The sequence below is a fragment of the Ceratotherium simum genome, chromosome 1 (assembly GCF_057802395.1).
Source record: "Ceratotherium simum simum isolate JZ-2026a chromosome 1, ASM5780239v1, whole genome shotgun sequence".
Classification (NCBI taxonomy): Eukaryota; Metazoa; Chordata; class Mammalia; order Perissodactyla; family Rhinocerotidae; genus Ceratotherium; species Ceratotherium simum.
Window position 1 is genome coordinate 65,017,291 of NC_141900.1, and position 144,179 is coordinate 65,161,469.

Sequence of the window (144,179 nt, forward strand, 5' to 3'; positions counted from 1 at the left end):
ACATTGGATTGACGATCAAGACACCTTGATTCAAATCCTAACTCTGACATAAATTGTAAATTATCTTATCTTCAATTTCCCTGCCTGTGAAGTGGATAACTCAGCCCAATCCATCACACTCAATGAACTGTTTTGCAAGTAAAATGAGACCATCAGGAAAAGAGTATTAGGTACAGCCCACCACGTGCCAGGCCCTTTGCTGGGATCTTTACACAGTTATTTCTGAGGCTCCCCCACTGCTCTGTGGTAGGCTTCATTATCATCCTCATTTTGCAAGTGAGGGCTCTGACGCCCAGGTGATCCCCCATGGTGACGTGTCACCTAAGTAGCAGAGTGGATTCAGGCCCAGGTCTAAGTCCAGAGCCCTGGCAGGTATACTCTGCCCATTGTCCACTACTTGTATTTTGGATATCAGGATGCTAAATACTCTGTTGTTTTTAGGCCTCTCAGAAAGAGTCTATGATCACTGCAAAACTTAAAGCACCTAAAAGCCATGTGGTTGCCAAATGCTGTGCATCTAACTGTACCAACAGAATCTTCTTTTAAATGTTCTTGGAAGTCTGGATCTAGTTTGTGCTCCTCACTACAGCTAGGGTGATCTTTTTCAAATATAATCTGATCATGACTATCCCCTCCTAAAAACCTTCAATGGCTCTCCATTGCCTATAAGATAAAAGATTCCTAAGAATTCCAAGACCCTTATGACCCAGCTTTTGCATATATCTCCTGCCTTTTTCACGCTTCTCCCCACCAACACCCTCCCCTCCCCATGCCACCAATAGACTGAAGCAAGATGGAGGTAACATTATTCTTGAACCTCCATACCGACACTGTGTTGGCTCAGGGAGCTGTGCATATATTCTCTTTATCTGAAAGATGGTCCCCACCTTGTTTCCTTCTCAGCCTGGTAAACTATTTATTCCTATACACATTACTAAGGTACTATTTCCTCTGCAAAAGTTTAGCTGCACTCCAACTCTGAAAATTAATTATTCCCTCTCTGTGGTAGGCATAACAGCGAGTTGCCCAGTCCAGATGGAGTTCCCTCCATCTCTTCTTTCATGTTTTCCATATTCATTATCCATTGCTACATAACAAATTACCCCCAAACTCACTTACAACAACAATAATGACTTATGATCTTACATCGTTTCTGAGATCTAGGGATCCAGGATGGGCTGAGCTGGGTGGTTCTGGCTGAGGGTCTCTCATGAGGTTGCAGTCAGGTGACAGCTAGGCTGCAGTCATCTGAAGGCTTGGCTGGGGCTGGAGGGTCTGCTTCTGAAATGGCTCATCACATGGCTGGCATTTTAGTGCAAGTTGTTGGCAGGATGACTCAGTTCCTTACCTCATGGACTTCTTCATAGAGCTGATGGAATGTCCCCACAACATGGTGGCTGGCTTGTCCCAGATCTTCCTCTTTTGCTGATCTCAAACTTTGTTCAGTGCAGCAATGTGCCCACCTTACAAACTTGAATTCCCAGGCTCACTGTGCCTAAGGTGGCTCTATGACACCATTCTAGCCAATGAGGTGTAAGTGGAAGTCTACTTGGTGGAGCTTCCAGGAAAGCTCTTATTTTCCTGGTTAAAAGGGAAAATTTCACTTGACATATGCCTTTTAACCTTTACCCTTACCTGTTTTTCCTGCCCAAAACTCGTATTTGATGTCTGAATGTGCAAGGAGTCATCTTGCAGGCATGATGATGAAAGTCAAAAATGAGGAATGGCAGAGGGGAATGATAAAAGGAGTTTGCTCTCTGACAGCTTCAGGGAACTTCTACACCTGCCCTGGACTGCCTAACTCTGCCCCTCTTGTTACTTGAGATAAACGATCCCTATTTGCTTATGTCACTGTTGTCAGTTTCTTGTTACGTGCACCTGGACACAATTCTAACCAACACACTCCTTTGCCTTCTTCTGAACTTGTAAAATTTCTATCACTACCCACATCACACTGAATTTTCATTGCTTATTTACATGGGCTTCTCCTCAACTCTTCAGTGAACTACTTGAGGGCAAATATTGGGTCATACTTAGCCTTGTACAGTACATTTTTACTAAATTGATGAGTTTTTATTCAAAAGAAACCTTTAATGAATTCTTGAGCTTCGACCTCAGAGAATAAGCTTAATCATCCTATTGGTGCTCAGCAAATCTGGTCTCATCCTGACTTTCCCACCTGTGCCAAGACCTGGTTCAGAGAAGAGAGACATCAAAGGCAACAAGGGGGGTGGTGAGGGGAAGAACTGTTTGATGTGAAAAGAGAGGGAGAGGTCTTTGCTAGGTTGACTACAAAGGAGCACTTCTGTGAAAATGGCTGCTGGCTCACCAGGTCATTATTTTTGCCATTCACCTTGCATGGGTCAGAGGACTTGAAGACAGATTCCTGCAGCCGGAGAGTCTAAGCTCAACATGAACATGACTCCAACCTGTCACTCGGTGCCCTCCCCCCTCTTTTTAAGGCTTCTGCCTCAAAGGATCAGGAGGGAAGAGTCAAAGTTGATTCCAGGGTGACAAGGTGACTAGGAGGATGGCTTGTCATTAAGAGAAATAGGTGGTCAGGGGCTGGGGGGCGGCGGACACAGCAGGCTTGCTTCTGACATCCAAGTGGAGGTGTGCAGCAGGCCAGCAGGGATTTCACTTGGAGAGTTCTCAGGATGGAAGTGGTTCCTGAAAATGTGAAGATGGAAATGGTCCCCTAAGGGGGAGAATAGAGCAAGAAATGAAACAGGTCAGGATTGGAACTTTGAGGAATCTCTCAAGTTGGGTGAAAAAAGAGAAACAAATGGGATTTTTAAGGCAGTGAAACTTGTCTGTATGATTCTGTAATGGTGGTTGCAAGTCATTATACATTTTTCAAAACCAAAAGAATGTATGAGACAGAGAGTGAACCTGATGTAAACTATGGACTTTAGTTAATAATATTGTATCAATATTAGCTCACCAATGATAACAAATGTACCACACTAATGCAAAATGTTAATAATAGGGGAAACTGGGAGAGGGGGAGGTATATGGGAATTCTCTGCACTTTCTGTTCAATTTTTCAGTAAACCTAAAACTTCTCTAAAAAATAAAGTCTATTAATTTTTTTAAAAATCACAAAAACACAGAAAAAGAAAAATGGATAGGAGGAAAACAAAAAGAGTTCAGTGTCTTAGATACCAGAGAAGAAAAGGAAGAGGGGTGGGAAGGAATATTCTGGGTTAATGGGACTGACACTAAGCTGGGAATCAGCATAGCCTGTATCAAGCCATTTACTCTGTGTGACTTTGGAAAAGTTGCTTATTATATCTGTCATGTCGGGATTCAGTGTCCTCATCTGTGTAACGAATGTATAAGATATTAGAGTGTTTTCTCAAAACTTGGTAAACATGTTACTGGTGGTTTTGGAGATGTTGGAATGTGGCCTTCAATAATGTTAAATCACATAGTAAGAAAGTTATCTGCTCTCTCGTTCAAGTTCACTCGTAGTTTGGTCAAGTAGAAAGTCTCAGTTTGGTGGTAGCATGACTTTAACACTTTTCTAACAAGGAATTGCTAATCTCATTTTTGAAAATTGTGGTAAAATATTTATAACATAAAATTTGGTATTTTAACCATCTTTAAATGTAAAGTTCAGTGGCATTAAATATATCCATGTTGTTGTGCAACCATTGCCACTGTTCATCTCCAGAACTTTTCATCATCCCGTACTGAAACTTTGTACCCATTAAAAAAATAACTCCCATTCCTCCCACCCCCGCACCCGCTGATAACCACCCTTCTACTTTCTGTCTTTATGAACTTGACTATTCTAGGTATCTCACATAAGTGGAATCATACAATATTTGTCCTTTTGTGACTGGTTTATTTCACTACGCCTAATGTCTTTAGGGTTCCTCCATGTTGTAGCATGTATCTGAATTTTATTCCTTATTTAGGCTACATAATATTCCATTCATCAGTCAATGGACATTTGGGTTGTTACTATTTTTGGCTATTGTGAATAATGTTGCTATGAACTATCTCTTTAAGATCCTACTTTCATTTCTTTTGTGTATATATGCAGTGGTGAAATTGCTGGATCAAATGGTAGTTCTATGCTTAATTTGTTGAGGAATCACCATACTGTTTTCCACAGTGACTACACCCGATTTTATATTCCCAACAACAACGCACAAGAGTTTCATTTTCCCACGTCCATGTCAACACTTACTGTTTTCTGTTTTTTGTTTTTGTTTTTTTTTAATAGCTGTCCTAATGGATGTGATGATCTCATTTTTAAAGACAGTGTGCGTAGTCTTTGGGCTCTAAGCCTTGGTAGGCGATAGATTCTAGCTAGAATTATAGAGGGAATCTGGAAACACGCCACCTGAAGGAGGCTCCATCCCAGTTCTTCACCTCTTCTGTGGGCTGTGGTAGAAACCTGTGGGCAAGTGGGTATGAGTGAGGCCCTGTGCTCTGCTGAGATCTTTATGGGAGAACTGGTGTGACGCTTCTTCCCTGTGGGCTGGACAATGGTTGGAGAGCTGTGTCTGGGCCTAGGTCCCGGGAAAGGCCTGGCATTTGGGGAGGGGAAGGGGTTGATATTGCCCCTGATGAGTGCGCCAGGCCTGTTTGAACCCAGAGAGGCCGGGGGAAGCTCAGTAGGGCTGAGCCTTCCTACTCTCTGGGTGGGAGCAGTGGGGAACCCAGAAAGCTGACTTGCTCCAGGGGCTCAGGGGCCCACCTTCACTTGGACTTTAACATTTAAGAACATTATTTTGTCTTCACTGAATTTCTTTACACTAGTTTCTCCTATTTATGACAAGTGATATTGATTCTCTGCTGACGATAATTACATACATTTTTCTTTCAAAGTAAACTTAAGTTAAAATATGCGAGTCATTTTAAGAAAAACATTAATTAAATAATAATTCGGGGGGAAATGGATATGGCAAAAATTGGGAAGGTGGTAGAATAAGCTAGACTGAAGTTTGGGAATCGCTGAGATATTACATGCTTTCTTCACAGGGTCGTGAAGTCCAAATGACAGAGTGTGTGTGAAAGAATTTTATTAGCTGTAAAGTACCCTTCGGGTGTAATATATCATTATTTTCATGACAAATGCTGCAGAGTTGATTCAGTAGAGTGATGTGGGCTGAAGTCTGACTGCGGAGGATTAAAGAGTATGTAGGAGGCTGGGAATGAGGAGAACAGGTGCAGGCAGTAGGTTTAAGAGTTTTGGTGGTGAAAGCAAGAAAAGCCTGACACTCTTCTTGTTTTTACAGAATGGGGATGCTGTGAGGGTTCTCGTAGGGGGAGGAGCAGGGCAGGAATCTCATTTGGCAGCACATGTGTGTCAGAGTTCATGTGATGATGGAGCAACATCGTGGACGAGGCAGCAGAGATGGGCTTATGGGCACGAGGGGGAAGGGCTACACCTCTGCCTCAGAGGCAAGGCCTCGCTGGTTTGGTGGCGGCGGGGAGGAGAGAGGTGGGGGTGCCAATGGATGTCCTCGGTGTCCTCAGGGAAGCAGGAGGTGAGCATGTGGGGGAGTCTGCAGTTCATTCTTGATGGGAGGGCAGACTGTTGGGAATGGAAACCCCAGAGCAGCATTCTTCAGATTCTATGGGCAGAAGCATCTCTGGGGCAGAATTTCCAGAATGCAGATTCCTGGGCTCTTCCCTTTGACTCTACTTCAAAACATCTACTGAGGGCCTGGGAACTGCATTTTTAACAAGTACCCAGGAGATCGTAATGCTGGCAAGCAATTAAACACACTTAGGCGACACAGTGAAAAAACAAAAGGTGGACAAAAGAGACTCTTGGCAACTTGATTAGAGTTCGAGATCATAAACGCGCTATTGTATGTATTTCATTGCGTTTCATTTGGTGGACAGGTATCTGTTGAGTTCCAGGATGTCCGGTACCGCGGGAAACAAAAATAAAGAAGGCGTAGCTCCCGCTTCTGTCCGTGGAGGCCCGGCAGCAGCACCAGCCTCTGTACACGCTCAGCAGAGGTCTGGGCTTAGGATCTGGTGCCAAGACCGAGAGGTGGTTGGACTCCGAGGAGTGTGAATGCTTGGGCTTTGGCGTCCAGAGAGGCAAGGGGCAGCTTCGGCCTGGACATCTAATTCCCCTGCCATGTCTAGGCTCAGGGTAGGTATAAGGCCTAGATGACAGAACCAAGAGATCAGAGCCAGAAATAGACAAGGATCCAAGTACTTGGGAAGAAGCAGTTCCGGGTCCTGGGCGCTGGATAATTTCTATAACATCAGCTAGTACTTGTTACTCCATTCATGTGCCATGGATGTTAGGGTCACTGAGGAGGGCCATTGGCTGGCAGGCCTGCGGCCAGGCCTTATGCTGCTTCCTTTCTGGGGATGACATTGGTTCCTTCTGGTTTGGAGCTGACAGAGACCCTCCTGGTGTTGGTGCTAGCAATCTTCCAAACGAGATTAAAACCTAAGATGTATATTTCGTGTGCCTTAAAAGGTTCTTGCAAGCGCTCTTGTTTGCTGAGATCTGCGCTCTGCGAGCCTCCTTGGCAAAGGAATCTGGGGTTTTAGGCAGGGGCAGTTTGGAGTGATATGGTTTGGAGTTGGTGTTGAGGCTTGAAGACTGTATCATTACCACATTCAGCTGGATGTGATTCAGAGCAAGTTCAGACAGTCTCCCCTTCAGAAATCTATGCAAATCGGAACTCTCTGTGCCAGGAGGCTTGTAGGCAGTTGGCTGCTAATGTGCTCATATGGAATTTGGACAATAACGCATCTTGCCACCCTCTGGACTGTCATTAAACACACACTCCAAATGTCTGCCTGCTGGTTTGGTTTCCTCCCTTCTGTTGAGGCCTCAGTTGTCCTTCCTCACACTTTCCCTTTATGATGCACGTGGCATGCCCTTCACCTTCCTTCTCTTAGTTGTGCAGCATCGACTGTTCAACTGAAGTAGCTGTTGAGCAATCAGAGACTGTCTTTTCTATTGCCTTCCAGGAAAAACGTGATGATTGCTCTAGGTAGCAAGAGCTCAGAAGTGGAGGGGCCTGTTGCTTTTGCTGGGGGAGGTGGCACTGCCAAATCTCTGGTGGATTTGATGCAGCATGATGAGGCAGATGATGGAGCAGTCAGCTCTGGGTTGGTTCCTCTTCTAGGGGCTAAGGAGTCATTAGAAAGTCAATTTTAGAAGGAACTCTAGAGCAGTGGAATAGAATTTCTGCATCTAAAGGTTCTCAGAGGCACAAATCTCACATCTGAAAGGAGCCAGTTCTTGTTCTGTTCTGATTTGATCATCAGTCTTCCAGGCTAAGACAGATCTGTTCAACAAAGCCCCCTTGTGGAGAGTCATACTGTACAGCTTTATATTAAAGGCTCTGAGAAATCCTGCCGCAAGGAAGCCTGTTTCTTTTTATTCAGCACTCCCTAATATTATTAAGCCATGGAACCCCCTTTCCATATTTTACTATGTACTTCTTGGAAAACCAGTGTTCTACAAACTACTCTTTGGGAAGCACTGTTCTAAGAATTTGATAATTCCAAAACCTACCCTACCTTAAAAAAAAGAAAGAAATCTATGTTCCCCTGGTGATTAGTAATAATAATCTTTGAAAAAGTTAGAAAGGCCTATTTTTTCTTTCTTTAGAAATAGCAAGAAAAATGGATGTGTTAATTAGCATACGCTAACTGCTGTAACAAACAGCCCCCTAAATGTCAGTGATCTTAAACTATAAATGTTGATTTCTCCGCTGTGCCACTGTCTAACGCAGTTCGTAGGAGCTCTGCTTCATGCAGTCATTCAAAGATCCATACTCCTTCCACTCTGTGGCTTTGCCATCTTCAGAATGGGACTTTGAGGTCCCCTGGTGTGATCCAGCTGTAGATGAGGGAAGAGGGAAAGAGAGGAGGAGACACACAGTCTTAACTCCCTGGGGCTAGAAGTGACATATCCAATTCTGCTCATGTTCCATGGGTGGGATGCAGTCCTGCGTCTGAATCCTATTCTGATGCTAGTCTTGAGGGGAGCAGGGGGAAGAGACCCAAGAGATGGAGAAGGTGGTAGATGCTACCAAGAAGAAATCAAGAGAGGCAGGCAGAGTTCGTGGAGCCTGCAGCAAAGAGCAAGGGACACCCAGGAGCTAGTCTAGGAGATGAAGAGCCAGGGGGCCCGTGATCTCCATGATTAGAAGATGCCACCTTTAGGCTCTGAGAAGGGATTGTTAAAGAAGCATGGAAAAAAGGAAGGAAGAAGGGCCTACACCAGCGTAAATTCCAGGAAGGATGTAAGGGAAGTAGCTGTCTCTGTTATTTCCACACTACGGAATTGTTCTCATGTTATTTATAGTATATCTAAAGAATGTACATTTCTTTGAGGGGAAACAAAGGAAAGAGGCACAAACCTGGGAAGAGTTTTACTTTACTTTTATTAGCTATTTTTTTCCCCACTAGCCCAGTGCCTCTAATCCTGTGTGCCACCAATGAGTTACAGGTGTTCTGAGATAGTAGTCTTCTCAGGCCCTGGGGAATGGGACAGGGTGGGGATATAACCCTGTGGTAATCCCCTCTGCCTCTGAGTATTTCTCCATTTACCTCAGTAGATCATACCAACATCATCATTTTCAATGTTCGCTATGATGTGAACATTCTGGGAAGTATCACATTAGCTCAACATCAGTGACTCCTAAGGCACTAGGTGGCACCAGCCATAATGTGTCACAATCAACCCATAGATTCCCATACTTTGTTTATATACACCCGGCATTGCATAAGTGCCTGCCAAATAAGAAGCAATCCAATTCGAAATAGTTGAAGAAAATATTACAAAGGGAAAATAAGGGTTGGAAAGATGAGAAGGAGCCAAGAGTAAGGTTGGCACACAAACAGGCATGTGGAATAAACTTGCTGGAGGTTGTAAAGAAACTGACTCTAAGCCTTCTAGCTGCCAATGCAAAAAAAAAAAAAAAAAAAAAGAAAGCACAGTCAATTGCACATTCCACAGTATCAATAAGATAAAAATAAACTGGATATTCAGAAGTACAGCTATTCCTAGTACTAAAATGGGTCCTAAAAAAAGACGTGATTTTTCATAATGATCCAAACCCTTCACAACATTCTTACAATGAATACAGACACACGCATTGTGGGACGTTTCTTCACAGAGTCGTTCAATGCACATTCAGGGCAATGCTCCACAGTGCAGGCTGGGAAAGGCAGTTTGGGACGGGATGAAGGTGGTGCCAGCAATGCGTCTGTGGGAGAAGATGTTCAACATCACTGAAAATCCACAAAATGCAAATGAAAATGCACTGCCACTTGCCAGCTATCACATCGGCAAAGGTTGTCAAGAATAATTCAAAAGAATAATAATGCCACAGGTCTGTGAAGGTGTGTAGAATCTGGCACTTTTTATATTACTGAGTTGATAGAACCTTCTTGCATGACAGCCAATGTAAGAACACATCAAGGGGCCAGCCCTGTGGCTTAGAGATTAAGTGCGTGCACTCCACTGCTGGCGGCCCGGGTTCAGATCCTGGGCGCGCACGGACGCACCGCTTCTCTGGCCATGCTGACCATGCTGAGGCCGCGTCCCACATACAGCAACCAGAAGGATGTGCAACTATGACGGACAACTATCTACTGGGGCTTTGTGGAGAAAAAGGGTGCGGGGAGAAGAACACATCAAGACATGTATAGCCTTGAGGAAGACTCTTTCTAGAAAATTCACTGAAAGAAATAATCATGGGTGTGCCCAAAGATGTAGCTACAAGGATGGTCATTGCTGTGTTGCTTCTAATATCTAAAAATGACAAAATAGAGGATTAAGCAAATTGTAGTTTACCTATAAAATGAGAGGCATTAAAAATCATATTGAAGAAAAAAATTAAAAAATAAGCTATGTTGGATGATTTTTCCAGTCACAGAAATCTATTTGTAATTAAGTAAATGAGATAAGCATATCACTTTATAGTATGTACAGTATAATCTCATTTTCTTAAAAGAATACAAAATGCACATACATGTATGTATATATATACACACACGAACGCACCAAAATATAAATAGTGGTTTTCTTCTTAGAGTGATACTTTGAGCAATACTTTTTTTGAGTAAACTTTTTTTTCATTTTCTTTGTTTCTTTTGCCTTGTTTTTATTTTCTAAATTTTCTACACTGAGACATAAAACTTCCTTTTTAAAGGAAGATTCAGATTCTCATTTTGAACGATGGTAGAGAGCAAAAGGGGCCAATTCTGTATATTATGCTGTCCTCTCTGGGTAAAAGATGTGAACACTCTCACCAGAAATCTCTCTCACATTATTGTTCAATGCTACCACTTTTGTAGCTATTTGTGGTAGAATTTTCCACTTAGGTTAATATATCTGCTTACCAGAGGGATGGCTTTCAAGGAACTAACCCATCCAAGATCCTCTTGGTTCCTTGACAACATCATCTTTTTCTCCTCCATCCAACTTCAGCTGCTCACTTCCATGGTCACATCATGGTCCTCGCCATCTTCAGGAACTTCTCCACAGAAATCCAACATCTCACTCTCTGATTTGGCCTCTTGTCCTTTCCAGTCCTCTATTCAACACTCTCTCCTTTTCATTAGTTCTTAATATTAGCTGAAACCTCCAGTCCTTTGACCAGCCCCATACACATAATTTCTCATCATCTATCGCCTGCCTCTTATATTCATTTCCTTGTTGTTCAGTCCAGATTTCATAAAACGACTCTTTTGCATATACAAGAAGTTCATATTCATTTGTATCTTTCCAAAATGGAGTTAGTGAAATTCCAACCCTGGAGTTACCTAACACCCACCTTCTCCTGGCATCTGAAAAACCACCAGAGGAAATCTGCCCAATCGAGAAATTTGATAACATCACATATTTTGGAATAACCATGCTAACTGGAACCTCAATGGAGTACAGCAAACCTGTTTCATTTTCTTAGAGAGCTCACTCGCCACTCCTCCACTATGACAATTCCATTCCTTGTAAATTCTCTTTAAGCCTTGGTTCCACTGTAAACATTCCCCAATTTCATCCTCATAGTGGAGCTACCAGATGGAACCTGCTGCTGAACCCTGCCTGAACCCACACTCATCCTCCATGTCCTGCTTCCAAGCACACTGGAGGAAATGTGCTGGGATCCAGCTCCACTGCCTTCTCAGGGGCCTCCTTCAGGTAATTAGGACCTCTTCTCCTTCCTCTTAGTCTCTCCCTGCAATTGCATCCTTCTCAGGATTCAAACACACCCTAGCCTCTCAAGTATTAAAAAAAAATAGATAAGCAAACAAACATATCATCGAAATCTACCAGAAAGTCCTGCATCCCAAGCCTTCACGCCAGAGCTGGCTAAACTCCAAGACAGGAACCTTGGGGAGTCTGGAGCAGAAGAAGAAACGCATGCCGGGGCCTTACTGTGCTGTGTTGCAGTTTTGCCTGGTGGAGCAGCTCACCCAGATTTGACAAGCTAAACTCCCTCTGTCAAAGGTGGAGTGTGACTGTTTCCTCACGAGGGTGGGGCTTACTGGTGAGTCTGGCACATAAGGAGAGTTTCCAAGATAACACTGAAGCATGGCGTTAGACAAGAGTGAGGGCAGTCTGAAGGTTTCTTGGAAAAGGGCTACAAAAATCCTCCTTGGACTGGGTCAGAGCTACACTTTGGCTGTACAATAATGGGGCAAAAGCCATCTTAGAGAGGGGATGGCCCTCAGCAGGATGCTGCGAGAACCCACTAGAGTTCCGAAGGGAAAACATATACAAAGATTTTGTCTATGTGGGCTAAGCCAGTGTTTCTCAAAGTGTAGCCAATAGACCACCCAAATCAGAATATCCTGGGGCATTTGGCAAAAATTCTGATTCCTGGACCTCATCTTAGACCTACTGAATCAGTCTCTGGGGTGTGCCTGCAAATCTACATTTTTGACAGTTCCTTAGATGTACCTAGTGGCTTAGACCTTGAGAATTGCTTAAATGATCAGGGACTCCATTCTCCTCAGAATAATATTCTATTCTTTCCTAGGAAGACAACAAAAAAGTGGAGAAGCTCAACTTTACCTACTTCTCTCTTCCTGAGAACTTCACTAGGGAGACCTGGGCACATATCCTGGAAATGCATGGGCCTCCTTTCTTTTTAATATCTCATGTTCTGTGAGAGCCTGTATAGGTTCTGACAATATAAGAGACCTGGCAACACACACAATTTCTGGTAACACACACACACAAACACACGCCCACACACACACACACACACACACGGATTCTAAATATGCAAAAATTCCTGTATGGCCTGGTGGATATAATGTCAGAAAGAAAAACTGCAGTGATGTTTGTCAGAACTATAGCTTTGTGAAGGGTTAACCTATTATTCTCTGTAGGCAAGTTTCCTCTCTCTCTCTCTCTTAATCCATTCTTTAAAGGGCTGGAAAAATCTTTGGTGGAACTGGCGGGGGTGGGGATTGTAGGCAGTGGGAGGGGAGTTCAGGTTATATTTTAAGAACGCTCTGTCTATGGGGCAGCATCTTACCATGTTTCCTGCCCTATCAGCATTTGTCTTCCTGGACATTAAAAGAAAAAATGCAAGGGGCCAGCCCTATGGCTTAGTGGTTAAGTTTGGCGCACTCTGCTTTGGGGATCCGCTTTGCAGGTTCAGATCCCGGGTGCAGACCTACATCACTTGTCAGCCATGCTGTGGTGGTGACCCATATATAAAATAGAGGAAGACTGGAAGCAGATGTTAGCTCAGGGCAAATCTTCCTGAGAAAAACAAACAAACAAATAAAACCCTAAAAACCTAAATGGGTTAAATAGAAGAAGACAAAGGCAAAGAAGAGAAGGAGAAAAAGGAAAAGGAGAAAGAAAAGGAGGAAAGAATTCTTTTAAAATAAGAGGAAGCAATACCCAGTCATTCTTGTCACCCCAGCCGACAGCCAGCCAACCCCCAGAAGCAGAGGTTCCTAACTGACCTGCAGCTGGCCACAGTTGCTCAAGGGAACTCAGGTGACACAAAAGAACCACTCAGCTGTTCTATAGGTTGAAGAGCAACAATAACTGTTTATTTAAAGCCACTAAATTTGGAACGGTTTGTTACACAGAGAAAAGATGACAAGATGGTGTCAAGATGGTGGTGTAGGTGGACTCTGAATTCACTTCCCACAGACACAACAAATTTACAACTACCCTTGGAACAATTACTCCTAAGAGAGAACTGAAAACTGCATAAAAAGAACCCCCACAATGAGGGACAGCGCTGACTGAGGTGGAAGAGGCAAAAATTCCTTTCTGGAGAGAAAAAAGCCACCTTCTAGCTGTGACACTTCATGGCCAGCCAGGAGCAACCTCAAAGTATGAAGCCTTCCCTGGAGGAGTGGGGGATCTGAGTGGGGGAGTGTTACTACAATAAGCAGCTTTAGGACTCAGCACAAGTGAGACAAGTGTCCTAATACCTGGCTTTGCTGGCTGTTGACTACAATGAGGAATACCCCCAGAAAAGCTATCAGACATAAGGGGGAAAAAAGTGCCTGCTCTTAAAGGGCCCATGCATAAATTCACCCATTTTAGAAAGCAATCTAAAATCACCAGAAAGGTGCACAGTCCTTTGGTGAAAAGAGACTCACCTGATAGGCTCTGCATCTCAGTGAGAAGTGAGACCTCTCCAGGGACTGAGACATTGGTGGCAGCCATTATTGTGACCTAGTACAGATATGCTGTCGCAGACGCTGGCAGATACCATTGGAATTCTTCCCCCGGTCTCTTAGTGCAGGGGTCTGCCCCACCCACTAGAGCACTGATTTAATCCAGCTCAGCCAGGGCAGGCAGCCTGCCCTAGGGACTGGCCACACCCAACAGCAAGCCTTCAGGCAACTTGTGGGCCCCCATAGATAGGGTGTCTATAAAGTCTACAACTGGGTGAGTGGGTCTGCCTCTGCGGGGCAAAGTGTGCAGGAGGGGTGGGCTTGCATTGGTGGAGTGTGTGGGGCCTCTGCAGTGGGGTGACTGGGTCCACTTCAGTGGGTTGGGACACATGCATGGGGCAGGACTGTGTTGATGGGGTGTGTGGCCCTGTGGGCAGTGGGGCCTGTCCACAAACAGACTTGTGCTTCTCAAACAGCCACACACGGGATTGGCCCCACCTTCCAAAGCCTGAAATGATTGGGTGCTCCCATGCCTGGAGCTAGCACCAATCATTTGCAATCCTTAGAAAGCTGACAACAGTCTTGCAGGCTGGAGGCCTACAACAATTGTAAACCCCTGAGCCTAGCAACCAGCCATGTTGGGTGTCTACTCACGTAACAGAAAAACTGCAGTGGGGATGTGCTATTAGACCTTGCAGCCAACTGTGCTGGGGCTCCCCGTGCCTGATAAAGTGACTGAAAGGACCATAGCAGCCACACAGAGCTGAGCAACACAACCAGCCAGCCAGGTGGACAGCCTAGCCACCCCAGGCATCTAAAGCAAGAGCAACCCTGCCAGAACAGAGGGGCACACATAGCCCACACAGGGGACAGTCCTGAAACAATTGGAACCAGTGATGAGAGAGAAGCACACTGCTGGGCCTCATAAGGCATCTCTTATATAAGGCCACCTCTCCAAGATGGGGAGATGTAGCTGACCTACCTAATACATAGGTGTAAGCACAGAGAAAGAGGCAAAATGAGGAGACACAGGAATACATTCCAAGTAAGGGAACAAGACAAAACCCCAGAAAAAGAACTAAACAAAACAGAAATAAACAATCTACCTGACAAATAGTTCAAACTAATAGTCATAGGAATGTTCACTGATCTTGGGAGAAGAATGGATGAACTCAGTGAGAACTTCAACAGAGAATTGGAAAATATAAAAAAGAACCAATTAGAAGTGAAGAATACAATACCGGAAATGAAAAATTCACTAGAGGGACTCAAAACCAGAGTAGAGGATATAGAAGAACAGATCAGTGAGCTGGAAGAAAGACTAGAGGAAATCTCCCAAGCTGAACAGATAAAAGAAAAAGGAATTAAAAAGAACAAGTACAGTCTACGGGACCTCTGGAACAACATCAAGCACACTAACATCTGTGTTATAGGTATCCCAGAAAGAGAATAGAGAGACAAAGGGGCAAAGAATCTATTTGAAGAAATAATAGCTGAAAAATTTCCCAACCTAAGGAAGGAAACTTACATCCAGATACAAGAAGCACAGAGAGCACCAAACAAGATAAACCCAAAGAGGCCCAGACCAAGACACATTATAATTAAAATGTCAACAATGAAAGATAAAGAGAGAAACCTAAAAGCTGCAAGAGAAAGGCAACAAGTTATATACAAAGGAAACCCCATAAGGCTATCAGCTGACTTCTCAGCAGAAACTTTACAAGCTAGAAGGGAGTGGCATGATATATTTAAAGTGCTGAAAGGAAAAAAGCTACAGCCAAGAATACTCTACCCAGCAAGGTTATCATTCAGAATAGAAGGAAGGATAAAGAGTTTCCCAGACAAGCAAAAACTAAAGGAATTTATCACCAAGAAATCAATCTCACAAGAAATACTAAAGGGACTTATTTAAGGGGAGAAGAGAAGAACACAAATAGGAATAAGAAAGTTATCAAAAAAAAGAAAAAGCAATAGAATCACTGGTAAAGGCAAATATACAGTAAAGGTAGCAGGTCAACCACCTATGAAGGTAATATGAAGGTCAAAAGACAAAAGTACTAAAATCATCTATTTCCATGATAAGAAGGTAACGGATACACACTCACAATAAAAGAGATTAGATATGATATCAAAAACATAAAATATGGGAGGAAGGGAGTAAAAAAGTAGAGCTTTTAGAAAGAGGTCAAACTAAAGAGACCATCAACTTAATATAGATTGCTACATATGTAGGTTATTATAGATGAATCTCATGGTAATCACGAGCCAGAAACCTATAATAAATATACAAAAAAACGAAGAGAAAGGAACCCAAACATAATGCTAAAGAAAGCCATCAAACCACAAGAGAAGAGAGCAAGAGAAGAAGAAAGGAACAGAGAAGAACTACTACAACACCCAGAAAAAAAGTAACATAATGGCAATAAGTACATTCTTATCAATAGCTACTTTAAATGTCAATGGACTAAATGCTCCAGTCAAAAGGCATAGGGTGGCTGATTGGATTAAAAAAAACAAGACCCATATATATGCTGCATACAAGAGACACATTTCAGACTTAAAGATACTCACAAACTGAAAGTGAAGGGATGGAAAAAGATACTCCATGCAAATGGCAATGAAAGGAAAGCTGGGGTAGGAATACTTATATCAGACAAAATAGACTTTAAAACAAAAACCATAAAAAGAGACAAAGAAGGGTACTACATAATGACCAACGGAACAATCTGACAAGAGGATATAACACTTGTAAATATCTATGCACCCAACATGGGAGCACATAAATATATAAAGCAATTATTAACAGACATAAAAGGAGAAATAGACAGCAACACAATAATAGTAGGGGACTTTAACACTCCACTTACACCAATGGATAGATCATCCAAACAGAAGATCAATAAGGAAAGATTGGCCTTAAATGACACATTGGACCAGTTGGACTTAGTAGATATATACCGAACATTCCATCCAAAAACTGCAGACTACACATTCTTTTCAAATGCACGTGAAACATTCTCCAGGATAGATCACATATTAGGCCACAAAACAAGTCTCAATAAATTTAAGATTGAAATAATACCAAGCATCTTTTCTGACCACAACCATATGAAACTAGAAACCAAGGAAGAAAATTGGAAAAGCCACAAATATGTGGAGATTAAACAATATGCTACTGATCAATGATTGGGTCAATGAAGAAATCAAAGGAGAAATCAAAAAATACCTGGAGATAAATGAAAATGAAAATATCACATACCAAAATTTATGGGATACAGCAAAAGTGGTTCTAAGAGGGAAATTTATAGCAATACAGGCCTACCTCAACGAACAAGAAAAATCTCCAATAAAGAATCTAACAGTGCACCTAAAGGAACTGGAAAAAAGAAGAACAAAGCCCGAAATCAGTAGGAGGAAGGAAATAATAAAAATCAGAGCACACATAAATGAAATAGAGACTAAAAATACAATAGAAAAAAATCAGTGAAACTAAGAGCTGGTTCTTTGAAAAGATAAACAAAATTGACAAGCCTTTAGCTAGACTTACCAAGAAAAAAAGAGAGACGGCTCAAATAAATAAAATCAGAAATGAAAGAGGAGGAATTACAAGGGACACCTCAGAAATACAGAAGATTATAAGAGAATACTATGAAAAGCTATACATCAACAAATTGGATAATCTAGAAGAGATGGATAAATTCTTAGGATTATACAACCTTCCAAAACTGAATCAAGAAGAAATAGACAATCTGAATAGACTGATTACCAGCAAGGAGATCGAAACAGTAATCAAAAATCTCCCCCAAAATAAAAGTCCAGGATCAGATGGCTTCCTTGGTGAATTCTACCAAACATTCAAAGAAGACTTAATACCTATCCTTCTCAATCTCTTCCAAAAAATTGAAGAGGAGGGGAAGCTTCCTAACTCATTCTATGAAGCCAGCATTACCCTGATACCAAAACCAGACAAGGACAACACAAAAAAAGAAAATTACAGGCCAATGTTGCTGATGAACATCGATGCAAAAATCCTCAACAAAATGCTAGCGAATCGAATACAACAACACCTTAAAAAGATCATATACCATGATCAAGTGGGATTTATTCCAGGGATGCAGGGATGGTTCCACATCTGCAAATCAATCAATGTGATACACCACATTAACATAATGAAGAATAAAAATCACATAATCATCTCAGTAGAATCAGATAAAGCATTTGACAAAATACAGCAGCCATTTATGATAAAAACCCTGAATAAAATGGGTATAGAAGGAAAGTACCTCAACATAATAAAGGCTATATATGACAAACCCATAGCTAATATCATTCTCAATGAAGAAAAACTGAAATCTATCCCTCTAAGAACAGGAACCAGACAAGGATGCCCACTTTCATCACTTTTATTTAACATAGTATTGGAAGTCCTAGCCAGAGCAATCAGACAAGAAAAAGAAATAAAAGGGATCCAAATGGGAAAGGAAGAAGTGAAACTGTCACTATTTGCAGATGACGTGATTTTCTATACAGAAAACCCTAAAGAATCCACCAAAAACTTTTAGAAATAATAAATGAATACAATAAAGTTGCAGGATACAAAATCAACATACAAAAATCAGTTGCATTTCTATACACTAACAACAAAGTAGCAGAAAGAGAAATTAAAAATACAATCCCATTTACAATTGCAACAAAAAGAATAAAATACCTAGGTATAAACTTAACCAAAGGGGTAAAAGACCTGTACACTGAAAACTGTAAAGCATTGTTGAAAAAAATAGAAGGCACAAAGAAATAGAAAGATATTCTGTGCTCTTGGATTGGAAGAACTAACATAGTTAAAATGTCCATACTTCCTAAAGCAATCTACAGATTCAATGCAATCCGTATCAAAGTTCCAACATTTTTCATAGAAATAGAATAAAGAATCCTAAAATTTATGTGAAATAACAAAGACCCTGAATAGCCAAAGGAATATTGAGTAAAAAGAGCAAAGCTGGAGGTATCACACTCCCTGACTTCAAAATATACTATAAAGCTATAGTAATCAAAACAGCATGGTACTGGCACAAAAACAGACACACAGATCAATGGAACAGAATCGAGAGCCCAGAAATAAACTCACACATCTATGGGCAGCTAATTTGTGACAAGGGAACCAAGAACATACAAGGGAGAAAGGAAAATCTCTTCAATAAATGGGGTTGGGAAAACTGGACAGCCACATGCTAAAGAATGAAAGTAGACCATTATCTTACACCATATACAAAAATTAACTCAAAATGGATTAAAGACTTGAATGTAAGACCCGAAACCATGAAACTTCTAGAAGAGAACATAGGCAGTATGCTCTTTGACTTCGGTCTTAGCAGCACATTTTTAAGTACCAGGTCTGACCAGGCAAGGGAAACAATAGAAAAAATAAACAAATGGAACTACATTAAACTAAAAAGCTTCTGCACAGCAAATGAAACCATCAACAAAACGAAAAGACAACCTAACAATTGGGAGAAGATATTTGCAAATCATATGTCTGATCAGGGGTTAATATCCAAAATATATAAAGAACTCATATATCTCAACAACAAAAAAACTAACAACCCAACTGAAAAATGGGCAAAAGACCTGAACAGACATTTCTCCAAAGAAGATACACAGATGGCCAACAGGCACATGAAAACATGTTTAACACCACTAATTATCAGGGAAATGCAAATCAAAACTATAATGAGATTTCACCTCACACCAGTCAGAATGGTTATAGTTAACAAGACAGAAAGTAACAAGTGTTGGCAAGGATGTGGAGAAAAGGGAACTCTCATACACTGCTGGTGGGAGTGCAAACTGGTGCAGCCACTATGGAAAACAGTATGGAGATGATACCTCAAAAAATTAAGAATAGAACTACCATATGATCCAGCTATTCCACTGCTGAGTATTTATCCAAAGAACATGAAAACACGCACGCTTAAAGATATATGTACTCCTATGTTCATTTCAGCATTATTCACACTAGCCAAGTCTTGGATGCAAGCTAAGTACTCAACAAGGGATGAGTGGATAAAGAAGATATAGTACATATACACAATGGAATACTACTCAGCTATAAAAAAGGGTGAAATCTGGCCATTTGTGACAACATGGATGGAGGTTGAGGGTATTATGCTAAGTGAAATAAGTCAGAGAGAGAAAGTCAAATACCGTATGATCTTACTCATAAACAGAATATAAAAACAATAACAAACAAACATATAGACACAGAGATTGGATTGGTGGTTACCAGAGGGGAATGGGGGAGGGAGGAGGATGAAAAGGATGATTAGGCACATGTGTGTGGTGATGGATTGTAATTAGTCTTTGGGTGGTGAACATGATGTCATCTACACAGAAACTGAAATATAATGATGTACACCTGATATTTATATGATATTAAAAACCAATGTTACCACAATAAAAATCAATCAATCAACAACAAAAAAAATAAAATAAGAGGGAGCTAGAAAGTTACAAGAAGAATAAAACAGAAAAAATAAATGTAAAAGAAAAGGAATAGAGTGTTAGTTAAAAATCAATTTAAAATCTTTGTAAGATAAGGTACATGAGATAAAATGGGTGATATTTAAAATAAAAGATAAAAGGCCTGAAGCTAATAAGATAAAAGGTTAAACACGTAAAAGAAGAGGTAAAAAGTTAGAAGGCTGGTGAGATGAAAAGCTAAAAACGTAAAAGTAGATGGGATTAGCAATTAAGTTCAGGAATTCAGGACCGAAAAGATGAAGCTAAAAATATAAAAACTCTTAGACTTCAGAAGTCCTTTAGAGTTGAGTGCTTCAGGGGAATAATATGTGTCCTAGTGGCTCCCACAAATTTTCTGGTGGCTTCTGTGAGAGCCGGCACCTGGATCCTCCACTGCCCAGCAGCAATGATGGCACTAGGTGGTTTCCTGCTTACAAATTTCTTTCTTACCTATTCCCCTAAAGATTCTGTACTCAATTCCAATGTGTGTGTGTGTGTGTGTGTGTGTGTGTGTAAATGTTCCCATACATCCAAGCAAGCAAATCTCAGACCCCAGCTGGTTGTTCTATAATTTAACTCAATTCTGACACTGTCTACCTGGTGATACGGTCAGATCCCACAGGTTAAGAGTTCAGTGCTACAAGGCTGCCCCCTCCCCCACCACTTCAGATGCAAATCACAAGTCCAGGTTGTCACCTATGCTTCTGACCTACCAGCTGTAGACCAGAGGTTCTAATGACCCCCTACTTGGATTTGATTAATATGCTAGAGTGCCTCACAGAACTCAGAGAAACATTTTACTCACTAGATTACCAGTTTATTATAAAAGGATATGACTCAGGAGCAGCCAGATGGAAGAGATGCATAGGGAAATGTATGGGGAAAAGACAAGGAGCTTCCATGCCCTCTCCTAGTGCACCATTATCCCCACATCTCCACATGTTTACCAACTCGGAAACTCTCTGAACCCCGTCCTTTTGGGTTTTTATGGAGGTTTAATTACATAGGCATGATTGATTAAAGTATTGGCCATTGAGGCTATATTCAACTGCCAGCCCCTCTTCCCTTCTCGGAGGTGGTGGGGGGACTGAAAGTTCCAACCTTCTGATCACATGGTTGGCTCCATTGGCAACCAGCCCCCAACCATCCTTAGGTGCTTTCCAAAATTCACCTCATTAACATAACAAAAGACGCCTTTATCGCTTTCATCACTTAGGAAATTCCAATGGTTTCAGGAGTTCTGCGCCAGAAACGAGGATGAAGACCAAATATATATTTCTTATTATAAATCACAAGATCACAGCCTCCATCATTGGCATTTGGTTTGGATTTAAGAACATAAGGTGTCCTTGCATGCTTTCCACGGCTCACAGCTTTCAGGGCACATTTCAGCCTCCTCTGTGTAGCCTCTGAGACCCACAGCCTACCGCCTGGATGTTGAACCAACAACACAGAGAACCACACAGAGATGACGGTGCACCATGCCCTCATGCCTCTGTCTCTATACACTCCAATCCCTTTGCCTGGAAAGCCCCTTCTCCCTTCTGCTGCCTGGCTAGGTTTTACCCCTTATAAAACAGCTCAAGAGTTATTTCCCTTGAGAAGCCTTCTCTGAATCTCACGACCATGTGCCCTCCCACTCCCTGTTTGGTTTGGTTTTTAACCACACTGTAGATCATTGTTGATTTGCTTGTCTGTCTTCCCTATGAGACCAAAGCTTAAGGACCACTGACTACTAATAAAGTAACTAATAATAATACAGCACTATCCATCCATTTTCTCATCAGATCCTCAACAACCCTGCAAGGTAGGCCCTGAGAGCCACATTTTACAGATTAAGAAACAAAAATTTAGTCATTTGTTTCTTTGAAAAATCTTCATTGACCTCTTACTGTGTGTCAGGCTCAGAGGGGTTAAATAACTTACCCAAGGTCACCCATTTAGAAAGTTACAAAGATATTTATTGAACTCAGGCCCATCAAATTCCAAGCCTGTGCTCTCACTACTGGTTTTTTTTCTCCACAGCACATTGTAGGTACTCAATAAATGTTTGTTGAAAAAACAAATGAATGAATGGATGCAAGCGCCTCATGTAAAATGCAAATGAGAGTAAACACCTTGGGAACCCATGCCTGCTTTCTCTGGTTGGCCTTCTCTAACCACTGGCTATGATGTCACTACTTGGAGGCGCTTATGTTTGCATCTTCTGATCTTCCATAAATGTTTCAAAATAAGGCGCTGCTGAGTACGTGGAGCGTGTCAAAGAGATGCCAAAGGTAAACACAGGTTGCGCTAAAGCTTTCCTGGGAAACTTCCTTTGAGAAGACAAACAAGACATAGACTCTAGAGTTTTCAAGTCTTTGAGATTTCCAGGATTCATTTTCATGGTTTGGGAGTGGAATGTATGGTTTAAGCAAACACAATTAAATCCAAATTACCCGTGGCCAAGCAGCTACTTGCTGTCTTTCAGTGTGGGGAAAGATAGGGCTTTTTAGGGCTAAAAAAATATCTAAAAAACAAAGGTATGAAATGGCTTCATCCTTTTCATTTTTGTAATTGTTCACTTAGAACACACCAAATTCCTGAGGAGGTTGCCGTTTTGTTTGTTTATTTTTTGATTTGTTAGTGTCATAGAGCATGAAATCTTGTTTAAAAGGCACTGCTCTTTCTTGAGAAGGATGCCCAGGATTTGCATTCTCAGAGTCTAAATCCGGAAACCAAATACAGCTTTCGCCTCTTTGGGGTATCTCTGTGTTCCTTAAAATGTGCTGATGTTTTTCCTGCTAAAGATTCTTCAGAGACAGAGTGCAGGCTATTTGTTGTGGCTCATAGTGAGTTGATTTATATGCAGATTGTTTTACACAGTATATCCCTTGGTAAATAGTATATGGACTAGAGCGTCATCTCCATATGGTTGGTGCAGGTCATTTGAATAAAGTACCAGATGGAAATCATCTTTCAAATTATTCCTTTCACATCACCTAAATGCAAACAGCAAAACGGGAAGCCATTTCCCATAGCTTCCAAAACAATAATAATAATAATAATGATAATAGTATTAAAATCCTGACAGATATCTTCAGATGGTATGGTATTATAATGACCGTAGCAGCTATAATGAGACTCCTTTACAGATGGTAGCCGTGGCAGATCAAACCCTTCATTAGTCCTTCTAAAAACTGTCATATACTTTCTCTTCTTTATGGTTCAAAACACAAAAGGCCCTTTGTGCCTTTAGAAACTTGGGGCAATTTCAACTGAAAAGAGAAGCACATTAGCTGCTATTATGCATGAGCCATATCATCAGCATAAAAATGAATTTGTAATATTTTGCCACATGTGATGTATTATTGCTGGGCTATGTAAACAATACTGGTCTGAAATTGAGCCTTGGGGACTCCCTTTACAACTGACAAATTGAGAAACAAGGCCATCAACTCTCACACACTGCATCCGGTGAGTAAATAACTCAGCCAAGATCCATTTCCAGCCCAGACTGAGATAATCTCTGTCCTGTAATAATAAATCATAGTCAAGGGCTTTGGGTGCCCCAGGCAGATCTATAAACCTGTAAACACTGCTATGCTACACAATTTTGATCTCTCACAAAAGCTCAAGCCAAATCATTCATGAGTTTAATCTCAGCATTGGTCATAATTACATTCGCAGCTCCTGTCTGCCCATCAAAAACAGCAGGGTTGCTCTTTGGAAATAGATCAAGGTAGTAGCCTTCGCTCTTTGTTGACTCTTTGGTTTTCCCCTCTACACTTGAGGATTCAGTGAGAGCTGGTATCTGCCCTGAGAATCAGGTCAGGGAGACCCAGGGACAAGCTCTATTTATTCCAGAGGAAGGAAGCAGAGAAAGATTGCATGGTTAAGTTGGATTGCTGAGGCAAATGATTCTCTGTCATGGGACCCAGAACAAAGGTTTTGGCCAGAAATGGCCCGTGGAATGGCGAATCTGCTGAATTCTGCCTCCTAATTGCTTTTCTTCCCTTTGATTTAGTGGCGTATGCATGTGGTTTCATAGGTTTATCCATCTGTTTAGTGCCTATGTTGGGCACAATAGGACTGTTAATGCTTGTTGGTTGTATAGGGTCAAAGCTGATCAACAAAACTTAATGTTTGGCATTTCTCAGTCTGTATTGGTTCTTTAACTTAGCCTAAAATTCACAATAGACTTTATGTATTCCTCTTCTCATACCTTTACTTATCTGCTGAATCCAGTACACTCATGAGCTGAAGAGCCAAAGCTGGGAAGACTGGCAGGGGGGTAGTGAAGAGAGAATTTGGAGTTCTAGGTAAGATGTAGAACTCCTTTTATGACTAATACTGGAGGAGAGGGAATTAGCATTTGTTAAAGACACACAAAATTCCAGATACTGTGCTGCCAGGCTTGGAAATATTCTTGACAAAGCAAGTTACTAGCTATAGCTAGTTGAGTGACAGAACTGGGATTTGGAACCAGTTTAATGTGACTGTGTGCCAATGCTCTTTCTCCTATGCCTTACTCTCTCCCAAGAGTGATATCTTAAACTATGTGACCTCTTTGTCTTAAAGCTAATAGGATTTATGCCAAATTTGGTCAATTAGTAGTAGTGCCTGGAATGCTGCATTGAGAAAGCTTCTTATTGGGAAAGACTCTGTGGTTGATTAACAATGTCTGGCATGTGCTGTGGGGAGAACAGTGCACAGAGGCTGAGCATATGCTGGCCCTTAAGTTCCTAGGAGGCATAGTCCATCTTTTGGCAGAATTGCACCTGTGTGAACTTTGTAGTAATATACATCCACAAGTAGCCTGATGCTTATAAGTAGGTAGCAATGTATTGTTCATGTCCTGTTGGGAAGAAATTTCCACAGAAAGGATGCCTCCCAATTGCTTCTCTGGCGTAGTCAGAGTTGTAGTCAATCAGCATTTCAGGAGCTCATATTCTTGGAAGTAGAACACACCTGAAACACCGTGGGGATACCTAGGGTATCACAGGCTGAAAGCATCCTGTTTAGAGAACAATTATTTTCCATCTTCTAGTTGAGTTGGAGAAAAAGTGATAAGTGAAAGAAGCCTAAATAATCACAACAAAAACTCCTCCAACCATTAGGTGGGGCTATACCCTATTACCTTTAATTTATAAAAGCTTTGTGGATTACTTGCTGGCTACTCTATTTTCTTTTCATACCCACTTTAGTTCCTTGTCTCACTTCGCCAACCATCCTCAAAACAAACCAACCCTCCAATGGTCCAACAAACAAACTTCTCCACCAAGTAGCCTTAAAATTGTTTTTTTCCTCATAGACTCTATATTTTAAATGTTTCAGTCTAGTGAACAAACTTCACTTAGTAACAAAAATTCATTTTTGGATTTTTATTAATCAAAGACTGCCTATCAGAGCTTCTGCTTAGAATATGACAAGTGTTACCAGATGAGCTGTGTTTTTCCAGCTAAAAATCAAAGAAATTTAGTTTAGATGGTATGCCTGTCAAGTCTTATCATGGATACACGTACAGACTGTACCAGGCTTTTTGAAGTGATGGAAATTGTTCACCAATACTCATTATTGCCTTTGAAGACTTCTGGGAGGGGGTGTCTCTGAAGCCCGTTTGAGAACCCATTAATTCCTGGGTGCCCAGTAGAAATTTTGTAAATACAAGATGGTGATCCTGCCTCCCTAAAAGCAACATGTACTGATTCTCTTTCTTGGCCAAATTTGATCATAAATTCAAGCTCCTTGCCCAGGATTAAATTCTCCATTTCAGATGCTTACTTGCACATGAGTAATATCTTTAATTCTAAGGTCTTAGGACTCACCAGGAAAATTAGGCCACATTTAGTTTAAATTAAATCACCCAAGGTCTTGTATGCTTAGTTGCTCATAGTAAAAGAGACTAGAACTCAGGACTTCAGGGATCAGTCACAATTTTAACAATTAGACCATACTTCCTCCCAGATACAGTTTTTTAAGACCTTCAAATAAAAATAAGCAGGTTTTCTGGCTGCAAGATTTCAGCTTTTGTTTCATTCCCAGTTAGCCTGGAATTCAGCCGTCCAGATGTGCGTGAGAGAGGGAAAGACGGTAAGACCAAGTGCTGTGCAAAACCTTGGAGACAAGTTAGTTCCAGCAGGAACTGGAGTTTTACTGGATTAGGGATAAACACAGGTCATGTCCCTCAGTTCCTTTACATTATTTCCCACTGCCTAGTGAGTACTATAAGGCAGGGGACAATGGCACAGATACCTTAGGAAACAAAATGTGTGAATCCAATTACAAAACATGCTTATTATTTGGTTTCTTTCACTGACAAGGGGAAGAATCTTCCTACAGGACTGATCTTAAAAGTGAAAGTTTTATGGCAAAAGTGATTCCCAGGCAGTCTTTTTGCATTATAAGCCAATCCTAACAGTCACCTAATAACATCCCCCACCCCTCACCCCAAACTCTATCCTTGAGTAAGCATCTTCCTAATGATGTGCCCTGAATGGTTTCAGGTGGACTCACACCAGAGCAGATGAGAGAGGTGATTTTTATTTTTTTCTGGAAAGAAAGGAGATGGAAGGGACTTGAGTGTAAACATCAAGAAAATTAGAGAAGACCTTTAAAATTCATCATTTGCCTATTAACTGGGGCAATGAGATTATCAACCTGTTTAGAGTCTTTTGATAAGACTTTACTGGGATGGTTGCAGGAAGCCACTGAGGAAAGCCCAGGGCAAGAGTTTTCAGAGCCTGGTTCATTGTATTCTCAGTGTCTAGATTTTACAGAATTCAGGAGGAGAACAAAGTGCAAATATGTCTAAAGAACCACCCAAGATGTCTAGAGGTCATTGATGACTCAGTCAATGCAGACCCCAAATAAATGGATAGATTTCAGAGGCATTAAATTTATGAGCAACTGGGCTTCGGAAAATGAAGAACGTGTGAACCAGCGAAATTTTGTAACCTTCAAAAAGGAAAAGAGGACCTCAACTCCCCACAATGGTGCCAGATACAGACGCAGATAGGTGTCTGCCAGCTGCTATTCAGGCATAATCCAGGCCGGGGGAACCCCATCCTGGTGCAGAAAATAGGAACATTGAACTACGGTTCTGCGACTTTCTTTCCCTGGGGCTGTGTCTGGCCTGGATATAAAGAAGTTTGGAGGAGACCATAAATCCAGCCCATGACCCTGGCTTCAGTCTAGTTCCTCTCCCCTCCCTAAGTCAGATCTCAGAGCAATTTGAGCTTAATGCAGAGGAAGGTAATTCTTCTGACTGTGGAAAACATGAGACGGTGAAATAGATGACAAAGACTGGTTGTAAAATCTCTCCAAGAATTAGGAAGAGAGTTATTTACACCAGTTCTCTGCCTGCCTAGTATGGTATGATATAATTAGCCCTATAAGCCTAGTTTCTTCATCTATCAAATGGGAACTATAGTAGTATCAACCTCAATGGGTGTTTATGAGGATAGAGTGAGTAGTGTAGGTAACACACCAAGCCACGTTGTCGTAAATGATCCCTAACTAACTGAAGAGAGATTTTTCCTTCCTATCCTAGAGGTGAGAGATTCCAGCTCATTGTTATTGACTTCAGGAAGGCTCTCTTTCTTTTGTTCTCTCTCACTCTGTCTACACACACACACACACACACACACAGACAGACACACACACACATACACGCCTAGGGGTACTAAGGAAAGTGTTCCTTTAAAGCTGTATTTTTTTTTTTTTTTTTTTTAATTTTTTGTTTATTGCAGTAACATTGGTTTATAACATTGTAAAAATTTCAGGTGTACATCATTGTACTTCTATTTCTGCATGGACTACATCATGTTCACCACCAAAATACTAATTACAACCCATCACCACACACATGTACCCAATTATCCCTTTCACCCTCCTCCCTCCCCCCTTCCCCTCTGGTAACCACCAATCCAATCTCTGTCTCTATGTGTTTGTTTATTGTTGTTATTATCTACTACTTAATGAAGGAAATCATATGGTATTTGACCTTCTCCCTCTGACTTATTTCACTTTGCATTATACCCTCAATGTCTATCCATGTTGTCACAAATGGCTGGATTTCGTCGTTTCTTATGGCTGAGTAGTATTCCATTGTGTATATATACCACAGCTTCTTTATCCATTCGTCCCTTGATGGGCACTTAGGTTGCTTCCAAGTCTTGGCTATTGTGAATAAGGCTGCAATGAACACAGGGGTGCATGTACCTTTGCAAATTGGTGTTTTCAAGTTCTTTGGATAAATACCCAACGGTGGAATACCTGGATCATATAGTAGTTCTATCGTTGATTTTTTGAGGAATCTCCATACTGTTTTCCATAGTGGCTGCACCAGTTTGCACTCCCACCAGCAGTGTATGAGAGTTCCCTTCTCTCCACAACCTCTCCAACACATGTTGTTTCCTGTCTTGTTAATTATAGCCATTCTGACAGGCGTGAGGTGATATCTCATTGTAGTTTTGATTTGCATTTCCCTGATAGTTAGTGATTTTGAACATCTTTTCATGTGTCTGTTGGCCATCTGTATATCTTCTTTGGAGAAATGTCTGTTCAGGTCTTTTGCCCATTTTTTAATTGGGTTGGTAGTTTTTTTGTTGTTGAGATGCATGAGTTCTTTATATATTTTGGAGATTAAGCCCTTATCAGATGTATGGTTTGCAAATATCTTCTCCCAATTGTTAGGTTGTCTTTTCGTTTTGTTGATGGTTTCCTTTGCTGTGCAGAAGCTTTTTAGTTTGATGTAGTCCCATTTGTTTATTTTTTCTATTGTTTCTCTTGCCTGGTCAGATGTGGTGTTTGAAAAGATGTTGCTAAGACTGATGTGGAAGAGCGTACTGCCTATGTTTTCTTCTAGAAGTTTCACAGTTTCAGGTCTTACATTCAAGTCTTTAATCCATTTGGAGTTAATTTTTGTGTATGGTGTAAGGTAAGGGTCTACTTTCACTTTTTTGCATGTGGCTATCCAGTTTTCCCAACACCATTTGTTGAAGAGACTTTCTTTTCCCCATTGTATGTTCTTGGCTCCTTTGTCGAAGATTAGCTGTCCATAGATGTGTGGGTTTATTTCTGGGCTTTCGATTCTATTCCATTGATCTGTATGTCTGTTTTTGTGCCAGTACCATGCTGTTTTGGTTACTATAGCTTTGTAGTATATTTTGAAATCAGGGAGTGTGATACCTCCAGCTTTGTTCTTTTTTCTCAGGATTCCTTTAGCTATTCGGGGTCTTTTGTTGTTCCATATAAATTTTAGGATTCTTTGTTCTATTTCTGTGAAAAATGTTGTTGGAACTTTGATAGGGATTGCATTGAATCTATAGATGGCTTTAGGAAGTATGGACATCTTAACTATGTTAATTCTTCCAATCCAAGAGCACGGAATATCTTTCCATTTCTTTGTGTCCTCTTCAATTTCTTTCAGCAATGTTTTATAGTTTTCGTGTACAGATCTTTCACCTCTTTGGTTAAGTTTATTCCTAGGTATTTTATTCTTTTGTTGCAATTGTAAATGGGATGGTATTCTTAATTTCTCTTTCTGCTACTTCGTTGTTAGTGTACAGAAATGCAACTGATTTTTGTATGTTGATTTTGTATCCTGCAACTTTACCATAGTCGTTTATTACTTCTAAAAGTTTTCTGGTGGATTCTTTAGGGTTTTCTATATATAAAATCATGTCATCTGCAAATAGTGACAGTTTCACTTCTTCCTTTCCAATTTGGATCCCTTTTATTTCTTTCTCTTGCCTGATTGCTCTGGCTAGGACTTCCAATACTATGTTAAATAGGAGTGGTGACAGTGGGCATCCTTGTCTGGTTCCTGTTCTTAGAGGGATAGCTTTCAGTTTTTCACCATTGAGGATGATATTAGCTGTGGGTTTCTCATATATGGTCTTTATTATGTTGAGGTACTTTCCTTCTATACCCATTTTATTCAGAGTTTTTATCATAAATGGATGCTGTATCTTGTCAAATGCTTTCTCTGCATCTATTGAGATGATCATGTGATTTTTATTCTTCATTTTATTAATGTGGTGTATTACGTTGATTGATTTGCGAATGTTAAACCATCCCTGCATACCTGGAATAAATCCCACTTGATCATGGTGTATAATCTTTTAACGTATTGTTGTATGCGATTTGCTAGTATTTTGTTGAGGATTTTCGCATCGATGTTCATCAGTGATATTGGCCTGTAATTTTCTTTTTTTGTGTTGTCCTTGTCTGGTTTTGGTATCAGGGTAATGTCAGCTTCGTAGAATGAGTTAGGAGCTTCCCCTCCTCAATTGTTTGGAAGAGTTTGAGAAGGATAGGTATTAACTCTTCTTTGAATGTTTGGTAGAATTCACCAGGGAAGCCATCTGGTCCTGGACTTTTATTTTTGGGGAGGTTTTTGATTACTGTTTCGATCTCCTTACTGGTGATTGGTCTATTCAAATTCTCTACTTCTTCTTGATCCAGTTTTGGAAGGTTGTATGATTCTAAGAATTTATCCATTTCTTCCAGATTGTCGAATTGGTTGGCATATAGTTTTTCATAGTATTGTCTTATAATCTTTTGTATTTCTGAGGTGTCTGTTGTAACCTCACCTCTTTCATTTCTGATTTTACTTATTTGTGCCTTCTCTCTTTTTTTCTTGGTGAGTCTAGCTAAAGGTTTGTCAATTTTGTTGATCTTTTCAAAGAACCAGCTCTTGGTTTTATTAATTTTTTCTATTGTTTTTTTGGTCTCTATTTCATTTATTTCTGCTCTGATTTTTATTATTTCCCTTCTTCTACTGATTTTCGGCTTTGTTTGTTCTTCTTTTTCCAGTTCCTTTAGGTGCATTGTTAGATTGTTTATTTGAGATTTTTCTTGTTTGTTGAGATAGGCCTGTATTGCTATAAACTTCCCTCTTAGAACCGCTTTTGCTGTATCCCATAAATTCTGGCATGTCGTATTTTCATTTTCATTTGTCTCCAGGTATTTTTTGATTTCTTCTTTGATTTCTTAGTTAACTCAATCGTTGTTCAGTAGCATTTTGTTTAATCTCCATGTATTTGTGGCTTTTCTGATTTTCTTCCTATAGTTGATTTCTAGTTTCATACCGTTGTGGTCAGAAAAGATGGTTGGTATTATTTCAATCTTCTTAAATTTATGGAGACTTGTTTTGTGGCCTAATATGTGATCAATCCTGGAGAATGTTCCATGTGCATTTGAAAAGAACGTGTATTCTTCGGTTTTTGGATGGAATGCTCTGTATATATCTACTAGGTCCATCTGTTCTAGTGTGTCGTTTAAGGCCAATGTTTCCTTATTGATCTTCTGTTTGGATGATCTATCCGTTGGTGTAAGTGGAATGTTAAAGTCCCCTACTATTATTGTGTTACTGTCTATTTCTGTTTTTATGTCTGTTAATAATTGCTTTATATATTTAGGTGCACCTACATTGGGTGCGTAGATATTTACAAGTGTTATATCCTCTTGTTGGATTGTTCCCTTGATCATTATGTAATGCCCTTCTTTGTCTCGTTTTACAGTTTTTGTTTTAAAGTCTATTTTGTCTGATATGAGTACTGCTACCCCTGCTTTCTTTTCATTGCCATTTGCGTGGAGTATCTTTTTCCATCCCTTCACTTTCAGTTTGTGAGTGTCTTTAGGTCTGAAGTGTGTCTCTTGTATGCAGCATATATATGGGTCTTGTTTTTTTATCCAGTCAGCCACCCTATGCCTTTTAATTGGAGCATTTAGTCCATTGACGTTTAAAGTAGCTATTGATAAGTATGTACTTACTGCCATTTTTTAACTTTTTTTTTTTCCCTCAGTGTTTTAGTAGTCCTTCTCTGTTCCTTACTTCTTCTATACAGAATTGATGGTCACTTTAGTTTGACCTCTGTCTGAAAGCTGTACTCTTTAACTACCCTCATCCCTCCTTTTATGTTTTTGATATCATATCCAACTTCTTTTTTGTGCATTTGTATCCATTACGTTCTAATCGTGGAAATAGATAATTTTTCCTATTTGTGGTCTTCTCTTTTCCCCTTAAATCAGTCCCTTTAACATTTCTTGTAACACTGGTTTCTTGGTGACAAACTCCTTTAATTTTTGCTTATCTGGGAAATTTTTGATCTCTCCTTCCATTTTGAACGATAACCTTGCTGGGTAGAGTATTCTTGGCTGTAAGTTTTTTCCTTTTAGCACTTTAAATATATCATGCCATTCTCTTCTAGCCTGTAAGGTTTCTGCTGAGAAGTCAGCTGATAGCCTTATGGGGTTTCCTTTGTATGTAACTTGACATTCTCTTGCGGCTTTTAGGATTCTCTCTTTATCTTTAATTCTGGACATTTTGATTATGATGTGTCTTGGTGTGGGCCTCTTTGGGTTTATCTTGTTTGGGGCTCTCTGTGCCTCCTGTACCTGGATGTCTGTTTCCTTCCTTAGGTTAGGGAAGTTTTCATCTATTATTTCTTGAAATAGATTCTCTGCCCCCTTGTCTCGCTCTTCTCCTTCCGGGACACCTATAACACGGATGTTAGTGCGCTTTGATGTTGTCCCAGAGGTCCCTTAGACTGTCCTCACTCTTTTTAATTCTTTTCTCTTTTACCTGTTCACCTTGGGTAATTTCTTCTAGTCTTTCTTCCAGCTCACAGATCCGTTCTTCTGTATCCTCTACTCTGCTTTTGAGGCCCTCTAATGGATTTTTCATTTCCACTATTGTATTTTTCATTTCTGATTGGTTCTTTTTATATCTTCCATTTCTTTGTTGACATTCTCACTGAGTTCATCTATTCTTCTCCCCAGATCAGTTAGCATCCTTAACACTCTTAGTTTGAACTCTCTGTCGGGTAGGTTGCTCATTTCTGTTTCACTTAGTTCCTTTTCTGGGGTTTTGTCCTGTTCCCTTACTTGGAATGTATTCTTTTGCCTCCTCATTTTGCCTCTTTCCCTGTGCTTGTGTCTATGTATTAGGTAGGTCAGCTACGTCTCCTGCTCTTGGATAGGTGACCTTATGTAAGTGATGGCTTAGGAGGCTTCCAGTGTGCTTCCCTCAGTTCTCAATGTTCCAGGGGTGGCCCCTATGTGGGCTACGTGTGTCCTTCTATTGTGGCCTGTTAGCTCTCCCTATAGGCGCCCAGGGTGGTTGCGTTATGCTCCTGGCCAGCTGTTGTAATGCTCAGCTGCTTGTAGTTGTTGTGGGCCCTTCAGTCTCTTTATCAGGTGTGAGGAGCCCCAGCACAGTTGGCTGCAAGTTCTAATACCACATCTGTGTTGCAGTATTTCTTTTAAGTGAGTAGGCCCCCAGCGTGGCAGGTTGTTAGGCTCAGGGCCTTAGAATTTCTGTAAACCTCTAGCCTATTAGGTCTCTTGTCAGTTCTCTGAGGATTGCAGCTGGGTGGGGCTGGCCTCAGGCACAGGAGCACCCAATTGTTTCAGGCTTTGGAAGGTGGGGCAAACCTCCTATGTGGGTCTTTGAGAAGCACAAGTCTTCTGCAGCTGACAAGCCCTGCCGCCCACAGGTCCACACACACAGTCAACACAGTCCTGCCCCGTGTGAGCGCCCCGACCTCCCCAAGCGGACCCAGTCTCTCCACGGCGGGAGCCCCACACACTCCGCCACCACCCCACACTCTCCACCCGCTCCTTGTGCACACCCTGCCCCACTCAAGTCAGCTCAGTTGCCAGGCTGCAGAAAATCCAGTCACCAATCTATGCAGGCCCACACGTTGCCTGAGGGTTTGTTGTTAGGTGGGGCCAGTCTCTAGGGTGGGCTGCCTGCCCTGGCTGAGCTGGATTAAATCGGTGCTCTAGCGGGTGGAGCAGACCCTGGGCTAGCAGGTCTCAGGGAAAACTCCAATGGCGTCTGTGTCAGCACGCTCACACCAGGCCACAACAATGGCCGCCGCCAATGTCCCAGTCCCTGGAGAGGTCTCACCCCTCACCGAGATGCACTCAGGGCCTATTAGGTGAGTCTCTTGTCACCAAAGCAGTGTGCACCTTTCTTTCTGGTGATTTTAGGATGCTTTCTGGAACGGGTGAGTTTGTGCGCGGGCCCTTTAAGAGCCAGTTTTAGTTTCTTTGTGAGCCGGGTTTTCTGGGGATGCTACCCAATGCTTTAGTAGCAGGCACAGTCAGATATTATGCCGCTGGTCTCGATTGTGCTGGGTCCACACAATGCCCACAGCGGGGGCGCTCCCCGGCTCAGGGCCCCGCGCCTCCAGGGAGGCTGCGTACCTGTGAGCTGCTCCCGGCGGCCGTGAAGCTGGCGGCTTGTGAAGGCGGCGTTTTTCGTCTCCGGAAGGGAGTCTCTGCCTCTTCCACCCCAGTTAGGATTGTCCGTTGTTGCAGGAGTTCCTCTTATCCAGTTTTCAGCTCTGTCTCAGGGGTAATTTTTCCACGAGTAGTTGTAAATTGGCTGTGTCCACGGGAGGAGGTGAGTTCAGAGTCTGCCTACGCCGCCATCTTGACTCCCTCCTAAAGCTGTATTGTGCTTAATCTTTTAGGGCTTTGTGAAAGCCACAGACTCTCTGCTTGGACAACCTCAAGGTTCAGAATGATCTTGAAAGGACTGAATGACGGAGAGTGAAATGCTGAACCAGTTTCTCATTGTGCTGAAATGAGACAATGTTCTCAGTTTTATCATGCACGCTTGCCCTGACCCTGCCAAATGTGATGACATTACAAAGATCACGGTTCCGGTGGTTCAGATTCAGTAATGTTATGATAACTTTCAAGTACTGTACTAAGTGTTGCACACACACATGAGCTCATATAACTTTTTGCTAAGACCCTAACAGGTGGCTACTATTTGTCTCCTCATTTTAATGATAAACAAATTGAGGTTTAGACAGTGTAAGTAATTTGGCCAAGCTCACAGAGCCAATGTGTGCAGACGTAGGATTTGAACTCAGGTCTGTGTGAGAATCAGACCCCAAGCTCTTAACCATTCCTTTCTCTTCACTGCCTCTCATTCTGCCATGCTGGTGTGAATGGAGGAATGACACTCCAAGATTGGCTTGGCTTCGAGCTTCAGAATGGGGACTTGGGGAAATGGGCTGTCATAGGACCTGTCAAAAGAGTTGCCTATTACTGTCCCTTTCTGGAAGAGGGGCGTTTTGTCGTATCAAGCTCAGCAGGGTGAAGACCAAGCCCTTCTCTTTGCTTGCCTTCTTTTTATTTCATGACTCTGGCTGTCCCTTACCTTGTAACTTAAGCGAGATCATCAAAAGTTCACCTCAGCCATCCCTCTGCCTCTTAGTAATCAAATCAAAAGCACAGAAAGATCATATTTTCGCTGTGAATTGCAAATTTGTTGAGCATCTTGTATGTGAGAATGCTTCTATCTTACCCCATCCCTCTGAGGTAGATGTTCTAATCACCATTCTGCAGGTGAGGAAACCAAAGCTCAGACAGGTTCCTAGACGTGTCTGAGGCCAGATATCTGGTTGGTGGACAAACTGGTATATTGGGTCTAACTAAATATGATGCTTTGCTTTTTATTCATGCTGTAGTCCCAACACTCTAATACTGTGGTCCTCAACCAGTGGCAATTTGGTCCTGCAGGAGACATTTGGCAATGTCTGGAGACATTTTGGTTGTCACAGCTGGGAGCAGCTACAGGCAACTATTGGGTAGAGGCCAGGGATGCTGCTAAACATCCTACAATGCACAGGACAGCCCTCACAATGAGGAATTATCAGACTCAAATGTTAATAGTGCCAAGGTTGAGAAACCCCACCCTGAAGGCATACAGGAGAAGCTGTGTGGTGTAGTGGAGAAAAAACAGGCTTATAAATGCCAGGCCATCTGCAGTGAGTGGATCTCATCCCCCAACTCTGCAGGGGAGGTCCAATTACCTCCATTTCACACATAGGGAAACTGAGGCTCAGAACAGTTAAGCCACTTGCCCGAGGTCACACAGTTAGCAATCATTGGAGTTGGAATTCAAATGACGGCCTCCTGATCAAACCCAGGTGTTTTCTCCTTTGTCATAATTGTACTTCCTTGTCTTCTTGCTTTTTTCTTGAATTTAGACTTTTAGTTTACTTAAACATTGTTTAGCTGGGTCAGTGCTTCTCAAACTATACCACGCATCAGATTCACATGAGGGCTTGTGAAAACACAGATTGCTGCGCCCCAACACAGAGTTCCTGATTCAGTAAGGCCCAGGCAGGACCTGAGAATTTGCATTTCTAACAAGCTCCCAGGTGCCACTGCTGCTGCCGGCTTGGGGTCCACACTCTGAGAACTACTGTGTTAGCTCTTAAATGTGTTTTCCTTTCTTCTTCCCTTTGAAGCCTTCTCCTGCCTCCTCCTTGCCTCTCCCTACCCCAACTGTCCGGGGACATGGGAGTGCTGAATGTGCAGCCTGGCTCCCACGGACAAGCTGAGGCTGACAGGTCGGTGAAATATTAGTGGAACATGTGAAACCTACAGCCTTACAAATGCTCACTGCAGAGCTCAGCCAGATCACAGGCCTTACTGGTCCAAGCGTTCCTTATGGTCTCCCAGGAGGGAATTAAAATCATTTGCTGGTGACATAGGCGGGGGAGCTGGTTCTAAACTGGGTCAGAGAGCACGGACTGATCTGTCATCTGAAACGCTGAAACCTCTCCCCGACATCTCCTGGGGGACCATGGCTGCCCTCTGTGTGTGGAGGCATGAGGCTGGAGGTGCAGATGGAGGCCTGTCCCCTGTCCCTTTGGCAGCTGCTCTCCTCAAGGGGTGGCTGCCCTTCAGGCAGCAGTAGGTGGCCAGCTTAAGGGCTGGGAAGCCAGGCTCTAACGGCCCTGGGGGTTCCCTCCAATTTATTACCTCTGAATGCTTGGAACATCTGCTGTGCCAGAGGTCCAGGAATTTGTGATGAATGTATAATCAAGACATATGCTGTGCTCACACTAGCACAAAATAGGCCAAGGAGGGGGAGAGAGAAACTAGTATTTATTGAGCCTGATTATACGCCAGGCACTGTGCTTGATGCTTTACAGTCATCTCATTTCACCCTTGTAACAGTGTAGCAAGTTAGGCTTTCTTACTAGCAGGAGGAAACTGGAGCTTCGAGAAGCCAACTGACTTACCCAAGCCCATAAACCTAGTAAGTGGGAGAGCCAGGATTTGAACTCAGGATAATCTACCTCCAACAGCTGTTATCTTTCCATTTATTGAGAGAGAGAACTTGAAAGCTTGAGGTTCAGAGGAGGTGGGAATGCCTTATGTCTAGTGATTTACTTGGCAGTTCTTAGGCCAGTTTTGACTTTAGCCAACCTTTGTCAAGTAATTTTGGAAAAGCAATTCTTTTTTTGCTTAGTGCAGAGAAATTTAGAATGAGGGGAAATAATGCATCAGTGTATGCTGTGAGGGGTTTGTTTCTATCATTAGGTAAGTGACGTGTGGCATGAATATTCCCCTCAGAGCTTTGTAGGAGGCACGGTAAACTCCAAAACTGTTAAAGGAGTTTTAGAAGACGGATAATATAAGATATTAGGAAGTTGAGACTTGGTCATGGTAGAAATGCAATTTGTTCTCCTCTAAGCCAAATTTTACCATCTCATCTTAGATGTAGACAGAACTCCACTGCTTTTTAAATTCTTTGTGAATAGGAAAAATAAACCAACTTGTTCCCTATAGTTTCCCTGACTTGTGAGAATAAAATCAAAATAGCTCTTTGTAATTTTATCCTAGCCCAGAAGATGACAAAAGAAACAGGAGCCCAAGGGATTTGCCAACCCACTCTCTCTGTGGTCCCCAGTGCCTGGGTCTTAATTGCTGGTGGGAAGGGCACTTAAATTGGTAAGACTATTTTAGTATTCACTCATCTGGAGCAAATTGTGACATCCATGGGATGGGAGGAACCAAAAATTTAAACCACTGTTGTGGATAATTGGCCTTGAGCCTCTTAATCCCGTAATATGCTTAGTAGTGTCTGCAATAGGCCTGACTTCCAGCACTGGCCAATTGAAATTAGACCCAATTCACAACATAAGCAATAATACCTTTCATTACCTAATGCCCTTTACAGTCCTGTAAAGCATTTTCTGTCACATTATCTCATGTAATCCTCAGAACAACTCTATGAAGGAGATATTTTCATCTTTAATTTATAGACAAGGACACCAAGCCTTGAAAAGACCATACAGTTAGTAAGGGGCAAAGTCCTAACTCAAATTCAGACTTTTAAGTCCTATCTGAGTGCTTGTTCACTATATTTCTATCTGCCTCTTTGTTCTGTAAGTTTGACTTTGTTCTTTCAACTTAGTGATTAGATTTTGTTTAAAATAGCTTTTCTCTGATATAAAATAAACACATATTCTTATTGAAAATATAGAAAACTCAGGAAGAAACTCTATCACCTTAATTAAGACAACCACTATCAACATTCTGCTGTATTTTTTTCTATGCATATTGAATCAGCACTGATTCATTTTGACTGGGTTCAAATCGCATGTATATCTTTCAGTTTTCTCTCCTCAAGAGCCCTAGAACCATTTATAGAGACTTAAAGTTGCTCTGAAGTGATCTGCTGAGTGGATGTATTTATAGGCATGTGTGGGACACAAAAGAATTAGAAGAGGGCCGGCTCCGTGGCTTAGCGGTTAAGTGCGCGCGCTCTGATGCTGGCGGCCCGGGTTCGGATCCCGGGAGCGCCCCGAGGCACCACTTCTCCGCCCAACGCGAGGCCGAGTCCCACGTACAGCAACTAGAAGGATGTAAACCTATGACATACAACTATCTACTGGGGCTTTGGGGGGAAAAAACTGAATAAATAAAATCTTTAAAAAAAAAAAAAAAAAAAAAAAGAATTAGAAGAAATTATTCCTGCCCTTGAAATGCTTGCCATCTAAATATGACAAGACTGGACATTTACTCGTGCAGCACATTTTTGAAACTAACAAAAACATAAGGAAGCCCCTAAATTAATAATGTGGTATGAGTGTCATATGTAAGTGCTGAGAATGAGATTGAGCAGCATGAATCAGGACTAGTCCAGGGGAGAGTTCTTGGAGGACACAGTCTTCAGTTAAATCTTGAGAGAAATGATGCTTGTGGTTGGCAGAGAGGTGTATGGCTCTCTAGTCTTTGCCAGAATGATGGACCACAGAGGAGAAAATGTGCCACTATTACCTAAAAATTGGAAGTTACTTATATTCTGACAATTCTCCTTTGGTGTTTGGACGCCTTGAGTGAGAGCATAGTACATCTAGTGGAACCTATTCTTTTAATCTATTTATTGAAGATATAAATGTGGTCTGTAGAAAGAGTGCTACTTTCTAATCACTTGGGGAAAAATGAAAGGGAATGAAAATGGCTGCTTTACTATGTAAGCTTTGGGAAAAAGAAACGGTGCAAGCTAAATAATTTACAGATTAAATATCTGAGTGTTAAGGAAGAGGTCAGTTTCGTTGCTTAGAAGAATGATTTACGGGCCTAGTTAGCTTTTAAAGTCCTGCTGTGACACTTTGGGAACATGCTTTTCCATTGATAAGTAATATTGTAGTGTGATAGATGAAGGAACAATAGCATGAGTTTGGCCAAATAGCTATTCTTAGTGTTTGTTTAACAGATAAAGAAGTCAAGTGACATTTTCCATTAGTGTGTTGTGCAATACTGCAAAACTAACAGCTCCAAGATTTAGCATAGAAAACAAGAAATTCCCAGGGAAACTCTAGGTTGGCAGTTTGAAGAGGTCATTTAACATCAGTTGGATTCCTTAAATACTTTCTCCTCTGGTCTTCATGATTCAGTGGAAATTGCAAATTGTGTGGATTTTGAAGTCAGATCTGTGTTCAAATCCTGGCCCCACCACTCCTTAGATGTGGGCCTTTGCAGATGTTGCTTAACCTCCATCAGCCTGTTTCCTTACCTTCCAAATGGGGTTCATAACAGCTATGTTACAGGGTTGTTGAGAGAATGAAAATAATTACATGTGTTGAGTGGCTTACACAAAACTTGTTGCCTAGTGGACACTCAATACATCCATTCATTCAACAAACATTTGGCACTGTGCTAGAAGCTGGAGAATACATACATGATTAAGACAGTCTCTGTTCTCATAGGGCTAATATTTTAGTAGGGAAGACAGACTCCAAATAAAAATAAACAGATAAATATATACAATCACTGTAAATTTAGCCAAATGATATAAAGACCTCAAAGGCTGAGACTGAGAATATTTGGAAAAGTGTGAAACTGCTTTACATAGGGTAGGAGAGGGAATGCCTTTTTGGGCAGGTGGCTTTAAGCAGAGAGCTAAAGCATGAGAAAGAGCCAGCCATGAAAAGAGTTGGGGGTAAAGCATTCTAGGCAGAAGGAATAGCATGTGCAGTGTTCTGAGGTAGGGAATAGCCTGGAGGGTTCCAGGAACTGAACAAGACCAATGGTTATGGCCCAGAGAGAAGGAGAGTGAACCACTAGGAGGGATGAGGCAGGAGAGGTCAGGAGGATGGGTCGCACATGACCTTGGTAGAGGGTTTGGATTTCATTCGAAGTACAATTTTATCATTAGTTTTATTCCCTTCTCATTGTAATTTCAACCATTATTTAGCACCAAGAACCTGCCACCTGTCATCCAATTTTGCAGGAATTCCAAGGAGTGTGTGCTCTAAGGATTAGGGAATAAGTACCAGGGTGACAAAAAGCCTATGCCATTGTGAAGTTAAGCCTCTGGAACCTGCAGTGAGGGGGAACTGGTCCAGCATTTCTTTCACTAAGTCACTACGTGTCAGAGCTGCCATGGGCTTAGAGCTCCTCCAGTCCTGCTCCCCCATTTTATAGATGGGAAAGTAGGTCTTTCTGCATGGCACATGGTTTTAAGGTAACTGGGAGAAAGAGATTTAAGTGCTAATTTATTGATAGTCTTCTGTTTTCTAGAAAGGCTGCTGGGTACTTTCCTGTTTAACTTCTTTAATCTTCACAGGTACCTGTAAGGTAGTCATTTTAGTCAGGTTTCCCATGTGAGAAAACTGAGGAAATTGGCTAAGAAAGTGACCTATTGGTGCAACTACTTTGGAAAATAGTTTGGTTTTATTCTGTTAAATCGGACTTTCACATACCCTTACAACCCCAGATTCCCACTTTTTGGCATATTCCCAAAGGAAATTCCTCTGCATGAGCACCAGGAGACATGTATAAGGATGTTCAAAGAAGAATTGTTCTTTATAGCAAAGAACTGGAAATCATCCAAATGCCCATCCTCAAGGAAATGGATGAATAACTTATGGTATAATTACACAATGGCATATCACATGGCAGTGAAATGAAGTGGCCTACAGCCACCCACAACAATAAGAATTTCATTCGATATAATGTTAAATGAAAACAAGTCCCAAATGACTTCTTGGAATATTATACTCGTCTTATAAAGTTCAAAAACAAGCAAAACTAAACAACATATATGTGATCAAACTTTTTAAAGCAAAGAAATGATAATCAGAAAATTCTGGATACTGATTACTTCTGTGTGGGGAGGCAAGAGTAGGATAATAGAGAGACCCATAGATGAATATATTTCAAGTTCTTGAGTAGAGCAGTGGGTTCATGGGTATTCATCGCATTGTAACTGAATGAATGAATGAGTAAATGAATGAATGACATGAAAGCTAGCCCTGCTTAGACCAATGATGACAGTGTGTTTCAACTGAGATAATGAATAATTCAACTCTACAGTTGAAGTCCGTTAAAAGAAAAAAAGAAAAAAGTGACTTTTATGGTCTTTCCATTATGCTGGGATGCTTGAGGATAAAAAAACAAATATTTTACAATTTATTAGTAGACTACTGAGCTACTCTCTTGGTAGTTTCATTGTGTGTCTACAGCCACCACTGCCCATATACCCACAACAATACCACAATATTTTGCATTTATGTTGTTTATTGTATATATTTGTGGTATTCAAACTTATCTGATCATGAATCTAATCAGTAAAAAATTTGGGGGCATCTACTCCTAATATCCGTGAATTTATTGGTATCCTATGGACATCTACTACTGTTAGTATGTCTATATAGTTTTCCTTGTTTTAAGGTAAAATGAAATAGAAATTTGAATAATTAATTTCTTCCCGCACTCCAATGGATTATCGTCTGCATCCCACTTTAGGGAGATCTGTAGATCGCTAAACTGCATTATACAAATACTTTACTTTTGTATCTCGAAGTCTCTTCCCTATCCCCCAATGTATATTTCCTTATTTGTTGTTCTTGGCATCCCTGAGAGGCAGGCGGGGCAGGCAGTGTTATTCCCATGGCACCAATGGGGAAAGGGAAGCCCAGAGAATTCTTGGCTCTCTCACAACATTACCAAGAGAGTGGCAAAGTTTGAAGTAGAAGCAGAATGGCCTGGCCCCTCCCAAGGGCTCTTCCCACTACGTCTGGGAGCTTCTAGTCTAATACCAACAGCGTTATGTGATTCTTACAGTCAGACCAGCCTGGCTTCAAATTCCAGCTCCAGTGCTTAGCTGCTGTGTGTGCTCTGATGGATTACTCAGTCTCTCTGAATCTCAGTTTTCTCCTCTATAAAATAGAGACAATTCTATCTGTCTCACACGGTGGTTGTAAGAAATAAAAATAAGATCCAATAGATTAAAACCTAATAGAGAGGACAAAATAGTTAATAAATGTTAGTTTTCTTTTCTTTCTTATTCCTGCTTCCTTCTTCCATTGACATATGTGATTTAGCAATTTTTGAAAGGCAGGGGAAGAAGTGGTAAGAGTAAACAGCCAATGAAATATAGTTTTATGCATTTAATTTTAAATGCAGAAATTCCTATGAACAGTATTAATCTTGTCTCTAAATCTGTCTCAGATAGGATTTTGGTGCCTAGATGGGCAGTACTATCACACTGAAAGCAAAACAGGCCGAGGCTACTTTAAAGCAGTGTGGTCCACACAGACCTTGTGTCTCTTCCACTCTTTTGGTATCAAATATGATGCCACATTGAAATATTTCATAAGGGTACCCATTATTTAGCTTTGTGACTTGTAATATGATATTTTTCTTCCTTATCTCTATTTGAAGGAGCGGAAAAGAGTTCTTTGTATCTAAACAACTCTACTGGGATGGGGAGGACCAGCTAGCCTGGGCACCAGAAAATCATACAGTTCATACGCTGCCTTGTCTGTGAATAAAATTCCTATAGCCGTAAGATATAATAACACATCTTTACAGAGCTGACCTACTGAATGACTGCACATGTTTCTAATTTACGTGGGATTATTCTCTCAGGAGATTCCATTCTTCTTAAAAAACACACATGTACAAACATAAAACTCGATTTAAATGAAACAGACACCTTAAGAATCTTAACAAGTAGACTTGACCTTTGGACATAATTCTACAACACCGTATTGTGCTCCCCAAGAGTTGCCAGGAGGCCTTGGACAGATCAATACAGGACAACCCCCTTCCTGAACTTCTGTAAACACTGAGAGTAGATCCAGATAGACTCCATGAGACCCATGGGCAAGGGGGACTTGGCCAAAATCAAGTGGCACTGTTTTTCCCACTGTGCCTGGCTGTAATCAAGAGCCCTTCCTTCTCCCTAGAAACTAAGCATCACGGGCTTCCTTCTCACTGGACAGTAGCAAGGCCTTTTAGTACAGAGACTGTGGGAGGTTGCCTTTCTGTGTTAATAGAATATACATGTACAGTACCACACACGTACAAACGCAGGGACATACTTAGACACATGTAGCTGTCCATGCATGCGTGCCCTTATTATTAAGAGTCCAGGTTTATTGCAATGTCACAGACAGATTTTAGGGAATGCGATAATAGAACAAAACACACTAAATCTACTTTGAGGACAATTTACCGTTTTACTGAAATCACGTTGATATCTTTAAAATACTTGGGCTGTCTTTTCACCTTCATTTCTCTTGGTTTTGGTCAAGAGCAAAAGTTCTGCTTACAGGGGGGCCATTTGTCCAGAATAGGCAGAGCCACAGGAACAGAAGCAGATTAGTGGTTTCCAGGGCCTGAGGGCAGCAGGGAGTGTATAGAGTGACTGCTTAATGGGTACAGCGTTTCTTTTGTGGGTAGTGAAAATGTTCCAGAATTAGATAGTGGTGGTGGTTGCACAACATTGTGAATTTACTAAAATCTCCTGAGTTGTACACTTTAAAAATGTTAAAATGGTGAATTTTATGTTAAGTGAATTTTACCTCAATTGGAAAAAAAGAAAAAGAGATCACAAACTAAGAGCATTAAGCCATGGAACAAATGTTAGATCTCCCAAGTGCTAGGGAACAGAGGGCTGACTGCAACCTAGAGATTGCTAAGAGGTGCTCCCAGGGCCTGGGGCAGGGCCAGGGAAGAGGATGGTTTGATCCCAGCACTGGAGAGAGGCAGGTAAAGAATTTCGGGGTCAGGACTGGTGGGAATGCACTGATGCAGTGTGCACACAGGCGTGTCCAGAAGGCACTCATTCACCTCTCCCTCGCTGCTGCCCTCTGCTCACCTGCCCTACTTTGGCTGTTTTTTCTGACCCTAGATTATGTTCTGGAGACTAAAAGCAGGGATTGCTCCCTAAAATGTGTTAAGTCCGATATGCCAAAGCACAGCCTCTGCTTTTCTTTGGGAGAGAATCCAGTTCAGAGGGTTCCTGGTTCTGACGCCATGTGGTGTCACTCGAGTCTGCGTGCGACAGCCCTGGGGTCACCACGGGTAGCCTGTGCCAGAGGGGAAGTGCGGATGCCAACTCTCTTCGTTTCTGTGGCCAGAACTTTACCCACACATGTTGACATAATGTGCATTTCTCCCTGACAAGTAAGCCCAGTGTGATTTCTGAGGTCAGTTCAAAACGGAAACTGGTTTATTTCTAAGGTAAATCAAATTGTGTTTTTTCATTTGGGAAGCTAGAAAGTAGGGGCTGAGTAACTCATGTAGATTTTTTTTTTTAAATCAGCTCTCTTATGAAACATTGATGTTAGGCTGAAGTTGGAAGTGTCATGTAAAAGGTTTTGTATTTTTCTCATACAGCAGGACTGAAATGGTCTCCTCTGGCATAAACTCTTTTGTCTTGAAAAATATCAGTAATGAATGCTATGAATTTCTGTATCGGAAAATCTGAATCACCCTGGGATCCACATGAGTTCCTTGATGAAAATGTGAAATTAATTTTGTACTAAATAAAACTTGAAAATGGTTTCAATTACAAGGGGGAAAAACGTGAAATGAAGACAGTAATTCCACTGTATCATATTCTCATTTCATTATTCTGAATTAAAAAAAAAATCATCATTTCTAGATACTGTTCCATTTCATAAAGACACTGAGATTGTGAACATTGGAGGTTGTGGTGATACTTAACACAAACTTGTCACCTTATAAAGAGAGGCTGTGAATGTTTTGGAGTGAGGGGAAAGGGAAGGAATAAACAAATATTTATGGAGCATCCATTGTATGCCAAGATCTGGGCTAGAAAGTTTCACAAATGTTCTCTCACTTAATTCTCATGACTGTCTGAGATGAATATTGTTATCTCTGTTTGTGTCAGATGGAAAATGAAGGCTCAAAGAGATGGTATAAGATGACAAAAGTGACACAACTTGTACTGGCAGGATGGGAATTGGAGCCCAGGTGTTTCTCTTCTACTGAAGCCGACTTTTCTTTGCAACCCCATAACTTTTCACTGAGGAAACGCAGACAACACCCTCCCCCGTCCCATGGAGAAAGCCTTTCTCCAGATCTGCCCCCTCTTCAGCCTGGGCTCACTTACCAACACCCTAAATCTGACCTGAGTTTCTAATCTTAGCCATCATCATTGTACCCACACTGAGCTGAACCCTCCTGAGAGCATCCCCATGATACGTCAGGAACTGTGGTCTGGGTGCAAAAGTGGACAAAACCCAGTTCCACTCTCCAGGAGCTTAATTCCAATGGTGCACTTTGTGGTATTTAACCTCAGGGTCTTTACCTTAAAACGGCAATAATGATACTTGACCTTAAGGGCTATTTTGTGGAGTAAAATGGTCAAGTGTCTAATACGGGGCCTGGCTTAAAAGAGGAAATCAAAATATATTAGTTCTCTTCCTACTGCTACCTCCAGTTTTTGGCAAGAGGCAGCTGGGAAACTGTCTTAGAAATGTTAAAAGGCAAGATGGAATTGGAGGGCAGACGAGGTTGGGGTTTTTCTTTCACCAGAGGCTACTAAAATCTTGGTGTACTCACATAAGCGTACACACACACACACACAGACCTTTTAAAGTTGAAATCTGAATGCAATATAGCTTCTAAGAATCAGAGTAATTTAAAGACAGTTTTGTGGTGGAATTTTATGACTACATGTTGAGGCCTGAGTAGAAATGGCTTCTTTGTCACCCTTTGAATGCGATGCCACTTGGGGTCGCTGTCTCTACCACTCTGTCAGAAATGGGTCCAAATCAGAGCAGGAAAGGGGCAACACTTTCCTCACTCCCACATTCAATCCTGCTGTTGGTCAAAGGAAACCTTTTTTGGGGAGCTAGCTTTTCAGAATGAAATGGGCCTGCATTGTTAGAGGCGGAACAAAGATTCATCACTGGATGTGTTGAAGGTCCCCTCTCATAGTCTCCAGGAGCGAATGAAAGACAAACCAGAGAAAGCAAGACAGAGTGCTGGTGCGTGCGAAGATGGAGAAGCTTCAGCATGCTGGGCTCAGAGGGCTCAACGGTGGCTCAGTGTGGAGCTGTACCCGTGGTCTTCAGTCCATGAGTGCTGATCACTCACCTGCTCTGAGCTTTCTAAATTAGAGCACTTTCGCTCATGTCCTCTCTTGTTGCCCTGTGAGGCAAGGACAAAGGAAAAATACCGTCCTATGTGGAATTTCTAGGCAGTGTTGGGCACTGGGCTTAGTACTTTCACGTGCTCTTGCTTCATCTGGTCCCCAGGGCTACTCTAGGAAACACTCGGATTATTCTTCCCATTTTGCCGGTCAGGAAACTGAGCTTGTGGTAGATAAGGGCTTTTTGTCTTTTTAGGTGTTTCTGCTTGTGAATGTTTATAGTATGTTGAGGAGAGTTAGACATGAAAGAGATGAGGGAAAATGGTCCATTTTGAGACCATGTACAGATGTTGGAGAAAAGCAAAGCAAAACCTTAGAATACATGAAGGAAATATCATTTGGCATTGTGGGTGAGGGGATACTTACTGTTTATGCGTAGGCACCACACCCCAAAGAATGTGTCCCTAATCCAGTCCCTAATTCTGAATCACTGCTTGTGGGTCATGTAATATGGTTATTTGCATATATTGCAGGCCCATTGCTTGGCAACTGAGAAAATGCTAGGGAGCTATAATCCAAGTGCCTTTAGGTTTGGCAAATCAACAAACTTTTCAAGCCCACTGAAAACAAATTCAAACAAAATGCAAGGGGCTTGAAAATGATCAGTAGGATTTGGAAATGGAGGGAAGGTTGTAAACAGACTCTTTTCATCACAGGGCCTCAGTGTCCTGGATTCCAGTTGTCTTTAGCTTGCTTATCTTCAAGACAATGAAGAAACACCTCCTTGCCACTCTAGGCTTACTGGCAAAGTAGTTTTCAAACTGTGTTCCTTGGAGTCCCAGGGTTTCTTGGAAGATCCCCAATGGGGATCCCATTGGGGAAAGGCTATGGCTAATTTGGAGGGGTTCTCTGCTGTCTCCCCCTCATACACCTCTTCCCTCCCCTCACCCGGCCTTTGCTTTAATCAGAATAACTCTGCTTTTATGTATTGGCCTTTCCCATTTAGTTTCGTTTAGAAAAGCTACGTTGCAACTAACAACAATTTCAAAATCGAGGCTTTAGGAATAGTAGCTCTTGGAATCTAAAACAAAAAGCCCTCCTCCAAGGAGATTTACCTTAGGGTTAATGACTTGGAGAGTTTCACCTGAGGGAGTATGGGCCAGAATGTAGGGAAGCACGTTGCACTTTCCAAAATCATGTCAGCTCTCAGGACTGAAAAAGAACAAAACCATTGTGAATGCAGAACATATCAGAAAAAGAACAAAGTGTGGCAACACTACCAGTGAGATCAGACTCCCTTTAGCTCACAGACTTACTGATTGGAGTTTTCTGATGAGGCAGACAGACTCATGGAAGGCTGCCAGGAAATTCTGGACATCAAATTGCTTTTGCTAAGCCAGCCCAGCGGTGTAGTAAAGAGCTAAGGAGTCCCAGGAGAGGGGTGGGAAAGGATTGGTCTCTGTTTCTCTACCCCGATGTGGGCCTTTTTCGATTAGGAAGTGGAGTGTGAAGGAAGTTATCGGGGGTGAAATCAACTCAGCAAGAAACCTTTTTAAACCAAAGCCCAAGGAAAACTAATAAAACCAGTTGGGCGGCTTCATGCTTATCATATATTGTGCATGTAGGTCAGCTCGCTTTACAGCAAAGACAGACACCCCCAAAACAAAACACTCGGTTCTACAAAAGGATTTCCAAGACCCCAAAGGATGGCCTGGTTCTTTCAAGGGGGTGTGGTACGTGAAACTCTGGTACAAGCAAATGTCTGACACACTATTTCTAAATCAATGATTGAAATGAAATGTTGCCCATTGTATAGGTTAGGGATTCTATTCTGCTGGGAGAAACAAAGCCCTCAAAAGCAGAGCCTTGAGGCCGGCCCAGTGGCGTAGCAGTTAAGTTCACGCACTCCGCTTCGGCAGCCCAGAGTTCGCCAGTTCAGATCCTGGGTGCGGACCTACATGCCGCTCATCCAGCCATGCTGAGGCGGCATCCCACATAGAGCATCTAGAAGGATGTACAACTATGACATACAACTATCTGCTGGGGCTTTGCGGAGAAAAAAGGAAAAAAGGAGGAAGATTGGCAACAGAGGTTAGCTCAGGGCCAATCTTCCTCAAAAAAAAAAAAAAGCAGAACCTTAAACAAATTACTGGTTCTATTTTTCTTAGATAATGAGCAGTCTGGAGGCACTCAGCTGCTGATCTTGGAACTGCAGTTCAAGGATGTCAGGATCCAGGTTCTTGGTGATCTCTTGGCTTGATTCACTGCAGACCAATGGTTGCTTCCACTTCTCTGGTATGCTCTTCTTGTTCTAGACAGGATGAAAGGGGCAGACAAAGAGTGAAACAGCAGGAGACAGCTGAGTCTGTGCCCCTCCTTCTCCTTCTACTCCTACCTCCCACATTTTAAGGAGCTTTTCGGGAAACTTCATTCAACAACTTTAGCTTAGATAATTTAACTAGAACTACGTCGCATACCGTTCTATCGCCAAAGGAGGCTTGGAAATATAGCCTTTTAGCTGGGCATGTTGTTGTCCCCAACAAAATTGGGGCTCATTTCTAAAGAAGAAGGGGAGAGGGCATACCGTTCTCACAGCTAGCAGTGTCTACCAGACCTATCAGAAGATTCCCTCCTCCTCACTCCTCAGGAGATGTCATAACACCTCCTGGCCTGCTCTACTCCACCTTTTCAAGTACTTCCGTCTCGCTGTGGTTTTCTTTTTCTTTTTCTTTTTGTAATGGATCCTGCTTTTCTTCATGACCTTGGGTTCCTATTGGAATATCACACCATACAAGTTTAGGTAGAATGCACGTCTCTTCTCTGGCTAATGATGTTGAGTCACATCCCCCTGCGTAAGGAATGTTGAATCCAGTCCTTTGCAAATGAAGCAACTGGTGCCCTGCTTGGGAGAACTGATTGGTGACTCCAGGGTTTCCTTTAAGGTTTTGCTGTCATGAGGTCAAGGGTGCACCAATGCTGAGTTCACACATTGGTTCAAGTGTAGCTATCGTTTCATGGACGCATCTGAGAAATGAAGCGTCCATAGCCTCAGTTGTGCTAGACACTGCTCTTGTTTAATTTCTTATGAATTCTCTGGCTTAATCCCTACAGCAGATGTTTCAAATTTCCTATATCTTCTCAAAACTCTGTATTTTTTGTCCCCTCCTTAGTAGTAGGTGACCTCAAATTCTACTTTGCCAAAAAAGGATGAGGTCATTTGACTTGAGTTGTGTCCTTTGTATCTCAGAAATGACTGTATTTTCACTCTTCCTCTTCATTTTACTTTGATTCCGAGGAATCTGGTCCCTTTGTTCCAATGCTGGACTCCTCCCTGTGGGGCTTGACTTCATCCCTCTTGCTGCCTCCTGTGCCTTGTTTTATTATCTATCAGCTCCCCCTTGCATTTGCTCTTTTTTTCCGCCTTGCATTTTCAATTCTTCATCTCAACTAGCATCTTCTTATTTGTGTACAAATGATCATGGCTACTCTGGTCTCGAGAACGCTTCCCCCTGTTCTGCTTCTACTCTTTCTCTTACTCCCTTTCCCAGCGGGCTGGCTGCATGCCTCCACAGGAGGTCTCATCTCCTGATTTCTAATTGGGTGGCCCTCTCCACACAGCTCTCTCTCTCTCTCTTTGGGTTCTGGTACCCACTCTCTCTCCTTCACCCTCAGGAGTGGTAAGTGCTCAGAAAAAGGTAAAAAAAGGAAATCTGAAAGTTAACGACTCTTTGCTCTGGATTGGGAAATTATTGGTGTTTTTTTTTAAGGGATTTGTTTCTTCATGTATGGACTTTCTAATTTTTTTTACGTCAAGCATATTTCTAATCAGAACAATAGCTTAAACTTGGATAAATGTCTACCTACTTGGAAAAACAAGTAGATAAGAGCAAGAGAGAGAGGCTAGAAGTCAAGAGAAGGGGACTCAAACCTTATTCTTTCATGTTTCACCAAATGTGGTAGCTTCCTCATCCATAAAATGGCAACCATAATGACTACTTTCCATACCTCCCAGGGCTTTTGTGAGGATTAAATAAATTAATGTATATTAGAGCAATTCTTAAATTATCTGTGGTAAGGACCAGTTTGCTTCCTTTTCTTTTTTTTAAATAAATTAACTAAAGTCCATGGTTAATTAGATTTTCTTTGTTTTTACCTAATGTCGTTTATCTGTTCCATTATCCCCTCCAGGAGACCATGTTACGTTTAATTGGCATGTCTCCTTGGCTCCTCTTGGCTATGATAGTTTTTCAGACTTGCCTTGTTTTTGATGACCTTGACAGTTTTGAGGAGTATTGGTCAAGTATTTTGTAGAATGTCCCATTATTGGAATTTGTCTCATGTTTTTCTCATGATAAGACTGGAATTATGGCTATTAGGAAGAAGACCACAGAGGTAGAGTGCCCTTCTCATCACGTCTTATCAACAGTACAAACTATCAACATGATTTATGACTGCAGTTGCTGCCCTGGATCACCTGGCTGCAGTATTTGTTTCTTTCGTATTTCCAATCCGTTTTATATGTGGTCCTATTGCACATAGCTAGGACACAGTTCATGCCACGTGCAACTCATCATGCAAGTGCAACCAAACATGCTTGGATGTTGTGGCCACGTCAAACTGCCAGAAAGTTCCTGATGCTTTCTCTCAACTTACCTACTTATCTCATCACAGACCAGTACCAGTTTGTAGACCAACGTGGGTCCATGGCCACACTTTGAGTACCATTGTGCTAACACAAACAACACAGGAGGTTTCAACAAATAATTTGAAATCAAACTGAGTATGATTCAGAAACAAAAGATAAATTTGAATTGGAATCTTGATACCATCACAGTGAGAATGGGAAGGGATCTTGGTAAGAATCTTTTCAATTCCCTTATCCTATAGATGTGGAATGTGAGTCTCAGGCGATATGAGAAATTGGCTCCATGTGGGAATGTAGTGGCAAGCTGACACTAAGCCCAGGTCTCCTGTCCCTAGCCAGGGCTCTTCCCACCATCTGACTCAGATCGGAATCATTTCAGGTCCCCCCACGAGGAAGGGCAGGGAAGAAAAGAGAGATGGACAGGAGAGTGGGCTCAGATCTACAGCAAAGCTAAATTTCTCCCTGACTTTCTGACCTTCGACTACCCCATTAAAACTTAAATGAGCAGCTGAGAAAACCAAAACATTTAAGGAGAAGCAGAGGTGCTTACTTGCATATAAGTGTTATTCTGATAATTGGAGTAATTTATGCTTTTAAGATAAATAAGTTAGTCTCCCCTTGGCATGGTCCCATCTGTCTTGTCTCAGTGCAGGTCAGAGAGAAAGAAATCCAGGACTGAGGATGGAAAACAAATTAGTAAGTGGAGGAGACCCCCTCCTCCTCTCCTCTGTCCACTCTTACTTCCCTTGCAAAAAAAAAAAAACAAAAAATAACCCCCCAAAAAAACCGTGGAACGGAGATGTGGATGAAGGGCTAGGGAAACAAGAAATCAGGGACACAGGAGAGGTTTACTCATTTGACTCCTTTTTCTATGGAAATGTATTTAGGATTAAATTAGACATGACAGTCAGTAGACTCCCAGTGGGAAAATATTTTCTTCTACCTGAAAGAGCTCTGGGAAAATAGAACAGACTGGCAACCAGGCCAGGCTTGCCTAGCCAGGGTATGGTGGGAAGATTAGGTCCCACGTAGTGCAGTGTAATACGCCCCACAGGATCTGCAGTGTAATGGATAAGGGGTTTCTGGGGCCACCTGCTTCTAAGCCATCTCTCGTTTGCTTTTCTCTAATTCTAAATGTTTTGAATTTGGAAGGGAACGGTGGTATAAGAAATGGATGTTATCCTACTGGGGATCACCCCTGCTTCACAACTTTCCATGACTGCCCATCGCCTACGATGACATCTGCACTCCTCACCGTGGCATACAAGGCACCCCGAAACCTGGGACTGAATGCCTCTGTGGCCTCACCTCCCTCTCCTGCCTCCACAGATCCTCCATGTCGCTTTTCACCTTCCCCCTTCTGCACGTGCTCTTTCTTCATCCCGGAAAGCCCTCCCTCATCATCAGCTATTGAAAGCTCTTTCGATCTTGAAGCTCCAGTTCAAATATTACCTCCTATGAGAAGACTAATCCAACACCCCAGGCTCAATTAATAACCCCATCCCCAGCCCCTGCTGCCTATTGAATATGTCTACAGTCCAGCACTTAGGACATTGTTTTCAACATTCATTTACATGCAAAGTATCTACAGAGTGCTACTGTGTGCCAGGCACAGTGTTAAGGGATTTAGAGAACTTTTTAAATTTAATCCCAACAGGATCTATGAAGTAGGAACTAGAATTACCCTCTTTCTACAGATGGGAAGTAGAGCCTCTGAGAAGCCAGGTAATTTTCTCAGAGTGATAAGGTCTATATAAGGATTTAAACCCAGGACCTTCTCCAACTCTTTGCCTGGCTAACCTGCCCTGCCCACCACATTCAACCCTGTGTTGGTTATCCACCCACCTAACTCCATCTCCAGGCCCCACCCTTAGCCACAGCCCTTTTGGGAGCAGAATCCCCATCAGATGCTCGCTGGGCTCCTCTTGACTCTGGCCCACAGAAGGAGCCAGGGACATTTTGTTAGCTAATGTAAACTTACTTGCTTGAGCTCTCTCATAAAATCTTATCATGGTAAAGCCTTTGACTCAAAAGGCTGTAGCCAATGCTATTTGTGTAAGGAACAGCTTAGCAGTCAGGAAAATCTACAGTTGAGTCTTAGTGGCTGGTATGTGATTTCCTCAATTCTCAGGGCTTTCATGGTTACAAACAGAAGGCTTTTGAGTGTCAGTTAAGCCGTTTTCTTAAAGAGCAAGTTAACTAACCTCAGCTCTCTCCATCTCAGATTCGCTGCAGAACTTGAAACTTTTCACATCACTTTTTCTCCCCTGGCCTGGGTAGGGTCAGTTTTGAGTCTTAATCACAACCAAGCAGCTGACGGCTTCTGTACCACCAGCGGTGTATTTAGGAGCCACTGGGTTGCCTCTTTTTGCTCTTTCTTGTCCAGGGACAAATCCCAACTTCCAGACTTTTGAAGTAGCTTAAAGAATGGAAAGGCATGCCTAAAAAAAGAAATTTAAACAAACACCCTCACACACACGAAAGGCTTATTTGTGTGTGTGTGGATATGCATTTACGTCATCAGCTTTTATTGCATCTCTATGCAGAGTGCCTTGGCGTGCCCTTGAGAGGAAGCAGAAGAAGTAGAGGTCTTTGAGGCAAGGATTCATGGCATCCTCGGGGCCGGAAGATCCTTCGCCAACAGGCTCTGAGTGTGCTTCCCTTACCTTGGAAAAGTATTTCTAGGCTATTCCCATGCATTGCTTCTCCTTCATGATGTTACTGAACTTTCCCCACCCAAACACCCCCTGGGATTTTAAGTGCAATTGCGTGACATTCATGATTTAATTTGGAGGACTGGCCTCTTGACAATGCTGATTTTTCCCACAGAGGAACATCATGTGTCTTTCCATTTATCCGTGTCCCTCAATCAGATTTTAGTTTTGTTTCCATGCGGGACTTGTGCATTTAACTGTATTTCTCAAAGTTTTGTATTATTGTGGCCATAACTTGGATTTAATGTTGAATTTATGTTGTTTTTAAAAAGGGGATGTCCTGAAATTAGGAAAGTGGGATAGATCCTGTTATAGAGTTTCAGTCTACTTCACTTTATGGGCATGCGCTTGTGGGCAGCAAGGGCCTGGTATACCGCAGGAATTCGGGATTGGGAGAGTGATGGGTAGGGAGAGAGGTAAGGAACTCTCATAAAGTAAAGGTAGGTCTGTATCAATTACTTCCCCAAACTCAGGGACTTCAACAATCATTTATTGTTGCTCACACACCTGCAGGTTGGCTGTGGTTCAGCTCATCTAGTCAGGGCTTGGCTGGGATCCTCTGCTTCAGGCTTTGGCTGTTAGGGTTGTGTCATGCTTGCTCTGCCATCTCTTCTGCTCTGCACAAGATGGTACAAGTGGTCAGGCAGAACTTAAGGTCTCTTAAGTTCTGGACATTGAACTGGTATGCTGTCACTTCTGCCCATCTGTCATTGGCCAGGGCAAGTCACATGGCTGAACTCAAAGTAGGGGCAGTGTGGTGGCTTAACAAGGCTGGAGCTATGTTTCTGAGAATGCCCTTACCTGTGTGTTTCTGGAGTAGGGTTGGCTACAAGGGAAATTTGCACATGATTTGGAAGGTGGAAATGAAGCCATGGTCATGTCTATGACTGTTGCAGATCACTGATGAGGACCTGCTGACTCACCTTGTTGGTGTGGGGCAGCAGCCAGCCTGCAGCTCCTTTAGCTCCTACGAGATCTCCTTCAGCTACTCTGAATCATGGGCCAGGTTCATGGGCAGCTCCACCAAAGAAGAAATATACCAGCTCTTCTGCAGATCTGCATGAATGTCGGGGACTCAGAGGCAGTGGGATACCCATGTGGGAACTAGCTCATCTTTGTGGGCTCCAGTTGGCCATTGCTCCTCCCCACTTCACATACAGCTTTCCTTCCCATGTGCTAGCCCTACTGGCCTCAGGCCTAGCCCTAGATGCAAGGATAACACCCTTAAATGGACTGCTTTACCCACTCCCAAGCTCATGCTAGCTCTAATCCTGATAATAAATCCAGCATATCCCTCATCAAGATTCTTCTTCTCTGATTGGACCCTTACTGATGCAGGTAGGGAAGTGCACTTTGCCCATGACGAGGCCAGGGCAAGGGAGGGTGAAGAACGGGGGCCAGCAATTCATTCTCCAGTGGTCATGCTAAAGTCCTTACAAAGACAGGAGGGTGCGTGCAAACCCTTTCCGAATGTTTTTTGTAAGGGTTAAGGCAAGTGGCGTTCCAGTTAACTTTCAGAACACAGCAATGTTAGCAATCAGTGTCTCCCATATTGCTTAACTACAGATTTAACTCTGCTGCACTATCCATTTTAAATGATCCGAGAGATTTCCAGACAGTGACCCCTCAAGAGAAGCTACCAATGCTTCATTTTAAAGGGATTTTTAAAAAGTAGGCTCTCTTTTCAATCAAAGCTGAAGGTCAAATCGCATTCTAACACGTGCTCCTCCAAAAAAAGTGATGTACAGTAATTAAATTTCTAAGGTCTAAATCCTGACCCACTTACTTGAAGGAATATTTGATAGGGTAACAGGGTAGAAGAATTAAACAACCCTAGTTCTTTAAAGTTCTTTTTGACAGGATTTGATCTTTAGTATAAATAATTTCTTCTTTCGTTTGCCTACCACCATCCTGGATTCCCCATTTCTTACTGGTCGAAGCTGTGGGCTTAAGTAACACTCTAAATGTGAATTTCCTAAGAAGCCTTTTGTGCCTTTATTTTTTCTTAAAACAATTTTGGCTTGCCTGGCCTGAGACAGTGGCTTTGGGGCTTTGGGGGAGATAAGACACTTCAATGTTTTCCTGACAGCTGAACTAAAGAAAACCTCTCACACACACGTCATCTGATTTGCTTCTTGTCATTTTGTTCACTCCTTCTGACAGTTCTGATCTAATTTTTCTTTCAAAAAAGGGTATCAATTTCAAGGTTTAGAGTTCTTAGGATTTAGAATCTTTGATTAAAAAAATGAAATTTAATCTTGATTCAAGGGTAGGGAATGTGAGCAAGGTTAGCAGGCTTCCCTTTGATAGAAGACTCTTGTGACCACTATTTATTATAGTAATGCTTTGTTATTATAAACCTCCTATGAATAATATTTTGGGGAACCACCACACAACAAGGCGTACATTATAATACCCGAGTCAGGAGGGGGGTAGTATCAACGAACTGAGAAGCACAATTATCTCATGGTTACGCGTGCCTATGAAGTGTGTTATTACTTTTGTTTTTTACAACTTGTAGAGTATTTTCATTGTAGGTGAAGCATCAGACACATTTTTATTCAAAGGAAGAGAAACAAAACGAAGGTTGTGTCTGCTGTGTGTTCTGAATAGCACCCTGGTGGCCCCAATCCTCTCGTTGAGGCTAATTTATAACTGAGCGTCTCGCGGGCGCCAGGACCTTCTGCTTTATTGTCTGTGTCATGGTCTTCTGATATCCATGGCACAAAAGGAGTCATTATTTGGAAACAGTGATTAGTCAGTTTGAACAAGAGAGTTTACTGGTGTCCCTATGGTAGGTATCGTTTTATTAAAAAATTCCGTAAAGCTTGTTTGTTTGTTCGGTGTCCTAGAAAGCAAGTTATCACGCAGCTGGCATTTACTTCTTTGCCAGAGGTTTTAAGGTCATATAGACGTCGAGGGCTCTAGGGTAAAAATAAGGCAATACTGGGGAAAGAAAGTGAATTAGCGACTATTAAGTACTTAATGAGCACCAAGTGGTTTACTTAAGCTATCTCTTTTAATTCTCACAACAACCTATAAGGTAGATATTACTGTTCATTTTTGCAGAGGTGAGGAAACTGGGGTTCGGAGATTCAAATGAGTTGCCTACATTTCTAGAACATGGTGGAGCCTATATTCTAACCAGGATCTGCTTGATTCTGTAGCTTAAACACACTTCCAATAAACTAGCATTCCCTAAAGTGTAATTAGAATGGGAATACTGTGGATGATGTGTGGAAAAGAGACATGGGGAGGGATGGGCCACAATCAAATGCATTTTGGGAATGTTAGAGCAAAGACATTTATATACTTTTTTAAACTGCAGGACTTCTCAGAGCTTTTAATATACTACTATGCAGCATTTCTCAAATTTATGTGACCTGCAAATGCCTTTTTTCCCAAAAACAGATAATAATATTAGGGACCTCACGATGCCATTTGTCCCTCAAATGCTTTTCAATGGAGCCTTTTGTGGCATTAATGTTCTGAGTAACACCCATGTCTCTGCTGCTGCTTGCCCGATGTTCTCTCACATCTGCCTGAAACTCCCTCAGTAGATGTGCTTGATTTGAACCCAGAAAGAACATTTCTTTTCTTTTGTTTTCTTTTTTTTTTTGCCACTTACATCTGGTTGTGTGAACAGAGAAGAGAGTGAGCAAGCAAGCCTGAATTTGTATCTGAGGCAGGTGAGCATGTGAACCCACTCCTTTGATTGTCTTTTCATTTTGAGTGTGAGCACTCTGTCTGGCCACTCGTGTGTGGATAGCATGTCTCTCCCTCAGCCTTCTGTCACTCGAGTATGCTTCACTTTCAGGCTTCTGTCTCCAGCTGGCATGGGAGACAGGCGCAAACATGGATAACAATGCCGTGATACAGTATCGTGTGACGGTGGAGAGATGCCCAGAGCATAATGCGAGTTCAGAGGAACCAGTGACTATATCGGAGGCGGGAAGGAGGAGCAGAATGGGATGCCCGGGTCTTAAAGATGGAGTAGGATTTAGTCAAGTTTATAAGAGGAAAAAGTCAGTTCACGTCCAGGCAACAGTACCAGCAAAGGTCTGGAGGGTGAGACAGCATGATCTATATAAGGAAACAGAAGCAGTTCCAGCAGTGGCTGGAACATAAACTAGGGGATGACAAAGGGTAAGAGTTGGGGGTGCTGAGATGAATGGCGGTCAGGCCATCCATGGAAGACCTTGTATGCTATTTAAGAAATGAGATTCATCCTGGAATATATGGGGCTATATTATGGGATTTGATAGAAGCAAGTCATGGGGTCAGATCTAGGTTTTGACAAGTTCATTCTGTGGACAAGGTACAAACCCAGAGGTGAGGAGATTGGTTACAAAGCAGTTAAGGTGAGAGAAGGTGTCACCTGCACTATGGCAGTGTGAACAGTGATGGAGGGAAGAAACAGATTTGCTCCATATTTAGGCAAGCAAATGACAATTGGGGGTTGATTGGAATTAAGGAGTGAAGAGGGACAACAATTGCTTCAGCTAGAGCATGGACTGGGAATGAGGGGCATGCCCTTTCATTTTTATCTTTTACATCAAAGAGTTGAAATAATTTCAAATGTGGAAGCCCCTTTCCTAGTATTGGCATGTTCTCCTTGTTCATTTGTTTCCTGCAGAGGCCTGGAAAAAATTGCTACGGCAACCTGGAAAGAGATCTTAACCTGAATTTGCATGCTAAGTAGTCATCAACTCAACTAGGAATGTGGAAAAGTCACAGGGTATGAGGTAGAACCTGGTCCCAATTTCCATGTGTACCATGTCCTGGCTCTGCTTCCTTGGACTAGCTTTGCAAATTTTAACGTCCTCCTCTGCAGTATTGGAGACAGCCTCAGCTCTGGGACACTGGTGTGAGGGTGATCTATTTGCAGTGTTTCTCTCTCTGTGTTGGCCAGGATTGATGCAACCCATCTGGCTGGCTATGCAGGCAGCCCCTTCCTACCTCACCTGAAGCTCTGTGCTTGGTCAAAGGGATTAGTCTCCCTCTCAAACAGAAAAAGCCTCTCCTTCTGACTTGGGTGGTGGGAAAGTGTGCTCCTCTACCAATCCTTCCAAATGATCCCACAAGGTCCAAGAAGAAACTTGCAGAGTGTTTGTGAGGGTTGGATGACATCACAGATATAAAACACTCTGTAAACCCTAACGCTTCTTCCATTTGGTTGTTATTATCCTGGACGTGGATTCTGTTTTGTTCAGCCATAAAACTTATCTGGAGAGAAAGCCCTGGTAGTTTTTCCTTTCTGTTCCCTTTGCCTTATACCAATGTACTACAATTGCTGTGGCTGTTGTAGTTTGTTGTGTTGCCTGATGATGGTGAGTTACAGCAAGACTCCTGCTCATTTGATTCCAGATCTAATGAAGGAAACACTGGGCCACTGAGGCAGCACCCTAGACACCCCAGAGGCTCTGAGGATCAAGTCTTAGGGCCCATGAGTACCTTCAATGGCCCCCTTCCAAGCTGGGACCACAGAGGCCCTGTATTAGTTTTCTTTTACTGTGTAAGAAGTGACCCCCAAAATCTAGCAGCTTGAAAGAACAAACATTTATTATCTCACAGTTTCTGTCAGGCAGGAGTGGCTTAGAGGGGTGCCTCTGCCTCAAGATCTTTCATGAGATTGCAATCATGGTGTCAGCTGGGGCTGTGGTCTCAACTGAAGGCCGAGGTAGGACTCACTCCCAAGCTCACTCACGTGGTTGTTGGCAGAATTTAGTTCCTCCAAGACTATTGAACTGTTCTTTGCTTCCTGTCGGTTGGAGACCTTCCTCAATTCCTTGCCATGTGGGCCTCTCCATAGGGCAGCTCATGACATAGCAGTTGAATTCAATCAGAGGGAGCAAATGAGAGAGCAAAAAGGGAATGCAAGACAGAAGCCACATCTCTTTGTAATGACAAAGACTCTCTCTTTGATCTAACTCTAGTCAGGCTCCTCTAAGCCCATAAGGCCCCAACCTTGGGCTCTGTCCTTGGCTTGCTTTTTCCAGTTTTAGCAAGAGTCCTGCTGAGTCAGTTTAGAATCTCCTACCCTTGGTATCTGACCACCCTGGAAATCTGACCAAATTCCTCATACCCAGCCCTCCACATCTTATCACCCTGGCCTCCTTCAACAAGAATCCTGCTGGGTCAGGTTAGCCAGATCCCTCTTATCCTTCATGTTTCTTTAGTCATTTTATGTACTGACTCTTATGCTATTCCTTGGCTATAAATCCCCATTTGTCCTTTTTGTGTTCAGAATCAAGCTCAGTTCTCTACTGAGGTCTCTCTTCCCTTATTGCAATAGTTTCTGAATGAAATTTTCCTTCACCACTCTAACTGCTGTCTGGCTCTGGTTTTCTTTGACAGTAGTGTCACCTGGGAAATAGCATCCCATCACTTTTGCCATATTCTGTTGGTTAGAATAGAAGCTAGTCACTAGATCCAGTCCACACTCATGGGGATGGGATTGCATAAGCCTGTAATACCATGAGGCAGGAATCATTGGGGGCTATCCTAGAGGCTGCATACACAGGTCTCATAAATAGTGAGTCACAAGACTCCTTCTCAAGGGCCATCTCACAGTCTCCAAACCATTGCTGGGCCTCCAATGGTCCCTTTCCACCTGGACCCAGTCGGGTTGATGGTCCAGGCTTTGATTTCTGTGATATTCCCACAAAGGCCTCCCAGGACCTTTGGCTTCCACCATCCAATGCACTCTTGGCCCCAGGATCCTGCCAGGTTACTCTCCCCTGTGGATGAGAGGTCCTAGCTCCCGCTCATCTGGGAGAGGGATCAAAGAGCAGCCAAACTCAGTGCAGCGCCCTGGAGAGTCGCATCTGTGTTTCCTGAGCTTGGAAGACTATTGGTTTGTAATCAACCCAGACATTCTCGAAAACAAAGGCCTCTTTGCCCCAAACAGAAATCAATAACAGGTTGTGGCAGACACTCTTGCTCGCTGCGTGATGGTTGTATCATCCCAAATTTGTATCCACCATCTTCTAGGAGAGCTTGCAGGCTGAACCACTGAGGCCTGTAATCTCAGTAAAATTCCTAAATGAATCTTTAATGTCTTGAGAACCTGGAGTGACCTGTTGTTTCCACAACATGTAAGCAATCTTCTCTAAAGAGGTCAAACATTTCCCTTTTGGGCTTGCTAAATTGTGGAAAATAAATATGAAAGAGCTTTTAAGATGCCTCCTAATCCCGGAGTGAGCACAATTGCCCTTTTGTTTACCTTAAAGTAATAGGATCATTATCTAGGTGCCCCATTTGGATGAAGCCTTGAAAACATATTAACCTGTTGACTTTGTTAATAGTAATTTAGGAAAACCTCTCAGGCTCCAAACCCAGTGTTTTAAAGCCAAGTGTAAAGTGGTCTTTCCTTGTTTTCTATGTTGACTTTCATTAAAGATTTGCGTAAACATAGCTGAACAGTGACTATGTTACTTTTCAGTGCCAGACAATTATGTAAATTGGCTTTTGCTGGCGGAGGGTGTTTTTGATCTGCAGAGCCTGTAAAAGGTGGAGTCTTTGGGTGTTTGTTGACCTTGACCTGAAAAAGGAGAGGTCTATATCTCATGGTCCAATAATAGAGACTGCAGTTCTAAATGTAGGGGACTGTGGCTTTCCATCTCAACTATGACAGAGTCTCTTTCCCCAGAACCACCACACTGCCAAAAGGGGGTTTTGTGCCCTTCTTCTTACTGATCCACTGCCTGTCACCAACTGCCCACTTAAAGCCACTGAGGCCATGACCCGCCTGCTGCTTTCCTGGTTTTACTTGGCCGATCCACCCTCTTTGCCTTTGGAAGGCATGATGGATTGGTTTGAAACAACACCCTCTCGTTCCCAAACTGAAAGGTTCCTTTTTACGTTTGGGAACAACTTGAAACCACTGGAGAAAATCATGTGCCAGTTATGTATAAACTCCTTTACCACAAGGTATAAAGGAAGCCATAATTCGGGGGGGGCTTACGTTAGATTGAATTCATCTGTTTCCATTTTGTAAATAGAGAGGAGGGAGAATCCATAGTGGTGGACAGTTGATATAATGCAGCTTCTATTCCCGGGCGAAAGAAGGGGTGGCCCTGTTGATTCACTCCCTCAGAGCCAGGCTTCTTAGGTGTAAAGAATCACAAGAAACTCCCACGCTGGAAGGGAGGTCAGCCTTGTTCGAGGCAGCGCCAGACTCTCCCAGAACCGTAGACATAGAAGGGAAGGCACGGTGTTTTGTCAATCACCCAGCCAAGAACAACAACCTTTAACTGGGGAAATACCCCCGCCCCCCATCCGGGATGAGATTTACACTGATGGGTCTGTGTTTGCCAGCAGCTGACAAGTCAGACTTCACCCTTAACATCCCTAAGTGTGTTGGTACTAATTAGGTGAAAAATGAGATGCATTGTTAAAACTGGCTTTCCTTTCCTGCTTGGCAGCTTGACATTATGGGACACTGAAACCTCAAATTGCCTGGCAGAAACATGCCCAAGGGTAACTGCATTATGGGGGTAGGGAGGACCCAATAAGGGAAAGAATAAAGGCCCCTTCGCCATCTTTCCCATCTGTCATTAATGAAAGGCTAGCTTGTTGATGGGCATAGTAGGTTAATTGATATCTCTTTCCAAGTGTGTGGCTGGTGACCTCTGATGCTCGGATGCATCGGCTTGAAAGTCAAGACAAACTTGGATGTAATCTCAGCTTTTCCACTTAACTGGTGGCATGACTTTTGGACCCTCTCTGAGCCTCAACATCCTCATCTGTAAAATGGGGATACTTACATCATTGGGCTGTTATGATTTAAACAATATTTGAGAATCACGTAACATTATAAAAATGAATCTCTGGCCCTTTGCTTTCCATTCTGAGCCTCTTATTTTCTGAGAAGGTGGCTCCTGTATGCTCTAGTTTAAATTCCCTATGATGGACCAAGAGGATTCCTTGCCATATAGCATAGAATGGCCACACTCAGAGGCTGCAAATAAGCCTTATCTAGACCTTTCTGCATTCTCTTCAGGCCACTTTGTGTCACTTGCCTCTATTTTGGCAGTTGTAATAACTGGCCCTCTGGATCACTACCCACCTTAAACCATTTTCTTTTGTTAATTTTTAAAATACAAAAATATTTTTCCCCCAAATGAAAATGGATTGTTGTCGGATTGTCACTGTTGTTTTTATTAGGTCAGCTCTTGATTATCCAGGAACTGGGGGTTTAAGGCTTACATTTCATGCATTACACAGACCTTTGTTCTTTCCTTGCCTGCTCTTCATCTCCAGTCCCTTCTTTATTCAATTCTGGGAATATTTCATGATAGCTAAGTGTTTTACATGGGTGACCTCATTTAATCTTCTTGACTCCTTTATTTTTATCCCTGTTTTACTGAGAAGGGAAGGGAGTACAGAGTCATTAAGCAGCTTCCCTGAGATTATCCAACAAATAAGTGGTGGTGGTGGTGTGTGTGGGGGAATTTGAACCCAGGCAGTCTGACCCCAGAACCTGAGCATTAAGGACTGTACCTTCACCCACCAGGTGCCCCTTCACTTCATTAGGAGAAATTGCACAAATGAGGGCCCAAATTGTGAGCACAAATCAGGTAAATCAAAAGACTCACTTGTGAACCGTGGGGGCAGAAGAGGAAATGGAACATGAGGTTCAGACACAACTGGGGGAGTTGCACCAACAGTTAGTCCTACAGGCTAGTTTTCTCCTTATACTCACTGTCAACTCAAGTCTGGAGTGCTCCACTCTCATAAGGAATCAACTCCCAATTTCTCTAAGATAAATTTTACCTTATTTTAAATGAAAAAAAAAAAAAAAGGAACACACCATAGCTTCCCAGGGCAAGTCACTCTTGACATCCTAAAATAAACTTGGTTACAAACTGCCTGCCTCTCGGCGGTGAAAATTGTATTCAATAGTTATCAAGATTTGTACTCTAGTGCCTGCTCCTCCCGCTCCTCTGGAGTCTTATAATTGTGTTTTTGTTCATGATTTATGCCATGACCACACATCTGACATATTTTTCCTGTTATTTGTTTCAGGCAACAGAATCTCTCAGCCTTTCCTAGGCCTGAGACATAATGGCTCTATTTTGCTTTTAGGATTTACCCCGCTTGGAGCATTCAGACTTTCCTGGATTTGCTTGGTGATTTGAATGTAACTTTTCTCACGAGGCAACATCTAGGACTTTCTGGGCAGCCCTTTCTCCTCCACCTATTTTAGGAGCAGAGGAAGCTTGTGCTTGGTGGGACAGACCTGGACTTTTTGGAGGATCAATCCTATCAACATTTTCAGGGTAATTTTTCTTTTGTGATGGGTAATGAAGGGGCCCTGGAGACTGAGTGGCACAGTAATTTGTTCCTTTCCAGACAAGGATGGTCTTATCAGGGGTTGACTATCCATGCTGCCGAGACAGAGACTGTGGAGCTCCGACAATATTTGCTTTTGAAAGGCTGGAAGTCAGTGGACCCCAGCACTCTGGCTCCTTTCAAGGCAGCTGACCTAATCTTACCCTGAAGTACGCAATTTTAATTCATCGAGATTCTGCCTAATGATTCTGGTGATTTACATTGCTGTCATTCTTGAGCATTATTATGTTTTCAAAGACAGGGATCAGGCCTGTGGAGACATTTTCCTCTAAATGCTTCCTTTGAAGGACACTGCTCACCACATAAGAGAGAGAAATGAAACAAAAGATGGTCTTCTGTAAGACAGCCAGGGTCTCTCCTAAGAACTCTAGGAAGAATAGCATCTATTGTATTCACATGGCGCTTAGATATCTGTCATTCTACATCTCTTGTACCAAATCCTCAGAGCAATGCTTGGGTCTGTGGGAGTTTTTAGGGTTCTCCTGTGCCCAGGTTTGGATTGATCCAGTGTTATTCTCCAAAGCAGAGTCCTCTTGATTCCATGGAAGGGGGGTTCCTTCCACCCTCGAGATGGAGCAGGCACTCTGCAAAGCACTTAGATCCCGGGAGGATACTATGAAGGGAAACTCAATGAGCCTAGTGGTTATTTGAAGACTTGGAGGAAAATTAGAGCAAGGAATAGGAAGACAGAGATCATAACTATTATATGAGAGCAGTCCTCAAAACACTGACAGCTGCTGAAGGAGGGAGGCGATTTGGTCTGGCTGATGGTTTAAAACGATCACGAATGGATGGTATAAGATGTGTTTGTGTCCTTCCTTCAGCTCTGATTGTAGGTCTACTCTACAAGGCACTGCTATGGGCTTGGGTCAACAAGCCCCCATCATCTGTCACTTAAATTATTGTAAACACCCCCCAAACTGGTCTTCTTGCTTCCATCCTTCCCCCACCCTCAACAATCTGTTATCAACAGAACAGCCCAAGTGATCCCACGAAAATGTATGTTCAGATCATATCACACCTCTCCCCAAAAACCTCCAAAGGCTTTCCACGTCTCTCAGAGTGAGTCTGTGTAGTGGTTGACAAGGCTGCACAAAGACATCTCCTGACACCCCTGTCCCCCACTCCAGCACCTCTAAAGTCTCATGTAGCCACTGAGACCCAGCTCATATGCCATCTCCTCCTGGAGAGGCCCTTGGACCTCTGTGTTCCCCTTTAGCCCTTTGCTTGTGCCTCAGTTTTAGCATTTACTATACTGTCACCTAATTTTTCTTTTATCTTCCCACTCCCCCACTGGTGTCTGAGGTTCTTGCAAGAGCAACTGGGTTTTACTTCTCTCAGAATTATCCCCAAACCAAGTGCTCAGGAAGTTATCGTTGAATGAATGAATGAACAAATGAGTGTGTGAATGACTGAGTAACTCTTCTCCATGGGTGTGCGTATGGCTCTGGTTGTTGTGTTACGTGGAAGCTGGCAGATAGAATCCACAAATAGGCCTTGTTAATGGTTCATGCCACACCTTGTGTGCCGCGATGCTCAATAGCTGCATCCGAGTTAGCAGAGGCACTTCATTTTCCTGCCCCCAGAGACACGTGGGGTCTGACCACAGTTCCATTCCTGACTCCTGGAGAAATGAAGCATGGCCAGAAGATCCTTCCTTGCTTCCTCAGTCCCTGGCTGGGCCACAGGAGAGGGTGGGTGGGATGAGGGAAACACCTGTGGAGTCAGGTCTGCGCCCTGCCTGCCCTGCTAGGGGCAGCCTCCTGCTCCCCCAACTTGTTGAGCCGGGCTTTGTAATCTGGGCCCCCACACTACGTGGCTCCGTCGGTGTAAATATTGTTCTTTGAGGCACTCCACTGTGGTGAGACAGGGAAGGAAAAGCCATCACCGGGGGACACATGTGTCTGCTGTGCCTTTTCCAGAAGATAAAACGCAGTCTGGGCAGGGCCAGCTTTGTAGACAGGCTGCTGTACTCTGCTCCAGGAGAGAAAACCCTGCAGGAGGCTCTGAAAGTGCCCCCTCCCTTCCTCACTCCTCACCCACACGCACTTGTGGCACCTTCCGTGGGCCAGGCCTTCCTTGGTGCAAGCACACGGTGGGTTCTTGGCACCAAACATGTTTGGAAAAATTATAGAGGGAAAAGCCATTTGCTTGTGGCACGCTGCCCAGGCGGGTTAATCCAATCCCTCTGATAGAGCTCTTCCTGAACAACTTGTAATTAATCCGGAGAGCTCACCACCACAGGAGGTTATGAGGCCAAATTACGCAGTAGGTTTCAAAAACGGAGTTGTGGTCCATGTGTAAGAGTAGCATCTTTCCCTAGACAAGCTGGCAGTATGTCTGGAAGGGCTGTCTGTGGGTCTGTTTGAGGCGGAGAGGAAATGCAAAGGCCTAGGGTAGAATAGAAGTGGTGATAATGTTAATCATCAGAGTAGTTAACTTTTAGTGAGCAGTCGTTATGTGCCTGACTTCTTGAGCTAAGCGCTTCATTTGCATCTGCTCCTGTAATTCTCATAAGCAGTGAATACTGTTGTCATCCCCATTTGACAGATGAAGGGACCTGAGCCCAGAGATATTAAGTAACTTGTCCATGGTCACACAGTGAGTGTGTGCTGAGCTAAAATCTAAGCTAAGGCACAGGGTCTCTAGATGAGCTCTTAATAACTGGGTCTTAGTTCTTGCGCTGTCATGGGTTGGAGTGGCCTTGGCCAGGCCACATAGGTCTTCTCCCTGGGACTTAGTGCCCAGTGTTAGAGAGAGCACTGGATCTGGAGAATACATTTGGTCATTAACAGCATGACCCTCCAGCAAGTCATTTAATCTTTGAGTTAGTGTCATCATCTGATAAAGTAGACATAATAATACCTCTCTTTCCTATTTTGGGTGGTGAGATGTAATGGTGTACTGAAATACAAGATAAACACCAAAGTGCTATTCAACTGTCAGGCTTTGTTATAAAATCATCTACAGTCATGATAAAATGAGAGCAGTAGACCTGGGCTGTCTGATAGGTCTTTCTGCTATGATGGAAATACTCTGTATCTGTGCTGTCCAGTATGGTAGCCACTGGCCACATGTGGCTATTAAAGCCCTTGAAATGTGACTAATGAGATTGAGGAACTACATTTTAAATTTTACTTAATTAATTTAAATTTAAACGGCCATGAGTGACTAGTTGCTACTATAGTAGGCAGCCCAGGAGATGGTTTCAGCTGGCAGAGCACTTAGAGACCACTTAGTCCAACCCCTTTGTTTCACAGATGAGGAGACTGAGGTTCTTAGTGGGGCACAAACTTGCCAAAAGTCATATAGTAAGTTAGCAGAGAGCATGTCCGGAACCAGGTCTTCTAATGCCCTGACATTCTCACTTTAAAAATATTGATTATCCTTGATTTAGACCAGGAGATTAGAAAAGAAGATTGATCATTATCAACCCAAAGCCCACGTGAACAAAGCAGCCTAAGTGAAATACCGGGAAGACTCTGGTTTTGAGGGTTCCCTGAGGCTAGAGAGGGCACTAAGACAAGGGCCCCCTTACCAATTTGTGTGACCAGCTCCATTGGGAGCCTAACTCGGTGCTGCCTTGACCAAGTAGGTAGGGTTCTTCTTCCTTAGAGTCAATAGACAGGAAACCCTCTTTTCACTTGAAATCCATCCTGATGGTGATGGAGACATCTCTGGCGAGGTCCATCTCTCCGAGGAGTGGCCTTGCTGGTGGCGGAGGGCTCGGGGCTCCAGTGGCTGTAACGGTATACCTGCGGAAAGAAAGAAAAGGCCTGTGGTGAGGCTGCAACCTCGGTGCCGAATCTCAACGTGTAATTGAGCCTGATTTCTTCCATATGTATCAACAAAAACAGCCCGGCTTTCATGGGAGATGAAAGTGGCCCTTTTCTTCGGTCGTGTTTCCTTTTTGTGTGTAATTCCCAGGTCTCCACTGGGTTCATCATTCTCTGTTTAAAACAAACCTAAAAGAGAAAAAAATCAGAAATTATGAATATGGAAGGACTTATGAGGAAAATATCTTTATGTTTTCCATGGCAGAGAGATATGCTGTTTTGCTGTTTTCTTAACCAAGATAAAATTAAATTAATTTGTTAGAGTTTTGGTAAAATCATACTCAGAGTAGTGAAAGCAAATCAGTGCTTAATAGCAGTAGATTAACATATATGTGTGAATTATCTTTCTTAAAGGACACTTACTCGTTCATTCAACACTCCTTTTGTATTAGTTTGCTCAGGTTATCATAACAAAATACCACAGACTGGGAGGCTTAAGCCACCGAAATTTATTTTCTCACAGTTCTGGAGGCTAGAAGTCCAAGATCAAGGTGCCAGCAAATTTGGTTTCTTCTGAAGTCTCTCTCCTTGGCTTGCTGACATTCACCTTCTGGCCATGTCCTCACATGGCCTTTCCTCTGTGCGATCATCCCTAGTGTCTCTTCTTCCTCTTATAAGGATGCCAGTCCTACTGGATTAGGCCCCACCCTTATGACCTCATTTAACCTTAATTACCTCTTCAAAGGCCCTAACTCCAAGTACAGTCCCATTGGGGGTTAGGACTACAGCATATGAACTTTGAGGGGACACAGTTCAGTCCTGAACACATTTACCGAGCACTTTCAATGTGCTGGGCACTGGAGATACAGGATAAATGATGTAACAACCTGGCCTCTGGGAAGCTGGGAGTCTTACAGACATGTAAAATAATGCAGCATGATGTGCGGTTTATATACATTGAGGGCATCAAGGGAGACAGTCTACTTTGTTTTGGGGAATGGAAGAGGAAGAATTCAGAGAAGGCTTCAAAGACAAGGAACTGAGGGAATTGAATTTCGAAGGAAAGCCTGGCATGGGCAGGAGGGCAGGAAAAAAGAATAAAGAATAAAGAACACAGACGAAATAAACCAAATCTCTCTCCTGGCTTCTGAAAGGTTCTAAAAATACTCTCCCCAACTTAAAAGGTCTAAACTTCTATAACTAGAGATGATTTCTTTCATTAAGCCATTGTTTCCTAAAAAGACAAAACAAAACCAAAAAAACAAAATATTGGTTGGAATGGTCTTGGTTACAAACACTATAAAACCATGATACAAGCTGGTTTGAACAACAGAGGCATGAGTGATTTTGCCATGAGCCGAAGATCTGTGGTGGGGTGGATTCCAGGCACGGTTTGATCGCTAACTGCATGATGGCATCAAAAACTCAGGATTTTTCTGTTTCTCCATTTTGCCTTCCTTACTGTTGGCCTCTGCCAAAGGCGGGATCTTCTCCTGGTTATGATGGCTGCCAGTGGAAATCCGGCCCGTGTGCTTCCCTATTCACACCCTGCAGAAGAGAAAGAGAAAACCTCTCCCCTAGTCATTCAAGTGCTGGAGATCTGGTTGTCGAATTTTACTAGCTGGTTGTTAAACATGGCTCTTATTAAAAATTAAATTATATAAACTTAAAATAAAACGAATTACATTAAAAACAAAGATAAGGAATATTCAAAACTCATCACTCTCTAATTATTTTACTAGTTTTACTATCATCTATGCCCTTGACATGATTTCCATCTACCATATCTCTATGATGGTGATACTGTATAATGGCGTGCTATGCACTTCCCTCTCCAGCTCCACAGTGATGGCTCAAATTGGCCATGATCGGAGTATTTACAGCACAGAAACGGGCAAATGCTGTAAATTGGGTCGTGATTTATTGTTTTTTGATTGTCTAGACTTAAGAAAGTGATGGAGAAATGTAAATAATGGAGATTAAGCTTTAAAAAGTGTTGTTCTAAAACTGTTACATTGTGAATAGTACAAAAACTTAAGGATATATTCTTTCAGTATTATCAGCTTTAGCAAAGAAGTCACCCACATCATTGACAAATGAGTGAAGTTCTGACCACGTGTCTTCATTGTTTTACTCATTAACGTAAACAAAAGCAGCCAACATTCCCATCAGTATTACACTCATCTGTCAATTATAACCATAGATTGGCTACAGACGCAAGAATGGCAAAAGCCAATAAAAGCATTCAGTGAAAATCAATTGACCGTGTGAAATTTATAATAAAGAACATTGCATGTTTTATTTTATTTGTATATTGGGTTCTATACATCTATTAGATCAGTAAAAATTTATAATAAATGTATGTATGTCTATTCATATATACATATAAGTATCTACATGTACTATATGTATGTATGAATATATTTTTCCCTGGACAGCTCATTGTTAAACATTTATTAGCACCACTCCCCCAATCTTTTAGTTTGTTTGGGCCAATCCATTACATACCCACCCGTAAGCCTGTAATGCCATACATTAATTACCTTTTGTGGCTGGAGATGGGTGGTTTCTTGAACTAAATAGAGGGTTTGTTAGGAAAAAGGGAGTGAAGGATGGACTTTGGACAGGCAACCCAAAGTACCTACAACTGTAAATGTCACCCACACCCACCCCCACCAGCAAAAATGACACATTAATACAATATCAGTCTTTATATTTTAGTGTGAATTAATGTATGACACTTTTTTCAATCGAACAGGTGGCTCAGAGCACATTGGATAGAACTATTGACAATTTGGGTGGGATAATTCTTTGTTGTAGGGGGCTGTCCTGTACATTATAGGATGTTTAGTAGCATCCCTGACCTCTACCCACTAGATGCCAGTAGCACCCCATGTCCAGTTGTGACAACCAAAAATGTCTCCAGACATTGCCAAATGTCCCTTGGGGAGCAAAATAGACCACCAGGTCTATTATATAGTATCTCTATATATAGATAGTATAGGTCTATATACAGTATCTGGAGTCTTTGGCCGCCCCAGTGGAACGTCCCTCTCTCCTGAACCCAGGAGTTTTGCCCCCAGACTCATCTTTGTAGGGCCCAAGGTTCCAGACCTTAGGAATGTGCCACTTCCTGAGATGTTGCCTTTGAACCATCAATTTAATATTCAATTGCAGACAGCTTTACCTTAGAGGGAGTGGATAGAAACTAAAAACTTCTAGATCTGGAACCATAAGTCTTGGGTTTAAACCAACAGTTCTCAACTATTTTGCAAATTTTATCATGGCTTTTTCCGGCTTGGGAACTCAAAGGATATGAAGCTCTTGACATGAAGATCTATATATGAAGATCTTAAAAAAGGCCTTGGTTCCTATTAGAAAACTTAAGAAGATTTTTAAGCTAAGCGAGAAGGAGCATTTCATTTAGCTTGTGCTTGGGTTCCAGAAGCATCAACCTTTCAGACCATAGCAGTGATGTATGTTCCAAAGGAAGCAAACAAAGGCGTCTGAGCAATTTGTAAACTGTCCAAAATCTGGGAAATATCCTCATGCCAGAGTCTATTGACATTTGTGTAAAATAAGCTTACCCAAAGCGCTCCTCTCCTCAAGAAAGCCGTCCTTCGACCTGCTTCCCCTTCCAGCTTCCAGCTGGTCTTCATCTTTTCTCAATAGCTAAAGATCTCAAAGGATTAGTCTTCATTTGCTGTCACAATTTGTTCTCCTTCTGTTCATTCCTTGGATTTGGTCCCCAAATACCAACAATGATGTTCTGACGTGTGCAGTCACCTCCTACAAAACGTCCTCATTCTGTTTGACCCTTAGGACAGCTTTTGACTCTGATGGCTGTCCTCTCTCCCTTATTTTTTCTTGTCTCCTGTTAATTCCATAATGCCATGGAATTCCCCGTAACTTTCCATTGAATTCTTCACTGGTTCTCCTTTCTCTGTCTGCCACTTAAACAGATGTGTCCTCCAGGGTTTCAGCCTGTTTCTGTTCTCTCCTTTCCTCTCTCTCTGGGCCATCTTCTTCTCATCACCTCTCAAATCTAGGCATATAGCTCCCAAGTCTACATCTCCAGTCATGGCCTCTCTCCTTGGCTCCAGAGATGAGTGCATTCATCTTCACGTGGGTGTGCCAGAGGTGCCTCAGACACAACACATCTTACATGTAACTCCTGACCTTTGGTCCTAGCCTGTCTCCTTTTCATCCCTATCTCAGTTTCAGTTAATGAAATTGCTTTCCTTTATGTGTCCCAGGCTATAGATCTAAAAGACTTCTTGAATTAAACTTCCCTTGTAAATCAATCCTTTTGTGCCATCTGTCTCTGAATCCTGTGGATTTCACTGCCATCATTTCCCTAGTATGCATTCCACACTATCCACTCCCATTGCTCTAGTTTAGACACAAGTTGGCAAACTTTTTCTTGAAAGGATCAGATAGTAAATATTTTAGGCTTTGCGAGTCATACTGTCTTTGTTCAGCAATTCACCTTTGCCCTTGTAGCACGAAAGTAGCCATAGACAATGGGTGAATGAGTAGGCATGACTGTGTTCCAGCAAAACTTCATTTACAAAAACAGACTTCCTGTCTGATTTAGCCCATGGGACATAGTTTGCCACTTTCTTGTTCAGAGGATTGTTATCTCTCACTTGCATTACCTCATCACTCCAGGAGCTGATCTCCCTGCTCTAGTCTTACTTTACTCTGACCAATTATTTTTATCTTATTGTCCAAAGTAAATATTTGTTGATGAATGCATCTTCCTAAAATGCAGCCCCGATTAGACACATCAGACATTGAGATTGTAGATAATTTAGCTTTCTTTGAACATGCCATACACTCAAGCTCTATAATTCTCCCTTAACTATGTTTTCCAGCATGGAATTCTCTTCCCTGTTTCCAAATCCTTATATGTACCAAGCTGAAAGACCCATCCTACAAAGTGTCTCTTCTTTGAAGCCCTCTATACCTCTATTCCCAGCTCAGAACTCTTCTCTCTCTAACACCCTCTTAAATAATATTATACCTTTCTCATAGTGTCTTCTCATAATGAGTCTGCCACATAGTGAAGTTACTTCTACCTATGTTTATCTATCTGCCTCAGTCAAAATCTCCCTAGAGGGCAGAAACTGTCTTAAAAAATTTTTTTTTTATTGCCCAACATACTACTCTGTTCAAGTAGAGGAGTTTCTCTACCTATACACTTCCCAATTTCAGATACAAAACATATACATTTCTAATGTATAGATGCAAAAAAAGTTACAGTCCAGAGCTAAAACAGGTACACTCCACCCAACACCACCAAAGGACATCAAAATAGGTCACTTTGGTCTCAACCACTTCTTGTTCACCAGTCTATGACATGTTTACTAAGTCCGTGATTAGTTTTTAGGTTTTTTCAAATTAAAAAACCCATCAAATCATCTTGCAAAAATGGATAGGATGTTGAATGGTCTAGGAAGATGAGGCTATGACAGAAATAAAATAAAAAAAGAAAAATTCATTTTAAAAAATGAAAATGGCAGGAACATGGAGTATGCATGAGTCAAATCATTTGTCCATAAACATGATTTTAAAGGACAAAGGATGAACCAGACAATGTGTGAAGAGTGCAATGTCAATGTGATGCCGATTCAATCAACCCTAAGCAACGAGAGGGGAAAGTATATACTGAAGAAATGGAGACATATTTTGAGGGTTTATCTCGAGCTGGCACTATTCTATGTGGTAATCACTAACTACATGTGGCTATTTAAGTTTAAATAACTGAAATTAAATAAAATTTAAAATTCAGTTCCTCAGTTTCACTAGCCACACCTTAGTGGCTAGTTGCCACCATATTGGACAGTGCAGATAAAGAACTTTTCCGTCCCCACAAAAAGTTCCATTGGATAGTGCTGGTCTAGGATCAGCAAAGGCAAGTACCTCTTGGCAGAAAGTTAAGTCAAAAAACGGTGAGGATTTGTTTGAGAAGTTAAAGGCCAAACATGGTAAACATGCTGGTGATGAAGATTTGGTCAAAAGCAACAGATGGTTCTACAGAGTTGAGGCCCACAGGAATCTGCTCAACATGCATGTGGAACAGGAGATAGTTGGCCCTGAATAGATTACCTCAGAGACTTAGTAGTTCCATGTACTTGTTGAGGGTATCAAGCATTACCAATGTTATTTGCTTTTTTCAGTGTAGATTTAAATGTATATTTTAAGGAAGGGCTACTCAACAGCAGTATTTGTCAAACTGTGGGTCAAAATCAATCAGTGGGTCATGACTCATTTAGAAGGACACAAGCAGACCTTTTGCAAAGAAATAGAACAGACTGGGAAATATCAGGCTGTGTTGTGCGTTGTAGGGCAGATAATGGTTTTGTGAAACTTTTGTTTCAGTGATATTTGTGTGTATTTCTTAACATGAGTCAGACCCCTAAAGTTTGAAAGCAACTGCTTTTCAAAACATAGGTGAGCAAGGAAGGGAAAAGTATGTTTAGTTTTTAAAATGCAAAAAGACAGACTCAAACATCTTTGTGTGGGGGTGCATGTGGAGAATACAAGCTTGAGTCCCTCTCAGTCACTTGGGCTTAGGAAAAAATCAAACTTAGAAACAGCCTTGCAGAATCTAGCTTGTCTATTCTTTCCTCTCACTTCCTGCAAATGTGTGGATTGTTACCAATTCCTGTATGGTCTGCATCTCAGAAGAAATTTGGCCATAGAGGGTAGCTTGCCACCAGAAAGTGCCTGAGCTTGCCTGCCAGAGTGGACTGACCTCCTGCGTTAGGGTTAGCCACTTAAAGAGTGGATGTGACCCCAGCATGCATATGAGATGCAAGACCAGAACACCCGTGATGTGTTCCCCAGCTCCACAGCCCAACAGCCACCTTCCTACTTGGCAAAAACAAAAGCTCTATTAAATTTTGAAAGAAGAGAATAATGCTTGTCTTATTCACATATTAATACGATTTATTTAAAAACTCTGGTCCCGTTGCCTCAGAACGACGTATAATGCTCTGTTTATCTCTTGGAACGCTGACAATGAGAGTTCAGATTTCTCCCTCTAGCCTTCTAAATGATGTTTTCTGGAGCTGGTGGGAGCCCAGTGTACTTGCTACCCTATACATTACATAGTAACATGGAAACCTTGATTACTGACTTAGGCCAATTTAATTAAAAATTAAAAGGGAAAAAGCCCCAGTTTAATGAAAATTCCTATGGCTGGCCACTCAAATTTGCAGAAACCCTGAAAACTTGATTAGTCACTTGAAAAATAACATTGATTACTTATAATTGTCATTAAAAGTTCAGTTTAAAAAATTCTTTCCTCAGGTTAAACATCAAATCAGTTCTGACTGAAATATATACATCTGCGTGTCCTAAATTATCAACATTTCCATAGGCAAGAACTTTTTGCTTCAACGGGGGTAGATATTAACTGAAATTTTGGAAGTAATTTTCTCAGGGCAGTTGGATGGATGAGATATTCCCAAATTCTTTACCTCTGAGCTTTTATTATATGTATATATTTTTAAAAATATGGTGACTAACAAAGTTTACTTCAGAATGTTTCTGTATATTTGCGTTTATCCTTTCAGTTTTCTCTATGAGACTCTCTGAGTATCAACGAAGCTCAGCTGCATTAATTACAAATTACATCCATTCCAAATTCATATCACGTAACGAATTTAGACTCCTGGGCCCTGTATTCCCAGGACATCTCCATCTGTATCTCCATGGGCACCTCAAATTTGACATGTTCAAATCGGAGCTCATCATCTTCCTGCCTTGAACCTCTTCATCCTCCAGCTGTAATCCCTGTTTTAGGAATGGTGTAAGCATTTACCTCATTTCTTAAACTAGCAGCCTTAAAGTGGTCTTGAAGGGTTCTCCTAAAGGAGGTCATCAGCCCTCCTTTAATTAAAAATATTAATGTTTTTAATGATAAAACATTGGGGTTTTAGCCGATCTTCCTCAAAAATGACTCAAATCTCAGACTCGGGCAGCGCCTGAGGCCAGGTTCACTATCTCTCACCTGGATGACAGCACATCTCCCTAACTCGCTCCCTCTTCATTCCAGTTCTTCATCCATGCTTCCTCTGTGTTATCTTCCTTAAAGACAAACAAACACACTCCTGACATTCCACAGTTTGACTCTCCCCTGTAGGACAATCCCTGTTATCTTCTGTTGTCTACAGGGTGAAACCAAACTCCCAAGAAAGGCAGGCGCCCTTCACAATTGACCCCTTGCCCTCTGCCACCTCTCCTCTCTACCCCTCCCACGTGGGTGCTTTAGCTACACTGAATTTCCTTCCACTCCCTTTAAATGAAAAGTGTTTTCATGTTCTCTGCCTTGCAAAGCTCTTTCTCCTAGAATGCTCATATCCTTGCTTCCCAGAAAAACATCTTTTCATTCTTCCATAATTCTCTTACAATAAACTCAAATGCCACCTCCTATGGGAATCTTTTGTAATCATTTCATGAAGTTTGTTAGTTTATTGCTCCCTCTTTTTTCCATTTCTCTATTATAGAGATTGTATCACGGTTATCTACTAACATGTTTGCACATGTTATTGTGCATGTATTATTCATTAGGGCTATTCTTCAAATGTTTCTGGATCTTCCCCAATCTAGTTGCAAGGTAGGATTGCCCTTCTTGGTTTCTTTGTGGTTAGGTGGGACAAATGACTAGTTCTGTACAATGAATTGAGAGCAGAAGAGATGAACATTTAATTGCTGGTGCAAGACTCTTCAGACATCTTTTTTCCTCTGGCATAGTGACTGGCAATGTTAAATATGGTGACTGCTCCATCAACCTAGGCTCCTACTGACCCACAATGGACATGTAACATGAGCAAGAACCTGTGCTAATTTTGGCCAATGAGATGTTGGTGTTTTTTGTTACTGCAGCATAACCTGGCTAATCCGTCCCAATACAATATATGTCGTCCCCATGGGGCAGTGGACTCTTCAATAGGTCTCGGTGTACTATCTTGGCATCCCTATTGTCTTGCAAGAGCATGGTAGGGGGTCAAGGAAATGTTTGTTGAATGAAGGCATACGTAGATAAGGTATTTAAATCCCAGAGAGATAAATAGAAAGCTATTAATAAAAATATAGTGTTTACATGCCTGTTAAAAAATAATGGCCACTTGAGAAGTGTACTTAAATTCAATTCAAAACTGCTCTCTTTGATAGCAGTTTTCAGCGCGGTTTTGTATTCTGGCTCTGGACCTTGCATTGCAATGTGGGGAATGTTTCTTAAAGAAATGGCACAAGAATACCATGTCTCATTTGTAAATCTCTGCGTGGTGGGATGGTTGGTCCTAATGGACCATCAGTGCTTTTTAGAAAACAGCTCTCGACAATGTGCACATTGCTTTTATTAGGCAAGCTCCTAGATTGACCCAAATGGTGAGGAGACCCAGTGACTGGCTTCAGATGTCTGCCTACTTATCCCTGGAGAAGTTAAGGGACTGGCTGTTTGAAAGCAACTAGTTACTGAGACTTCCATTTTTCCAGTGATGGAAAATGGCAAAGACCTGCTCTTGAACCAGCTGTGTGTTTGCCTTTGTAAGTGACCAGAGCTCTGTGTCAAAGCCCCACACACAAGCTAATCACTTGCATTTGGAGCTGCTTCCTCTGTCTTCCTGGAAGAGACTCAACATCAGGAAATTGTGACTAATGGCAAGGAGAAAGAACCCTGGGGGGCTTATCTAGCTGGGGAGGGCTTCAAGGGGATCTTTATAGGAGCCAAGGAAAAGTAAAATATAACTCAATTAACCAAGATAAGATAGGAATAAGCAAAGTGGACAATCTTTTAAAAGGGACAAGCGCAAACACAAGGTACTCCCCAAAGGAGTCACGGTTATTATTAGTGTCATGGTCATTATTTTATTGCATTGCAGCATGCGCAGCTTGTGCTTCTCCAAACCTGTAATCCGGGCAAGGGTTCCAAAGCTTTTGCAAGCTCTGAGACTTCTCTCAGTACGACCTCTTTCCTTAGAGTGAGAAGGGGTGAGGGAGGCAGAGCACTGAATAGAAGAGGATTCTGCTTTGGAATCAGACCCATCTGGCTGGCAGTCAAATCCCAGAGCTACCACCTACCAGCTGTGTGACCTTAGGCAAGGTGCCTCACCTCATTGCACCTCAATTTCTTCGTCCATCAAATATTGTGCTTACTACACTGGAGCGTCGTGAAGATTCAATGAGATAATGCGTGTAAAACTCTTACTATTCTTATTAAGCACATTCAAGTCTCCTATAAGTGTTAGTGGTGATCCAGTTCTGAAATATGCATTAGGAAGTCCATTACTTACAAATCATGGCCTGCTCCTTAAAATAAATCAGAATGGAGAGGTTTATGTGGTGGGGACGAGGGGCAGAGAGGTGGGGCATTGGAGGTGAAAGACTATTTTGGCGGCAACTTGTGCTTCTGATTCCCTACAAGGAAACTGTCTTATAAGATACACTTTTGGGTCCTGTTGTCTCTGCAGCAGCAGCAGCAGCAGCTCAGAATTGTAAGCCTTCTGCTGACGGTAATAGCCTGGTAATCGAACAAAGCCTACAGTCTTTGCCTTCATTAAGCGGAGGCCTAGGAGTTGCTGTTTATTCAAAGGCTGTGTTTGAGCTTTGTCAGCTGGCTGGGCTGAAGTTTATCCTGTGTCCACTTCCCTTATCAGCCACCCATGGCAGGCACACGTTTCTTTGCTCATTGAATGGCAGGACTTTAGGACTCCCTGTTGACAGAGCTAATCCATCTTTCTGCTGCTGCCATCTTGAAATAACTTTGGCGCAGCTTGGGTAGGAGGAATGGAAGCAGCCATGATGACTGGGAAGTTTCTTAGTGAGGGAGCAGCACTTACTTCTAACAGCCTTTTTCCTTATGGAAACTCCAATGAAGATATATTAAGGAGATGGCCCTAAAACTTCTGGGCTCATTCATGGGGGGAGTGGGAGGCATTCTCACAGGACAACCCAATGTACCCCACTCATAAACTCTCTTAACACAGTGTCTTTAAAGGAGGTTTAGTGACCAGGAGATCCTCTGACAAAGTCAAGATGTCCTGTATTCCTCTCAGCGTCTTGGAGCTACCTACTGCCCAGATCACCCACTGTCACTAGAGCAGAGTTGGGGCTACTTCCTGAACCTAGAATGGGCCTCTGGCACTGCCCCACCTCAGAGCTCCCATGGCTCCAACTGCCAGGTGGTTTGCAAGTGCTCTGCCAACGGGTCATTCCCAGGTGATTGGTCCTAGGTTTTGGGAACTGTTTTCCTTTGACAACAGAAAGCAAGGGGATGGAGACGTGCCTTCTCACCTTTAGTTCTTCCTCCTCTAGATGGACTATCCTCTATATTAAAGGTCCCGGGTTCATGAGAAGCCAAGTTGTCCTAAAGCCTAATTAGAATGAAAATTCCTCCTTTTCTCTTCTTCCCCACAAATTCAGAAGTCAGGTTAAGGGACTTTCTTGTAGAAAAAAGTCTGTTTAGTTTGGCCAGAGAGAAGGTTGTGAGGTGAAAGCTTAACCTGGTCAAAGTGGGTGTGTAGGATGTTCCAAGCTGGTTCCAAAGTCCAATCTGGGCAGGCTCATTTCATTACACAACTCCAGGGGGCAGCATTCACATCATAGACTACGTGAATGGCGCCCTCTGGAGTCATGCAGTTCACAACCCACACAGCAGGATGCAGCAGCCTGAACTTAAGCCTCAGGTCCCACAAGACCATGACTCTCAGGCTTATATAATGTTCACTGTACTTGCTGGGTCAATACACTGGTTGGTGGTTGCTAGTCCCTCATATCTCATAATAAAGTACAAACATCTTCAAACATGTTCCTTCTTTATTATGAGTTAAAGAAAGCCAAGATCATCATCGCTAGGTCACCCATACTGTGAATAAGATATGCTGGCTTTGTCTTTCTTATTTAAACATTAGATAACTATGAGAGAGAAAGAGAGAGAGTGAGAGAGCAAGAGCGAGAGCGAGAGAGAGATGGAGGTTCAGCTTCAGAATTCAAATTAGGTATAACTGAGCATTGTGATCATTTATCTTAGTGTGCAAAGAATACGAAAGTCATTAGTCACGTATGTTATGATAGAAACAAAATCAAAAATCTCCAGACAAGACCAGGAGCTCTTAGGGCAAGGACTATATCTTGGCCATCTTTCTTCCTTAAGTTTAGCATGCTGCCTGGTACAGATTAAATGGTCTGTCAACACTGAACTTAAATTTTTACCACCAACATTCCTGGCATCACCCTGCCTTTGGGGATCTACTGAGACTTTAGCTCCCACACTTCACAGGAGGGAAGAAGACAGAGATTGTGGGGCACCCAACCCATTCCTCATCCCTTGCCTTGGATTGAATTTCTCTGCTTGGTACATAGCGACCAGCATTTTTAAAAGAATACTTTCAAAAAGGAATGATAACCATGTTAAATTTGGCAAAATGGTTTATTCCATGCTTTTTCTCGTGGCATGATCATCAATCGTCACTTTTTGTTTAGTTATAAATGTGCCTCTCTGGAACGTGGGATGTATTTGAAGAGCAGCAAGTGGTGGGCTTGGTACAGATCTGTCTTTTGAAATAGGGAGATCAAGGCACAACCTTTCTCCTCCTAAGCTGTTTGTGAAACCACCCTTACCATGGCTTAAAAATTACATTAAGCCTCTTGCAGTGCTTGAGTTCACAGGGTCCTCAGGAATCACTTAATACAGCCTTCCCTTCACTGCGAAGGTCCTCGGAGGGCAAGTGAATTGGAGCCCTGAGGAAAAGTAATTTAGGCAAACATTATCTGCCTTCTGCAATGTGGGGTAGTAGAAATGTGGCTGGACCTGTGTTTGGACAGCTTGGCGTTTACTTGTTGGCTCTTCTGCTTGCTGTTTGACCTCTGGCAAGTTCCAGAACTCCATTCTCCTCATATATTAAGTAGGGGTACAGTCTTTCCCTGCCTGGGGGTTGTAAGGAGAATTAAAGGAGAGAGTGTCTTTCACTGTGCCAGCCACATGGCGGAGTCACATTATCATCATTAAAAAGTGGTCTCTACTAAGTATCGCTAAGGCTATTCCTTGCCCTCGATTAAATCAATAACTCTAAATTATCTGTAAAAACCATCTTTCCTACACAGCCAATAATTGGCAAAGCTCTTTCCCCACCTCTGCTACCTATGTACTTGTAGAAGAATTTTCTAGGCTCATTTAGGGACTGACTGCATAAAAGTATGGGGTGCTTCAGTGGTCCTTCAGACGCGCCTAGGAAGTTTTAAGGCCACTTGCAAATGAGGGGACAACTCCCTCCTCCTGTGTACCATCCAGGTTCAGCATGACCCTCTACACTGCTGTTTCGGGTTGTTGAAATCTTGAGGAGTGGTGTGGCATATTCTTATTCTTCTTTGTGCTCCTCCAAAAAGGCAGACAACTGTAGATTCACATTTAAATGAGGTTCCATGTCTTAACCAAGGCCATTCATCAAGTTTGCAGCAGAGCCATAAAACTAGGATGCAAAACACTAGACCACGTTCCCTCCCTTCCTACCACATAAACTAAGAAAAGCTTGTGGAGCAGATGGCTATTGACAAATGACTCTCCTGCAATTTGAGGCCATATCAAGCAAACAACATGCACAAGTGTGGGAGGCCATCTTTCCCTGGGGCTCCCTGGGGCTCCTCCTGTATTCTTTCTCCTACTATAACTTGAGTCTGGACTTGAGGTTGGGATTTCAATTTTAAGGTTTATGGTGCAGCATTTGGGTGGTTGCTTAATTGGCCAATAAGGATATAGAAAACTAAGAGATTTAGGAAACCTTTCAAATTCTACTCCTCAGCTACCTCTCATGTTCTGTCTTGTATTATAGTTCCTTGGGGTGTGACTGTTGGCTGCATTGGAACTGTAAGACCAGAAATGATATCTTATTCTACTTCTCAAATTTGTCTCTCTCACTTAGTTCTGAAATCAGCATAATTGGTACCATTAACTAACTGGATAGCCTTGGAACTCTGATTTCCTCCCTCAAATCACTTCTCCTGCAATCTTTCCTGTCTCGAGAAATGGCGTCACCACCCAATTGCCCAAGCCTACACCTTTGATTCATAGTATTCCTCTCTTTTCTGCCCACCACCTCGCTACATCTGGTCCATCAGCAAATCCTGTTAGGTCCTCTCAGAGTTGGCATTGGCTGATGTGGCTATACAGATTAACGTGTTGAAATCCTTCCCGACTGGTTGGTGAATCTTCTCTTCTAGGAGCCCCCTGAGGATCTCCATCCCATCATCTCAGCACCCTGGGCCCATTAACCAAATGGTTAATGCCTAGCCCGTGAAGAACCTAACCTTTCTGAGCCTCACGATCTTCATCTACTGTAGCTGAGGACAATAATGCCACTTTTAGCTTTGTTGTGAGGATTAAAAGAGAGAATGTATTTAAGATTGTGAACACATAAGGCCTGGTCTTCCCCGTGTGGATACTCCATAAATAGGAGTTCGCTTTTCCTTCTTGGATTAATATGGTGTAATAGTGGGAAGAGTGTGGACTTTAGAGGAAGACAGACATGGGTACAAAGCCAGGCCTCACCTCTTGACCTGGAAAATTAACCATCTCTGAACTTCTGTTTTCTTGTCTGTAAAATAGGAATAAGAAGTGTCTAGTGCTGTTCCTGGACACACAGTGTACCCATCTTCATCAAATATCAACTTCCCCTGGTTAATTGAGTTTGCATCAGTGGATGGCTTTGAAATGAAAATGTAATGCATACTAAAAAAAAATCTAAAAACAACAGTGAGATACTACTACATACCTATTAGAATGGCTTAAACCCAAAATACTGACAACACCAAATGCTGGTGAGTATGTGGAGCAACAGGAACTATCATTCATCGCTGGTGGGAAGGCAAAATGGTACAGCCACTTTGGAAGACAGTTTGGCAGTTTCTTACAAAGCTAAACATACTGTTAACTATACAATCCAGCAATTGCACACCTTGGGATATACCCAAATGAATTGATAATTTATGTCCACACAAAAACTTGCACACAGGTGTTTATAACAACTTTATTCTTAATTACTAAAACTTGGAAGCAACCAAGATGTCCTTAAGTAGGTGAATGAATAAATAAACTGTGGTCAGACAATGGAGACATCCAGACAATGGAGTATTATTCAGCGCTAAAAGGAAATGAGCTATCAAACCATGAAAAGACATGGGGGAAATGTAAATGCATATTACTAAGTGAAAAAAGCCAACATGAGAAGGTGGCATACTGTATGATTCCAACTATAAGACATTCTAGAAAAGGCAAAACTATGGAGATAGTAAAAAGATCAATGGTTGCCAGGGGTTAGCGGGGAGGGAGGGATGAAGAGTTAGAGCACAGAGGATTTTTAGGACAGTGAAATTGTTCTGTATGATACTGTAATGGTGGACACATATCATTATACGTTTGTTCAAACCTGTAGAATGTACAACACCAAAAGTGAAGCCTAAAGTAAACTATGGACATTGGGTGATTATGATGTGTCAGTGTAGGCTCATTGATTGAACAAATGTACTACTTTGATGGGAGATGTTGATAATGGAGGAGGCTGTGTGTGGGGGGACAGGGGGTCCATGAGAACTCTCTGTACTTTCTGCTCAATTTTTCTGGGACCTAAAACTGCTCTAAAAAATAAAGTCTATTTTTTTTTTTTTTGAGGCAGATTGGCCCTGCACTAACATCTGTTGTCAATCATCCTTTTTTTTTTCTTTTTTCTCCCCAAAGTCCTAGTACATAGTTGTGTATCATAGTTGTAGAGTTGTGGCTCTTCTACGTGGGGCGCTGCCTCAGCATGGCTTCTTGAGTGGTGAGTAGGTACATGCCCAGGATCCAAACTGGTGAACACCGGGCCGCTGAAGTGGAACGTGTGAACTTAACCACTATGCCACTGGGCCCACCCCTTATTTTTTTTTCTTTTTTGTAAGGAAGATTGGCCCTGAGCTAACATCTGCCAATCCTCCTCCTTTTTTGCTGAGGAAGACTGGCCCTGGGCTAACATCCATGCCCATTTTCCTCTACTTTATATGGGACGCTGCCACAGCACGGCTCGACAAGCGGTGCGTTGGTGTGCGCCTGGGATCCGAACTGGCGAACCGCGGGCTGCAGCAGCGGAGCGCGCGCACTTAACTGCTTGCGCCACCGGGCCAGCCTCCCGGCCCCCTATTTTTTTTAAGTCTAAAATTCAGACATTTTTCTAATTCAAATTGGCCTCTCTCCTAAGAATTGCCTTAGAGATTTGTTGCTTTTTGATAGGAAATGGGTGGATGCCATTTGTCCCTTGATAATGATTCCCTCCTCCCATGCCCGTGGTACCATAACTCTCTCCTCTTTGGTGAACCTTGAATGAACTTGCACATAATTTGCAGATAATAAGCCAGATATCACAGGGAATGAAAAGAAGCACCAGTCTGTATTAGATACAGCCTGCACTAGGGCAGAAATGCCAAAACAGAATACTGTTAACCACCAGAGCATTTTCTACCTGGAGACTTGCAGCTAGGTGGGGCCTGTTGACATGTTGGTGGTGACTACTTCCCTAATTTTGTTCCATGTTTTTTAAATCCTTTTTTTGAGTCAAGATAATAACCATTACGAAGAGCTTCATATGGGCTTCTGAGAATGAAGTCACTGCACCTCAAAGCCTTTGTGGAATGAGGCAGGCTATGTGAACAAGTTAGTAAGCAGCACACATTTCTGTTGATAGCCCTTGTTGCTCATTTTATTAGGTTAATCTTGTTGCTGGATACAAAAGTTGAGTTGCTACAAGTTCACTCAAGGCCTGAGGGAGCTGTATGCGTGGGGTACTAAGAATCTGCATGTGAACCTATAAAACTCCTTCATTGGTTCCTTACGTCTGCTTCTTTTCACACCCAAGAGCTCTCTCCTGAACCCCAGGATGGTTGGGAAAGGGCAGGATTAGGTAGCAAGGGTGTGCCTCTGTTTCCTCCCATCCTGTACAATAACCAGGCCACTCAGTTCCTGGAGCCTACCTTACCAAATGATGAAACCATAAGCAATCAGGAAAGAAAGATGGCATTGATACCATCATGGTCTCAGTTTGGTTCTTACAAGCACTCCAAGTGTTCTTGTGGAGGATTTTTTCTGGACGTGGTGAGTAAATCCAGGAAAAGCATTCTTACACCTGCGTCATTAGCAGGTGTAAGAGAATTTGGGGTCTCAGTTGGAGAAGTATCAGTGCATCTGGTGTAAGAATCCTTTTTTCTATCTTCTTTGTACTCACTGAGTACCCCAACAAATGTGAGAACTGTATGAGCCTAAATGCCTCCCTAACACTTGGAGCTTTAGAAGCATTACAAAGACCCTCTCCCCCAAATGTCTGATGCCCATTTGGCTTGGCATCATGGGGCGGTGAGGGAACTAGGCTTTCCAGAGAGATTTGTCCAGGCTTCATTTTGAACTCACTAAGAAAATGGGACTTATATGAAAATGAAAGCAGCCTCTTTTTCCACAGGAAATCAGGTCTTCTGAAATCTGAGTGTCTTCGTTTGTGTTGGCGTTGAGTTTTGGGTGAAGGTTCAGCTAGATTCTTGTTTTCCTTAAAATGCTCCTATCCATAGATATACTGGCTAATGAAGTCGAGTCATGTGATCCAAGTTGGCAAATGTTTTGCTTAAGTCACTAGAGTTTGGCTTGAATAAAGATCGAACAAGGATTTAGGAATAACTTCCTTGGTCCCAAAAGGTGAACTAAGTTTTCAAGACCCTGTTCAAGGGATTTGCATCCAAATTGCCATCCACTATCTGGACATTTGACAAAAAAAATTGGATTTTTTTTAGGTCTCCCTTTAGTCCACTTCTAAACCCACATAAAAGCAGTTTGGGACTGGTCGGAGCTCCACAGAAAGAAATAGGAGACTGAGATTTTTGGATAAAAGTCTTTCCTTTTTATGGAGATAATTTTCACTAATACTGACTTTCAACATAGACCCCATAGCCTTTATCTTGATCAGAAAACATTTTGGAAAGGGAGGTGGGGTGGGGTTGAGCTCATTGCCTGCAGTGACTCCCGCACTGGGACCCTGAATAAGACATTCATTGGCAGAAAAGCAGTGGTAACTGAAAATGGCTGGGGGAAGGGTGGAGAGGAGGGGCACTTGAGTGGGGCCTGGGTTCCTTCCTCCTCAAGGGAGCTATTTTTTGCTTTACAGGCAAAGAATTGCTTTGTACAGCTAAATTGGTCTCAATCTTGTTTACATGAAAGAAATCGAACATTTATTTTGTGCCGGGTTATTTTTTTCTTCCTTTGCCAGTCAGAGGGTCCTAGGCAAATCAATAAACAAAGACCCTGCTCTGTTTTCACTTTGTGGCTGGGGATTTGGACTGGATAACCCTTCAATGGCTGGATTAGCTACTTTTGTGGGGACTGAGACTTTCTGCCTTGGTTAGATGGGTTGTCAGTGACACATTGGTCATGCTGGGAGCCTGGAGCTCCAGAAGACAGTGGGAGGACCCCTGGATTCTTGGGTTCTGCTGCAGATGGTGAAGGTGGGAGAGAGAAGAAAATTGCCTCTTTGGTCTCTGCAGAAATCAGCGGAAGCCCTGACGCGGGTGATTCGGTTACTCTAATCTTCACCCATTCAACAGCCAGCATTGTTGTTGGGCATTAAACCAAACCAAATGCCTTTAAAAACTACAACTCTGAAATTTGACTCTGCAAATATGGAATTCCATAGAAGGGCTCCATGCCTGGGGCAAAAAATGTTTTCTTTATTTTTTTCCTAAATTTACCTGCCATGAACTTGGTCTGACCCTTTGTTCTCTTGTTTTAGGACAACATGAAAAACAAGGGGAAAAATGTATTCATTGTAAAAGTATTCCCTTAACCGATGTTCAACTGGCTTGCTTTCTCTGTTTTAAAGTTCTCAACAGTGGCTTCTATAGTGGGTCATCATCCATAAATCCGAACCACTTTATTTCTTCTTTAATTCCCATCGGCTTTGGTTGGAGCAGATGGTTGAGGTAGGGGAGAACAGGGCTTTGGTGTTAGACTTGGACTTGGAATCTTATTTCATCCCATACTAGTAGGTAGACCTTAGATAAATTATATGACCTCCCTAAGCCCCAGTTTTCCCCTCTATAAAATAGGAATGATGAAACTTATTTTAGGGATAATATCTATAAAGAGCTTAGCATAGTATAGCATACCACAGGCTCTCAATAAATGGTGCTCTTTATTGGTTTCATTCTTCAAACTTGGAAGTTGTGGTGACAGAGTCCCTCAGTGCAAGAGGCCCTGTGTCACTGACTGGTTGCAGTGGCTCTTCACTCTTCCTAGGGGCTCTAGAACAATTTTTAGTGGTGTGATCAGTAACATGTCAGTCATACACAATATATGTATTTGTGAGAGTGTGTGTGTAAATATCTAACATGCCCCACAAGAAGCCCACACAAAACGAAAATACACACATCTGATGACTAGCCTTTCCCTCCCTGTGACAACACTATTTAAATTGATGTTTTTTGTTCTTGCTGACTGTATAGAATTGAAGTCATGTCCTTAAATACAAGTGATATGGTCCAACTGGACCGTGCAAATTTTAGCTGAATTAGAGCCACTCCTTGCTGGTGGGAGCCTTCTGGCATTTCCCAACATCAGAATTGTTAGAAGGATCAAATAAGAAGGTGATTTAAAACCTTCTTTTTTTTTTTCAAGTGTCGTCTAAATATACCACTGCAATATGTTGGGCTTGTGTTCACCTTGAATCATCATTGGAGATCTGCAATACTCAGCAGTGTTTGCTTACAATCACAACCATTCTGCCCATTGGTTGGTTGGTTTTTTTTTTTTTTTTGTGAGGAGATCAGCCCTGTGCTAACATCCGCCAATCCTCCTCTTTTTTATTTTTGCTGAGGAAGACGGCCCTGGGCTAACATCTGTGCCCATCTTCCTCCACTTTATATGGGACGCCGCCACAGCATGGCTTGCCAAGCAGTGCGTCGGTGCGCGCCCGGGATCCGAACCAGCGAACCCCGGGCCGCTGCAGCGGAGCGCGCGCACTTAACCGCTTGCGCCACCCGGCCGGCCCCTGGTTGGTTTGTTTTTATCTGCTTACTTTTCTGACTCTAGTTTTCTTTCTGTCCTGCAAATGTAGTATTCAACAAGGTTTAGGGACACTTCTTGAATCCTTGCTCTTTCACAATGTAATTTTCAGCTCTCACGCCCTGTTAAACCTACAACTTATTCAGTTCAATGCCACACATTTATCAAGAGTCCCCTGTGCACCAGGTTCTGTGTTTTCTGCAATCCTCACCCTTAGGAAGCTCCAGATCCACAACCTCCTTCAGAACATTTCCACCCAGAAGTCATGCCATGTCTTCATCTCAGCCCGTTTAAACCTGAGCTGAGCATCTCTCTTGCCTTTTGGGAGCTACTTCCTGATTTCCTGCTTTCTGTTGCTGGCAGCAGCTTCTCCCTGTCGGATGAGTCTGACACCTCCTCAATGTCGTAAGAGGCTCCTCTCTCTTGTCCCTCAGGCTTGAAGAGGCATCAGGTCCTGACTTCTGTAATCTTTCTATTCCTTTTGCCTCCAAACAGTGCAGGAGCTCCCAGTTAGTCTCTGGCATCCCATATCTCTCCAGTTTCACCAGGGCAAGCAAGTTTGTGAGATTAATTTTCCTTAAAAGTGTTCTGTATTGTTTCCAAGAGAAATCTAAATGCACTCTGGCCACAACCTAATGATCCAATGTTATCTGTCTCTGCTTCTACAGGATTCTGCAGAAATACTTTTCTTCAATTTTGCAGTTGTGTTTCCTACTGTTTCCCCACATAGCCAGCATTTCTGTCCCTTAATACCCTGTCCATATTGAGAAGATGGCAGTTTTCCCCAAAATTAATCTATATTAATCTACTCTACTTAATGGAGTTGCAATTGAAATGCAAAATGGATTTGTTTTTGTAACTTCTAAAGTTTATCTGAACGAATAGCAAAAATATAATAAAAAGAAGGAATTGCAGGGGAACCTTACACTGACAGATATTAAATTGTAACATAAAGTTGCATTCAAATAGACATGCAGAACCTGTAATAAATAGATAGAACAATGAAATAGAATAGACGACCACAAATGCAAGGATATGTCTATTTTTAGTGTATGGGAAAAAAAACCCAGCATTTAAAAATAATGTGAAATGATGGATTATCCAATAAATGATGCTGGAATAATTTTTATTTAAAAAATTAAGTTAATCCTTTACCTATCACCATACACTACAACAAATCCCAGGAAGATTAAAAAAATCAAAAGGATGAAACATACTATAAAACCACCAGAAGAGGGCCGGCCCCGTGGCTTAGCCGTTAAGTGTGTGTGCTGTGCTGCTGGCGGCCCAGGTTCGGATCCCGGCGTGCACCAACGCAGCGCTTCTCCGGCCATGCTGAGGCCGTGTCCCACATACAGCAACTAGAAGGATGTGCAACTATGACATACAACTATCTACTGGGGCTTTGGGGGGAAAAAAAAAAGGAGGAGGATTGGCAATAGATGTTAGCTCAGAGCTGGTCTTCCTCAGCGCAAAGAGGAGGATTAGCATGGATGTTAGCTCAGGGCTGATCTTCCCCACAAAAAAAAAAGAAAAAAAAACCACCAGAAGAAACCTGAGTTAACTATTCATATAATCTGGGTATGTGGGAGGTCTTTTCAGACATAACCCCAAGGCAGAAACCATAAAAAATTTAGATATGTAACTAAATGTGAAATTATGTGTAAAAAGTTATCATAAACAAAATGAAAAGCAAATGGCAAAACTGAGAAAAATATTTGAAACATATAAGACAAACAGGAGATTAATGTCTTCAATATGTAAAGAATCATTACAGTCTATAAGACAAAAATAAACACTATAATAGAAACAAAGGGGTAAAGGCCATAAATAGGCAATTCATAGTGAAGAAATAGAACTGCTCAGTACAAATAGGAAAACATATTTAATCTTGCTTATAATCAAAGAAATACAAATTTAAGTGTTACCTGAGAGGAATAGGACTTTTCCTTTTTCCTTTATAAACTTCTATATTCCTTAACAATTTTTTAAAAAGACATTCAAATAAAATTAAGAAATAAAATATGCTACTGTGCAATTTGTGTAAACCTGTAAAGCACTTACCATCTTCTTAACCCTTGAGAATGATCATAAGGGGTGTATTTATTGGAAAGTTATCCACCAATAAATACATTGTCAAGAGAAAAATGTAGCCAGTAGACCAGAATGTGTGGTAAGATCCCTTTTTGACAAAAATATATGTAGAAGTATAAAAATATGTAGAAGAAAATCTAGATGCATATAAAATAAAATGTTGACAGGGGTTGTCTCTAGGTATTGGAAATATGGATGATGTTTTTACTTTCTTATTTTTGCTTATGTATTTTCTGATTTTTCCACCATGAGCTTGTATTGCTCTTTAAAAAAAAAAAGTTTAAGTATAACATACAAACATAAAAGTGTATAACTTTTAAGTACCAGCTTGATATATTATCACTGAGCAAGCACACTTGTACTAGTTTCCTAATTTTAGCATCCTTTGCAATCTGGATAGGCCAAGAACCTCTCAAATCAAGTGCTGGATTCACTTCACTTAACAGTTTCTTCCTCAGTTTATCTCTTTCCTGTTGCATTTTACTATAAACAGCAAGGAGAGACCAGGTGCATCTTCCACACTTTGCTTGGAAATTTCCTCAGCTAAATATTCAAGTTCTACTACTGGGTGTGGAACTCAATTCAGCCAAGGTTTTTCACACTTTATAGTATGTATTACTTTTCCTCCCATTTCCAAAAACACGTTCCTCACCAGAAGTATCTTTAATGTTCATATATCTTTCAAGATTCTGTTTATGATGACACACGTGTTCTCTAACATGATAGAAGCTTTCTCTTCCATGCCCTTTCTTCTTTTGGAGTTCTCACCAGAATCACCTTTAAAGTCCATATTTCTATCATCTCTTCAAGGCAACCTAAGCATTTCCTATCATGCACCTCAAAATTCTTCTAGTTTCTTCCTATTACCCAATTCCAAAAAGGCCACATCTACATTTTTAGGTATTTGTTATAGCACCACCCCACTTCCCAGTACCAATATCTGTCTGTATTAGGTTCCTAGAGCTGTCATAACAAATCACCACACACATGATGGGCTAAAGCAACTGAAATTTATTCTCTCACAAATCTAGAGGCCAGAAGTCCAAAATCTAGGTCCTGCCAGGGCTACACTCTCTCTGAAGGCTCTAGGAGAGAATCCTTCCTTGTTTCTTTCAGCGTCTGGTGGCTCCAGGCGTTCCTTGGTTTGTGGCCGCATCACTCCAATCTCTGCATCTATCTTCACAGGAGTCTTTACATGGCCTTTTCCATTCTGTTTCTCTCTGTGTCTTCTCCTTTTCTGTCTCTTACAAGGACATCCATCATTGGATTTAGGGTCCACCCTAATCCAGGATGATCTGTTCTCAAGATCCTTACTGTAATTACATTGGCAAAGATGCTTATTATAAATAAGATTACATTCTGAGGTTCTGGGTGGACACATCTTTTGGGAGATACAATTCAGACCACATTACCAATTTAGCTACCACCCAGGTCAAGAAATAGAATGTCCTTATACCCCTTGTAATCTCTACCCCTTATCTCCATAGATAATTACTATCCTTCCCAACAGAAGAGGTTAGTTTTACTTGTTTTTAAATGTTATATCAATAGATTTATGCACCATGTAGTCTTTACATTTGGCTTCTTTTATTCAACATTGTATTTATGAAATTCACCCATGTTGTTGCATGTAGCAGTGGTTCATTCATTTTTATTGGATATGTAGTATATTTCATAGAGTATCACATACTTTATTCATCCATTTTACTGTTGATGGACATTTGAGTTGTTTCCAATTTAGAGTTATTATGAATAATGCTGTTTTTAAATTCTTGCACATGTTATCTGGTGCCAATCTCTAATCATTTCTGAAAGTTCATAAATGTTCAGATTTAAGAGTTACTGCCAAACAGTTTTCTAAAGTGGTTGTGTAAATTTGTACTCCCACCGGGAGGTGTTTGAAAATTCCAGTTGCTTCCCATCCTCATCTTCACTTAGTATTGTCAGTCTTTTTCACTTTAGCCAATCTGCTGGGTGTGTAGCAGTATCTTATCATGGTTTTAATTTACCTTTCTCTGATGGTTAATGACAGTGAGTGCTTTTTCATATGTTTATGCATTACTTTTTATATATAAATATAAGAGTGAAGGTTGTATTGAAAAATTGCTTTCCTGTCATAAAAATTTTGGTTGAACCATCTGGGAGTGCTTACATTCAGATGATACCTCAAAAACAAGCTAGTGAGAGAAGGCTCACTTCAGTCTGGGAGATAAGTCACTTTTTCTTCCTTGCCTGTTTGCCAGTCTTCTTTTTTCCAGTTGGGAAAAAGGTCATCTAGGTGATGCATAGGAAGCTATTTTTTTTTTAACCTATTAGTGGAAAATTCCTGAAATATTCTTAAAGTTTTCAAAGGTCCACCCTTTCTCCCACACACATGGCCTATTCCTACAAGAAGCGGTCTTCAATGTCACGAACACCTAAGGGACGCATGGTTACCTGATTAAGGCTCTGCCTATTGGGGTTGGCTGTTTTCTTTACCCATTTCTCGTTTCCCCAAGCTCCTGGCAAAGTTAGAGAGCTTCCACCTTTTCTGCATCAGGCTGTAATGAATTATATCAGTAACAAAGAACTTATCTTGTTAAAGAAGACAGGTGTGGCTATGGATGACCCAAATCTGGGAAAGATGGTGAGAATTTTGGGTGACAGCTTTGGGACCAACAGTGTGGACTGCTAACATTTACTGTGTGCTTATTCTGTGCTGGGTACTGCACCAAGCACATCATAGACATGACTGAGGTATTCCTCACAATAGCCCAATGAAGGCAGTGATGGGAAATTAGATGATTATTCCCAATTCTTCCCTCTCTTCTGGTTATAAAATGATACAACCTCCCCCTTACCATGTGACTTTGCAGCATTAGAGTAGGCAGGGTATGACCTCCCACTCCACTGACGTTGGCTTTGGCCAAGAGACTTGCTTTGGTCAATGGGATGTTAGCAGACATCACAGGAGCAGTTTGTATGAGTTTGGGGGATTTGACTTGGCTTCTTTCACTTCTGTGATCTGCACACAAAGAGCAAGCTCCAGGTAGTCTGTAGTCCTTTAGCCTGGGTACCAGCATGAGCCTTCTGGTGGAACAGACCTGAATGCAACTGGAAGCCTGAGTCCACCTACATCACCAGAATCACAGCCTATCTGTAGACTCGTGAGTGTAAAAATAAATGTGTGTTGCTGTGAGCCATTGAAATTTTGAGAACGTTTGTTATTATTCAACAGAAACTAACCAATAGAGTAGTACTCTTTTTACACTCAATGAGTAAATTTAGGCTTAGAGAACTTAAACAATACCCCTAAATTGCACACCTAATAAGAGAAGGAGCCAGGACTCTCTGCTTTCTGATTCCCTGCTCCTAACCACTATACTACATCTCCTTTCAAACTTACAACAGGCTGGGGCAATGGGCCAAAAGCAATAGGATGGAATTTAAGTGGAATGAATACATGGCCCAACATGTCAGTTAAAACAACAACAACAAAAATAGCATAATTAGGACACAAGCAGAGAATGAGCAAGGTGTTCTTGACTACAGGACTAGTTGTATGGCTCAAAGACTTGAAACTCAACTGGGAAGGAAGATGTGGTTCAGGACTAGGCCATATTAGTGAAAGTACACTGTCTGGAAGAAGGAAAATGACAATTCTTCCTACTCTGGCTGCTCAAAGGACCCCTGGAGTATTACATTTAGTTCCAGGAAACACAGTTGAAGAGGAATATTGACAGGCTAAACTGTCCAGATGAGAGTGAACAAGATGCTGAGAAAACTCATAGCAGTTGTAAAGTGAAGGAGCTTAAATATTTAACCAAAAGAAAAGAAGGCTCCAGAGGGAGGTGAATGCTATCTTAGGACATCTAAAGGGCTCAAAGTGTCAACAAGGAGGCCAAGTGACCCTCACCTTTCACCTGGGCTGCTACCATCGCCTTCAGCACCCCATTCCATTCACCATATGCAGCCATATGTGATCTTTTCAAAACACGAATGTTTTGACTTTGTGTGACTTTGTCATGGTTCCACCTCCTTCTCTCCTCACCAAATACACCCAATGCACACACATGTACGTACTCACAATCACACACACACACACACATGTACACAGATGCTGTCTTACATAATACTGTCTTCCACGTACAATTTCTCCAGAACACAGAGCCCAAGACCAAGCTCAAGTACTAATACTTTGTTTGACATCTGGGACAAAGAGCCAGGTAGAAGAGAAGTAAGGTATGGAAAAAGGGAAGAAGATGGTGTGACCATGAGGCTAGCTACAGCTTCACGAAGAGACACAGGTAGTGGCTTCAATCAATCAGGCATCTCCAGACAGGCCATATGGAACCTCTGGGCCTCTGACATTCCATAAGAGGAAGGAAGAGTGGGGTGAGAGAATTAATTTGTTGATTCCTTCCCATCTCCTATGGATGCATTTCCTGTGGAAGTCAGATCCCAGTCCCTAAGACATGGAGTGTCCTCTCATCCCAGAAGTGGTAGGAGGAGGCAGAGCCTCAATGGGACCAACCCGCAGGGCTGAGCCTGGGCACCCAGAGGCGTGCTGGAGCCTGATATGCATGTGGTGGTAGTGGGGGGGGGGGCTAGACAGTGGGTGGTGCTAGAAGTGAGGTGGCAGCTCCCATGACTGTGTCATCCAAGGCTCTCCAAGCGTAAGCAGTCAGGGGTCTGGGAGAGGGTTGAGGTAGGAATATGAGGAAGTGCATATGTTGAGTCCAACACACACACACAGACACTCCTTCTGTTGTTCCCACCATTCAGAGAATAAAGACAAAATCCTTTGCATGGCCTCCTGGCTTCTCCCCACTTGCCTTATGTTGGAGTCACATTGGCTTTCTTTTGGTTCCTTGAGCGTATCATGATCCCTCCTGCCATTTGCTTGTTCTTTCTGGAATGTCCTTGGCCCCCACTCCCACTCAAGGGTTAACTCCTATTCATCCTTTAGCTCTCAGCTTGTCATTACTTCTTCTGAGCAGCATTTCCAGCTACCCTTTCACCTGCCCCTTTCCCTAGAGCCTAGGTGGTACTGGGTCATAGAACTACCCTTTCTCTTTCCTTCAGAGTACTTTGCCCATACTCTCAGTCATGTTTGATTAATGTCTCCACAACAGCACCATAAGCTCCATGAGGGCAGGGAAGGTGTCTCTTGTTCCCCATTGCCCCACTGTTTTGCCCAATGCCTGATACCACAGCAGGTGCTCATTAAATATATAAATAGTTTCAATATAAAGGGAAATTACAAAAATTTTGTGTGACAAATGAAGATCAGTTTATACGTTATGGTCATTCCAAAGAGGATGTGGGCTGTCTTGGTTGGCATTTCTCTGTTAGTGACCATTTTCTAAGACTGATTCATGCGTCAGATAAGGGTTGGCCCAGACCACCTGTAAGAGTCAGTTCTGAGAATTTAGGCTTTGAATACTCTACATATTCAAATCATGCCCTGGACTAGAACTTATTGGGAGGTGCTTTGCCACGCTGTTCGCTGGCACTGTTCCTTTCCTTTTTGAATCTCCAGCCCATGGAGCATTTCAAAAGCATTTGATGCTTTCAGCTGGATATTTAGGAGTCTTGTTTCTTGTTCGTCTCTGTTTCTGGTGGTTGGAATCTATGATCCAAAGAATGAGGTGAAATTTGTAGTCAGTTCTGTTTATTCTACCCATCCCAGCACTTGAATTTGGAGAGGGTGGTGTGGAAAGCTCACAGAATATCGAATTCGGTCAGGGTAGGATGCTGAGTGGAGACAGGAAGGAAATGAGCAGGAGGCGAGAACGACAGAACAAGACAATGAGTCCTTAGCTAAGAAAATCTGAGAGGCATCTGCCACTTCTCAAAGGCTGGATCTCAGGTATGTCAGGGATGAACGTATAGTGTTGCATCGCACACTTCTGCTTTAATATGTTCCCTCCAGCTAGCTCAGCATGTGTAAAAGCAAGAATCTTGAAAGGCTGGCCTGTGTAGCACTATATCTTTAAGAGTTTATTATTTTTTGCAAAGTTCTAATGTTCCTTGCCTATGGTTTGCCCTGGTGACTGCTTGTTAATTCAGTTTCATTGTTGCCTAGGGAAAAAGAACCCTAGTGACCCACTATAATAACTGCTTTAATGTGGGGCCTCTGCTTTGGGCCTGGGTAGTATCCTTTAACAAATGAGCAAAAGTGGCCAAAATTATATTAGGCAACGCTGCCAGAGGTTTATGATAAAATCTCCAGTCACTGCCAGGGACAGTGTGAACCCTGTCAGTCTGAGGATTAACTTTTCTGTAGTAACAGCTAAGACCTTTTTATTTAGGTCTCTCACTACATGCCATGCACTGCACTGGGTGGCAGGAGTGGGAGTGGGGGAGATGCTTACACATGCAGGATTTCAGTTAGTCTTCATAATAACTCTCTAAGGTGTATATTATTATTCCTACTTTACCAATGAGAAAAAGGAGACTCTAATTGTTTAGGTGACTTACCCAAGGTCACACTGGCGACAAGGATTGGGGCTGAGATTCCACTCCAAACCCATTACCTGCCCTATACCAGGCTACCTCTAAGATAATGTGAGAATATAAAGCCAAATGGCCTAACGCTGTTTTTTTTGTCTCTCATTGGTCAGTAGGAGTTGAGGTTGTTTCCCATTTCACTTGAGATCATGCAAACAGAGTGAATTAGGGACAGGACCTATGAAACTTTCAGCTGAGTATTCTCCATCTTCCTAGGTAGCATCTAGAAGGTATTGACAAATGTTGGAATAAATTAGAAAATTTTGAACCAATCATTGCTATGTCTGTCCAGCCGCCTCTTATCTTAAATTCCCATTCCAATGTTGAACCAAAGCTTTCCTTTGCCTGACAGATTCCAATCTGTACTTTAAATCCCCCAAATAATACCCACTTCACTGGGTTGTTGTGAGAAGAAATTGAAAATTATAATAAAATGTGCAAATGATCATATTCTCATCTATCACCTCGTTGCATTACAAAAAAAATTAAGATCTGGAAAATGCAGAAAGTTAAAATGTGAATATACAGACAAAAGAGTCCCATACAATTTTTAACACTGAGCAACAAATTTGGCTCTGAATATCCAACTGGTCAAAGTAAAAAGAGAAACAAGATTAGGTATATGATACTAATTTTTGTAAAGAAAAAACTATAGAAAATACAGTTTCTCAAGGGACACAGAAATTTCCCTGGCACTTAGATCTGAAATAAATTTCTCTAGAAGACTGAGGATGACACTGGATCAATAATGACCATTGTCCTCATCACTCTCCTCCCCCCACTAAATTTAATAGAATTCTTATGGTGTCTTCAATATTACGGAGGCAAAATACCAAAGCATTGTCTACTGAAAGGAATTCTGTAAAAGAATGTGGTCTGTTGGTACATATTTCCAGAGCTCCAACAAGTCCAGGATTAAAATTTTAACAAAATGGATAAAATGCATATCTTTTAATCCATCATCTATAATTGACATTTTTATCAATGGAGCTTCAATCAAAAGTTGGGCAAAAGACAGTTTGAGGACAATGGTGGCCTCAGAATTTCTTCATGGGATGAGGCTTAAGAAGGACAGTCTGGTTGGATGTGGGGAAACTGGGTAGCATGACCAACTTTTTCCATCTTGCCCAGAACTTTCTTGGTTTGGGGACTGAAAATCCCATATCCTCAGATACTCCTCAGTCCCAAGCAAACAGGAACAGTTGGTCACCCTAGTGCCAGGCTGGGAGTTTCAAAGCCACATTCACATAGCAAGCACACTATTTTTACTTGGATTGTAGGTTTATTTAGAGGTGGTTTTGGGGGATACTGATGGATTCTTCCCCCGCCCTCACCTCCCCAAAGCCAATGCATGGGTTCGGTGTTGCCAAATCTGAATGCTTTAGCAGTCTAATGATTGGGTGGTGGAATCAGATTCTTCAGTGGAAACTGAGGAACCAAAAGAAGACACTCTGGCGACTAAACATGCAACCTACCTTGCCTCCAAGTTGATATAAAAAACTTCGATGAGTCTGTTTTTATTTTGTTTTACTTGTTCATTCATTTTGTTTTTTAGATTTCACGTATAAGTGAAGTCATACAGTAGTTGTCTTTCTTTCTCTGATTTATTCCACTTAGCATAATAACCTCTAGGTCCATCCATGTTGTTGCAAATGGCAAGATTTTCTTCTTTTTATGGCTGAATAATATTCCATTGTATATATATGCCACATCTTCTTTATCCATTCATCTATTGATGAACACTTGGAACAGAATCATAGATACAGAAAACAAACTGGTGGTTGCCAGAGGGGAGGAGGGTTGAGGGGCAGGCAAAAGAGGTGAAGGGAATCAAGAGGTACAAACTTCCAGTTACAAAATAAATGAGTCATGGGGATGTAATATACAGCATAGGGAATACAGGCAATAACATTGTAAGAACTTTGTATAGTGACAAATGGTTACTAGACTTATTGTGGTGATCATTTAGTAACATACATAATTATCAAATCACTATGATGTACACCTGAAACTAGTATGATATTGTATGTCAATTATACTTTGATTAAAAATTTTTAAAAAAATTTTTAAAAACTAGGTGAAAATGTGCTTGGGGAAGTTTTCTTTTTTGAAGTTCTTTACAATAGGGAGAACAGATGAGTGAAGTGACAAGGACATGAGCTTTGGAGCCAGACTAAGATGAGTTAGCGTCCTGGCTTTGCCACTGATCAGCCGTGGGCTTTTGAGTCGTTCACATAATCCTCTGAGACTTAGTTTTCTCATCTGTAAAGAGGCCACAGGGATGTTATGAAAATTAACTGAGATACTTGACAGCCCCTGTCATAGTGCCCAGTTCAACAAATATCTGTTTCCTTTCCCCTTCTAGGACCATTGGGGTTCTGCCTGCAGGTGGAGATTTGAACCAAAACAATAATTGTGCTTTAGGTAAAGCTTGGCAGTCAGAATATCCCCCCTCACCACAATGATGAATGGAGAATTGAACCTCTCCGGGGCCATTCCTAAGTTTGGTTTGTCTGCTTGTAAAACATGTGCTTTGCAAAGTGCTTTATAGATACTAAGGACTAGTTCAGCCAGATCTAAAACATGTTTGGACCCCAGAGTCACTTCTTCAGCCAGTAAAAGTGTATATATCCTTCTTCCTTCCCTCCCTCCCCCCCTTCCTTTCATCCATCCTTCTCTCTCTTTCTTTCTTTTTCTTTTTTGGTTAGAACCACTTTTTCTCCATACTACGTATGTTTGCCTTTTCGTGTTGATCACCGCTCTTGCCTCCTATGTTGCTAGATTTACCAGCTGTGGGCTCTCAGATAAGTTATTTCCCTTCAGCAGACTCAATCTCCTTACGTATAAAAATAGTTTATAAGGCCCCTCTGGATCTAGTATCCTGTGATATGAGAAATTCTATGCTTTTATTTATTCAGCAGGCATTTGTTGAGCATCTACTAAGCACCAAGCACAAATGTAGCACTTGGGGATACAGCAATAAACAAAACAAGCAAAGCCTCTGCTCTCATGGAACTCACATACTAGTGAGGAAGAGAGACAATAAACAAAACATAAATGAATATATAACATATCAGGGGTAGTAAGTGCTGGGAAGGAAAACAAAGCAGGGTAAAAGAATAAGGAGTAACAGTGATGGTGGTGGTGGCGGCTGGGGAGAGTCTGATGGTGCTGTCTGAGATGCAGTGGTCGGGAAAGGTCTCTCCAGTAAGTTGCCATTCTAGCAGAGACCTGAATGAAGTGAAGAAAAAGCCATGTAGATATCTGGGGAAGAGTGTTTTGAGCAGAGGAAACAGTAAGTGCAAAGGCCCTGAGGTTGGAGCATGCATGCATTTTCAAGGAATATCAAGGAGGCCAGTGTGGCTCTGGATTATGTGAAGCCAGGGGAGAGTAGTAACAGATGAAGTCAGGGAGGTTGTTGGTTGGGTGTTGGATTATGTAGAATAAACAAGAATAACTCACCATCAGCTTAGAATTTGTGTCCAGCACAGGTTCTCATGCTAACCCTAGCAGAGGATCAAAGGCCATCTGGGACTCTTCTCTAATTTCTAGGTGTTGGCTTCTCACAATCCCTCTTTACATGACATTGTGTTCTTTAATCTCATCGGGGGCATAAGGAGGACAGTCTGCAGAGACCATCAGGCAAGCTGGGGAACCACTAATGTCCGAATGTCTGGCTTGCTATTCCCAGTACTCACAGGGACTGGGGCTTGCCCTGGATCCCTCTTTTTACCACCTCTCCGCCTGGAATGGTTCTCAGAGGTTTAGAACACATGCAGCGTGTTCAGTAAGAAACTTAACACACAGTATTTTCCATCACATTGAAAATGGAACAGTGTGACGGAAAGTAAACTTTGGGGAAATGTAAGCCTCGATTTTGTTAATGCTTCGATGAAATTTCCCCCACTCTCTCTGTCCCTTCCCTAAGCTGGATTTGTACTGAGCCCAACCCTCCAGCACCTGTTTTTCTGTTACATAAGGGGAAAAAGTGTCTGGAAAATCTGACTGGGCACTTGCTGTGATAGACTGAGACTCCCCACGGTTTAACCTTTGTGTTTTCAGCTATCTGTCAAGGCACAAAGGACTGCGGCTAAGGCCTCTTACATCCCCCAAAAGTCATACTGTGTCCTGAAAAGGGGTGCAGAAAATCAAGTCCCTATTTGTCAGAGCCAACTGTGAAGATACTGATAGAATAATTCTTTCCAGGGGATTGACTGCCTCCTCCTTATGCTCCGTGGATCTGCTCGAGTCCAGGACCAGCTGCTCCCGTCTCACTGCTTTGGAAACTGTCCTTAACTATTTCATGTTCCAGGAATTCTCTGTGTTCGGGAAGATGATGCTAATAACATGTTTTTGAGTGGCTGCAAAGTTCTAGAAACAATGTCAGGTACTTTTTATATAAACCATCCCCTTCACTCTTGGCACTGGACTGCGATGGTGGACATGATGATCCCTACTTTCCAGGTGAGGCAAGGGAGGTTCAGGTGAAGCCTCTACAGTCACAGAGCTGGTAGGTGGAGGAGTTTTTCCTTTCATTGCCTCCCTGTTATTCTAGACATTATCAGCCTTCACGCTAATGACGCCTGGCTACTTGACCCACTCCATTATCACTTTGAAGGCCAGCTGGATTGGAATGGAGGTTTTGGGGAAGGCGTGGCAGAGCAGAACTGCTGTTTCAGATGATAGTCTTTAAAGAAAGATGAGTCGAGCTTGGCACCACACCTAAGCTGGACATCCCTAGCCAAAGCAGAAAGAATTGAGCAATTCCTCAATCAGTTCAGGGCTGTTGAACACTGGGGTCTGCTTCCTTACCTTGCAAACCATCTCCAGGAGCTGCAGGAACCCTGCCAGGGGCGTTTGCTTCTTTTGCTTCCCTTAGTCTCGTTACAGCCCTGAGCGGCTCTTCTTCCCACTGCTCTTCTAGCAGAGCTGGGGGAGGCCCAGACAGTGATGGCTCAAACAGCGATGAAGGTGGTCTTTGATTTTTGGTTTCCAAGCACCCAGGTGTTTTAAAAGCCTCTTTCTCTTGTTGGATTTCAGCTGTATTGGAACTTCTCTGGTTAAGTACGAGTTAAGTGAGCCCTGCTGTTTTGGAGATGGACGGCTGAGTTGTTCTTTCTGGGCTCTTACGCCTATTACTTTGTGTTGGAACAGAAATTCCCCTGCATCTGCCTGGGGAGAGCTCAGCTGGTGTCATCACCGTCCTCCTGGATCCGTCAGCACTCACTGACAAACAAGGAAACTGGATCCATGTTGGACACAAACTTTACTCAGTTATGTGCTTTGTCTCTCTGTAATCCCTCTGGTATTGACAAATAGAACTCAGGAACGCGGGCGGCAGTGACAGCTCCCGCAGACAGTGTGTATTAGCATCGGCATTGTCGTCCTTGGCCCTGACAGCCTAGGCACTAGAGAGAGGATTAAGCGATTAGTACTGTGTATGTTACAACCATCTTTTTATTCCTCGTGACTTTTCAGTTTGCTTACTTCATAAAGATGTAAAAGGAGGCTCTGAGTAAAAACAGATGCATTTATACGTGTTTTTGGGTCTGATGGGTAGCATATGTCTCAGACATTCGGGCAATGTTGAGACATTATCAAGTTTCACCATGAACACTGCAAATTATCTTGCCTTTGCGACAAATATTGGTTTAAAGGGGGCTTCAAGGTATAATGTATATATTTAGAAAATAAAGATCCATTTGAATCTCTAACTTATTATATTTGATGGATTGGTGTATGTAGGTTAGTTAATCATTTATTGGACTTTGTTCCCTGGAATTTTAGTAAAGGGGAGATTGAACTCAGGGAATTTTGCCCTTGAAATGGGTTTAATAGATAGTTAAATAAAGGTTTTACTTTTTTCCCATTTTTTCCACATTTGACCAAATTCTATGGAATATTCATCTACAAGAAGTGGCCCAAAGGAATGTCAATCATATCTATCAACATCATTTTATGAGTGATAGCATTTTATACATTTCCAGGGTAGAAAAGCCTATTACAGTCATTATAAATTAAACTCTTTGGTCTTTATCAAAGAGTGTGATTTTTGGATTATAAATGCTGACCTCCTATATTCTGTATTTTCATTTCTCTTAGTTTATTCCTTCATTCCGCAAACTTTTTATTGAGCATCTACTATGTCGAAGTGGCAGAAATCAGAAGAATCTAAAACGTTTTCTTTGCTCCCCAAAAGTCCACATTTTAGTTTGGAAAAGATATTTACACTACATTGATCATAGAGCCGTCACAAGATAGTTTATAGCTAGGTGCCAAATGAGCTATGGCAACTGTAAGTGGAATGGATTTGCTGCAGGGATAAATCAGTGATGATGGAGAAGGTAGACAAGGCTTTACAGAGGACGTGAAATTGAGATGGCCTTTGGAGAAGGAAAAGTGAGCAGAAGGGAAAGAGGTGGCTCTGGGAGCAATTAATAATTCATACATGGACTTCGAGGTAAGGTTGGAAAGGGAGATCACGACAGATTTTGTCAGATCTTGAATTGTCACATTTTGGGAGTTTGGATTTTATCCCAAAGGAATAGGGAGCCTCTAAAGGTGTTTGGGAAGAGATGTGAATGAGAGTGCTAGTTTAGAAAGACATTTGATATGTGTTCAGGATAGATTGGCAGGTAGCACGAGATAGGTGGCATGGAGACCAGACAGGAGACCATGGCAGCAATCCAGGGGTGTAGCACACTTCTAGTTACCACAGAAGGAGAGAAGGGAGAGGTTTTACAGAGGAGAAAGTAACTAGGTAAGTTGTTAGGAATAGGAGTAAGAGCCAACATTTTTGGACCCCTTCCCATGTGCCTGCCAAACTGTTAAGCACTTTACGTATATTTAATCCTTACAGAAACTCTGTGAAGTAGAAGCCGTCATTCGTCCCAGTTTCAGATGAAGAAACCAAGGCTTAGAGGGATCAAGCAACTTGACGAATGTCATTCTGTAAGAAGTGGAAGAGGTGGGATTTGAACCTGCACTCCAAACTCCTAACTACTGTGTGTGCCTTACTGCCTGATGGTAGAGGGCACTGGAGGAGTGGAGGGAGGAGAGGAAGAAACTTTTTAAAAATATTGAATATGTAACATTTCAAAAGAATTTTATTATTATTTTCTTGGGTTGGATAAAATAGGTAACTTGAAATAGAAATGAATAAATTACATTTTCTTATAGAAAAAAAGATACTCTACGAAGTAAAAGTAGTTCATCCAAAATGTGTTGTCTTAAAATAGCAGCAAAATTCAGAAATGCAGTGCATGATACTTATTTCAATCCTCTTTATTTACATGTTCTCATACACCGAGTAGTGTATAATATGAGTCTGCCTATGTGTACATGTGTGTAAATGTCACACAGGGACTTGAATGAATTTAACCTTGATTTAAATTTGAAGAGAAAAATGGCTGTAGTTTTGAGTTTTTAAAAATTATCTGTTTATTTCCCTTTCTCTATCGATAACTCCTGGTTGTAATGCTGAAGTCTTATAAACACGGCACAGTTAACTTACAAAATGAGCTTAGTGTTCTCAGGGCAGTGCAAGTTGAACAACACATAATTTGGCACAATTTGGTGGGCCTGAGTTTAAGACAAATACAAGACTGAGAGAGCATAGAGGCTTTATTATTTCTAAGTGAGTTCATGTAGTGTACATGGGTTGAACTGATCAGAAACCCCCACGCGGCCCTCCGCCCTATCCAAGGCGTTCAGGCCTTATGCTTTCATAAGCGTCGTATTCACAGGGCAACGTTTCTCCTTCCCAAATAGGAATGTTGTTGTTTCAAATTACCATCTGTGCTTTCGGCAGAATAGTGAATGCCATCTCCTTTTGCCCCCGGTCCTGTTGGTGTCACAGAGAGGTTAGAAGGGCAGAGGGAGCTAGGCAGAGTGTGTGGAATCACACAGCTCTGGTTTTCAGCAGTATTAGGAAAGGGATGGTGGAGGGGAGGAGCGCTACACAGAGCTCAGAAATGGGGGCTTCACTGTCCAGTTGGAGTGCTTGAAATTACATTTACAAACAGTAGAGAAGGATATTAATGTGGAATTGCTTGAGTTCTTGAGAAAAAGGAAGAGGAAGACAATTAAGATTTGTTAAATATCTATGAACCACACCATGTTGTATAAGTTGAGTGGCCATAGACCCTTTCCGATATTTTGCCTATTAGTCTAGCATAATTAATAATAGAACTCCTTCTCCCTTTCAAAAGTGTCCTGGTTTAGACAATAAATTACATTGTCACCCTGTATATAATCTGACCAAGAGCTCTTTAGGGAAAATCTCACTATTTCCATTGTTCGTGTCTAGAAACTGAGTCTCTGAAAGGTTAACTAGTTCAACACACGCAACTCAATACAACAAGGATCTGACAACATAGATTATTTCTGCTTCATCGTGGTGCCTCCCAAAGAGTGTTTTATCTATGCCAAAACAATGGTACTCATCCAATAACAGGGCAAATTAATTTGTTTTCAAAGTTATCTGAAAGGAAAGCATGTTCTTTCAGTTGTTTTCCAGTGGTGGGGAGCTGAATTTGCCATGATTCCACATGGTCTCTCTCACTTTGTCCTCTTGTAACCAGGGGTAAAATTTGGAGAAACAGATGAGGAATTGGTTATCACAGTTGAAGTTGTAATAAGTGCTCAAGGACAACAAGAAAGGTAACAAATCCATATAGGAATCAAACCCTCAGACTCATTTTCAATATGGTGGTCGCTGCAGGTCAGTAGGGAAGTTCTGTTTGCTCCTGAAGCCTTGGAATTCATTAAGTGCATACCTAAGTAGGGAAACTAGGAGAATTGGGGTCCTCAAGCTAGAGTGTAAAGCCTCTTCAGAGAGAAGTAAAACCAGAAGAAGACAAGAAAAGCATGCTGAAAAGAACTTAATCGTGGTGAATGAAGCCAAAGCTAATAAACTGTGGCGAATGGGGCTCTCATGGTCTCAGACAGTAGGTGAGGATGGTTATTGTTGAGATTTCATTAAATCATACTAATGCCAATGCCAAAAGCCACTTCAAATGATGAAGTGAAGCGGCCTGCAATGGCGACCGGGAGGTTCTCCGTTGCTGCCCTGACTGTGCAAGACTGCTGTCAGCCCTCTCAGGCAAGCTCTGCATCCTGTCTTAGGGGCCCAACTCTGCCTTCAGAGGAGACTTGCAGAACTGGCAGATTTCAGTTTGGTTTGGAGTTTTGTTGTGTGTTTCTTGGCAGGAGAGGACCATCCTCCATCCATGGAGCGCCCCGGATTAATGGTTAAAGTAACACCTACTGGTGGGACCAACCCAGGCTTGGGGCAGCCTTTCTGCTGTTGACTCATGAATCCTCTTGACTCACAGCCTCACTCCTGGTTTTGATGGCTGTTTGAGGTTCCTGCCCTAAAGTCCAAACTGCCTGTTTCATAATGTGAAAAACACACTAGAGAGTACATGTGCTTTCTTCCCCAGAGTTGAGCATCTACTCCTTCATAAGGAAACCTAGAGGGGGAGACAAGAGAAAGTTGCTCTGTGCTATAGTGAATCCCAAGGTAAAAAATAAAATTAACTTTAACCCACAAAATCTTGACTTGGTTGCTTTCTCTCCTAAGTTTCCTTGAACTTCTACTCACAATCTTGGGGAATGGTTGAGATAAAGTCCTAAGAACCCAAATCCAAATTGAGGCTTGGTATTTTCCTTTTGGCTCTAGTGAGTTGAGGTGAAAGTTGCCACAACCTTGGTGTGTTTGCTTCTCCTCTGTGATAAATCCTTTTGGGAACGAGGTGGGATAGGAAAATATATGGCTATATGTTCATTTACTTATGGCTTTTTTTGCCCTTTATCTGAACTCAAATTGTGCCAAAAGGTGCTAATTTTTTCTACTTGGTAGAAAGGTGGAGATATTTATTTCCCCAATCTCTCTCTCTTGGGAATCTGAAGAAAAGCAAAATATTTCCTGTAAAGTTTTAAAATGAGTTAATTTAACTTGGAGCATGGCAATTACACTCTGCTACATATAAAACATTTATTTATATCGTGAGTAGACATTGAGTAATGTGAATTTTCTTCATTTTTGAAGGATATAACACACAGAGCAAAGCAATGGTGAAGCATCTGTTGAATTGCCTTAGTCCCCCTATTACAATCATGCTAAAAAGTACAGGAAATAGGAATGAAAAATGAACTGAATTTCAGGAAAACGAGACAATAAGTTCCCACCATGCAAAAGGGCATGCAAAAAGGAACCGCTGGGCACATTACTCAGTGTGTGTGTGCGCGTGCACGCGCACACGTGCATGTGTACGCACTTGTGCAGTGGGGGGGAATCTGACTGAGGGAACTGGTACCTGGAGTGCAGGTGCAAGGACAGAGGATTCCGGGGTTCAGGGTTTTGGAGTGGGAATGGATTCCACGTGTGCCAGAGTTCCTTTATAGGCCCATGCACTGGCCTATATAAGAGCAATAGCCATGACTTCTGAGGTTCTAGGCAGGAAACCTGACCTGGATACCCCATCTGTCCTCCTTAGAGAAGAGAACAAAGTTTGGAGCATATAAGAGGAATAGGATGAACTTGCGTGATGGATCTTTGATAAGAGGAAGACGATGAGATCCAGCCTAAAGGCCAACCCCTCTCCACCTCCTGTTACTCCTCTTGGCCAAGTACAGCTGGTGCTGGAATGGCTCTGGATTCCCAAATGAAGCCTTGCCTGATAAGTGGCTTGATTGCCCTATAGACTGTGGGAAAATTCTTATTTCTGCAGCAACTTAATTCAACTGAATTTTCTATTTTATAGATCACCTTAAAGCCGAATCTCAAAGACGTCAAAACCACTCGCTGAAGTTAATTATGTTCCAAGTGACAGACCTCAAAGAAGGAGCTTTGTTTTCTTCTCACCTTCTCACCCTCCATGAGTGGCAGCCTGTATTATAGACTATGGGACTTCCCATGGAGTCACTGTTCGAGGAGGAGAATCCAGCTGCAGTGGCGACCTCGTCATTGGAATTCATTTCAAAATTGACACTCCAGGGGAACTTTCCATATGTCCCACCTCCCAAACATAGTACACACTTCTAAAACTCTCAAAGACATTATTTATAACAGTGTCTGACAAATCGTGGCATTGAACCAAAACGTGTAGCTGTGGATTTTCCTCTCGTTGGCTGTATTTGTAATTCTGAGTCTCCCAGGCACATGGCAAAGTCCTACTTCTTAAGTGAGCCAAGAAATTTCATCAAGCCAATACTGCTCAAAGGAGCTGACAATTGAGGACCTTGTTTACACAAGTAGATGGTCAATACATATATTTATTCAATCAAATATTTTTCTTTTAAGTAGAAATTAAAGAGTTTACAGGGAGGTATTGTTTTAAGAGAAGCAAAGTGACTTGCAGATGGGTCCACTCTTTTTAGTTGGCTCTTGAATCTTGAGAAGGACATTATCAAGGTGACATTTCTTAAAAAGATAGTATCCAATATTGGTTAAAGATTGGGAAATGGGCATACTCCTACATTGCCAATAAGAATATAAATTGTTATGGGTTTTTGGATAAAAGTATTTGTACACTATAATTCAGTAACGTCTCTTTTAATAATTTATCCTAAGGATGTAATCAGTCATACACATAGAGGTATATATACAAGGATTTTTCATCACATCGTTCTAAGAATGGAAAATTTGGAAAAAACAAAATTCCCAATATAAGAAGATGGTTAAATAAATTATGACATACACATTCTGCAGACATAAAAATCATTTTTGAAGACTTTTTAGAGACATAGAAAGGAATATTTTCTCAACATAATGTTAAGCAGGGAAAAAAACAAATTAATTAAATAATTTTGGTAAGTAATATATTTATAAAAAAAGATTAGAGGGCCAGCCCGGTGGCATAGCAGTTAAGTTTGCATGCTCTGCTTCTGTGGCTCGGGGTTCGCAGGTTCCGATCCTGGGTGCAGACCTACTCACCGCCTATCGAGCCATGGTGTGGTGGTGTCTCATATAAAGTAGAGGAAGATGGGCACAGATGTTAGCCTAGGGCCAATCTTCCTCAGCAAAAAAGAGGAGGATTGGCAACAGATGTCAGGGCTAATCTTCCTCAAAAAAAAAAAAAAAAAGATTAGAATTACGTAATCACTGATACATTTTGGTTTATATCTGGCGGGTGGGATTATGGAAATTATTTTCTCTACTTTTCTGTATTCACTGTATTTTCAATAACAAACATGCATTACTCTCACAATTAAAAAATTTATAATTGTGACATTTTGTGAAGAACTGAGCAGTTCATTAAAAGGTATGACAAAAGTAACATTATTTAATGTTACTGTTTTAATCTACATGGCTAATGTACATTAATCCACAAAAGATTTGAGGTTAATTATAAGAAATGCATACAATAAAATGATTAAACACAATTAAAAAATCAATATTGAAGAAAAAATAAATTTGAATACAATGTCAAGACTGAAAGATAAAAATAGAACCCAGATCTATAGGCCATAAAGTCCTACTTAACTGCGTTAATGAAGCTGTAGATTGGATGATGCTTCCTAGTGGCTAAAGCAAAGAGGGAAAGTCCCTCAGTGGTGCAGAGGCAAAGTTTTGGAGCCCTCAACTTTAGAGACATTGATGTGGGACTTTATCTGGTAGACATGAGGAGATGAGGTGGACATATTTCTTGGCAATATCTCCACTGCAGAAGCTGCCATAAGACTGTTTTTGTTGCATTTCTCAATGAATGTCAGTGGATCTAAAATGTGACCCAGTGAGCAATTGTACAGGCCCTGTCCTAGTTTAGGTTTTTCCTAAAACAGAACCCAACAAGGACTTGGGTGCAAGTAGTTTACTGGGGAGGTGACCCCAGGAAGCAGGAGTATGAGGCAGGGAAAGCCCATAAGGGGTGTTCTTTTTAATAATAGTTTTATTGAGATGTAATTGGAGCATATAAAGGGAAACTTATTCTTCTTATATTCTTAAATGAATACCGTATAATTCACCCACTTAAAGCATACAATGCAATGGTTTTTAGTACATTAAAGAGTGTATTATTGAGCTGGTTACTGGGGATCACAGGGGTCCCATCATGCTGGGGACCCTCTGAGGAACTAGGTAGAAGACTCCTCAAAATTGTTGCCCAAAGGATGGGACATCGCCCTCCCCTGGTTGAGGGAAGCCTATGGTGTGAATGACCCTGCATCCTGGGCGTGCCTGTGTGGCAGGCCCTGAGGAGAAGGTTGAGAGATGCACTGCTGCTCTATGCGGGAAGCCGTGTGTGTGTCTGGGAACTACCTCCACAGCCACAGCTCAAGTCAGAGGTGGGCTGAGGGAGCTGGCACAGGCACCAAAGGCATCTGCTACAGGACCAGAGGCAGTGCCATTCCAGGTCTCAGTTTGATGGTGATTCGATTTGATTCAAGGCTAAAACCATGACCACTTGCAATCATTTCCAAAATATACTCCTCGGAGCTAATGTGGTTTCTTTTTAATAACTCCTATTTTTCCGCCCTAACTTCTACTTCAGTCTACCTGATTCCATCTTCAGTGTGCTCCCATCCCCTTCCTTAGCCACTCTTCCAATAACTCCTTTTGTAGAAGCCGCCTGAAACCTCTTGTTCTTCACAAATCCTTTCCAAATGGAAACAGGACAGTGTTTATGCCTTGGTTCCTCCTCCTTCCACCTCTCATTACATTTCTATTTACAGACAACAATTGTGTTTCTCCCCAATTTCTCTACTGAAACATTTTCATCCAGTGATATACATATATATTTGTAGTCATGCATGTTTTTATGAAGCGCCAGAGCAAGAGATATATCTGCTTAACATGCTGACTTACCTTGAAAAATAATCTAATATGCATAGTGGTAATATTTTTTTAAGTGATACTTTTGAAAATATATACTATTTGAATGATGGAATTCCAGCAGCCTGTCATCTCTAACAACCAAGCAACATCTCCAGTTTATCACAGGCCGGCCCCACCACCCTCTCCTCCTGCCATGCTCACTTCCTATACAGCCTATCATCCAACACATGAACTTCTCTCCTTTCTCTGAATATACCAAGTCCCAACCCTGTCCTGTGCTTTTATTCATGCTTTTCCCTCTGCCAGGAATATTCTTACCCCCTTTTCTGGATAAAAGGCTCTTACACATTCGTAATAAAGGTAACATTTATTAGGCACTTACCCCGGACCAAGGACTTTATATGCATCATTTCACTTAATCCCCGCAACAGTTTTACAAAGTTGGTACTATTCTTAATTCTCACATTATAGGCTGAGGCTTAGAGGGTTTAAGTCACTGTGGTGGGCTGATTCTAAAACGGCTTACAATGATATCTACCTCCTGTATACATAGCCTTGTGTAATTGTTTCCTCTTGAGTGTGGGTTGACCTAGTAACTTGCTTCTAACGAATAGAACATGGCACAAGTGATGGGATATCAATTCTGGCATTATATTAAAAGAAATGTTTAACTTCTGTTTTGCTAGCAGATTCTCTTCCTTACTTGTTTTCACGAAGTAAGTTGCCATGTTGGGAATGCCCATGTGGCAAGGAACTGAATTACCTCCAATCAGAAACCAGCTAGGAACTGAGGCCCTCAGTCCAACAGCTCAAACGGAACTGAATCCTGCTAGCAATTATGTAAGTGAGCTTGGAGGCAGGTTCTTCCCCAGATGAGCTTTCAGATGAGACCCTAGCCCTCCCTAATAACCCAGTTGCAGCTTCATGAGAGACCATGAAATGGAAGACCGAACTAAGCCATGTCCAGAATCTTGACCCATAGAAAATATGAGATAACAAATGTGTGTTGTTTTAAGGTACTAAGTTTGTGGTAATTTGTTATTCAACAATAGATAACTAAATACAGTCACATTCTCAAGATCCTGGGACTTAGAAACCCATATCCGACTGAATTCAAAACCCACACTGGCAGTCACTTCTCTGCTATCTCTGAATTTAGGAAATTTTTCTACTCTAGTTATAATTAGCTTTGTTTGTGACTTTTATCACTGTTATTACCCTTAGTTAAGCACTTTCCATAATGAATTATAATTTTCTGTTTATTTATCTGTCTTTCTGCTATTTAATGGTGAGCACTTCAGGGACAGGGACAGATTCATCTCTAACTCTGGCACCTAGCCTGACATTCAAGTTCTTTGGAAATATTTATTGTATTCATAAATAACTAATTGCTTTGCAAGACAGTGTAAACAAATCAACAATTCAGTTCAGAAAATTTTTATTGATGTCTGCTATGTGGCAGCCACTAGGCCAGATGTCAGGGATTCATCATTATTTCTTACCCTAAAGTTGCCAGAGTCTAAAAGAGGAGATTGGCACATGAAAAAGAATGACAGCACAGAGCAATAAGCAGTATCAGAGAGGGGTTAAGTTGAACCATATGAAATGATCTTCTTTGTAGCTCAGAAACAATTGAATATGGGCAATGTCATATGATTCAACCTATTAAAGATTATGCTGCCAGAACAGAAGGTAGAATAATTAGGGAATCTGACATGGTCTTGATCTGCAAGGGCCTTAATTCTTGGCCTTGGAAAAATGACAAAGACAAAGACCTTTGAATCCTTAGCAGAAAGCAGAGGATCCTTGGAGCAGATAAACCCAAGTGATTATGTCATGGACAAGCAGGATGGTTGGTACATTAATGGAGGTGGGAAATAAACAAGGATGAAGTTTTAGACTGCCAACTTCAGAGGAAAAGTGTGTTCTTTTTCAACATCTCACTTTCTTAAGCTAGCTGCTATCAAAATAAGTTGTGAAAAAAATTATTTTGTGAAATTCCAGCTCTAGTAATTTGTAGTGTTACCTAATGAGCAAAACATATGCCAAATATATTAGTTATCGCTTGCTGTGGAATGAATTACCCATAGTGACATTTATTATCTCACAATTTCTGTGAGTAAGGAATCCAGGCGCAGCTTAGCTGGGTCCTGCAGTTCAGGATCTCTCACAAGGCTGCAATCAAGGTGTCAGCCATGGCTGCAGTCTTAAGTTTTGACGAGAGCAGGATCCACTTCCAGGCTCATTCATGTGGCTATTGGCGGGATTCAGTTTCTCACAGGCTGTTTGCCTGAGGGCCTTGATGGCTTTTGGACAAAGGCCACCCCTAGTCCTGGCCATGAGGGTGTCTTCATAGGGCAGCTCACATTGTGGCAATTGGATTCCATCAAAGCAGCAAGTGAGAAAGCAAAAGAGAGCAAGCAAGATGGAAATCACTGTCTTATAACCCAATCTTGGAGGTAACTTTTGCATTATTCCATTTGTTAGATTTTGAAGCACTTTTATTCCCTGGTAAGACTCTTTTGCTCCCTAGGTTTTGTTAATCTCCTTCCAGACTTTAAGAGAATGTTCTGGCTAGCAGAGAAGGAGACAAAAGTCTTGCAACGAGAGGACAATAATTCGTTAATATTCAGTGATGTACTTAGAATCGCATCATGACAGGAGTGAAAGAAATTCTAAGGAAAGTTAAGTCAATACTCCCTCCTCCTTCCCAACCCATTTACAGATGAGGAAATCAAAAGACTTGGCTGTTCTATTTGAGTCAAGACATTAAATCAGCATGAGAAAACAGTGCGTTAAAATGAAGCTTAGGCTGTGAGAAATGAATTGCAGTGCCCACCATCGCATTATGGTCCTCAAGGGGGCTCGGAGTCTGACCACTCCTGAGAGCATGTGCTCACTTCTGGGCACCAGGTTTCAAAAGGGACATTGACACCCTAGAGATTACATGAGGAAGACCAGCCAGAATTTAGATTATCTGAAGAGAAGCAATGGGAAGAATTGGGGCCTCTTACCTGTGGAAGAGAAGACCACAAAAATACATGAAGGCCACCCTTAATAAGTGCAAGAGTGAATGGACTTTTTTGTGCATAGCTTCAAGGGGCAGAACTAGGAATAGTGAGCAGAAGCTGTCGGGGGGCTGATATCAAGGCTTCTCTCTCACTGAAGGTGGTTAAGCTGAGGCTGGGGTATGTAGAGTAATAGTGGTGCTGTTTTGGTTAAGTGACCAAAAGCTAACTCCAGCAAGCTTGGGCTAAAGCTGGCTCCTGCAATCTAACACGGGGAGAGCAGAGATGGAGGAAATGGCCTCAGAATTCTTCATTCTTCCCTCTTTTCTGATTCTCTGTGCACACCAACTTCCCCATGAGGTGGGAACGAGGAGTGTCAACAGACACGGACTCACAACTTAATAGCTTCATGGTTGTGTAGGAAAGGTCTCTCTCAGCTCCTGTTCAAAATCCAAAACTCAATGGAATACCTACCATGTATTCGGCACTGGTGAAGACACCAAGGATGCAGCAGTGAGCAAACAAATACCCACGTCCACGTGGAGGTGACATTCTAGAGGATTGGCCTGGGGCAATCTAGGTGCCCACCCCCTGACCAAGTACCACTCCAGTCCATCCTACACACTGCTGCCCAGGGAACCTCTGACCATATGCCTGCCTGCCCTCACTCAAAAGCTGAAGTGGCTCCACTTTTGTACAGCATCCAATTCAAAATCCCCAATATGGCCATTAGGGCCTTTTACAATGAGCTCCAACTTATCTTTCTACTTTTGCCATCATGCACTCTACTGAAAAAGAAAAGAAAAAAGGAGCTTTGTGATTCCCCAAGCATGCTCTGCCCTTCTGTACCTCTATCTCTTGTCAAATTGTTCCTTTAGCCTGGATTGTCCCACTTCCTTCACTCTCTGAAAATTCAACTTTCTTTTAAGATCAATCTCAAATACTTACCTCCTCTATTAAGCTGTCTCCATTCTCTCCCTATCTTCTGTCATCTTATTGTCTCTCTCTCTCCATAGTTCATTTCCCTACTAAGCTCTAACTCATCTTTCTATCCTCCATGATAGCTAGTAAGGCCAGGCTCATCCTGCTCCTACCTTTGCTCAATCTGTTCCCTTAGAAGCATCATCTTTTCCCTTTTATTTCTACGTGTGGAAGGACAACCCATCTTTCACCTTCCATTTATTCCCTGATCCTCCTCACCTCCTAGCCACATAACATTCCAGTTGTACTTCTATTCTGTATTTAAGTACATCCTCCTTTGCCACTAAATGTTCTGAGAAGACAACTTATCCTCCCATATAAGCTATTTGAGGACAGGAGCCTCATCTTTCCATTTTTACAAATCTCCAAAGTGTGAAGTTCTGTTCTTTGTACATGGCATTCATTCAATAAAATGTTTATTGATTTGAATGTAATTGATTTGAATGCAAAACCCTAGAGAGCTGTGCTTTTTGTGGGTCATGTGTCCAATGTGAATACTTAGAGAATGTTGGATCACACAAAATAATACAGATAATTTTGTTTGCTAGTGAAATGTATTTTCACATGTAGAGAATTGACATATAACAAGGACTGTTTGCCTTGTTATAATGTTGTTGCTGAAAGTTTCGATTGCTAATGCAACAGGAAAGCTAAATACGGCAGAACACCAGTGTTGGCTTTTTGGGAGATAACTAAGGAGCTGAGGAAAGGATGAAACTGAGGCTCTGCCTAGATGGCCTTGATCCTGGGACTGGGTTCTGTCTTTTTTCTCCAAATCTCTCAGTCAAGCAAGATGACCTATAAAAGGTTTTTAGATTGGTCAAGCTCTCTGGATAGCCCTGAACTAAAGTGATGAGTATTTTGTTCATTCATTGGCAAATGTTTATTGAGCTTCTGTTCAGACCCAACCCCTGTGCTAGATGCTGGGGATGCCGTGATGTTATGGGTTGAACTGCATCCCCCTAAAAAATATGTGTTGGAGTCCTAACCCCCAGTACCTCAGAATGTGACTATATTTGAAGATAGGGTTCTCATAGAGGTAATCAACTTAAAGTGAGGTCATTACGGTGGGCTCTAATCCAATATGACTGATCTCTTTTAAAAAAGGAAAATTTTGTCACAGAGATACATACAGAAGGAAGATGATGTGAAGAGACAGGGAGAACAGATATGAACATAAAGATGGCCATCTACAAACCAAGTGGAGAAGCCTGGAACAGATTCTCCCTCACAACTCTCAGAAGGAAACAATCTTACCAACACCTTGATTTCGGACTTCTAGCCTCCAGAACTGTGAAATGATAAATTTCTATTGTTTAAGCCCCTAAGTTATGGTACTTTGGTACTGCAATCCTAGCAAACTAATACAAGTAGTGAACAAAATGGAAAAGCTCCTGCAGTCACAGAGCTTACAGTCCAAGGGGAGAGACTGCAATTAACCAAATAACAAATGTGACGAATAACAAATATGTAATGAATGTATAACGAATGCATAATTGAAAACTGAAGGAAGTGCTCTAAAAAAAATGAATAAGGCCCTGTGAACACATATAATAAAAGAACCCAACCTAGCCCTGCACATTCAGATCTCAAGGACAAGCATGTGTTAAGGAGGTAAAGAATTGTATTTATCTAGCACAGATTCCTAGACGATTCTGGATAAAACTTTGCTCAGGAAAATTCCAGCATGGAAAAGTTTAAACACTAGATCCATTGGGCTGCTAAACATTTGGAAGGAAGGGATGGAAACAACCACTTCTTGAGCCATTTCAGATGGCACAGGAGAACGCACTCCAAAGTCTATTCTAGGGAGTCCTACCCTGGCAGACAGGGGTCTAGTTGATCTCATCTAGATATTTTTCAGTTCCGTCTCTTGCAGTTTCCTAGCTGCTCCTCAGGTTATGACCTGACAGTCGAAGGGACTATAATGCCTCCTTTCTGTAGGCATGACATTTCTTTCTTTATAAAACTCATCATGCAAGGCTAATAAATTAAAACTCCTAAAATAAAATAAGGTGACATTTAAAACAAAATCAAAGTTATTTAGGAATTTTCACATTCTGAAGGAGGAATAATTGCGTTAAGAAATTGAACCCTCAGGTGAATTTGGCATTCGGCAACCTGAGAGACTCTTTTCAAATGTAACATTACTTGGCAGCCCAAAGGTTTTAAAGCAGAAGCCATTCCTTTAGAAGATTTCAGAAACCACTTTAATTATCTAGTTGAAAATCACAGTGTTGATAGTTGATTCTGCTGGCATATGAGTCACCTCATATCCAGCCTTTTTAATTCAACACCTCAGATCTTGGATGCTCAAATTTCAGTTGAATTGACCTTCAAAATCTGGGAAATGTGTCAAATGGTTTTAGCAAGCCCTAAGGCTCACTTTTGTTTTCCTACATGCCACCTCAGAATGGATAAAGTTTAGAGGACTTGTGGTCTCTTTGCCCTCTGGGCCTGTGTCACTGAGATCCTATTTGTTGGTGACATTAGATTGTCTAGACATAGGTATCAGTCTAGATTGCTCCACGGTCATGCTGGGCAAGGGCAGCCAACTAGGAGCAAACACAACACTCCCTCATTCTATAACTTGGAGATCTCAGCCTGAGCGGGGAGGCAGGGAGGAAAGCCCTGATTCCCAGCCTTCTCCTTTTCCACACCCAGCACCGCTCAGCTCTGCCATATTTGCTGGCATTTGCTGCCTTCTCTCTGTGCACTGTAGTAGCAGCCATCCTGTCCCCTCTGTAACTCTCTGTTTGTGGGTTAGCATTGACCTTGAAGGCCTGGAACCCGGTTTATATTTGACCTTGTTTTTACACATTCTCGCTCAGAGCTTGGTGTTGCGAGTATTACATGCCTCTGCTGTAAGTATTATATCCTATGTCCAGGAAAAGGCATATCAACATCAGGAAACATTTCTGTTGTGATGGGCCCAACAAGGTGCTGAGTCACTGACTCCAGCCAGCCCTGTACTATGTCCCCAATATCTGTGTGGCTTCTGACAACTAAGGATCATAAAAGAGTGGCGAATGTGGAAAGGAAAACTCAGGTCTTTTCTGGGATCTAGGTAGCACAATTTTGAGTGTAGTTCGTTGGGCAGATGCATGAAGGTCGTGGACTCTTTCACACTATCAGGGTGCTTAAAGATGTTTATGTCAGACTGCTGTGCGTAAATGACATTTTGAGCTCTATGTCTGTATCTTGGACAGCAACAAAGGACTGCATGATATCTCAGATTAAAAGTGTTGCTTGGAGCAGAATGACAGCACATGCTGAGGGTCTGTTTTGTAGTACATTTTCTGTAAAACTCGACTTGAGTTGGTGTGTTTGTTCTCACTCTTTCTCTCTTCCTCTCCTCTCTCTCCCTTACACACACACACAAATACATGGTCAGGATTAAGGTGAGGTGAGGAAGACACTTTCCCTGGGCACAAAATTTAAGGGATGCCAAAAAGCACAGTTATCAAGATAAATAATATTTTAGTGTAATATTAAAAAAAATCAAAATTTATGCAAAAACCCCATGATGAACAGAATACAAAAACAGTAAATAGAGGCAGGATCAGTGTTATTGATTTTTCTTTTGCCTCTGGCTCCAAATAGCTCTGCACAGCATGGCACTTGTCTTTATTTAATATTTTGATATTTTGCTTATTATGCGTTTTTGTATTAATTTTGATTTTTAAAATATTACATTAAAATGATAAAGACAAAAATTATCTATCTTGATGACTGTGGGTTTTGGAGTCCTCTTCAATTTTGTGCCAGTTCTGGCCTTGCAGACACAGGTGTCAGACAGACACACGTAGACAGACAGACATAGACAAGCACTCACCTACCTTTCTTCAGTTCACAAGGAATGTAGTCTTCTTTGCCTAAAACCTCATGCTATCCGTTATTTCATCCTCTCTTTCTCCTGCTACCATGAGTGCTGCTTTGTGTAGCAGTTCTCTAGTGAGAGGTGCTTGCCAAGGAACATAATTGTATTGTTTTCTTTATCATGATATCATATTATCCACTTATATACAAATTTCACTTTGACTCTCAGGTAGGATCTCTGTTGATGTAAATATTTTCCAAGCCCTTCTGTCCAAAACTCACCTTTTAGATGTCTGCACAGTGGGGCTCCCTCTGGGGCCTCAAACCTAACGGATCCCAAAACAAACTCCTCACCCCACTGCCCCAAGCCTTCAGCATAGTTAAAGCCTTCACCATTCACACATTTACCCAAATTAGAAAGCTGGGATTCACCTTTCCTGCTCCCCATCCCCATTAAGCCCTTTCTAATCTGCTTTTGCAGAGTCTCTTGATGTCCACAATCGTTCCCATTCTCAATGCCACTGCCCCATCCAGGCACTCCAGGCTGCTCTCTTCCTGACAGGTCTGTTCCTCTGTGTTCCCCCTCTCAAGGTCACCCTTTTCTTTGCAGCCAGAGCGGCATCTTTAAAAGCCAGGTTGGAAGAGTCCCCTGTGCTGGTCGACTCTCCCTTTGCTATGATTGTTGGAGGGGTAGTTGAGCTGTTTGTGTTTATTGAATGTCTTCATATGCCTGGCACTTGTTTAGAGCAGGGAATACACAGAAGGCTTGTCTGACCTCATCTCCCACTCCCCTCCTCCGTGCACCATATGCTCCAGCCACACTGCACTCACCAGCTGTAGCATCGTCGACCTATTCAGAGTGGTGAAGATCATAAATCAGTCTGTTCTCTTGGCTTTAGTTAGCAGCTCTCCATGTAGTATCCAATGATTAGAATTGTATTTTATTTCACTATTTCCTGAAGCTGATCCATTTCTACCTGAACCTGTTTGGTTTGGTGCAATTATAGGTTAGCTTAGGTTTGGGGGATAGGAAGATGACCTACTAGGAAGAGAGCAGTATTAAGAATGTTTTGTCCAGGGGAATTTGTCGGGGCCAAGACTAGAGCTGGTTTTTTTTTTCAGAGACCACAAACGATACTTCAACCAGGAACTAAATAGAACTGAAAACAGATTTGGGGATAAGTGAAAGTTGAAGATCTTCAGAACAGGAAGCTAGAGAGTTGCTGACCAAAAGGAGTCACGTGTAGGTGTAAGAGCCAGAAATTTGGGAAGCAAGGGGGTGAAAGCAAATGCAGGGAGATCAAGAGTGTCCGAAAGGGGCACTGGGGTGATTGCCCAGGTTGGGGGAGTCACAGCTTTTACCTACTGTCTGGGGCAGATACAGGCCAGCTGGGTCCCAAGTCTGGGAATAGGATATCTTGGCTATGGTCCAAGGCCATAGAAGTCCACTAATTAGAGGGCCAGAAGAAAGGATATGCAGTTGGCCTGGGCTGCTAATCTACCACCTATACCCTTGGACTGTCAGTGTTTTGAGACTATCTTCCTCGGACATTTCCAAGATCCACTATTGATAAAATATCATTGCCTACTAAAATGGCTCCAGATGCTTCTCTTGGGAAGAAAGAGAGAATTTGAATGACTTGACACACTGTGTTTAGCTCTTTGTTTAAATTCCATAGAGTTGGATGAAAAGGAAAGTCAAAGTTGTAGTAATACTGGTTTTCAGCACATTTTGTTATTCTCTACATTCGGATAGACCAAGAACCAAATCTCATTTCCCCAAACATAACCATACATCATACACATTTCTACATTTTGGTTTAGTCTTGAAGGATGGACAAGGAGGCAATGTTGACTCTAAGTACCACATTTAAGCACCAGAGTTGTTTCTTTTCCTTCTAGCGTTTTTACAACTTTGTTAATTTCATGGTGAATGACCTACTGACATCAGAGAGAGCGAGGGCTTCATAGCTGGTCAAAGTGGACTGCACACAGTGTGGCTGATGACCTGAGCCCCATCCTGTCTTGAAGGCGAGGGTACAGAGCCTGGAGCCTTGGCCCCACTGCAAGGAGACATGCTTAGACCATTCATATGGACATGTCTAGCCATCTTCCCCTAGAAGAAACCTGTGGGCTCCGTTTTTCTTGTGTTGTTGGAAAGCCTCTTTCAGGGGATCCTGCAAGGGATAAGGGAAATGGCAAGACACATATGCTGTGGGAGAGGAGAGGCCGTCCATCTGGTTTATCATTTCATCCCAGGACACAGCATGGCACTTGGCACACAGTAGGTGCTCAGCAAATATCTGTTGAATGAATGTGTGGGAAGCCTTTACCAGCACTGTGAGCCTAGGCATAGTTAATCATGTAAGACTCAGTTTAATCACACATAAAATAAGAACATTAACACTTGTCTTGCTTTCATTACAGATTGTTATCAGAAAGTTGTCTTAGAACATTCTGATAAAGGAGGATGTGCTTAAACACAGAATAGAGGTACAAGTGGAATGTTATGTGGTGAGGAGGTCAGGAGGATCAGGGAATAAATGGAAGGTGAAAGATGAGTGACCATCCCCCTCTAACATGGTTGCCTATTTCTCTGTAATATTTCCTGAAAGAGAGGCGCTGTTCCAATCATAATAAACACAATTTGATCATGTGCAAGAGGAGAAAAAGAAAACAATGAAATTGATTTAGTCTCTCATTGTTGCAGGGCTGTTGACCGAATAGGGGTTTGAGATGGGAGACTCAAGACCCCTACATGACAATATGTCTAGGAGCAGAAGGCGCATACAGCATTCTCTAGATTTGGCTGGGGGCGTGGTGACTGGATTTGGCCAGGGATGTGGGCCCTGGGCATATCAGATACCACGACCCTTGAACTCTGCTCAACATCATGTTCATTCATTCAATCATTCATTCAGTAATTTAAATTTTCGAATGTCTGTTGCCTCATCTGTGATTTGGAGACAATAACACAATAAGCACACACTATGTCTGGTACATAGCAGATAGCCAATGGTAGCTGGATACTCAACCATTTTCCATTTTTATTTTCAACTGTTTTCCTTTTTCTCTTCTTGCAGCTCTCCTTCCTCTCCTTCTCATCGTCTAAGGAAGACGTCTTGCTGCCTTATGGCCACAGTCTCTTTCCTTTTGAAGAGTCAATATTTGGTACATTTTCTCTTTCTCATGTGTAAGAAATCAGAAGGCAACAAGGAGGAGGTGAGAGAGCAATTGTGAGATGAGCCTATGACATGCTTTTGTTAACAAGAATATGCAAGTTTAACTTGATTTAAAGAAATCATCTTAGAAAAGATAAAAATGCTTAAATCTAATATGCTGTTAATGAACTTACTTTATCAGAGAAAGTATTTTGAGAGATTCCCCAAATTGAGAAAAGTTTTAAAAAATATATATTTTAAATTAGGTTGACACCTTGCCAACTTCAGAATGAAATGGGGCACTTCTATTCTCATAGGCAGTTCTAGCGGACAATTCTTGTTTCTTGGCTTCTAATATCCAACCCCACCCCCACCCTGACCTTCCTACTTGCATTCCAATCTTCCAGTCTTTGGGGGAATGCCTTTTTGTGTGTGGGTTGACATGAGAGCAATTCCAAGACTACACCCCACATTATGGAATCCAGGAATCCAGATTCTTCCTCTCTACTGCTCATTGTCATGTTCAAGGGCCAAGCATGTGACCTAAAGGCCAAGCACGTGATATTAGGGCCAGGCACATGACCCAACCTCAACCAATCAAAAACTATTTCTGGGACTTTGAATATTCAATAAATAACATGATAGAGAAGAAAATATTTCAAGGTCAGTTTCATTGCTGAGCCAGCCCAGGTGCCTGGTATTTAGTGGTCCTGGCCACATGACCTCCCACCTGGCCTTTGGTGCTCTCTTGATTCCTGCCATTGCCCAAATCTAGTCCTTCAGCATCTCTTCGATCTTAAGAGTTCTGATTTCCTCCCAGAAATGTCTCATTTCTGCTTAAGTTAGTAAGAGTAGGACTGACAAGGTAGTAGTGTTTAGGTATCATGCTGGTGTTAAGAAAAAATCAGGTAGAAAGTTTAGTCTTTTTTTATTTCAGATCTCAAAACAATAGTTCTTAAACCCCCTTGGATTGCATCAACTCAATGATTTGGTTGAAGAAGGTGCAGAGATTGATGCAGTTTCAGGCTGTGAATTAGTGGGAGTGTTGGTTAGAGAGACCTCTAGAATCCAGAGCCTCCTGTATTTTATCTCCTCTCTGAAATTCTCCACCTCTAAAGAGATAAAGACTTCAGGCAATTAGTGTGAATCTTTGGACTGGCTTTATTGACCTTTTAATTATTTCATTTTCCTTTTGCCGAATAAGCTCTAAATGGAGCTTATTTAAGTAAATACTTAAAAATAAGTGTAAAGTGCCAAGATATTGAAGTTTATGAAATGACCACTCCTTGGGTGATCCGAGCCAGTGCACAGATGGAGGTTATTGTGAACGTGCGTTTATGTTGTATGAATCAGTCCTTTGCAGAAGAGAGAGTAGGAGGAAGAAGTCTCGACAAAGCAGGAAACAAAGGTCAGCATTTACTTGTTTAATGGTTCTTGGTTGTCTCTTATTCCAAGCTCTGTCACCCTTGGATTATGTTGTTTCTGAGAATAAAATATAACAATGTGTAACAGAGATGGTGATGGGATGGGTCCCAATCACAATTCTTTTGAAGTCTCTTTGGCTGAACTGGGTCTGGCTTAGAAGGAAAAAATAATAACAATCAAGGTGAGTGAATGAACAATCGTTCCACATATATAAATTCAACAGGAAATTATTGAGGCCCTACTCTGGATCAGACACTGTGCCAAGCCCAGAGGATAATGGACATGAATGACAACAGTTCCTGTCCTCAAAGAACTTAGACTCTCCTGTAACTTGCAAGTGTGAGTGAAGTAAATTTATTCTACATAAATCACTTCAGACCAGAGGTTTACAGGGCTTGAGGTGGGTCTATATAGAAGCAGGAATAGTTGTCCCAGTGCAGACCTGGCACACCTTTCAACTCTAACTGCAATTGTTTGTCCGTCTCCCATTGATCCTGTGGGTTAGCCACGGAATTTGTGGATAAAAGAGCCAAGAAGACAGGAGGAAGACAAAGTAAGAAGATAACTGCAGAGCAGAATAGAGCCAGCTCAGAAATGGGCATAGGAGGAGCAGAATAAAAGGCCAGAGATTCCAAAAGTGTAATCTATGTCCTGTTGCCACCTTGGTAATATTCTATAACCAATGGCAAAATGAGAAGAGTCTGTATGGTGTAGTCTACGGTTGCCAAAGGTCCTCTGTGGGAAAGACTCATTTATTTTAGGAATATCTCCTTCCTAATTTAAAATGTCCCCTCTTTTATGATAGCATGTTCTCAACTGACAGCTCTATGAGAATCCCTCATAGAACACGGTATCCTGGTCTGTAAAATCTGGAACTTGGGAACCACTGATTGAGGAGAAATTAGAGCACATTTCCCACCACCTGAGCTACTTCTGCTCTTCAAAAAACTGAAGCATTTCTCAGGGTGGAATTAAATGACTCTGGGTTCTTTGTGTAGAAAATGAAGAGGAAATGGTAGATGGGATTCTGGAATCAAAACTTCCCTCACAGTCTGTGGGTGGGATACGTTTGGCCCATCAGAGCTTTGAATATCAGGAGAAGCTGGCCTGAGGGCAAGGGGTCAGACCAGGGTTTACTTGACTGAATGGAACAGTGGGAGAAAGGAATGAGTGAGTCAAGATGCATCATGCTGGAATTAGAACGAATTCCTATCTTCCTTGGCAACATCATTCACCAACCATCTACAGGAAAGACTAGGAAATCACTCCAACAACTGGGAGGGAGGAGAGAAAAGTTGCCTTAACTTTCTAAAAAGGAGTTAATATCAACTCTTCATCAAAAGTAAGAAAGAGTCCTGAAACTAGAAGACTCTCCCCATAGTACAAGCCTCCAAAACAGTGAGCTTTCACCTCAAGACTTCCTCTTGGAGCTTGCAGAGGTGACCTGCGCTTTTCTTTGGGCGTTGACAAAGGCCCTGAAGAAAACGCTGGTCTACCTGAGGGAGTCAATTCACTGTGCTTCTCTCATTGCAGTGGAGAGGGCTCATCTTGCCCTCTTCTTTCTGTGTACGTCCAACTCAACCATAGGCTGAAAGCATCATATGGCTTTTCTCACAGGCGTCAAATATTGTTTTGTTAACATTATTAATCAGTGCTATGGACTGAATTATGTCGTCTCCACCCCCAAATTCAAATGTTGAAGCCCTAACCCCCAATGTGACTGTATTTGGAAATAGGGTCTATAAAAAAGTAATTATTTCAGTTAAATGAGGTCATAAACATGGGACCCTGATCTGATAGGATTAGTGTCCTTATAAGAAGCTCTCTCTCTCTCTCTCTGCCATGTGAAGACAAAGCAAGAAGGTGGCCATCTACAAGCCAGGGAGAGAGCTCTCCCCAGAAACTGAATCAGCTGGCACCTTGATCTTGGACTTCCAGCCTCCAGAACTGTGAGAAATAAATTTCTGTTGTTTAAGCCCCCCAGCCCGTGGTATTTTGTGATAGCAGCCTGAGTAGACTAATATAAACAGTGATTATCATATGAATTGACCTTTATTTCTTACTAATGAAATATGTACCCAGAGGAAGTGGTTGAAGTCTTTTTGGCACCCCATTGTCATTTAGAAGGAGAAGGGTACTAAAACATTATCTATATTTCCACCTATCTGCTAGGCATGTGCTAATCATTTGATATACACTAGATAGGAAGGGGTGGGTTAGAGGTGTTATGTAATTTGCCCAAGGTCAAGATCTGGTAAGCTGAAGGCCCCACTGGAATATGCCAGGTTTGCTGGGCTCAGAAGCCAGGCTGTACCTGTTTGCTCTGCCGTCTGCACCATCTGAGCCTGAGTCAGACTGAGTTCTCACCTTCCTTGTCTAACATTCCACTGCCGCTCTAGACATTAAAACCACTTAATAAACTGGAGAAGGTTCTTTTGGAGATTCACCAAGATCCATTGTTTCTATGATCACAATTTTGCAAGGATAAAGAAAGAACAAAAGAAAATATGTAAAGTATATGTTGCATTAAAAAAGCCTGGAAGAGCGGCATCAAATGGTAACAGTGGTTTTTTTCTGAATAGTAAAATAATAAGTGATTTTGTTTTGCTTTGATACTTCTTTGGACACTTTTATTTTATACTTTCAACTTTTGTAATCAGAAAAACAATTTTTAGTAGTGAAAAACTAGACACGCTGTCCTCCTCCTGTGACATTCATGTGCTCTGCCACAGCACAGGGGCTCTGGAAGGCTCCTCGTCTGAAAGCCTGGGCACCAAGATCAGGGCTCGGGAGAAACACAGAAAGAAGCAAATGCAAGGAGCTGACCCCGAACAGTCCCATTACGGAGGGTTGGGGGTGGGGAGGAGATGCTGACACTGGTTCAGTTCCAAACCTAACTGGGAAGACATGAAAATGGTTACCATCTGGAGCCGCCGGGTGACGAGAGGTGAGGCAGGGAGGCGGTCTGCGGCCAGGGCGCCTACGGCTGTGACTGCAGCACAGACATTGCCTTCTCTGGTGCCCCTGCCTTTCCTCCACACTGAGACACAGGACAAAGAACTACACTTCTCTGTGACCTTCAGATGACCCAGCAACTCAAAGGGGTTGCCCAAGTGACATTTCCAAATAATGGAGTGTCCCATAGAAGCTGGACTATACCTTTATAGATCTGTCTTTATGAAATAGTAAAGAAATGAAAAGCAAATTTCCAGTTTGTGTTCTAGAGAGTGTGTGGCCTAGATGGGTGGTATTATTCATGGTTATCTTGGCAATAATCACTTCCTGTTCCCCTCTTATATCTTCTGAGGTGCGATTTTTGGCAAAAGAGCAAGGGAGAAATACTATATGTCGAGGAAAAGGAAACAGTAGGGTTCCCACTCCCAACTCTCTCCCTCAAATTCATAATGAAAGTTGTGAACAGTGGAGAGCTAGGATTTCTTTAGAGGAAAATCATGGTGAATGAAAGCTTCTTAGAAGTGCTAGAATATTCTGGAGGGGATCTTGCTAATTAGAAAGTAAAAGGGCCATTGTGTTTTCTCCAGGGAAACTTGGGAGGCAGGCAGTGACCTGAACACAGCAGTACTTCTAGAAGGATTTACAGCTTCACCAAACCAAGGCTCTCTTCCTTGGGTAACTATCTGTTGGTTTTGGAGGAGTGTCGTGAAGGAATATAGGATCTTACACGGGCCTAACCCTGCGTGAATTTGTCTACATTTGCCATTAGTTTTTGTAACTCTTAGAAGGCAGGGATCCTATTCTGTTTATCCACTTGTTCCTTCGACAACTATTATTGAACGTCTGTTATGTGAACAGCTCTGTGCTATACATTGAGGATATATATAAATATATATATATGTATGAGTATATAATACAAATATTCATTACATATACTATATATGTGTATAACAGTAGGCTGACTGGTGATCACCCAAAAGATAGGTCCATGTTCTAATCCCCAGAACCTCTGAAGTGACCTTATCTGGAAAAAGAGTCTTTGAAGATGTAATTAAATTAGGGATCTTGAGATGAGGAGATCATCCTGGATTATCTAGGTGGGCCCTGAATCCAATGACAAGTGTCCTCATAAGAGACATATGGAGGAGAAGACAGACACAGAAAAGGAGACAATGTGACCACAGAGGCAGAGGTTGGAGTGATGCAGCCACCAGTCAAGGAATGCTGGCCACCAGGAGCTGGAAGAGGTGAGGAAAGGATTCTCTCCCAGAGCCTCCAGAGGCAGTGTGGCCCTGTTGACACTTTGATTTTGGACGTCTGGCCTCCAGAACAGTGAGAGAATACATTCGTGTTATTTTAAGCCACCGAATTTGTAGTAGTTTGTTGCAGCAGCCACAAGAAACTAATACACACTTAGAAGTATGTATATATACACATATGTTTTATGTATCAGTGTTCAAGGCAGACAAGAATGTGCCTGATCTCATGGAACGATGGAACATAAGAGTTCATCAGGGAGGACAGGCATTTAACACACAATTGAAATAAAGAATGGCAAGGATTATGATAGGTGAACAGGGAATTTGTGAACACATGAGAGAGACTTAATTTCAGGTCACGCAAGTTTTCCCTAAGGAAGGTCATTTAAACAGAAACTAGAAGGATGATAAGAGAAGTTGACATTTATTGAATACTTGCTTTGCACCAGACAATGTGTTAAGTGCTTTCCTGTTATCTCATCTAATCCTTTAATGTAGGTACAACTATTATCTCCATTTTACTGATAAGGAAACCGAGGCTTGGAGAATAGATTATTCAAAATTGCACAGTTAGTGTTAGAGCTAGGATCGAATCCTAGGCACTCTGGTTCTGGAGCCTCGGCTTTTCACCATTATCCCCCATTCTCCTTTAGTATGCAGGACGACAAGGAATAGGACTGAGCCTGGCTTTCTAGGCAGAGGCACCAGCAGAAGGCTTAGCACACCGTGATATGTGTAATAACTACTTCTTACATAAACGACTCTGTTGAAGATCATATCTTATTCTGAAAATGGAGAACTTGCAACAAAAGGATTAATCTCTGTCACAAATGGTCTTGGTCGGGGGTCCAGCAGAAGCAGATACTAAGACAAGGACTCTACGGAGGGGATCCCAGGAAACACTGGTAGGGGAGTGGGGAAGCGAGACAGGGAAGGGAGGCAGCCAAGATAAGGGTACAATATCAAGCAAGTTCCCACTGTGGGTAACTGAAGTTTAGTCCTGCTGTGGGTCTCTGGAGCCAGCATAGAGCACACGCTGGAGTAGAAGGTACTCTGCCTGAGAGGAAAGAGAGCTGGGGTATTCACACACCAATACCCATTACTCTTTTTTGAGAGCTCTTCACAAGAGACATACATTCCCTTGTACTTTTGGCCTACCAAATAGCAGCTAAGGTCTTCCAACAGAGAAACACAGGTGCATTTCCCTGGGAGGTTGTAATTTGGGCTGGGGCACTGAGGTAAGAGGTGACGGGGCCGTGGAGAGAGCACTGAGAACATCTCCTATAGGTGATCAGAAGGATTCATCTTCTAAGGTTCCTGGATCTGAGGCTGCATTTGGAGATAGAGACTGGGCATCATTTCCCAGAAATACTAAACCTCTAAACGAGACATGTTGTCATTTGGGTGTCCTGGGTCTCCCAGCTCAAACCCAAATTCAGTCAAAAGCCCTGCAACAATGAGTGACTAAATCAATTCCTTGGCTTTCTTCTTTCTCTTCTTCCACATGATGAAATTGTGTCTATTGTGATTTAACAGTGCTTTTCTTTCAGGTGAAATATTGCAGAGATATAGGCAACCATGTTAGAGGGTTGGCAGTGGGTCATGAGCTAGAAAAATGTAAACAAGGAGAGGACATCTATATGTGGAAGTCATCTTAGACACTCCCAAATCCTGTGATACAAACTCGGCATGGGAAGAATAGCAAACAATCTTTCCTTTTTTCTTCTGTGGGGGAAGGTGTGGGTGAGGGGTGGGGGTTCAACTCAAAGCCCAGCATCTTCCTGCATATCTCAGGTCCAGTAGAAGAACCTTTGGGCCCCATGTACATTTTGGAAGCATTTCCCTTGGCCTTCATAAAATGGAATGTGAAAGCAGGTCCTCTTTGTGTAGAAAATTGTTACCAAATCCTCCTGAAGGAGGACAGCATGTGATGGGATTGAGGATGGAGGGAAATGGATCTCTTTGCTCTCCTGCACTGCTGGCAGAGGTCTCCTTCTCAAGGAAGTAGAGCTCCACTGAAATTAATTGTTTGGGGAAGGAGGGAGAGAAATATTTTCTTTACCAATCCAAGAACCCTAACCATCCATAGAAAGGGGGTCATTTCAGAGGCCTCAGAGGAATTTCTGGAAAAAGAGGTATAACAACATCTCTGCAATTCCCCCTAAGGATAAAGTAAAATAAACTCCACATCTTGGAAGTAGTAACAGCAGTGAGCCACTTCAGAGGCTGGTTCTCAAACTGGGGCAAGTAGTCCCTGGGAGATGTTGAAGGCTGAAGTTGTCAGAACATCAAAGTGCTGCCTAGTGAGACAAACTGTGATGGCATGGGAGTGGGAGTGGCAAATGGGGCAGAGGTAAAAGGAAAAGGAAATACAGAGGATTATGGGAGCCCTCTGGAAGAATTGGACAATGAAAAAAACTGGAGATATGCTGCTCCCACCTGCTAAGAGAAGAAGGCATCCAGGACTGTCAAATCTATGTAAGTATTTGAAAATAGTTATAGTGCATTCATAGAAAATTCGAGGTACAGTAAGGCCAACAGATCAGGAGATGATTGCCATTGAAAAGACAGTTACTCACAGTTCCCAAGAGAAGAGGGTATGCCACATGAGGAGAGGGCACATGGGGGAGCGCCAGGGTCAGTTAGAAGGCAGAAGGAGAGGAGAGAACTGTGAACAAGAGCCTTGATTGTGGTTTGTATGTGAAGGGACAGGCAAGGGAGGGTAAGCAGGCTTAAGATGGGCTAGCTTGAATGATTTCAGTGGACTCAGGGGCATAGGAGCTGCCCCTAGTCATCTGGTACCTGGCCCTGAGGTGATTGGGGCAGAAGGACAGTGGCCTGGAGTGAGAGCCCGATGAAGGAGGGGGTTGGGGTTTGGGCTCTAGATTGGTTGGTGTGTATCTGAAAAGTGTGCTCACAGGCAAGTTGTTCATATCTAGGAATTGGCTAACCCTGGGGTGGGCAGTCTCTTCAGGGTCAGCAAGGCCCCAGATGCCAAAGCATCAGAACACAGAAAATAAAAGACATGGTTGATACAACAAGCTAGCTGGGTGGTAGTGAGCACCATTTTTTCATTTTTTTTTTTTAAGCCTTTCGTAAAAGGTTAAAATACATTACATTTTAAGTCATGGCCCCTAACGGCCGCATCAACCAGCCCTAGTATATACATACTGGTGAAGGGAAGTGGTTATGTTTGTCCCAGGCCTCATTTGGAAAGGAATTTGAAATCTTTCTCTGTAGAAGGCCTCATATGCATAAGTACAAAACCTTTATTCATTAATAATAAACTTCAATGGAAACTTTTAATCATGTTTTTAAGGGCTGCCGTTTCAACGCAATCCAGTAGAACCAAAGCCTTCATTATTTGAGAGATGTTTTTATGCAAAGTCTGTTGATACCACGCTTTGAAAGCGAATTAATGATGAGCTTGGGTAAGTTGGGTATTCAAAAAGATGTAAAGGAGAGTCCCTTGTTGGAAATATGGCATGCAGTGTGGTATTAGATTGGGTTCTCGTCTCAACCCCACATGTTGCAGCTCTGAACTCTGGTTCACCTTCTCTCTCTCTCTCTTTCTCTCATGTTGCCCTGCCAAGAAGAAACCAGTCAGAAAATTACACATAACACTGTATTTCATTATATGGCATTCTTGTTACTTCCATTTGCATATTAATTTTCTGGAATCAGATGGCAGTGCAACTGCATACATAACACAGGGAGTGTATGAAGAAGGAGTGGGTGGTTTCCCACAGCAAATAGATTCCTGTGTTTGACCTAAAAAGAAAAAGCAATAAGTACAAGATGTTTTTAAATTGGGGGAGCTTTAAACCTCAATAGAGTTTGGTTCTTGGGTTTGTTAGAACAGTTTGGTCTCTGAATCACTGAGTGAGCTCTCAGGGAGAGCTGAGCGCTTGGAAGTGGGAGCACATGCATTTCAAAGCCAGTGCTGGCTCTGGGAGCTAAGGGTATCCTGGTGCAAGGCAGCGTCCAGAAAATGTAGCCAACTGTTCGCTCGTGTCCAAAAGTCTGATGCTCGCGTTGGAAAAGTTCTCTTGGGTCATCTAGTGCAAAGCAACCCTCTTCAACTCTGGGCCCTTGGATTCTGTGCTAATCCTACCCAATTTTAGCCTCTATCTGAGGGCTGCTGACATGGAGACTCAACTCTCAGTAGGCTGTGCCTTACAGGGACAGTTGGAGTTTACTCCTCCATGATGGCTTTACGCGAACACCCCTGGGCTTGCCACGGGCTCCCACCACTTATCAATAGTATTTCTGTAAGTGCAGAATCAACTCTGGCGTGATGTGGTAAGAGGTAGAACTCATGCCACTTGCAGAAGAAAACATTCTCATCCTTACCGTCCAAAGGCCGATATGGTAGGGCAAGGAGAGGGAGAACAGTGAGGAGGGCCTCTCCTCTCTGCTCAGGCCTCTTCTGCCAGCTCGAACGACCCAAGTGCCCACGGGCCAGAAATACAGGCCACAATCACCTCCAGGTGTTCATGGTGTCATTCTTTATGGAGACAAAAAATGTGCAGGAAAGAACATGGGGTTGCTAAAACTTTGATTTTGCCATATGAGAATATAAAAAAATTCTCTCTACTCTCTGCCTCATTTCACAATAAAAGGGCATCGTAACACCAAAAAATATGAATACATTGTCCTAAGTTTTCTCATTCACTCACTGTCTGGAGAAAATTTTGGCACAGGTTGCTAGGCTGGGTAGAAATAATTGACTCATATTTACTGAGTGTGTACCAGGTACCACGCACTCTTCCAAACACTTACATGTATTATCTCATTTTTTCCTTTTTAAAGTTCTGTGATGGCTCCATATGGTCTCTTGCAGTGAGGGTAAATTATCATTTCTGTCACCTTGGATCCATTGTTAGGGCCTTACCTAGGGCGTTGGGTAGACAGGGATCCTGAGATTAATCAAGGCTCAGCTGGAAAGAGTGCTTGAGTAACTAACAGTGTCTGAGATGGGACTGTGTGCGTGTGTTGGGGGGCAGACAGGAAGGGTGGGTATTTGCCCCCCTGCAGCCCTCCAAATAGAGTTTTAGTCCTCGGCGGGCAAGTCAGGTGCTTTCCAGTTCTTGGGATGCCTTTCCAGACTTGCCTCCTGCCCGCTTTACTTAAATTCAGTGCCAGTGCTTCTCCAACAATAATGTGCACAGGAGTCTCCAGGGAATCTTATTAAAATGCAGGTACTTATTCAGCAGGTCTGTGATTCTGCATTTCTATCAAGCTCCCAGATGTTGCTTGTCTGAGGACCACACTTTGAGCAGCCAGGCCACTTACCATTCATTCCTGGAAACTGCCATGTGTTTTTATTTGTCAGTTAATTAGGGTTACCATTTATTATTTACTAGGTTCCAGGCCCTCTGCTAAGCATTTTACATAGATCATCTTATTTAATCCTGGCAACAAACCTCTTAGATAGGTATTAGTATTACCATCCCATTTTACAAATGAGTGAAACCAGACTCAGAGGTTAAGTAACTTCCTAGAGTTTAGAAGACAGCAAGGGGCTTGAACCCAGGCCTGCTGGACCACAAAGCATTCATCCTAACTCCTTACTACTCAGCCTGAGGATTAGCAGTAACAGCATCACCTGGGAGCTTGTTAGGAAAGCAGAGTCACAGGCCCCATCTCAAACCCACAATCAGAATGCACTTAATTAAGATCCCAGATACTTTGTGTGCACATTAAAGTGTAAGACGGGCTACTCTAAACAACCATGACTTTTCAGATTTTCTCATGCTGTTTCTTTCAAAATAGGAAGTCTCGAATCACAATTTTTATCATTCCCATTTCAATCAAGGATTTTTTTTTATACTCTGCAGTTTTGATGCCACAAATATGACCCAAGGGGCATTTTGACTAGGTTGCTGGAAAAATTTTTGGCTTGGCAGAAATAATCAACACAAAAATAAAACTGACAGTGGCTGAAGATGCAAGTGGTAAAACTTATTACAAATGAAAACCTGCCTAAATGGTCATATCATGTCGGTCATGCTGGATACAGCAGGAATTGGCTCAGGAAAAAAATTAGACTTGGTAGAAATAATCTACATAAAATAAAACTGTCAACAGCTAAAATTGCACATGGCAAGATACAGATTAAAAAAAAGCTGATGGAAGATTCAAGCCTTCTTTAAACAAATTAAATCGGCAAGATTGGACTCAGAAACAACGATCTTGTTAGAAGTAGTGTCCTCAAAAAGAAAGCTTACAGAGGCAGAGACTATTACTCTAAAACTCTTTCCAGATAACAACAGAATCCTGATAAATGATTCAATATTAAGTTCCACAAATGCAGGAATCAGTATCTGTCTTATTTACTGCATATTCCCAGCATCTAGATCAGTGCCCAGTGTACAATAGTATCTCAGTTAAAAATGCATTGCACAAAATCTTAAAATTTACAAAGAATACAATATGATTAAAAAAATCAGTAGAACAAAAACAAAAATGGAAAAAAATATTGAAAATGGTTTAAATGTGTGATATAGAATTTGATCAGAGAACTAAAATAATTAAACGGCCTTTGATCCAGAGAATGCTTTTCATCCGAGAAAGATTTCAAGAGAAGATGACTCATCAGTGTTGGCAAAATTTGGATAAGAAATTCATAAACATAAGTTAAAATAGGCTAGAAGGGTGAGATCATACTAACCACCCGGTCAATGGTGGAGTCAAACATATGGAGCAAAGCAGCTGCACAAAAACGATCTGGATTTCTTCCTTCTGGCAGCAAATCTTCATTATCCTTCAACGCCGCACTGAAATTTAACATCTTGCATTAGGCCTTTTCTGATCCAAAGCAGGACATTTTGCCCCATTGTTTTCACCCCTACCATTTAGACCCAAGGACATGTTGACTGTACTAGAGCCGATTGAAACTCATCAAAGTTGAACGGGGATTTTTGAGAGCAATGAGAGTATTTTCATAATAGAGCAACCTTTCTATATCCAAGAAGAATTGCTTACAATTTTGTTATAGTTTAGCTAAGAAATAAATACAAACCATCAGATTATTATTCAATGCATAATATATATTACTGAAGATAATATATAAAATAAAAAGTGTTACATGATTAACTGCCTGGAAAGTCGTCTCTTGTTCATAATACTGAAAACTACAAAAATTCACCAAAAATTAAGAGCTTCGTAGAAATATTCAATATAAAATAAAATTGTTCATAGTTGAACTATTCATGGTAACATTGGTTTTGATTAAAATTGATGGAAGGGTCCGGCCCCGTGGCATAGTGGTTAAGTTCACGTGTTCCACTTCCGTGGCCCAGGGTTCGCAGGTTCAGATCCCAGACATGGACCTACGCACCACTCATCAAGCCATGTGGCGGCATCCCATATACAAAATGGGCACAGGTGTTAGTTCAGAGCTAATCTTCCTCAGCAAAAAGACGAAGATTGGCAACAGATGTTAGCTAAGGGCCGATCTTCCTCACCAAAAAAAAAAAAAAATTGATGGAAGAATAAAAACTTCTTTCAAAATTTAGATCTGAATAATTGAACTCAGGAAAATGGACTTGATGAAAATAGTCACAGAATAAAGTCTACAGTGTGATTCAGTACTTTCGCTTTTAATTATGTTCCATAAAGACAAACTAAATATGAAAGTTATATCTTAACTTTAGATAAAAGTTAAAAAAGTTGTTTATAATAGAGAAAAACTAGCAAACACTGCTAAATATGGAGTATTAGGAAAATATTAAGTAATGATGTCACCGTCTCTTGATGGATGGTGGCTATTTCCCAGAGTAGCAGCTCTGTGTTTATATCTGATCATTTGTTTGGAAATGAAAATAACATTTTCCCCATTCTCCTTAACAGTTTCTCAAGCTGGCATTTTTGTGAGTGGTTGTGTGATGTCACTAACAGTGACAGAGCCTTGGAAACACAAAGGCTACTGCTACTGCTGTTTCACCTCCGGGATATCAAACACCAAAGTTGTGCCAAGGGCTTGAGTTGGGGCAGTACTGAAGGATCAAAATGTAATCTCAGTGACTGTCTGGCATGTTGGAGGACGGAGGAAAGAGACAGAAATATAAAACACACTCCACAATCTCAAGTAAAAACTCAACAGCCTGTCTTTCTTGATTCATTTATTTATTCATTCAACAAATATTTTTTGAGTGGCTACTGTGTACCAGCTATTGTTCTAGACAATGTTCTAGATTTAGAACACCAAATCTAGAGATTGGATGGTGAACAAAAGAGACAAAAATTCCTGCCCTCGTGGAGCCTATATTTTGGTGGAGAGAAACACAAAACAAAATAAATAAGTAAATTATACAGTATGTTAGAAGTTGAGAAGTGATATGGCAAAAACATAGCAGAGAAGGAGTATAGGGAATGCTGGGGAGTGGGGCTGTAATTTTAAATTGGGAGATCAGAGACGGATCGGATGAGGGCATGACATTTGAGCAGACTTGAGGGAGGTAGAGGAGTCAGCCCTGCAGATATCCGGAAGAAGGTGCACCAGACATAGGGAGGGGCTTCCCTCCCATATTTTCTAGCTTTGGACTTCATCTCTGGCTCAGTCTATGGTGGTAATAACCTAAACCTTGAAAACGGACTCTAGATTTATGAATTAGTGGAATTTTGGAGAAGGGACCACAAGAATACAGAAGTATCTTAACCTTTGTTAGAAATTATTTCAAGTCTGCAGCTTTCCAACCGGGCTAGGAGGTTTTGAGGCCCACGGACCCTCTCTCTGCCATTAGAGTTTATATTAGTGTTTTCAAAATGTGTTCTTCAGGAACTCATCCTGAGTGATAGCTGCTCAGAGAAAAAAGGTTCTCATTCTTAAGTAAATTTAAGAAACACAGTATGCTCTCTTCCCACTTTAGAGAGTACCTTTGAAAAGCCCTGCAATAAAGAAAACTGTTGACTTTGGTTTACCTTTGAGCTTCCCTAACTTATTCTCATGCCATGGCTATTAGTATCCTATGGAACAGATGCTCAGCAGAGCACCACACAATAGCATGAGCCTGGTTGCAGACTGTCTGGTAATTGTTCCTTCACTCCTCCATACTGTCGGTGTTGTTGAATTGTAAGGCAGGGCTGGGTGATAAAATTCTCCTGCATAACCACTGGGTCCTGGACACAGAGGACAAATACAGAAAACCTTTCTGGATGGAATTGGCTTGCTGGCTAACCGTTGCTTTGAAAGGATGGTTGGAAATGTGGTCCCACAGAAGGGGTCAGTCAGGGTCTTCTGGAAGGTGAACAGGAAAATATTTGGGGAAGGTAAGGCCTTCTCTCCAGTATAGACCAACCCAGAGACAATTTTATTGCACAACTAAACATGAGAGAATGAGAGAATTCGAGCCAGGAGGCGAGGCAAGGCTGTGGGGAATTTAGAGAGTAGACCAATTACACACAGAAATCTCACAAATTATCATCTTTTATTGTCCACTGAACAAGGTCTGGGGCCTGGTTCTATTCTTCCTCGACTTTTTAGCCATCCTTTAATCTTCTTTCTCTTATTTTCCTCTGTCCTTCTGGTGGGCCTGTTATTTCCCATTCCCTATTTTTCCTGTTTCCTTTCAATCTTTCCTCTTTTCCCCTGATCCACAGTATCGTTCCACACCTATTTATGACCAACCCACTGTGCAGCCAGCTTCATGGGGTCTGTCTTCTCTCCCTGCCTCCTTCTGGTCCTTTGATTTCAGGTCTTTGGCCCAGAGGAAGACAGACCTTTATTTCTTTGATGCATCTTTTTTCATAGCTACTTAAGTCACACCCATGTTTGTAAAGCAATTCTCTTTGACTTTGTTTACATTTTTAATAATACATAAGATTTATATTATAACAAAATCTCCTGTCGGGAAATGTGAGATAGACTCCCATAGTCACCTATTCACCAGTCCTAGGGATTTATTCAATCATCCCTTCCCTGAGCAACGTTTATGTGTGAGGCACATAGGGTGGGGAGATAGAAGACACCACTCTGCTCTGAAGGAGCTGATGGGCCAGTTGAGGGATACAGGGGAGAAAGCAGACAGTCTCGATAGAGTGCAGCAAGTGATTTGCTAAGGGTCAGGAAAGAATGCTGTTGGTGGAGGGACCCTAACCCCGCCCAGGAGGGTCAGGGAAAGCTTCCCAGTGTCAAGGGTAATCATCCCTTAACACTTTAGCAAGAGGTAGAGAAGCAGTACAAGTTTGAGCTCTCAACTGAAAACTGAATTTTGGAAAACTTTTATCTTCCACTCTCAGTTTGACTACTTCTTAATACCTAAAGACTTCCCTGATGAGATCAGTGGTATTATTAATAAATGGAATTTTAAAAAATACTGTATAATGAAAAGTGTCAACATTTGGCCCATCTGCATAGTTTCCCAATGCACTATGTTACAAAATCATGCAGGATAAAAGATGTACTCAGAATGCAAGCTAGGCAGTGGATTTCATGTAGCAGAGTATGACTTGTTCAATTACATGATATCAAATTCTACGCTGCAACTAAACTTTTGGAAACTAACACTTGTCGAGTTTTGGTGTACTATTAAATAAAAACATCTAACATTATCTGGCAATATTACAAAATATTCCTTGCTTTTCCAACTGCATAACTGTATGAGGCTGGATTTTCTTTAGATACTTCAACCAAAACAACATATTGCAATGTCCTGAATACAGAAGCAGAGAGAATCTAGCTGTCTTTGTTCAGCGGGACATTAAAGAAATTTGCAAATATGTAAAACAATACCACTATTCTATCGTTTTTTGATTTCATAAAATATAGTTATTTTTCACAAAAATATATTATTTATGTTAACATGTAATTTTTATTATTTTAAAATTAAGTAATTAACATTTTAAAGTTTTCTCAGTTTCAGTTTCTAATATGGTGAATATCACTAGCTATAATCCATATAAACTAAAGCTCTTTGGGGTCCTCCACAACTTTTAAGAATATGAAGAGGTCCTGGGACCATGAAATTTGAGAACCAAGAAGTTAAACTACTGGTTTGAGACTCATGGGTGCAATGCACTGAAGGCAGCTCAGAAGACCCTCTCTGCTCTGGGCCTGTCCCTAAACTGGGAGAAAACAGATTTTGATTTTTGCCAATAAAAGTCCTTTTAGTAAGTTCCAATGATCAGTTTCGTGTACTTACCCTCCCTCACTTAAGGACTCTGCTTCTACCTGTCGTCAAATATAGAATTTTTGAATTGCCATGGGCTCACTGTTCAATCCCAACTGAATTTAGTTTTCTGCCTTTGGTAAGATCTCATGCATCCCTGTGATGCTCTTCTTACCTTAAAGCTGTACAAATACTTATCGAGTGTCTCCTATGTGCAAGGCACATTTCTAGGGGTCTGGGGAGACAAGGATACTGAAGGAGATACTATCCTGCTCTTGTGGAGTTGCTAGTCCAGTGAGAGAAATTAATGGGTAATATTTAATTGAACACTTACTTGATAAGGTTCTGCACATTTTACAAGTGGTATCTCTGTTTCACTATCACAACAATTCTCTGAGGTTAGTGCTAGTATCCCCATTTCACATACAAGGGGACAGGCTCAGAGAGGTTAAGAAATTTTCCCACAGTCACTGTCGGGACATTCTTGGTACCCCAAGATCCCCTCTGCTCATCTTCATCAGTGCTATGCATCCATCCCTAAGTTTGGTATGTCTTGCTCATCCATCCCTAAGTTTGGTGTGTCTTGCTATTAATGGCTTGTGGCCACAAAATTCTTCAGAGGATTGCCCGGGGGCTACCACAGCTGCCCCATCTGAGCCCAAATGCCCAGGAGTTTACTCCTGAACCTCCACCCAGTAACTGATGGCTAACCGATGCTCAAGTACAAAAGCCCAGCTTCCTTTGCCTCTGGATAAACTCTGGGGTGCAATTTACACTTCAGAGCTTTCCAGGTACCAGGCTGAGGCTGGTCTTAACTTAATTCAGACCCTTGCTTAGCTTCTTCTTCTTCTTCCCTGGTCTGCTTCTCAAACTTTTACCATTTTTTCCTGGGAGTTCTTTGTTGATAAATCACTTACTTGAATCTTTGGCTTAGGGTCTGCTTCTAGGAGAATCTGACTGCAGACAGTTACCTACCTAAGTGGCAGAAGTCAGGATTTGAACCCAAGTCCATCTGATTCAAGGACACGTGCTTTTAACCAGCACACTTGACTGTGTGTTCTCAGTTTATTTTATGGGCTTGTTGGTGAGTCGGTCCATTCAGATGTTAATTCTATAAAACCACTTTTCTTATTTTGCTACAAACAAGGCGGTTTCTCTACCTTGAGGATATATGTTCTTTACTCTCTTGAAAAAAATCCCACAGAGAGGAGAAAGTAATATTCAGCTAGGTCATCATACTTATTTAAAACCAGTCAACTGAAAACAAGTATATATAGGCACATGCCAGCTTCCCCCACCAAAGTAAAATAAAAGAAATATCGATAAACTCTTTTTTCCTGCCATTAAGATGGCAATAGATAAGTAAATGGAGAAATAGTAGTTGGCAATAACATACCATGGGATCCTTCCACAGGATCAGCAGCAGCAGCTAGAATGTCATAAGCTGTCTCCTCAACAGAGGAGAAGCAGTAGCCTGGTGTGTGTGTGGCAGTCACACCGTCACTGTGCTGAGCTCTGCCTTCTGTGCTGAATGCATAAGCTGTTACTCCCCATCGTCCTTGCCATCCCTTGATTTGGTTTCCCTAAATTCGTGTCAGGGTGACTATAACTACCCATCCATTGCCTTTACAAGAAAACACTTCTGGGCCGGCCCCGTGGCTTAGCGGTTAATTGCGCGCGCTCCGCTACTGGCGGCCCGGGTTCGGATCCGGGGCGCGCACCGATGCACTGCTTCTCCAGCCATGCTGAGGCCGTGTCCCACATACAGCAACTAGAAGGATGTGCAGCTATGACACACAACTATCTACTGGGGCTTTGGGGGGAAAAATAAATAAATAAAAAAAAAAAGAAAACACTTCTGGTGTTGACTATTGGTTGCTCCCTTGTATTGTGGAGTCCTTGAGTTTGTCTGGTGTTAAAATTTACAGGAGGCACAGGGACACATTATCCTCAAAGCAGCCTTAGTATCAAAGACATTTCTGTGAAAAGGGGCCTTCTCCGTTACTACAAAACTGTTTATTTTTTTGATTAATGAAGGATAAGGTAGTCCTCTGGGGAATTTTGGCTTGGAGTCCCAGAATTTAAATATGTATGCTAAGTGGGAGGCTAGAAAGACCTAAGATTAATCCACTTCTTGTGACATCTGGAGCTGGGGTTGGAGTGGGGGCGGCTAATTTAAGTGCTGACTTTGGAAGGAGCCATTCTGTCCAAGTTTGGAGCCCTGGGCTCAGGTTACAGCTGCAGGCATGGAATGTTTCACCTACCTACACTCAGTTGAAAAGTTGACAGTACACTCTTTGACACGCCTTGGTATCTACTCTCATCCCTTTATTTTAACTTTTCTCTCCTCCTCAACAATTGGCACCTTATATCTAACTTGATACTTTGCATACAGAGTTTAAGATACAGTCTGCTTTCTGATTTAAGGAAGAATGAGCCCCAGTGTGAGACTTGGGGTGCCAGGTTAGGTGTAGGGAACTCTTCCATGATCCATGCTCCCTTTAGGTTAGACTGAACACAGTGCTTTTCTTCCTTCTCTCTATTAGACCTAGCAGGTCCATTGAGTTTCAAAGCAAGCATATATGTAGAAATTCAATAAGTTTTGGAGCTCTGCTCTGGGAAATTTTCTATGGCAGAAATTGGCACAATAAAAAGGTGGGGGAGCTCATCAGGAACTAAGATTATTAATGAAGGTGGAGTCAGAGGCCACACCCTGAAAACTTCCTTTCTGTTTCCTTCCTTACTGTATGTCCTCCCTCTTCCAGTCTGAAAATACAGATGCTGGAAACTCCCCTAGGGTGGGGATGACCAAAGACCAATCTGATCCTGGGCGAGACTAGACTTTGACACAAACTTCAACAGAGAGCCCCAATACAGTTTTAAAAATTTACCCTCGAATTCATGGAACTGAGAAATATTTACATCGTTTAGTCATTTATTGATTTGAGTATGTAAAGTCCTTCAGAGGAGAAACTTCTTTTCATTATGGCATCAATATAATTTATAATGGGTGACATTCAGTCCCTGACTTTGTCTCCTCCTCTCCTTCCCTCCATTCCATTTCCGTCTACTGGAAGGAACAGCCTCTTGAACAAAATGTGTGTTGTGATCTTAACACCTCCGAATACACTGTAAAGTCTTCTTAGGGCCCAGGACATTGTGGATTCATGTTTACATAATGAAACTTAAAGAAATAGCGAATGAGAAAGTCTTCTGGCTTAAAATTCAGTTTAGAATTTGCACTACCCATAAAATACCAATCACCTTCAGAAGGTGGATTTCGGTCTCAGCTCTGAGACTATACTAACATGTGGAAACTGGACAAAATTGAGAGGTGAGAAAACTTGGTTTGTCTCCCAGAGCCCCTCCACTTCCCAGTAAGTGTCTTGCACTCTTCTCCCCTCCCCTCATTCATCTCTTTCTGCTGCTTTCAAAACCCTCAATTCTGATATTAGGTAAAGTTAGGTTTTCAGCTCATTGTCAATGAATTTAGTTCAATACGTTAACTTCTCTCTGCATTTGTCTTATCTTTAATTATGGGAGGAAAAATTCTGTCCTTTTAAAGACATCGTGGGGCAATAGAGGGATATTGAGGACTCAGAAAGGAAATTTCTTCAGGAACACTTGACCAAGAGAAACACCGTCTGAAAATGCCTAAGCTAACAAAACTGAGTTTAGGACATCTGCTTTTGGCCCATTCTCATTGACCACCATGTCCCTGGAGACTGCTTTTCCTCCTAATATGGTGAAATATGCCAAAAGCAAGTAAATTCTCTTGGGGGATTTAAAGGATTTAACTGAATCACATGGAAAGTTACCAGATCTTCTGAATGATTTATGTGGGGGAGGCATGGTTCTGTTTGGATGAATTTTTTGCTGTATAACAGGAAAAAGAAAGTAAAATATTCAGTATATACTCACCAAGTGGTTCCAAAGCCCTTGCCTTGAAAAAAGACATAGTTTTAAAAATTAGTTTAGAAATATAAAAAAAAGAAATCACATTTTTATAGTAAGACTAAACACATTGCCAATATTTTTCATTGATGTTGTAAATAAAGTCACTTTTCTTGTTAGTGAATCATTTAATGGCTCATGAATAAGAAAAAGGTGTGTAAGTGCGGTCTTAATCTAAGCGCTAGTACATTGGAGGAAAATGTGAAGTCCCTCAAGTTTATACCAAAAAACACATGAGATAAATTTTAGAAACTGGAAACCCCTGAGGATGCTGGGTCCCAGACATATGACCGTGTTCCCTCAAAAATCTACAGCATCTCTTAAAAGTTGAAGTTCAGTTCCACTTGAAAAGGCATCATTTCCATTCTCAGCCCTATATTAAAATGGAACAGCAGAAATGAATTTCACTGGGTTTTGTTCACAGAAAGTAGACTTCTCAATCAAACATTTAATTAGCATTTACTACCAAGACCCCAGATAGTGTGTGGTATTTTTCAACAACTGCAGCAAAATGTATTGCTAGAAAATCAGGAAAAAAAAATATAACTTAAGATTTGCATATCAAAGGCATTTTCAACTGGAGGCAGAAATTATCCATGAATCTTACATTATAACAAAGAAAACATTGATCTGTTTTACAAAAGAATAGAATGGAGGGATCCAAATGGAATTCAAGTAATCATAGTTATGTTCTGCACTGCGGCATGTGCTTCATGTTTCAGATGCATTTGGGACGCCATGAGATCATTCTGGATTTGTCTCCTCTCTATGCTCTACCTAACAAGTTTCTATTCAGTAGTGTCCCTCCCACCGTGTAAAAACCAGCAGTGGTCCAAGGAGGAATTTTGGGTGCTTATTTAGAGTAGGTGACTAATCTTCTTTGTTTAGAAATGCAGTTCTCAAAATATTAGGTTTATAGATCATTTTGAGAAACTGATTCAAGGCCAGAAAAGGGGAGCATACATCTTGAATACACGTTGAATTTTGCGTTCAGTTCCAGGGTTCCAAAAACTTCAGGTCTAGAACATCGTTATGGAGAATTTCCATTAGATCTACTTAACGAACATCCATGATAGGCAAGAGGAAAGAAATAGGATTCTGACCTTGGGCAGCGATATAATTCCTTTTACTAGTGACCAATTAATCTAACCCATTAGAATAACATTTGCTCTTGCTTTTACGTGATCTTTAAAAAGGAACAACACAAAATGGCACTCTTAGGAGCTTTTCAGAACTGGAAATAGCACCAAATTGGCTCCAAAAACAAACAAATAAATATAATATAATATACACCAAATTCAAGTTTTAAATGCTGTTCAAGCCAGAGAGGCAAAGGAGGAAATGCTGATTATTTGGGGGAGAGCTAGTGGAGGGGAGGCGGGGAGGGAAGTGAGAAGGGAAGGCCAGATGTTCAGTTTTCAACATCAATGTTTCTGAAGCCAAGAATATATTGCTGACCCAGAAATGATAAAATGCGCAGGGATTTCCAGCAATCCACAGTCAGCTGACCTGTTTAAGGAGAAAAACAACAATTATAAAACAATAAAGTTAGGCTGTAAATATAATTTTCTTATCTGAGATTCTGGTTATTTATACCTCAAAATGAATAGCTGCATAAAGATCTTATTGTTTCACGTTGGAACAAGCTTCAAGCCTAGGGAACGTCTTGACTTTATGAGGTTATCAGAAGAAAATGTATTTTTATATGATAGACTGACACAAATTTTATTCAATAGCCAATCTGACATTTATCGAGATGCCATCAATTATATCAAAAACAGATAAGAATCTTCATCTTATT

At 41.8% G+C, this 144,179-nt stretch overlaps 1 long non-coding RNA gene across 1 annotated transcript; it reads left to right on the forward strand.

Moving 5' to 3' along the window:
* Window positions 1-33,900: 33,900 nt before the first annotated feature.
* On the forward strand, window positions 33,901-109,305 carry LOC147918234 (uncharacterized). Its single transcript, XR_015551919.1, has 3 exons — window positions 33,901-34,046; window positions 103,788-103,895; window positions 107,695-109,305. It is a non-coding gene; the product is annotated as an uncharacterized LOC147918234 (long non-coding RNA).
* The last annotated feature ends 34,874 nt before the right edge of the window (window positions 109,306-144,179 follow it).